This window comes from Coregonus lavaretus (genome assembly GCF_964263955.1).
Source record: "Coregonus lavaretus genome assembly, chromosome: 5".
In the NCBI taxonomy this organism is placed as follows: Eukaryota; Metazoa; Chordata; class Actinopteri; order Salmoniformes; family Salmonidae; genus Coregonus; species Coregonus lavaretus.
The window spans coordinates 10,269,014-10,413,192 of NC_139992.1; the positions used below are offsets into that span (position 1 = coordinate 10,269,014).

Genomic DNA, 144,179 nt, shown 5'->3' on the forward strand with positions numbered 1-144,179 from the left:
TAATCAACTAGATTCAGCTGCGGTCCGATGTTATTCTTGAGCGGATGGTCAGGGGGCCGGAACATATTTAAAAATAATGTCAAACCTTGCTTACATTTGTATGCGTGGGAATACTTTGGAACAGATTTCCAAAATTAAAATAACTAGGAGCTGATTTGCTGGAGTTTTTACAGTCTTATGTAAAAAATAAAAATAATGTAATGTGTTTTGCTCAGAACGTGGGCGGCCAAATCAAATCAGGGGAACCCTGGCCTACATTCTGGTGATGCTCCCTTCTTGGCGCTCTCACGCACACACTGTTGGTGTCAGTCAAGAGAACGCACGCTCGAGACCAACTGTTCACTGGAGGCTCTACTCTGGCTCAGTGAATCTCGCTTGCGCATGAGTTGCCAAGTATGTCCTCGTAGTGTACGCAAGGTTTTTGTAGTGGAACTTACAATTTTTGACTTGTCAAGCCTCGATGTTGGTTGCATTCATTTCAATGATCGAGAATCTATTTCGTAAAGAAAGTTGACGGGATATGCTACTCGGAAAGGGAACTCCCGATGACCGGTTCCAAGTGTACCTCTCCCGAGTTTTTGCGCAAGGTGATAGTGACCTTGACGACAGTTGAGCTGCCTTTATAGTTGGCTGAGAGGAAGGAGTCGAATGCTTATGGCTTACAACCGTGTGTTTCTGTGACAGAGTCGTCTCGATCGTAGTGGAAAATTGTGAAGCTTTATCGTCTGTTTCGTCTTAACGCTTCTCCAACTTCTGGCATTGGACAGTCGTTTTTAAAGAAGACCATGGCATCGGATACCACATCTGTGTTGTCGAAACAGGTGCTCCTGTGGCTTGTTGTAGGTAAGTTTTGGAGAGACCCGCAGCGCACCGCTATCCTTGATCCCGCTCAACGCTTTCTTTCATTCCGTTTCTACAAATGATGCCTGGGCATGATGGTTTATCATTCATTAATGAATGATGACCAAAACACAATTCGATAGAAACTGCAAAGATGATCAAGTAAATAAAAACGAACCCTTTCATCATGTCAAATAATTGATTATTAGTAAAATATGAATATTATTAAATCATATTCATATTTTTAGAGATTCATATATTCAATAATTTTAGAAAACATGAAAAATAATAGATTCATTTTAACAAATAAACGTGCTTGTCTGAGCCATAGGGTTGACTTGTATATATGAAAGTCGTCATCGTGAATCCGAATGATTAAATACCTTAAGGGCATTTTCGTAACATTTCGTGAAAGGAGGATGCTCCAGACACGGACGGTGTACTTAGTCTAAGTGGCTTGTAAAAATATAAGGTCAATAGGACATTTAGACTTCACAGCAAGTTGGAGGTGCTCAAAACGGACCCATCCACACGGGTCAATTATCTGTTTTAATTAATCATGCATAGCTCCCTGCTGCTGAGGAAAATTAATTTCACACTTATCTTAACCAGCCTGCTGTGCTGAGGTCTGATGATGCGTGTTGCTGTCTGCACGATCTGCTTCCTTTTACTCTCCTACTTTCCGTTCCCTTTGAGCACGATCCACGTGGAGCCTCTCTGTAATTCCTGTACACCGACAGGACCAAGACATGGCACCTCATAACTATTTAACTATTTCTAAGAATAGGCTAGTATTCTCTTTGCCTATTAAAAAGCTAGGTTTTTGGCGCTGTCTAGGCTACTGTTAAAACAGATGGAATACTTTGACCTACCTACCTGAGGTGATGATAATTTTCAAATGATAGTTCACATCATTAAATATTATATGATTAATAACGTTTGTTTCATCCATGATAAACTAGGCAATTGTGGATGCCTCGCATAGTACACGGTAATGGTCTGTAACGTTTAACTGTGTGTGTGAGAGTCTGAGTCATAACTGCAGAAGGCCAGTGTGTGTTAGGACCCATACAGCAGCTCTGACTTTTAAATGAGGGAACTCTTATTATTTAAAAAAAATTGTTTTTACTCTCAAAACTGAGAGCATAGAACATCCCTTCCTCCCTCTTGTTTTGTTCATAACAGAACCTCAATCAATACATAACCTTTTGTGCTAAATGCTGTCCATACTACTGTACACAGAGCCCTGGCTAGAAATCACAAGAAAATCATATTTAAAACAAGCTCAAAGAGCATTTGCAGAGCTTGTCTCAGTCTCCCTCTATTTCCCTGGTGTCTAAATAAAACTTTAAAAATAGCTTAAATGAGGGTGGAATTTCACTCTCATACAAAATAAAATACATTTAGCGGTATGTTTTAGTTGTGTTATCCCTGCTGGTTGATCCAGTGAGGCATGCTTAGCTTAGCTGCAGTGTTGTTTTAATTTAAGATGTACAATTAACAGAGGGCTCCTGAATAATGAGTGACTGTAGGGGTGCCAGATTAGAGGGAGCATTCTTGGGTGACGCACCAGCATGCTTTTCCTATATGAGGTTATTCTCTGGCAGGGACTAAGTTTTTATATTGTGATGTTGCAAAGCTGTCTCCTGTTGTTTCTCAGTTCGGTTTCTTTGGAACTCGGATCTCCTGTGAACCCTGTTTTTCATCATTAGTTGACGTCACTCAGAGGGAGTTTATCGAGCATTCAATCAGAGGTGCTGACAACACGGCTGAGGGATTGACTTAGGGTGGAGGTGGTGGGAAAAGGAGAGGGGGTGATGTGAGGCCCCGAGGAGTTAGCTAAGTAGTTTAGGAGACAGAGTGGGAGGTGTACTGCTGGTAAGGAATAAAACGGAGGGAGGGAGGAGGGGACAAGGGAGACCTATAGGAGTTGGCTAAGTAGCTTAGGAGACAGAGCGATGGTCTACCGCTGGTAGGAAATTAAACAAGGACCCCATGGGATGACGGCAGCAGGGAGAGAAAGGTCAAGTGTGCCTCCCCCCCCCCCCCCCCTTTCAGAGCTGGCTTTGTGTGGCGATTAACACTGATCCTCTCACAGATTCATTACCCTCACAGGAGACTCCCCACTACTCTCTCTGGCCCTATCCCTAACACACATACTGTAGACATACAGTTAAAGTCAGTCAGTCATCTGTCTTCACTAGTGTGTGATTCTTTACTTTTGTTTTGGACACATACTCTGCCCCTCTCCAACAACACATTATACATCATCACCATTCCTGGGGGAAGGAATCAGTTGACGTGCAGTTATCTAAATTAATCTCAGTTTGGCAAAGAGAATTCCTCTTAACTGGAGAGATTAATAAGAAATTGAGGAGGTGGGGCCAAGGTAGGCAGGAAGAAAAATTGAGATTGGTGTTTTGATTGTTCTATGACTACAGTTGTCAGCTCTGCTGTGTTCTCAGGTCCAGTTGGACTGGTGGGAAAGACCCACCCACCTGTGATTGGACTGATTGGGTTAATCTGCCGTGAACAACATTATGTCTGGAGAGATCGGGATGGAAACCATGCCTTTTTATGTAGTTGTGCTCAAGTGTAACATGATAAATATCTGGATTTCTCTTTAAAAACTACAATATCTACAACTCTTTGTATGGTCAGTCTCCCATATTCAGTGAGCGGACTTCTGCCAAATGTAGCATGGCAATAGACCCATATGTTTTGCTTTAACTCTGTTCATGGAGACCAACAACTTAGAAACAGCAGCATTATTTAATTCACACACTGGGCAGCAGAGCTGATTTTACAGCCCATTGGCTTTCATGCCTGTCTTATAAAGCACATTTTAACCTTATATAACAAAGGCACAGCATCACTACTGGCTGCAGACAGAGACATCCAATGGCTTCTCATTAGTGACCCAAAATCCAGGGAGAGAAGTTATGAAAAGAGACTCCTCTCTTCCATCGGCATAGTATATGTATATATACAGTTGAAGTCGGAAGTTTACATACACCTTAGCCAAATACATTTAAACTCAGTTTTTCACTATTCCTGACATTTAATCCTAGTAAAAAATTCCCTGTCTTAGGTCAGTTACGATCACCACTTTATTTTAAGAATGTGAAATGTCAGAATAATAGTAGAGAGAATGATTTCTTTCAGCTTTTATTTCTTTCAGCACATTCCTAGTGGGTCAGAAGTTTACATACACTCAATTAGTATTTGGTAGCATTGCCTTTAAATTCTTTAACTTGGGTCAAATGTTTCGGGTAGCCTTCCACAAGCTTCCCACAATAAGTTGGGTGAATTATAGCCCATTCCTCCTGACAGAGCTGGGATGGTGTTCTTCAGCTTGCAAGCTACCCCCTTTTTCCCCAAATATAACGATGGTCATTATGGCCAAACAGTTCTATTTTTGTTTCATCAGACCAGAGGACATATCTCCAAAAAGTACGATCTTTGTCCCCATGTGCAGTTGCAAACCGTAGTCTGGCTTTTTTTATGGCGGTTTTGGAGCAGTGGCTTCTTCCTTGCAGAGCAGCCTTTCAGGTTATGTCGATATAGGACTCGTTTTACTGTGGATATAGATACTTTTGTACCTGTTTCCTCCAGCATCTTCACAGGGTCCTTTGCTGTTGTTCTGGGATTGATTTGCACTTTTCGCACCAAAGTACGTTCATCTCTAGGAGACAGAACGCGTCTCCTTCCTGAGCGGTATGACGGTTGTGTGGTCCCATAGTGTTTATACCTGCATACTATTGTTTGTACAGATGAACGTGGTACCTTCAGGCATTTGGAAATTGCTCCCAAGGATGAACCAGACTTGTGGAGGTCTACAAATTTTTTTCTGAGGTCTTGGCTGATTTCTTTTGATTTTCCCATGATGTCAAGCAAAGAGGCACTGAGTTTGAAGGTAGGCCTTGAAATACATCCACAGGTACTCCTCCAATTGACTCAAATGATGTCAATTAGCCTATCAGAAGCTTCTAAAGCCATGACATCCTTTTCTGGAATTTTCCAAGCTGTTTAAAGGCACAGTCAATTTAGTGTATGTAAACTTCTGACCCACTGGAATTGTGATACAGTGAATTATAAGTGAAATAATCTGTCTGTAAACAATTGTTGGAAAAATTACTTGTATCATGCACAAAGTAGATGTCCTAACCGACTTGCCAAAACTATAGAGTGCACTAATGTATGCACTCACTAACTGTAAGTCGCTCTGGATAAGAGCATCTGCTAAATGACTAAAATGTAAAAAATGTAAATGCTTCAAGCCCTAAGCTGGACAACTCATTGTGTACCACTAGCTCTTTGATTCAAATGAGCTGCATGCTGCATGTTAAGGAAGTACAAACAGCTAAAAAAAAGTATGATTAGAGGGACGCACGTACATACATACATACATACATACATACATACATACATACATACATACATACATACATACAGTGGGGGGAAAAAGTATTTAGTCAGCCACCAATTGTGCAAGTTCTCCCACTTAAAAAGATGAGAGAGGCCTGTAATTTTTATCATAGGTACACGTCAACTATGACAGACAAATTGAGAAAAAAAATCCAGAAAATCACATTGTAGGATTTTTAATGAATTAATTAGAAAATTATGGTGGAAAATAAGTATTTGGTCACCTACAAACAAGCAAGATTTCTGGCTCTCACAGACCTGTAACTTCTTCTTTTAGAGGCTCCTCTGTCCTCCACTCGTTACCTGTATTAATGGCACCTGTTTGAACTTGTTATCAGTATAAAAGACACCTGTCCACAACCTCAAACAGTCACACTCCAAACTCCACTATGGCCAAGACCAAAGAGCTGTCAAAGGACACCAGAAACAAAATTTTAGACCTGCACCAAGCTGGGAAGACTGAATCTGCAATAGGTAAGCAGCTTGGTTTGAAGAAATCAACTGTGGGAGCAGTTATTAGGAAATGGAAGACATACAAGACCACTGATAATCTCCCTCGATCTGGGGCTCCACGCAAGATCTCACCCAGTGGGGTCAAAATGATCACAAGAACGGTGAGCAAAAATCCCAGAACCACACGAGGGGACCTAGTGAATGACCTGCAGAGAGCTGGGACCAAAGTAACAAAGCCTACCATCAGTAACACACTACGCCACCAGGGACTCAAATCCTGCAGTGCAAGACGTGTCCCCCTGCTTAAGGCAGTACATGTCCAGGCCCGTCTGAAGTTTGCTAGAGTGCATTTGGATGATCCAGAAGAGGATTGGGAGAATGTCATATGGTCAGATGAAACCAAAATAGAACTTTTTGGTAAAAACTCAACTCGTCGTGTTTGGAGGACAAAGAATGCTGAGTTGCATCCAAAGAACACCATACCTACTGTGAAGCATGGGGGTGGAAACATCATGCTTTGGGGCTGTTTTTCTGCAAAGGGATCAGGACGACTGATCCGTGTAAAGGAAAGAATGAATGTGGCCATGTATCGTGAGATTTTGAGTGAAAACCTTCTTCCATCAGCAAGGGCATTGAAGATGAAACGTGGCTGGGTCTTTCAACATGACAATGATCCCAAACACACCGCCCGGGCAACGAAGGAGTGGCTTCGTAAGAAGCATTTCAAGGTCCTGGAGTGGCCTAGCCAGTCTCCAGATCTCAACCCCATAGAAAATCTTTGGAGGGAGTTGAAAGTCCGTGTTGCCCAGCGACAGTCCCAAAACATCACTGCTCTAGAGGAGATCTGCATGGAGGAATGGGCCAAAATACCAGCAACAGTGTGTGAAAACCTTGTGAAGACTTACAGAAAACGTTTGACCTGTGTCATTGACAACAAAGGGTATATAACAAAGTATTGAGAAACTTTTGTTATTGACCAAATACTTATTTTCCACCATAATTTGCAAATAAATTCATAAAAAATCCTACAATGTGATTTTCTGGAGAAAAAAAATCTCATTTTGTCTGTCATAGTTGACGTGTACCTATGATGAAAATTACAGGCCTCTCTCATCTTTTTAAGTGGGAGAACATGCACAATTGGTGGCTGACTAAATACTTTTTTTCCCCACTGTACATACATACATACAGTGGGGAGAACAAGTATTTGATACACTGCCGATTTTGCAGGATTTCCTACTTACAAAGCATGTAGAGGTCTGTAATTTTTATCATAGGTACACTTCAACTGTGAGAGACGGAATCTAATACAAAAATCCAGAAAATCACATTGTATGATTTTTAAGTACTTAATTTGCATTTTATTGCATGACATAAGTATTTGATACATCAGAAAAGCAGAACTTCATATTTGGTACAGAAACCTTTGTTTGCAATTACAGAGATCATACGTTTCCTGTAGGTCTTGACCAGGTTTGCACACACTGCAGCAGGGATTTTGGCCCACTTCTCCATACAGACCTTCTCCATATCCTTCAGGTTTCGGGGCTGTCGCTGGGCAATACGGACTTTCAGCTCCCTCCAAAGATTTTCTATTGGGTTCAGGTCTGGAGACTGGCTAGGCCACTCCAGGACCTTGAGATGCTTCTTACGGAGACACTCCTTAGTTGCCCTGGCTGTGTGTTTCGGGTCGTTGTCATGCTGGAAGACCCAGCCACGACCCATCTTCAATGCTCTTACTGAGGGAAGGAGGTTGTTGGCCAAGTTCTCGCGATACATGGCCCCTTCCATCCTCCCCTCAATATGGTGCAGTCGTCCTGTCCCCTTTGCAGAAAAGCATCCCCAAAGAATGATTTTTCCACCTCCATGCTTCACGGTTGGGATGGTGTTCTTGGGGTTGTACTCATCCTTCTTCTTCCTCCAAACATGGCGAGTGGAGTTTAGACCAAAAAGCTCTATTTTAGTCTCATCAGACCACATTACCTTCTCCCATTCCTCCTCTGGATCATCCAGATGGTCATTGGCAAACTTCAGACGGGCCTGGACATGCGCTGGCTTGAGCAGGGGGACCTTGCGTGCGCTGCAGGATTTTAATCCATGACGGCGTAGTGTGTTACTAATGGTTTTCTTTGAGACTGTGGTCCCAGCTCTCTTCAGGTCATTGACCAGGTCCTGCCGTGTAGTTCTGGGCTGATCCCTCACCTTCCTCATGATCATTGATGCCCCACGAGGTGAGATCTTGCATGGAGCCCCAGACCGAGGGTGATTGACCGTCATCTTGAACTTCTTCCATTTTCCAATAATTGCGCCAACAGTTGTTGCCTTCTCACCAAGCTGCTTGCCTATCGTCCTGTAGCCCATCCCAGCCTTGTGCAGGTCTACAATTTTATCCCTGATGTCCTTACACAGCTCTCTGGTCTTGGCCATTGTGGAGAGGTTGGAGTCTGTTTGATTGAGTGTGTGGACAGGTGTCTTTTATACAGGTAACGAGTTCATACAGGTGCAGTTAATACAGGTAATGAGTGGAGAACAGGAGGGCTTCTTAAAGAAAAACTAACAGGTCTGTGAGAGCTGGAATTCTTACTGGTTGGTAGGTGATCAAATACTTATGTCATGCAATAAAATGCAAATTAATTACTTAAAAATCATACAATGTGATTTTCTGGATTTTTGTATTAGATTCCGGCTCTCACAGTTGAAGTGTACCTATGATAAAAATTACAGACCTCTACATGCTTTGTAAGTAGGAAAACCTGCAAAATCGGCAGTGTATCAAATACTTGTTCTCCCCACTGTACATACTGGTTGACTTACCATTAGGCAGAAGAGGCAATTGCCTCAGGCCTCACATCATCAAGGGGCCTCATGAACTGGCCATAAAAAAATATATACAAATAAAACAATACAAAAGTCTTTGCTTGAGGCCTCCTCATGCTCTGCTCGAGGCATAATAAAAAAATCCCTATCAAAATCTGTCCGTTTAAGCTATCCGCCAATGTTCGGCCTTCTGCGGTGGAAGGTGGCTGAGCTACAGCGATGTTTGTCAGACCAGGAGACATCCCAAAAATCGGTCTTCTCTCAAAAACATCTGTAGCATCCGGACGTTTTGGGCTACACACTACACCCTTCTATAGAAAGATGTAACTCTCACAAACACAATGGTGTTCTCTGTTTTGCTCTACAACCCCACAAGTGCCACGAGACTCGTCTGAAGGACCATTCTTGATACACACGGGAAACTGTTCAGCGTGAAAAACACTGCAGCGTTGCAGTTCTTAACACAAACCGGTGCGCCTGGCACCTACTACCATACCCCGTTCAAAGGCACTTACATCTTTTGTCTTGCACATTCACCCTCTGAATGGCACACATACACAATCCATGTCTCAAGGCTTAAAAATCCTTCTTTAACCTGTCTCCTCACCTTCATCTACACTGATTTTGAAGTGGATTTAACAAGTGACATCAATAAGGGATCATAGCTTTCATCTGGATTCCCCTGGTCAGTGTGTCATGGAAAGACCAGGTGTTCTTAATGTTTTGTACACTCAGTGTGTCTGATATTGGACAGACACTTTTTGATTTATTTAATTTATTTCAGTTTTTCCATGTATGCATCTGTTATTAAATTGATTTATATGGGCTAATAGCAGTAAGGCCAAATGTTTCATCAAATCATTTTTGTATATCTTTTTTTATACCTACAGATGTCCTAAAATTTGAAATCAGATAGCTAAATGATCCTTGGTATGACCGTCTTAAAACAATTCCATGTGTTAGCTTAGTAGAAACCCAACCTCGGGCCATTAGACTCTAGGGGGGTATTTAATACATAATCCACAGCATAATTATTAACTTGACCATGCGTAAAGAGATATTCAATGTCTGATTTGTTATTGTTACCCATCTACCAATCACTGCCCTTCTTTATGAGGCTTTTGAAAAGCTCCCTGGTCTTTGTTGTTGAATCTGTGCTTGAAATTCAATACTTGACTGAGGGACCTTACAGATGTATGTAAGGGGGACAGAGGGAAGGGGTAGTAATTCAAAAATCATGTTAACGCCAATTATTTCACACAGAGTGAGTCCATGTAACTTATTGTGTGATTTGTTAAGCAAAATTTTACCCCTGAACTAATTTAGACTTGCATGAACAAAGGCGCTAAATACTTATGCAATAACTATATTTTAGTTATCTAATTTGTATTAATCTTTAAAACATGTTAGAATTGTTCTTACACTTTGACATTACAGATATTTTGAGTAGATTGTTGACAAAAAGTGACAAATAACCTTTGAATTTGAATCCCACTGAATACTTTTGCTAGGCACGTCATTCTCTTTTTTTGCCAGACAGCATCAGATACGTGGGCTGCATAAAGTAAGACAGACGGGCGCTGTTCAAATCAAATCACATCTTATTGGTCGCGTACACATATTTTGCAGATGTTATCACGGGTGTAGCGAAATGCTTATTCGTTCGCTCGGATGCTTTCTCCGTTTAGATCGTTTCAGCCATTTGCGAATTGAAGGAAAGTTGGCGGGTGCACAGTGTACTGTTCGGATGTTGGAATTATTTTGGATGAATGTGCGAAGGTAACCTATTTTTTAAAGCGATTTGTTTGACAATCGGATGAAAACATAATGACTGTTTGTGTTCTTGGCACATTAAAATGTCAAAAAAATTACTGTTAAATTACATGTCTTTACTATATCCCATAATATTTTGGGTCATACACACACACACATTTCAGTAACACTTTACTTGACACCTAGCGTCATAACACGTTATGACACGGTCATAACCATGTCATAATGTCATAACAGCTGACAATATACATATATTTAGACCTGTTGTGACATATATTGCGTTATTTTATGGCTGATTAAGACACCTACATAAGTGTCAAAACCCACAAAACCTACCGCGGTAGTTATTTTATTGACATTTTTTACATTTACATCATTTAGCAGACGCTCTTATCCAGAGCGACTTACGAATTGGTGCATTCAACTTATGATAGCCAGTGGGATAACCACTTTTTCTTCTTCTTTTGTTATGGGGAGGGGGAGGGGGGGGGGGGGTAGAATGATTACTTTATACTATTCTAGGTATTCCTTAAAGAGGTAGGGTTTCAAGTGTCTCCGGAAGGTGGTCAGTGACTCCGCTGTCCTGGCGTCGTGGGGGAGCTTGTTCCACCATTGGGGTGCCAGAGCAGCGAATAGCTTTGACTGGGCTGAGCGGGAACTGTGCTTCCGTAGAGGTAGGGGAGCTAGCAGGCCAGAGGTGGATGAACGTAGTGCCCTCGGGTGTAGGGTCTGATCAGAGCCTGAAGGTAAGGAGGTGCCGTTCCCCTCACAGCTCCGTAGGCAGGCACCATGGTCTTGTAGTAGATGCGAGCCTCAACTGGAAGCCAGTGGAGTGTGCGGAGGAGCGGGGTGACATGAGAGAACTTGGGAAGGTTGAACACCAGACGGGCTGCAGTGTTCTGGATAAGTTGTAGGGGTTTAATGGCACTGGCAGGGAGCCCAGCCAACAGCGAGTTGCAGTAATCCAGACGGGAGATGACAAGTGCCTGGATTAGGACCTGTGCCGCTTTCTGTGTAAGGTAGGGTCGTACTCTGCAAATGTTGTAGAGCATGAACCTGCAGGATCGGGTCACCGCTTTGATGTTAGCGGAGAATGACAGGGTGTTGTCCATGGTCACGCCAAGGTTCTTTGCACTCTGGGAGGAGGACACAATGGAGTTGTCAACCGTGATGGCGAGATCATGGAGCGGGCAGTCCTTCCCCGGGAGGAAGAGCAGCTCCGTCTTGCCAAGGTTCAGCTTGAGGTGGTGATCCGACATCCACACTGATATCTCTGCCAGACATGCAGAGATGCGATTCGCCACCTGGTTATCAGAAGGGGGAAAGGAGAAAATGAATTGTGTGTCATCTGCGTAGCAATGATAGGAGAGACCATGTGAGGATATGACAGAGCCAAGTGACTTGGTGTATAGAGAGAATAGGAGAGGGCCTAGAACTGAGCCCTGGGGGACACCAGGGGTGAGAGCACGTGGTGCGGAGACAGATTCTCGCCACGCCACCTGGTAGGAGCGACCTGTCAGGTAGGACGCAATCCAAGAGTGAGCAGCGCCGGAGATGCCCAGCTCAGAGAGGGTGGAGAGGAGGATCTGATGGTTCACAGTATCAAAGGCAGCGGATAGGTCTAGAAGGATAAAAGCAGAGGAGAGAGAGTTAGCTTTAGCAATGCGGAGAGCCTCCGTGACACAGAGAAGAGCAGTCTCAGTTGAATGACCAGTCTTGAAACCTGACTGGTTTGGATCAAGAAGGTCATTCTGAGAGAGATAGCAGGAGAGTTGGCTAGAGACGGCATGCTCAAGAGTTTTGGAGAGAAAAGAAAGAAGGGATACTGGTTTGTAGTTGTTGACATCGGAGGGATCGAGTGTAGGATTTTTGAGGAGGGGTGCAACTCTCGCTGGACCATATTAAATTATCATTGTAATTGCGCACACATTGATGTCAGACATGCACCTACCCTAATGCTCTGTTGCTGATGACTGGGATGAATGCAGGAGCAGATTTCAAGAGCAAGACAAGACACCCTCTTTTTGATCGATGACTGACGTAAGGGCATGTACGTGACAGGCCTATCTGGCTTACATGATTCTGATGGTTATAATGCTTTTTGACAGTGTCATAAAGTGTATTTTCTTAGTTCAAGTAAAGTGACACATCATAGTCCTAATGCTTCATGACAGTGTCATAAAGTGTATTTTCTTAGTCCAAGTAAAGTGGTCATAATCAATGTTCCCTCAAAAAAAAATTAGGCGCTGAGCAAATGTCAGGTCCGCTGTGCACAAACGTGGACGTTGTGAAGATTCTGTGCAACTTCCAGCGTGCGTTTACTGTGAACACTGAGGCTGTACCCGCTTTAAGTTAGTTTCAGACAGTGGTCAAGTAGGCTACTGTGTGGGTGATTATACTGTAGAGCTACCAGAGTGGCCTACCATCAAAAACAATGGAGGAAATGCATCCCTTAACATGGAAATAGCTGCTCTATCATTCAGTCTACAGTAGCAGCCAATGTGTGTGGTGTTCAATGTAGGCCTACATCCCATGAGACTTTTGGAAAAAACATGCAGGGCTTGACATTAACCTGTTCATCCACTTGTCCTTCAGAAAAGGAGGTGACTGAAAATGTTGTGTTGTTTGATTCAAGAAACCACTTTACAAAATAAAATGCATTATTATTCCCATACCATTATTACAGAGAATCAGACAAATTATGCTACCGTATTGGCTACTTAGCTTATTCAAGCTTGTCTCAAAATACAACACTGCCCCTTTAATTAAAAAGAAAGCTCTTTACCCAACGCACTTTTCAAAGATGGCTAGAAATGTGCATGTTTTGTGCTCTTGTAAGAAGCAATCCCTCCCATATTGCTGACTACAAATGATCTATAACTGGGCTAATAACTCACTAACTAGCAAAGGATATCAACAAAATGTACACACATGGCTACATGCAGCTCTTGCTTTGATCTCGAAACAAGCACTCACGACCACTCATGCTGTAAACACAGTCCAGTTCAAAGTATATGGCACAGATCCATTATGGCAATGGTCTATTTTAATATAGGCCTACTGCAGCTCTGATTGGTTATGGCGCACCGGTCTGTGTGTGTATAGTACGGGCCTGAGTCATGCCTGTCAATGCAATAGAATCCTACTCTGATGCGTTCTGCCTACAATAAATCTCTTGCATAGTTAGTTTTGCATACTAAGTCTTGCATAGTTTATGTTTCGGTATGTTCCATTGAAAGTGGCTAATATTGCGTTGATTCGATCACAATTCCCACAGTAAATGGAAACATTGATAGTGTTAACTAAGGGGGAAAACTCTTGAAAGTTGAGTGAAGTTCAATCTCATGCTTCTCTGCGCGGGCTGATATTTATTCTGCACACATGCATGTGCACAGCTTAGAGGGAACATTGGTCATAATGCTTCTTGATGGTATCATAAAGTGTATTTTCTACATGTTCTTTAAAATATGATGAAAAAGACATGACTGTAAATAATTCATTACAACAACAGCAAAGGATTTAAGAAACAAACTTTAAAACAAAAGGTAACTTTCGAATAAATGTGGGTTTTGACACTCTTATGTAGGTGTCATAACCAGCCATAAAATAACACCATATATGTCACAACAGGTGTAAATATATGGGTCATGACAGTGTTATGACCATATTATGACAAGTTATTTATTTTATTTTATTTTAACTTTATTTAACTAGGCAAGTCAGTTAAGAACAAATTCTTATTTACAATGACGCCTACACCGGCCAAACCCGGACGACGCTGGGCCAATTGTGCGCCACCCTGGTCTCCCAATCACGGCCGGTTGTGATACAGCCTGGAATCGAACCGAACCAGGGGGTCTGTAGTGACGCCTCAAGCACTGAGATGCAGTGCCTTAGACCACTGAGATGCAGTGCCTTAGACCACTGAGATGCAGTGCCTTAGACCGCTGAGATGCAGGGCCTTAGACCGCTGAGATGCAGTGCCTTAGACCACTGAGATGCAGTGCCTTAGAGCGCTGAGATGCAGTGCCTTAGACCACTGAGATGCAGTGTCTTAGACCACTGAGATGCAGTGCCTTAGACCACTGAGATGCAGTGCCTTAGACCACTGAGATGCAGTGCCTTAGACCGCTGAGATGCAGTGCCTTAGACCACTGAGATGCAGTGTCTTAGAGCGCTGAGATGCAGTGCCTTAGACCACTGAGATGCAGTGCCTTAGACCACTGAGATGCAGTGTCTTAAAGCGCTGCGCCACTGCGCTGCTGTTATGACATGTTATGACTCTGGGTGTCAAGTAAAGTGTTACCCATATTTCTGTCAATTTGTGGCTTTGTTTTGCTTTTACCAGAATGATCGGGTCTGTTTTTGACCTATATTATCATTAAAAATATATATATATATTTCACCTTTATTTAACCAGGTAAGCCAGTTGAGAACAAGTTCTCATTTACAACTGCGACCTGGCCAAGATAAAGCAAAGCAGTGCGATAAAAACAACAACACAGAGTTACATATGGGGTAAAACAAAACATAAAGTCAAAAATACCACAGAAAATATATATACAGTGTGTGCAAATGTAGCAAGTTATGGAGGTAAGACAATAAAAAGGCCATAGTGCAAAATAATTACAACACTGGAATGATAGATGTGCAAGAGATGATGTGCAAATAGAGATACTGGGGTGCAAATGAGCAAAATAAATAACAATATGGGGATGAGGTAGTTGAGTGGGCTAATTTCAGAAGGGCTGTGTACAGGTGCAGTGATCGGTAAGGTGCTCTGACAACTGATGCTTAAAGTTAGTGAGGGAGATAAGAGTCTCCAGCTTCAGAGATTTTTGCAGTTCGTTCCAGTCATTGGCAGCAGAGAACTGGAAGGAATGGCGGCCAAAGGAGGTGTTGGCTTTGGGGGATGACCAGTGAGATATACCTGCTGGAGCGCATACTACGGGTGGGTGTTGCTATGGTGACCAATGAGCTAAGATAAGGTGGAGATTTGCCTAGCAATGATTTATAGATGGCCTGGAGCCAGTGGGTTTGGCGACGAATATGTAGTGAGGACCAGCCAACAAGAATGTACAGGTCACAGTGGTGGGTAGTATATGGGGCTTTGGTGACAAAACGGATGGCACTGTGATAGACTACATCCAATTTGCTGAGTAGAGTGTTGGAGGCTATTTTGTAAATGACATCGCCGAAGTCAAGGATCGGTAGGATAGTCAGTTTTACGAGGGCATGTTTGGCAGCATGAGTGAAGGAGGCTTTGTTGCGAAATAGGAAGCCGATTCTAGATTTAACTTTGGATTGGAGATGGTTAATGTGAGTCTGGAAGGAGAGTTTACAGTCTAACCAGACACCTAGGTATTTGTAGTTGTCCACATACTCTAGGTCAGACCCGTCGAGAGTAGTGATTCTAGTCGGGTGGGCGGGTGCCAGCAGCGTTCGATTGAAGAGCATGCATTTAGTTTTACTAGTGTTTAAGAGCAGTTGGAGGCTACGGAAGGAGTGTTGTATGGCATTGAAGCTCGTTTGGAGGTTTGTTAACACAGTGTCCAATGAAGGGCCAGATGTATACAAAATGGTGTCGTCTGCGTAGAGGTGGATCTGAGAGTCACCAGCAGCAAGAGCGACATCATTGATATACACGGAGAAAAGAGTCGGCCCAAGAATTGAACCCTGTGGCACCCCCATAGAGACTGCCATAGGTCCAGACAACAGGCCCTCCGATTTGACACATTGAACTCTATCTGAGAAGTAGTTGGTGAACCAGGCGAGGCAGTCATTTGAGAAACCAAGGCTATTTAGTCTGCCATTAAGAATGCAGTGGTTGACAGAGTCGAAAGCCTTGGCCAGGTCGATGAAGACGGCTGCACAGTACTGTCTATTATCGATCGCGGTTATAATATCGTTTAGGACCTTGAGTGTGGCTGAGGTGCACCCATGACCAGCTCGGAAACCGGATTGCATAGCGGAGAAGGTACGGTGGGATTCGAAATGGTCGTGATCTGTTTGTTAACTTGGCTTTCAAAAACTTTCGAAAGGCAGGGCAGGATGGATATAGGTCTGTAACAGTTTGGATCTAGAGTGTCACCCCCTTTGAAGAGGGGGATGACTGCGGCAGCTTTCCAATCTCTGGGGATCTCAGACGTTACGAAAGAGAGGTTGAACAGGCTAGTAATAGGGGTTGCGACAATTTCGGCGGCTATTTTTAGAAAGAAAGGGTCCAGATTGTCTAGCCCAGATGATTTGTAGGGGTCCAGATTTTGTAGCTCTTTCAGAACATCAGCTGTCTGAATTTGTGTGAAGGAGAAGCGGGGGGGGGGCATGGGCAAGTTCCAGCGGAGGGTGCAGAGCTGGTGGCCGGGGTAGTGGTAGCCAGGTGGAAAGCATGGCCAGCCGTAGAAAAATGCTTGTTGAAATTCTCGATTATTGTAGATTTATCCGTGATGATAGTGTTTCGTAGCCTCAGTGCAGTGGGCAGCTGGGAGGAGGTGCTCTTATTCTCCATGGACTTTACAGTGTCCCAAAACTTTTTGGAGTTAGTGCTACAGGATGCAAATTTCTGTTTGAAAAAGCTAGCCTTTGCTTTCCTAACTGCTTGTGTATATTGGTTCCTAACTTCCCTGAAAAGTTGCATATCGCGGGGGCTATTCGATGCTAATGCAGTACGCCACAAGATGTTTTTGTGCTGGTCAAGGGCAGTCAAGTCAGGAGAACCAGGGGCTATATCTGTTCTTAGTTCTGCATTTTTTGAATGGGAGGAAAGCACTTTTAAAGAACAACCAGGCATCCTCTACTGACGGAATGAGATCGATATCCATCCAGGATACCTGGGCCAGGTCAATTAGGAAGGCCTGCTCGCTAAAGTGTTTTAGGGAGCGTTTGACAGTGATGAGGGGTGGTCGTTTGACCGCGGACCCGTTACGGACGCAGGCAATAAGGCAGTGATCGTAGAGATCCTGGTTGAAGGCAGCGGAGTAATGTTGAGTCCCTTGGCACATGAAGGTCATGATCATGACTGTCTTTGTAATATTCTCACGGAGTTAACATTTAAGTGAACAACAGTTTATGCCGGTAAAATATACCACAATGAATGAGAAAGCCATATGCAAATAGAGTATCTTTGTTACTGCTGGTTATTTATTATATGTTTATAGCTGTGACCTGCATTTATAGGCTCATTGGAACTCCTGAAAGATTCAGGATGGGGCTGTGACTATCCTTTAGCTGCATTAATAAGGGACAGGTGTAAGCTTAGCCGGTAGTGAATATTTGATGCTTCACTACACAGTGTCAATAGGTGGTGGTAGTGAGGGAGACGTAGGCTGAGTCCTAAATGGAACATGTTTCTCTACATAGTGCACTACTTTTGACCCTAAGGGCCCTTGTCAAAAGTTGTGTACTATAGGAAATAGGGTGCCATTTAGGATACAACCGAGCGTAGTTCAGTGGGCTGGATCCTGGCTGGCAGTTCCCTGCATTAGCTAATTATTCATTATGCAGATCTGGTCTCACCCAGCCAGTCTCCAGCCCAGCGCTTCTGCAGCACAGTGTTAATTTATTGAGGACAGAAAATAAGGAGAAGCAGGATTCATCTACTCCTCTCTCTCTCTCTCTCTCTCTCTCTCTCTCTCTCTCTCTCTCTCTCTCTCTCTCTCTCTCTCTCTCTCTCTCTCTCTCTCTCTCTCTCTCTCTCTCTCTCTCTCTCTCTCTCTCTCTCTCTCTCTCTCTCTCTCTCTCTCTCTCTCTCTCTCTCTCTCTCTCTCTCTCTCTCTCTCTCTCTCTCTCTCTCTCTCTCTCTCTCTCTCTCTCTCTCTCTCTCTCTCTCTCTCTCTCTCTCTCTCTCTCTCTCTCTCTCTCTCTCTCTCTCTGTCTGTCTGTCTGTCTGTCTGTCTGTTTATCACAGAGTTTCACTCTCTCTCTCTGGATCAGCGAGCTGTGTGTGTGCGTGCGTGCCTGAAGCTGAATGTGCCCAACCATGGGACCCAATCCATTACACAAAGCTACTTCTCCCTGGTGGGTTCAAGGTATAGCCTGGGCTGCATCCCAAATGGCACGCTATTCTCTATATAGTGCATACGTTTGACCAGAGCCCCACAATGTAGGGAATAGTGTGCCATTTAGTAGGCTGACTACTGCTGCTCCCTTTATCACACTCTCTCTCTAGTGCAGGGGTGTCATGCACCCCAAAAATCTGAGGGGGCACAAAGTATGTGTTGTTGTAGAGGGGTGGACTGGAGTGGGGCTTATCCCTCACATTTTTGCATTTTTCAAACACCTGAAACAGCTTTTTCCTGCAATCTAAAGCCATAATCATTAGACCTAATTGTATGTCAAAAATTTATATTTTTCTACTTAGGTTATCTAAGCATACAGTGCCTTCAGAAAATATTCACACCTATTGATTTTTTCCACATTTTGTTGTGTTACAACCTGAATTTAAAATTGAATTATGTTTTTGGAAATGTTTAGAATTGTCTTGAAATGTCTTGAGTCAATAATTATTCAACCCCTTCGTTATGGCAGGCCTCAATAAATTCAGGAGTAAATATTTGCTTAATTTACAAGTCACGTATTAAGGAGCATGGACTCACTCTGTGTGCAATAATAGTGTTCAACATGATTTCAGAATGACTACCTCATCTCTGTACCCCATACATACAATTATCTGTAAGGTCCCTCAGTCGAGCAGTGAATTTCAAACACAGATTCAACCACAAAGACCAGGAAGGTTTTCCAATGCCTCGCAAAGAAGGGCACTTATTGGTAGATGGGGAAAAAACAAACAAACAGGTTAACGTTATTAATTACACTTTGGATGGTGTATCAATACACCCAGTCACTACAAAGATACAGACGTCCTTCCTAACTATGTTGCCGGGAGGAAGGAAACCGCTCAGGGATTTCACCATGAAGCCAATGGTGACTTTAAAACAGTTACAGAGTTACCCAGTCACTGTGATAAGAAAAAACTGAGGATGGATCAACAACATTGCAGTTTCTCTACAATACTAACCTAAATGACAGAGAGAAAAGAAGAAAGCCTGTACAAAAAAAAAAACATGCATCCTGTTTGCAAAAAGGAACTAAAGTAAAACTGAAAAAAAAAATGTAAAAGTAAAGCATTTTATGTCCTGAACAACAAAGCATTATGTTGGGGCAAGTCCAACACAACGCATCCCTGAGTACCACTCTTCATATTTTCAAGCATGATTGTGGCTGCATCATGTTATGGGTATGCTTGTCATTGGCAAGGACTAAGGAGATTTTTTTAGGATAAAAGAAACGGAATAGAGCTAAACACAGGCAAAATCCAAGAGGAAAACCTGATTCAGTATGCTTTCCAACTGACACTGGGAGACAAATTAATATTTCAGCAGGACACTAACCTAAAAGACAAGGCCAAATATACACTGGAGTTGCTTACCAAGATGACATTGAATGTTCCTGAGTGGCCTAGTTACAGTTTTGACTTAAATCGGCTTGAAAATCTATGGCAAGACATGAAAATGGCTGTCAAGCAACGATCAACAACCAACTTGACAGAGCTTGAATAATGTGCAGATATTGTACAATCCAGGTGTACAAAAGTGTCAAAAGCTCTTAGAGACTTACCCAGAAAGACTCACAGCTGTAATCACTGCCAATGGTGTTTCTAACATGACTCAGGGGTGTGAATACTTACGTAAATACTTATGTAAATGAGATATTTCTGTATTTCATTTTCAATAAATTTGCAAAAAAAAGCTAAAAACATGTTTTCACTTTTTAATTATGGGGTATTGTGTGTAGATGGGTGAGAAAAAAACATATATTTAATAAATGTTGTATTCAGGCTGTAACACAACAAAATGTGGAATAAGTCAATGAGTCAATACTTTCTGAAGGCACATGGTTCTCTGCATCTTTGCTAAAATCTGCTTTTTTTTATATGAGTCTTATTCAGTACATTTTAGTAATTGCTTGCTTTTCTTTTTTATATACAGTGCATTCGGAAATTATTCAGACCCCTTTCCTTTTTCCACATTTTGTTACGTTACAGCCTTATTCGAAAATGGATTAAATAAATAAAAATCCTCATCAATCTACACACATTACCCCATAATGACAAAGCGAAAACAGGTTTTTAGAAATTTGTGCAAATGTATTAAATATCAAAAAACAGAAATACCTTATTTACATACGTTTTCAGACTCTTTGCTATGAGACTCGAAATTGAGCTCAGGTGCATCCTTTTTCCATTGATCATCCTTGATGTTTCTACAACTTTATTGGAGTCCCCCTGTGGTAAATTCAATTGAATTGACATGATTTGGAAAGGCACACACCTGCCTATATAAGGTCCCACAGTTGACAGTGCATGCCAGAGCAAAAAGCAAGCCATGAGGTCGAAGGAATTGTCCACAGAGTACCGAGACAGGATTGTGTCGAGGCACAGATCTGGAGTTTCTGCAGCATTGAAGGTCCCCAAGAACACAGTGGCCTCCATCATTCTTAAATGGAAGAAGTTTGGAACCACCAAGATTCTTCCTAGAGCTGGCCCCCCGGCCAAACTGAGTAATTGGGGGAGAAGGGCCTTGGTCAGGGAGGTGATCATTAACCCGATGGTCACTCAGACAGAGCTCCAGAGTTCCTCTGCGGATATGGGAGAACCTTCCAGAAGGACAACCATCTCTCCACCAATCAGGTCTTTACGGTAGAGTGGCCAGATGGAAGCCACTCCTCAGTAAAAGGCACATGACAGCTCGCTTGGAGTTTGCCAAAAGGCATTTACAGGACTCTCAGACCATGATGAAACCAAGATTGAACTCTTTGGCCTGAATGCCAAGCGTCATGACTGGAGGAAACCTGGCACCATCCATAAGGTGAAGCATGGTGGTGGCAGCATCATGCTGTGGTGATGTTTTTCAGTGGCAGGGACTGGGAGACTAGTCAGGATCGAGGGAAAGATGAACGGTGCAAAGTACAGAGAGATCCTTGATGAAAACCTGCTCCAGAGCGCTCAGGACCTCAGACTGTGGCTAAGGTTCACCTTCCAACAGGACAACGCAGGAGTGGCTTCGGGACAAGTCTCTGAATGTCCTTGAGTGGCCCAGCCAGAGCCTGGACTTTAACCCGATCTAATATCTCTGGAGAGACCTGAAAATAGCTGTGCAGCGACGCTCCCCATCCAAACTGACAGAGCTTGAGAGGATCTGCAGAGAAGAATAGGATAAACTCCCCAAATACAGGTGTGCCAAGGTTGTAGCGTCATACCCAAGAAGACTCGAGGCTGTAATCGCTGCCAAAGGTGCTTCAACAAAGTACTGAGTAAAGGATCTGAATACTTTTGTAAATGTCATATTTACGTTTTTTAGTATATATTCTTACTCTGCTAAGTTAGTTGACTCAGGCCGTTTACCATTGAAAAAAATTGTCAGTTCCGTGGGTCTCCCATAGACAGCAATGCGATAGCAGCTGGGTCTGGTCTACTTAGTTCAGACTTCCATTGAAACAGAAACAATTAGGGAGCTGGAGACTTCCTCTCGCTTCCTCTTCCGTCTCTGCTATACAGCCCCTCCTCCACTCTGTCCGTTCACCTTGGCAGGAACCACTTACTGATCTTTTTATAAATAATAATGATAAAACTTGGGCTTAAATATGAAGTTTAGTAATTCATTTAACATCTGAAAAATAAAAATAAACAGTACAAACCTGTGCACCCTATGGGCATGACGCTTCTGCTCCAGTGTCTCCAGCAACTGTACTTCGCCCTGGTTGGATTGAGGTGTAGCCTGACTTACTTTGTGTAGCCTAGAATTATCCCTTATCTCTTCTCTGCACCTCTGGCTGTTCTCCTCTCCAGTAAATGTACATATCCTTATCCCTTATCTCTTATCTGCACCTCTGGCTGTTCTCCTCTCCAGTAACTATAATTTACCCTGGTGGGATTGAGGTGTAGCCTAAAGCTGGGACGATAAACTGAAAAGTTGTGACATCGACCATACTGATCACTTATCGCAGGCATTTTGCTGATATCGTTCATGATGATAAATAGCCTATACTAGAGAAATATTCATTTTGAAATGAAATAAGTTTGCTGCCATCATACTGTAGGCCTATGGCTGCATTGGCGATGCATGCCATATGATAAGCTGCTAAATGGATTCACATGGCTGATATCCTGAGAGAGAGTGACAATCAAATAAAACAGATTGGAGATCTCACACACAAAAAGGAAATGTTCATTTGAGAATACAACACATAAACACAGAGACATTAGAGACAGAACCCTTCCCCTCTTTATTAAAGGATTGTGATATGCGATTAAACAACATTGACACTAGTTCATTTTTAATAGTTTAACAATTAAAGCAAGTTTAAACACTTCACTTCAAAGAATCAACACGTCATCACTTCAAAATGTACAAATACAAATAAGCTAACTCGTATGTAAAGATTAGACATCTTAGTCTAAACAACAATAGTTAATTGAGTAGTAACCAGTAGGTTATTATTACTAAAGCATCATTTCAGGTGAACAAAAAAAACTCCATACCAGCGGTGGCCAACCTTGCTCCACTGATCCCTGATCTACTGGGTGAGCAGGTGGGATATTGCTGGGCTGAAACAGAAGCATGCACAACCAGCAAACCTCCAGCAGGGTTGGTCTGCTCCAGTTCTAATAGGTTTATACATTGTGTGTGTGATGGGGTAGGCCTACACATATAACCCATGGGGTATATGATATACTGTTTGTGACTTGGGACATTCGTTGGGACCTCTCTCTTAATCTGCAAACAGGCTTTCACAGCTTTCCATATCTGAGGACAGAAAACATTTAAAAAAAAAACAGGATTCATTATACTCAAATTAGACAGCAAATCAAATCAAATCACATTTTATTGGTCACATACACGTGTTTAGCAGATGTTATTGCGGGTGTAGCAAAATGCTTGTGCTTCTAGCTCTGACAGTGCAGTAGTATCTAACAAGTAATATTTAACAATTTCACAACATATACCCAATACACACAAATCTAAGTAAGGAATGAATTAAGAATATATACATATATGGACGAGCGATGTCAGAGCGGCATGGACTAAGATACAGTAGAATAGTATAGAATACAGTATATACATATTTTTACATTTACATTTGAATCATTTAGCAGACACTCTTATCCAGAGCGACTTACAGTTAGTGAGTGCATACATTTTTCATGCATTTCAGATGAGTAATGCAAGATACAGTGCCTTGCAAAAGTATTCATCCCCCTTGGCATTTTTCCTATTTTGTTGCATTACAACCTGTAATTTAAATTGATTTTTATTTGGATTTCATGTAATGGACATACACAAAATAGTCCAAATTGGTGAAGTGAAATGAAAAAATTAACTTGTTTCAAAAAATTCAAAAAAATGAATAACGGAAAGGTGGTGCGTGCATATGTATTCACCCCCTTTGCTATGAAGCCCCTAAATAAGATCTGGTGCAACCAATTACCTTAAGTCCACCTGTGTGCAATCTAAGTGTCACATGATCTGTCACATGAACTCAGTGTATATATACACCTGTTCTGAAAGGCCGCAGTCTGCAACACCACTAAGCAAGGGGCATAACCAAGCAAGCGGCACCATGAAGACCAAGGAGCTCTCCAAACAGGTCAGGGACAAAGTGGTGGAGAAGTACAGATCAGGAATGGGTTATAAAAAGATATACGAAACTTCCCACGGAGCACCATTAAATCCATTATTTAAAAATGGAAAGAATATGGCACCACAACAAACCTGCCAAGAGAGGGCCGCCCACCAAAACTCACGGACCAGGCAAGGAGGGCATTCATCAGAGAGGCAACAAAGAGACCAAAGATAACCCTGAAGGAGCTGCAAAGCTCCACAGCGGAGATTGGAGTATCTGTCCATAGGACCACTTTAAGCCGTACATGCCACAGAGCTGGGCTTTACGGAAGAGTGACCAGAAAAAAGCCATTGCTTAAAGAAAAAAATAAGCAAACACGTTTGGTGTTCACCAAAAGGCATGTGGGAGACTCCCCAAACATATGGAAGAAGGTACTCTGGTCAGATGAGACTAAAATTGAGCTTTTTGGCCATCAAGGAAAACGCTATGTCAGGCGCAAACCCAACACCTCTCATCACCCCGAGAACACCATCCCCACAGTGAAGCATGGTGGTGGCAGCATCATGATGTGGGGATGTCTTTCATCGGCAGGGACTGGGAAACTGGTCAGAATTGAAGGAATGATGGATGGCGCTAAATACAGGGAAATTCTTGAGGGAAACCTGTTTCAGTCTTCCAGAGATTTGAGACTGGGACAGAGGTTCACCTTCCAGCAGGACAATGACCCTAAGCATACTGCTAAAGCAAAACTTGAGTGGTTTAAGGGGAAACATTTAAATGTCTTGGAATGGACTAGTCAAATCCCAGACCTCAATCCAATTGAGAATCTGTGGTATGACTTAAAGATTGCTGTCCATCAGCAGAACCCATCCAACTTGAAGGAGCTGGAGCAGATTTGCCTTGAAGAATGGGCAAAAATCCCAGTGGCTAGATGTGCCAAGCGTATAGAGACATATCCTAAGATACTTTTGCAGCTGTAATTACTGCAAAAGATGGCTCTACAAAGTATTGAATAGTTATGCACGCTCAAGTTTTCTGTTTTTTTTTCTTATTTCTTGTTTGTTTCACCATTAAAAAATGGTAGGCATGCTGTGTAAATCAAATGATACAAACCCCCCAAAAATCTATTGAATTCCAGGTTGTAAGGCAACAAAATAGGAAAAATGGGGGTGAATAGGAGGGTGAATACTTTCGCAAGCCACTGTATGTAAACATGATTAAAGTAACTAAGATACCGTTGAATAGTATAGAATACAGCATATACATACAGTATGAGATGAGTAATGCAAGATATGTAAACATTATTAAAGTGGCTAGTGTTCCATTTATTAAAGTGGCCAGTGATTTCTAGTCTATGTCTATAGGCAGCAGCCTCTAATGTGCTAGTGATGGCTGTTTAACAGTCTGATGGCCTTGAGATAGAAGCTGTTTTTCAGTCTCTTGGTCCCAGCTTTGATGCACCTGTATTGACCTCGCCTTCTGGATGATTGCGGGGTGAACAGGCAGTGGCTCGGGTGGTTGATGTCCTTGATGATCTTTTTGGACTTCCTATGACATTGGGTGCTGTAGGTGTCCTGGAGGGCGGGTAGTTTGCCACCAGTAATGAGTTGGGCAGACCGCACCACCCTCTGGAGAGCCTTGCAGTTGCGGCCGGTGCAGTTGCCATACCAGACGGTGATACAGCCCGGCAGGATGCACTCAATTGTGCATCTGTAAAAGTTTGTGAGGGTTTTAGGTGCCAAGCCAAATTTCTTTAGCCTCCTGTGGTTGAAAAGGCTCTGTTGTGCCTTCTTCACCACACTGTCTGTGTAGGTGGTCCATTTCAGTTTGTCAGTGATGTGTACGCCAAGGAACCTGAAGCTTTCCACCTTCTCCACTGCGGTCCCGTCGATGGGGATGGGGGTGCACCCTCTGCTGTTTCCTGAAGTCCACGATCATCTCCTTTGTTTTGTTGATGTTGAGTGAGAGGTTACTTTCCTGGCACCACACTCGCAGAGCCCTCACCTCCTCCCTGTAGGCTGTCTCGTCATTGTTGGTAATCAAGCCTACTACTGATGTGTCGTCTGCAAACTATATGATTGAGTGGGCTGAACACCCAGTGTTGAGGATCAGCGAAGTGGAGGTGTTGTTTCCTACCTTCACCACCTGGGGGAGGCCCATCAGGAAGTCCAGGACCCAGTTGCACAGGGCGGGGTTCAGACCCAGGGCCTCGAGCTTAATGATGAGCTTGGAGGGTACTATAGTGTTGAATGCTGAGCTATGGTCAATGAACAGCATTCTTACATGGGTATTCCTCTTGTCCAGATGGGATAGGGCAGTGTGCAGAGTGATGGCGATTGCATCGTCTGTGGATCTATTGGGGCGGTAAGCAAATTGAAGTGGGTCTAGGGTGTTAGGTAAAGTAGAGGTGATATGATCCTTGACTAGTCTCTCAAAGCACTTCATGATGACAGAGGTGAGTGCTACGGGGCGATAGTCGTTTAGTTCAGTTGCCTTTGCTTTCTTGCTTACAGGAACAATGGTGGCCATCTTGAAGCATGTGGGGACAGCAGACTGGGATAGGGAATGTCTGTAGACCCTGCCACATACATCTCGTGTCTGAGCCGTTGAATTGCGACTACATTTTGTCTCTAAACTGACTTTTCGCTTGTTTGATTGCCTTGCGGAGTGAATAACTACACTGTTTGTATTCTGCCATATTCCTAGTCAACTTGCCATGGTTAAATGCGGTGGTTTGCGCTTTCAGTTTCGCGCGAATGCTGCCATCTATCCACGGTTTCTGGTTAGGGTAGGTTATAATAGTCACAGTGGGTACGACATCTCCTATACACTTCCAGATAAACTCAGTTACCATATCAGTGTATTCGTCTAAATTATTTTCGCAATCTACCCAGAACATATCCAAGTCCGCATGATCAAAACAATCCTGAAGCGTGGATTCCGATTGGTCAGACCAGCGTTGGATAGTCCTTAGCATGGGTACTTCCTGTTTGAGTTTCTGCCTATAGGAAGGGAGAAGCAAAACGGAGTTGTGGTCAGATTTGCCGAAAGGAGGGCGGGGGAGGGCCTTGTAAGCATCCCAGAAGTTTGAATAACAGTGGTCGAGTGTTTTAGCAGCCTAGTCCTCAAATTTGCTTTGTTAAAATCCCCTGCTACGATAAATGCAGCCTCAGGATATGTGGTTTCCAGTTTGCATAAAGTCCAGTGAAGTTCTTTGAGGGCCATCGTGGTATCGGCTTGAGGTGGGATATAAACGGCCGTGGCTATAACGGAGGAAAATTCTCTTGGGAGATAATACGGTCGTCATTTGATTGTGAGGTATTCTAGGTCGGGTGAACAAAAGGACTTGAGTTCCTACAATTACACCACGAGTCATTAATCATGAAACACACACCTCCGCCCTTCTGCTTCCCGGAGAGATATTTATTCCTGTCTGCGCGATGAACTGAGAATCCCTCTGGCTGGACCGATTTCGACAGGGTATCCGGAGAGAGCCATGTTTCCGTGAAACAAAGTATGTTACAGGCCCTGATGTATCTCTGGAAAGAAATACTTGCCCTGAGCTCGTCAACTTTGTTATCCAAAGACTGAACATTAGCGAGTAATATATTCGGAAGCGGTGGGTTCTGTGCGCTCCTCGAACCAGCAGGCCGCCTTGTGCCTCTCCTCCGCCGGCGATGTTTTGGGTCGGCCTCTGGAATCCGTTCAATTGCTCTGGGGAGAGTGAACAAAGGATCTGCTTCGGGGAAGTCGTATTCCTGGTTGTAATGCTGGTAGTTCTGGTGAGTTACCGCCGCTCTGATATCCAATAGTTCTTCCCGGCTGTATGTAATGACACAAAACATTTCCAGCACTGAATATTATCTTGCTATTATCTCTGTCCTCAACGTTTTCCCCTCTAGGGACTGGAACTGGAGAATCTTTTCATAATGTCCTCCCACAAAATTACCTGCCCTATTCAGTAGCCTACACTCTCCAGCCTACAGCTGGAGTTGCAATTTCAACCTCTTCCATGGCTGTTATCGACAAATGCATTTGGAGACTGTTTTTAATTTACAATGATTACATCAAGATAGCTAGCTAATAGAAAGTTAGTTAGCTGATGACATTTAATGAACTTTGCTAAACCGTGTGTAAAGTTAGCTCAGTTGAGTTAGCCTACAATAGGGCTGGGCGATCTGGCCTAAAAATTATACCTCTATTTTTTTCAAACTTATGGGCGATTCACGATATACACTACCGGTCAAACATTTTAGAACACCTACTCATTCTAGGGTTTGTCTTTATTTTTACTATTTTCTACATTGTAGAATAATAGTGAAGACATCACAACTATGAAATAACACATATGGAATCATGTAGTAACCAAAAAAGTGTTAAACAAATCAAAATATATTTTATATTTGAGATTCTTCAAATAGCCACCCTTTGCCTTGATGACAGCTTTGCACACTCTTGGCATTCTCTCAATCAGCTTAATGAGGTAGTCACCTGGAATGCATTTCAATTAACAGGTGTGCCTTCTTAAAAGTTAATTTGTGGAATGTCTTTCCTTCTTAATGCGTTTGAGCCAATCAGTTGTGTTGTGACAAGGTAAGGGGATATACAGAAGATAGCCCTATTTGGTAAAAGACCAAGTCCATATTATGGCAAGAACAACTCAAATAAGCAAAGAGAAACGACAGTCCATCATTACTTTAAGACATGAAGGTCAGTCAATATGGAACATATCAAGAACTTTGAAAGTTTCTTCAAGTGCAGTCGCAAAAACCATCAGGCGCTATGATGAAATTGGCTCTCATGAGGACCGCCACAGGAATGGAAGACCCAGAGTTACCTCTGCTGCAGAGGATAAGTTCATTAGAGTTACCAGCCTCAGAAATTGCAGCCCAAAAAAATGCTTCACAGAGTTCAAGTAACAGACACATCTCAACATCAACTGTTCAGAGGAGACTGTGTGAATCAGGCCTTCGTGGTCGAATTGCTGCAAAGAAACCACTACTAAAGCACACCAATAAGAAGAAGAGACTTGCTTGGGCCAAGAAACACAAGCAATGGACATTAGACTGGTGGAAATTTGTCCTTTGGTCTGGAGTCCAAATTTGAGATTTTTGGTTCCAACGTTCGTGTCTTTGAGAGACGTGGTGTGGGTGAACAGATGATCTCTGCATGTGTATTTCACACCGTAAAGCATGGAGGAGGAGGTGTTATGGTGTGGGGGTGCTTTGCTGGTGACACCATCTGTGATTTATTTAGAATTCAAGGCACACTTAACCAGCATGTGTCATGGGCCTCTCACTCCACCGGGTTACCACCTTAATTTTCTTCCACTCTGCTCACCACTCTCTCTACTCAGCCTAACTAGCTCCACCTGTCCCTGCTCTGCTCTGCTCTAATTACTCTGCCAGCTGCGCTGCATTACCCACTACCTCTCCCAGTATTTAAGGCCCTGTCTTTCAGCTCTCCGGTGTCAGATCGTCTGCAAAGCTCACACCCGGAACCTGTTTGCTCGCGCTTCTGGCTCACCCTGGTTTTGTGACCCCGGACCTGCCTGTTTTTTGGATACTCTTCTGCCTCAGGAGATCCAGACCTGCTTCTGCCATTACGACTCCTGACTACTCTTCAATCCCGGTAACTCTGACCAGCCTTCTGCCTTGCTACTACGTATTTTGGATTTCCCTTGAACTGTACTGCTGCCTGGTTTCATTCCGCCCTGTTGTGTCTGTGTCTCCCCCCCCCAGGACTTCTGGACCACCCACCACCGGCTTCATAGGACGCATCGCTGCCACTGGGGGGGGCACAGACCCAGCGCATTGGACGGGATCCCTGTTACCCCTGGAGCCTTCATTCACTCCCTACTTCCCTTTTCCCTTAAGTTTAATAAACTTTCTGGTGTGACGCAATTGTGGTCCTCTGGTCGTCTGTCTGAACCGTGACAGTACGATCTGACCATTATGGACTCAGCGCACACTTTCCCCGACATGGAAACCGATGAGCATGAGCAGCAGTTCCAGCGGCAGCAACAACAACTCGCCATGATCATTCAACTCCTCACCAACCTTACCCCAGCCAGTCTGCCCACCAGCCCAGCCCCCGAGTTACCTGCCCCGGTCATTGCAGCCGCTGCTCCGGAACCCAAGATTGGAAACCCCGAGCGGTTCAACGGCGATTCAACCCAGGTCCGGCCATTCCTGACTAGCTGCCGACTTCAGTTCTCCTTGCAGCCAAGGACCTTCGCCACGGAGGGGGCTAAAGTTGGGTATGCCATCACTCACCTGACGGGCCGAGCTCGACTCTGGGGAACAGCAGAGTTCGAACGTCAAACCCCCGCATGTGCAACCTTCGACCTGTTTGCTGAGGAGATGCTGAAGGTGTTTGACCTGGATTCACCCACCGCAGAGGCGTCTCGTGAACTGTTCAGTATTCGACAAGGCAGACGTACAGTCGCAGACCATTCCATCGACTTCCGAACCCTGGCTAGACGAAGTTCTTGGAACACACCATCGTTGGTGGACGCGTTCTTCCATAGTTTGGCTGACTATATCAAGGACGAGTTGGTCTCCCATGAACTGCCTTCCACTCTTGATGAAGCCATCGCACTGACTGTCAGGATCGACAGAAGGATACAGACCCGTCGTCGTGAGAGGGGGCGCCAAGGTCCACCTACTACCGGCATTCGGAGAGATCCGACTGGGCTCCTGTCATCTACTGCCACTCACCCAGGTCAGCTTGATCAGTCTGAGCCTATGGAGATTGGGCGAGCCTCCCTCACTCCTGCAGAGCGCCAGCGCCGCTTCACCTCAAACCTCTGCCTCTATTGTGGAGGTGATGGACATCGTGTGGTAACCTGCCCTTTAAAGGGCCGAAGCTCACCGGGCATAGGGGGAGTCCGGTTGAGTTCAATGACCATCCAGTCCTCCGACCGCAAACCCCTGCTGCAAGTTCACCTCCGCCTCTCTGACTCAACTCACACCCTGGCTGCTCTGGTGGATTCTGGCGCCGAAGCCAACATAATGGACATCAAGCTGGCACGCCAACTGGGACTGGAGAACCTCCGTTTGACACCTCCTATTCCTGCCCGGGCACTGGACGGACACTTACTCGGATCGGTCACTCATGTCACGGCCCCGGTCTCGATGGGTCTGTCCGGAAACCATCAAGAAACTATCCAGTTTCACCTGCTCCCCTCTCCAGGCCAACCCCTCATCCTGGGTTACCCATGGCTCCGCCGGCACAACCCTCAGCTCGACTGGGTGACCGGGGTGATCAGGGAGTGGGGAGAGGACTGCCACCGAACCTGCCTGCTTGCTGCCGCACTACCCCCTCGGCCAGTACCTACTAACTCCGCTCCTGACCTCTCCAATGTCCCAGAATGCTACCATGGTCTCAGAGAGGTGTTTAACAAAGCAAGAGCCACATCTCTGCCCCCTCACCGACCGTACGACTGTGCCATCGACCTCCTCCCTGGAACAGCTCCTCCAAGGGGTCGTCTTTATTCGTTGTCTGCTCCTGAAAGAAAGTCCATGGAGGACTACATCAATGGCTCTCTGTCCGCAGGATTAATCCGTTCATCTTCATCTCCTGCTGGTGCTGGCTTCTTCTTTGTGGGGAAGAAGGACGGATCTCTTCGCCCCTGCATCGACTACAGGGGACTCAACGACATCACAGTGAAAAACCGTTACCCTCTGCCTCTGCTCACCTCTGCTTTTGAGTTGCTCCAGGGAGCCACTGTTTTTACCAAGTTGGATCTCAGAAACGCTTACCACCTAGTGCGGATCCGGGAGGGAGATGAATGGAAAACCGCATTCAATACACCAACAGGCCACTACGAGTATCTGGTTATGCCTTTTGGCCTCACCAATGCTCCTGCTGTGTTCCAGGCTCTAGTGAATGATGTACTGCGGGACATGTTAAACAAGTTTGTCTTCGTTTACCTGGATGACATCTTAATCTACTCCAGAAACCTGTCTGAACACACCCGCCATGTCCAGCAAGTCCTTCATCGTCTTCTGGAGAATTCCCTCTACGCCAAGGCAGAGAAATGTGAGTTTCACGTCAAGACAGTGGCCTTCCTGGGGTACATAGTGGCAGAGGGAAGTATCCAAATGGATCCTGCCAAAGTATCAGCAGTCACTTCATGGCCAGTTCCGGAGAACAGAAAGAAGCTGCAACAGTTTCTGGGGTTTGCTAACTTCTATAGGAAGTTTATCCGGAACTACAGTACCGTTGCTGCCCCTCTCACTGCTCTAACCAGCACCAAGCAACCCTTCACCTGGACCCCAGCAGCCGACAAAGCCTTCAGTACCCTCAAGGTGAGGTTCACCTCCGCTCCCATCCTCCAGATGCCTGATGTGGACCGGCAATTCATTGTGGAGGTGGACGCCTCGGATGTGGGAGTTGGTGCTGTGATTTCTCAGTGGGCTGCGGAGGATAGGAAGCTCCATCCCTGTGCCTTTTTCTCACGTCGGTTGTCCCCCTCTGAGTGCAATTACGACATAGGGAACCGTGAGCTGCTGGCTGTGAAGCTTGCCTTGGAGGAGTGGCGTCACTGGCTGGAGGGGTCCACCATTCCATTTCTCGTTTGGACCGATCATAAGAACTTGGAGTACATCCGCACGGCCAAACGGTTGAACTCCAGGCAGTCCCGCTGGGCCCTGTTCTTCACCAGGTTTAATTTCACTCTGTCATACCGGCCTGGATCACGCAACACCAAGCCAGACGCCCTCTCCCGTCAATTCCAGAAGGATGACACCCCCTCCAAGGACCCTGTGTCGATTCTGCCAAGTCCCTGCATCGTTGCAGCTCTGACCTGGGCTGTTGAGGAACAGGTGCTGGAGGCTCTCCGTAACCAGCCAGGTCCCAGCACTTGCCCAGCTGACCGCCTTTTTGTCCCCGAAGACCTGAGGTCCCAGGTCGTTCAGTGGGGACATGACTCCCGCCTAGCTTGTCACCCTGGCTCCACCCGCACTTACAACCTGCTCGCCCAGAGGTTCTGGTGGCCCTCTCTGAGGAAGGATGTACGGGAATTCGTCCAAGCCTGCCCCATCTGCAACCAACACAAGTCGTCCTGCCAGCCCCCAGCCGGATTGCTGCAGCCCCTGCCTGTGCCCAGACGTCCCTGGTCTCACATCGCCCTTGACTTTGTCACGGGGCTGCCCCCTTCAAGTGGCATGACCGTCATTCTCACCATCGTTGACCGTTTCAGCAAGATGGCACACTTCATTCCCCTCCCCAAGCTCCCAACCGCCAAGGAGACCGCCCAGGTGGTCCTGGAACACGTCTTCCGGATCCACGGACTGCCAAAGGATGTGGTTTCTGACCGTGGTCCACAATTCTCCTCCGCTTTTTGGAAGGAGTTCTGTCACCTGCTGGGAGCCACAGTCAGTCTGACTTCCGGATTCCATCCCCAATCCAATGGGCAGTCAGAGCGGGCTAATCAGGAGCTCGAGAAGGCACTGCGATGCATGACTTCACGCAACCCCCACTCCTGGTCGCAGCAATTGACATGGGTGGAGTACGCACACAATTCTCTGACCTGCTCTGCCATCGGTATGTCCCCTTTCCAATGTGTTTATGGATACCAGCCTCCTCTATTTGCCAGCCAGGAGGAGGAGGTTACTTGCCCATCTGCACTTGCTTTTGCCCGTCGATGTCGCCGCACCTGGTCACAAGCCCGAGCCACACTCCTCAGATCCGTTGCCAGCTACACTACCGGGGCCAACCGTCGGAGAATTCCTGCTCCCACCTACCATGTTGGTCAAAGGGTGTGGTTGTCATCGAAGAACCTGCCACTCAGGGTGGAGTCGCAGAAGCTGGCACCTCGGTTCATTGGCCCATTCCCTATCATAAGAGTGATTAGCCCAACTGCTGTCCGGCTCCAACTGCCTAATTCCCTGAGGGTGCACCCCACTTTCCATGTGTCTAAGATTAAGCCCATCCATGAGAGTCCGCTGGTCCCTGCTGCGCCTGGTCCTCCTCCTCCACGGCTCGTCGATGGTGGTCTGGTTTACACCGTCCGCCGCCTGCTTCGGTCCAGACGGAGGGGTAGGGGTCTCCAGTACCTCATTGACTGGGAGGGCTATGGAAGGACCTGGGTGCCAGCTAGTCGGATTGTGGATAGGACTCTCATCACCGCTTTCCACCAACGGCATCCTGATCAACCTGCAATCCGTAGGGGCCGCCCCAGAGGGGTCCCTAACCGTCCGGCCCGCTCGGCTTCCTGTCCTGTGCCTGATCCTGTCTCGGGACCTGTCCCATCTCCCGACCACGGCCCTCCGGCTTCCTCCGAGGATGAGGACGTTCACTCGGACCGTTCGGAGGAGTTCTAGCCCTCCTCCGGCTCCCCTCCTCCCGCCCGGCGTGGTGTTGCTCTTGGGACTTCTGGGGCCGTCCCTTGGGGGGGGGGTTCTGTCATGGGCCTCTCACTCCACCGGGTTACCACCTTAATTTTCTTCCACTCTGCTCACCACTCTCTCTACTCAGCCTAACTAGCTCCACCTGTCCCTGCTCTGCTCTGCTCTAATTACTCTGCCAGCTGCGCTGCATTACCCACTACCTCTCCCAGTATTTAAGGCCCTGTCTTTCAGCTCTCCGGTGTCAGATCGTCTGCAAAGCTCACACCCGGAACCTGTTTGCTCGCGCTTCTGGCTCACCCTGGTTTTGTGACCCCGGACCTGCCTGTTTTTTGGATACTCTTCTGCCTCAGGAGATCCAGACCTGCTTCTGCCATTACGACTCCTGACTACTCTTCAATCCCGGTAACTCTGACCAGCCTTCTGCCTTGCTACTACGTATTTTGGATTTCCCTTGAACTGTACTGCTGCCTGGTTTCATTCCGCCCTGTTGTGTCTGTGTCTCCCCCCCCCAGGACTTCTGGACCACCCACCACCGGCTTCATAGGACGCATCGCTGCCACTGGGGGGGGCACAGACCCAGCGCATTGGACGGGATCCCTGTTACCCCTGGAGCCTTCATTCACTCCCTACTTCCCTTTTCCCTTAAGTTTAATAAACTTTCTGGTGTGACGCAATTGTGGTCCTCTGGTCGTCTGTCTGAACCGTGACAGCATGGCTACCACAGCGTTCTGCAGCAATACGCCATCCCATCTGGTTTGGGCTAAGTGGGACTATCATTTGTTTTTCAACAGGACAATGACCCAACACACCTCCAGGCTGTTTAAGGGCTATTTTACCAAGAAGGAGAGTGATGACCTGGCCTCCACAGTCCCCCGACCTCAAACAAATTGAGATGGTTTGGGATGAGTCGGACCACAGAATGAAGGAAAAGCAACCAACAAGTGCTCAGCATATGTGGGAACTCCTTCAAGAATGTTGGAAAAGCATTCCAGGTAAGGCTGGTTGAGAGAATGCCAAGAGTGTGCAAAGCTGTCATCAAGGCAAAGGGTGGCTATTTGAAGAATCTCAAATATAAAATATAGTGTGATTTGATTAACACTTTTTTGGTTACTACATGATTCCATCTGTGTTATTAAAAATAAAGAAAAACCCTTGAATGAGTAGGTGTTCTAAAACTTTTGACCGGTAGTGTATATCTAGATTTTTTAAAAAAGTTTTCTGTAAATAAGCTTTGTTGTAGAATTAAAATTAAAATACACTGCATTTCAAACAATCAGCAATAATCTTATGAATTCAGGGCTTGTGAAATTATACCTAGGCTAAATATAAGCCTTCCACAACCATAAAACCCACTAATAATTACGTGTTTTTTTTTTATTATTATTTTTTTTTTTTTACCAGAACCATGCATAATGCACATTCACTAATAATGACTAACTTCTTGTACTTATAGAAAATTAACACAGATCACATAAACAATCTCTCAAGCAGAAGCCCACGTGCTAGTGAGTAGCCAGCTCATCTTTTTAGTTCAAGTTTCACCAACATGGATCTATTTGCTAGCTAACAAGGTAGAACAGTTGAATTGTTATGAACACACTTTGTTCAGATGTTGAAAACAAGTGGCCTACCTTATTTCTCAGAATGAGAACGAGTTGCCAATTCCTTATATAATTTTGTTTTATGTTTATTGCACAATTATAGAATACAGACTAGACAGCTAGTATAACAGACTGTGGTTAAAATGCAGCTAGAGGTACATGGTACCACAATGCCGCGCGCCACAAACTAAGCATACATTTTCCAGAACCAATGTTCATTGACACTCCCGTTTTAGTAGTGTCTGACCTGCCCGCAATTTCAGGAGTTGAGACATAAAAAGGGTATCGTTAGAAAGGTTAAGTTCTTCTCTATAACAGTAAAAAAAAAAGATTGGTGTCCATATGACAAGTTCTTCTCTATAACAGTAAAAAAAAAAGATTGGTGTCCATATGACCGATTCTGTTGGACCAAACCTCAAATGCAAACAGCGAGTTGAAACCGCTTGTCAGAGAGGAAGAAGTGATCTGGGGGAGGGGCTTGGTGTGTGTGTAAATGGGAAGGTTCACACAGCCTACAGTCACACACCCTACAGTCACACAGCCTACAGTCATTGCACACAGCACAGACGGAGCAAAGGAACCAAAAAGGCAACATGAGAGCAAGCGGACACAAAATAACAAATAAAAAAAGACTTGATTCTAGCTATACAGGCATCTGGAGTATCGCGCAAAAACATACATTCCAATTATTCCAATTAATTTAATATATCGCCCAGCCCTAGCCTACAAAGTGGCCTACTATAGCCAGCTAGCGAGCTAGCTTACAATACATCGTTTTTTAACATTTAAAACATGTATTTACCTACTTGAATAGTTTCTCCTACTGTCTGTTTTTTTAGGTCCTTACAAAAACAAAATAATGGGCAATCTTGTGTGTTTGTCACCAGAACGGTTTAGAACGTGTTGTGATGTTTGACTTTACCAGCGTAATCCACTTTCAATTTCAATAAATGTAAATCTCAGACTGTCGGCCACACTTGATAACTTGAAAACTAGCACTTGAAACTAGCATAGGCAACAACAACTACCTGCACGGAAAACAGTGACGCACATAACACCCAGCAGCCCTTCTACAGGCGTGTGGGGAAGGGTCCTTGAAATGTAACATCCAATCAAAATCTTGCTGCTGGGAGCCAGTGGACCATTCAAACCGTTTTTGCAATACAAAATTATCCAGACCACCCTGGGAGGCGTGACAACGACATGATTTTTGAGGCATGGCAACACAAGACTTAGGGAATAGAAATGAGCTGAAAATGAAAACCTAATTTCTCTCAGGACTCCAAAGCTTATGAATATATGTGTCTGTGTGAACGTTGTTGGAGTTTCTGTTGACAGCTCGTATCATATCAAGAGGTCTCCACAGAGGAACACAGACAGACAGGGCTCCTGGCAGCTAGGGGCCGAGGGCAGGGACAGGCTCACTCCGCTCTGTGCTACTCATGACATCACCACCCCCTCTCCTCTCCTCTCCCAAAAAAACTCTGATACATTGTGGAATTGTATTTGTCCACCTTCATCCCCCTCTGTTTCTCCTCTGTCTCTCTCTGTTGTGTCTGTGCCGTGAGTTGTCTCTCATCCAGTGGTGGGGACTACCTCATCTGTCTGTAGCATTTGTATTTGTATTTATTAGGGATCCCCATTAGCTGCTGCCAAGGCAGCTTCCTGGGGTCCAAGCATATTAAAGCATTTACATTACATATAAAACAAAATATAAAAGAATACATCATTTGACATTATTACACCGCTACCTATCTACAATACAAAATGTGTAATACCACCATACAACAATATCACAATGTGTGCGTATGCGTGTGTCTATACCCTTGTCTCTTCACAGTCCCTGTTGTTCCATAAGGTGTATTTTTACCTGTTTTTTAAATCTGATTCTACTGCTTGCATCAGTTACCTGATGTGGAATAGAGTTCCATGTAGTCATGGCTCTATGTAGTACTGTGCGCATTATATGGTGGGGACTTACTCATGTCTCTGTCTGTCTGTCTGTCTGTCTGCCTGTCTGCCTGTCTGCCTGTCTGCCTGTCTGCCTGTCTGTCTGTCTGTCTGTCTGTCTGTCTGTCTGTCTGTCTGTCTGTCTGTCTGTCTGTCTGTCTGTCTGTCTGTCTGTCTGTCTGTCTGTCTGTCTGTCTGTCTGTCTGTCTGTCTGTCTACCCTTCTGTCTGTCTACCCTTCTGTCTGTCTGTCTGTGTCTGTCTGTCTGTCTGTCTGTCTGTCTGTCTGTCTGTCTGTCTGTGTCTCTGTCTGTCTGTCTACCCGTCTGTCTACCGTCTGTCTGTCTGTCTGTCTGTCTGTCTGTCTGTCTGTCTGTCTGTCTGTCTGCAGGCCGTAAGAACTCAGACTCTGACAGCTCTTTTCTTTTTACTCTGAATCTTAATCTGCGTGTAGCAGAAAGTGAGTCGCTTTGGGCTGTTATTGTTCAGTCAAACATCTGCTGAGCTGGAACAATGAAATTGGCCTACTGCTGTATGAGTAATGAGTTTAATCACCTCTACACAGATGAAGCGTCTTAGTAAAATGTTGCAGTAGTCACACCAGTATTACATAGGCTACCTGCTCACCTCTCTGAGATGGACATAGAGGCTTTGTAGAGGCGGTGTCTGGGTTGTATGTGTAGGTAGTCGTGTGTCCATCCCCCAACAAATTGTTAGCAACAAATGGAGAGAGAGAGAGAGATGAGAGAGAGAGAGAGAGAGAGAGAGAGAGAGAGAGAGAGAGAGAGAGAGAGAGAGAGAGAGAGAGAGAGAGAGAGAGAGAGAGAGAGAGAGAGAGAGAGAGAGAGAGAGAGAGAGAGAGAAGAGAGAGAGAGAGAGAGAGAGAGAGAGAGAGAGAGAGAGGAGAGAGAGAGAGAGAGAGAGAGAGAGAGAGAGAGAGAGAGAGAGAGAGAGAGAGAGAGAGAGAGAGAGAGAGAGAGAGAGAGAGAGAGAGAGAGAGAGAGAGAGAGAGAGAGAGAGAGAGAGAGAGATTGTTACAACACTGTATATATACATAATATGACATTTGAAATGTCTTTATTCTTTTGAAACTTCTGAGTGTAATGTTTACTGTTAATATTTATTGTTAATTTCACTTTTGTTTACTATCTACTTCACTTGCTTTGGAAATGTTAACACACGTTTCCCATGCCAATAAAGCCCTTAAATGAAATTGAATTGAATTAAATTGTTAGCTGCATTCCCTCTTTTTTTTTATCCTGAAAAACTCCCAGTCCTTAACGATTACAAGCATAGCTATAACATGATGCAGCCACCACTATGCTTGAAAATATTGCGAATGGGTACTCAGTAATGTGTTGTATTGAATTTGTCCTAAACATAACACTTTGTATTCAGGACAAAAAACATAATTGCTTTGCCCCATTTTTTGCATTATTACTTTAGTTCCTTGTTGCAAACAGAATGCATGTTTTGGAATATTTGTATTCTGTACAGGCTTCCCTCCTTTCACTTTGCCAATTAGGTTAGTGTTGTGGAGTAACTACAATGTTGTTGATCCATCCACAGTTTAATTGCTGTGATAGGAGAAAACATTGTAACTGTTTTAGTCACCATTGGCCTCATGGTGAAATCCCTGAGCGGTTTCCTTCCTCTCCAGCAACTGAGTTAGGAAGGACGCATGTATCTTTGTAGTGACTGGGTGTATTGATACACCATCCAAAGTGTAATTAATAACTTCACCATGCTCAAAGGGATATTCAATGTCTGTTTATTAATTGTTTTACCCATCTACCAATAGGTGCCCTTCTTTGCGAGGCATTGGAAAACCTCCCTGATCTTTGTGGTTGAATCTGTGTTTGAAGTTCACTGCTCGACTGAGGGACCTTACAGATAATTGTATGTGTAGGGTACAGAGATGAGGTAGTCATTAAAACATCATGTTAAGACTATTATTGCACACAGAGTGAGTCCATGCACCTTATTATGTGACTTGTAAATTAAGCACATTTTTACGCCCAAACTTATTTAGGGCACTTATTGAAGGCACTGTACATCACAGAGACCATAACACATAGTGTATACATCACAGAGATCTGATGTACTGTATGCTGTGTTTGTATGCGTGTTTGTTTGTATGTGTTTTGTGTGTTTTTGGTTTTACTATCCTTGTGGGGACCAGAAGCCCTCACAAGAATCATAAAACAAGGAAAATTCGGACAAGTGGGGACATTTCGCTGGTGCCCAGAAGGAAAAAGGCAATTTTAGGCTTAAGGGTTCGGTTTAGGGTTACAAATAGGAGTAGGGTTAGGGTTAGGGGTTGGGGTTAAGGTTAAGGTCGGGGTTAGCTTAAGGGTTAGGTTTTAGGGAAAATAGGATTTTGAATGGGAATCAATTGTTTGTTCCCCACAAGGATAGTAAACAAACACGTCTTCTTGAGAGAGAGAGAGAAATATAGGCATTTATGGGGTCATTAACTTTGTCATTGTGCAGTTTTTATTACCTATTTTCAAAACAGCTGGCCTACAAAATATAACACCAATTAAAACTCATTAGAATTAATGTTCTCGCTTATAAACGACAGCTCTCAAACAGTAATGTGTTTGGCAAGTTTAGTCCAGCCACACAGCCATAGCATGCTGTCGGTCAGAATACTGTTTTCCCCCCTGAGAATTCCTAATTAAATTAAATGTCATCCTATATATTTTTTTGTTGCATCTATGCAGTTCTTCACCCTATGGCCATAGAGCTGTGCTGAATTGATATTACTCTATCTGTCTCCACAGACTATTTGCTCTAGCACACACAGGACAGGGTGGGGAGGTGGGGGCGACGGGAAGACAGTTCTTTCACCAATTATTCAGTCGTTATTTTCCCCCAGAGTACGATTGCTTGTCTAGGTGACAAAATCCCATTTGGTGGTATCTTGATGAATTGAGGCACATTTTACTATGCAAAGATCATGAAGGGGAACGGATAGTTCCGTTCTAAGAACAAAAGGTATTGAGGAAATAATGATCAGATATAATGGTGGTTCTGATCAGGCGAGGCTTCTATCTGGGTTATGTTGATGGGAGTGGTATTGGTATTTTTGGTATTTTATTAGGATCCCCATTAGCTGTTCCAAAAGCAGCAGCTACTCTTCCTGGGGTCCACACAGAACATGAAACATGACATAATACAGAACATTAATAGACAAGAACAGCTCAAGGACAGAACTATATACATTTTTTTTAAAGGCACACGTAGCCTACATTACAATACATACACACAAACTATCTAGGTCAAATAGGGGAGAGGCGTTGTGCCGTGAGGTATTGCTTTATCTGTTTTTTGAAACCAGGTTTGCTGTTTATTTGAGATGGAACAGAGTTCCATGCAATTACATTTTAGTCATTTAGCAGACGCTCTTATCCAGAGCGACTTACAGTTAGTGAGTGCATACATAATTTTTTTATTTTTCATACTGGCCCCCCATGGGAATGGAACCCACAACCCTGGCGTTGCAAACGCCATGCTCTACCAACTGAGCTATATCCCTGCCGGCCATTCCCTCCCCTACCCTGGACGACGCTGGGCCAATTGTGCACCGCCCTATGGGTCTCCCGGTCGCGGCCGGCTACGACAGAGCCTGGATAATGGCTCTTTTAATACTGTACGCTTTCTTGAATTTGTTCTGGATTTGGGGACTGTGAAAAGACCCCTGGTGGCATGTCTGGTGGGGTAAGTATGTGTGTCAGAGCTGTGTGTAAGTTGACTCTGCAAACTATTTGGGATTTTCAACACATTAATGTTTCTTATAAAAAGAAGAAGTGATGCAGTCAGTCTCTCCTCAACTCTTAGCCAAGAGAGACTGGCATGCATAGTATTTATATCAGCCCTCTGATTACAATGAAGAGCAAGACGTGCCGCTCTGTTTTGGGCCAGCTGCAGCTTAACTAGGTCTTTCCTCGCAGCACTGGACCACACAACTGGACAATAATTAAGATTAGACAAAACTAGAGCCTGCAGAACTTGCTTTTTGGAGTGTGGTGTCTTAATCAAATACAATACCAAATACAATGCTCTTAGTTTTAGAGATATTCAGGACCAGTTTATGAGTGGCCACCCATTCCAAAACAGACTGCAACTATTTTTTAAGGGTTTCAGTGACTTCATTAGCTGTGTTTACTGATGCGTATATGGTTGAATCATCAGCATACATGGACACACATGCTTTGTTTAATGCCAGTGGCAGGTCATTGGTAAAAATAGAAAAGAGTATAGGGCCTAGAGAGCTGCCCTGTGGTACACCACACTTTACATGTTTGACATTAGAGAAGCTTCCATTAAAGAAAACCCTTTGAGTTCTATTAGATAGACTTTGTGTGTGTGAGTGCCATTGACGGTATTAACTGTAAAATACCATATTTGGAGGAGGATTATTTTTTGGGGGGTAAGTATTACATTTGACAGATGTTGGAATCTGTCTCTTGGGTCTTATTACTGACACCTCCTGCTTAAAACCCAAAAAGTCAGAAGGATCGTGAGGCCACGCTTTCAAGGTCTGTATTCATACTGAAAATCAAGATCAAGTTTTTTCAACAACAGGTTATGGTCAATAATATCAAAGGCTGCACTAGCAGGATGCTTGTGACTGTGTGAAGTGTCCATATGTAAATATTTTGACACTTTTTCTATATTAATGTTCTGTATGGGTCCGATTCCGACACGAGTTATGTGAGCGTAAATGGACCTTAATTCCCTTTTTATGCACTTTTCTCTCTATGCGTATTCTGACCTTGAACTTAAGCATGAGAATAGCATGCTACACACCCGCTATTCGTTTGGGGTGGAGATCGAATAAATTAGGGTGTGGCAGAGGTGTGTCTACAGATACACCATATTCTGACCTTGACTTAATTCCACCACTTTTACGCGCAAGGAAACCATGAATAAGGTCTAGCGAACCTACCAGTTCCAAGCAGAAAAAGCATTTCCTTAATCTTTCCGATAGAAATAACATAATTCTCCATGCACTGTAATTTACAACTTGATAAGAGCTACAGTGCTATGAAAAAGTATTTGCCCCCTTTCTAATTTTCTCTACTTTTGCATATTTGTGATACTGAATGTTATCAGATCTTCAACCAAAACCTAATATTAGATGAAGGGAACATAAGTGAACAAATAACACAACAATTACATATTTATTTCATTTATTTCATAAACAAAGTTATGCAACACCCAATTCCCCTGTGTGAAAAAGTAATTGCCCCCTTACACTCAATAACTGGTTGTGCCACCTTTAGCTGCAATGACTCCAACCAAATGCTTCCTGTAGTTGTTGATCAGTCTCTCACGTCGCTGTGGAGGAATTTTGGTCCACTCTTCCATGCAGAACTGCTTTAACTCAGTGACGTGTGGGTTTTCAAGCATGAACTGCTCGTTTCAAGTCCTGCCACAACATCTTAATTGGGATTAGGTCTAGACTTTGACTAGGCCATTCCAAAACTTCAAATGTTTTGCTTTTTAGCAATTTTCATGTAGACTTGATTGTGTGTTTTGGATCATTGTCTTGCTGCATGACCCAGCTGCACTTCAGCTTCAGCTCACAGACGGATGGTCTGACATTCTCCTGTAGAATTCTCTGATACAGAGCAGAATTCATGGTTCCTTCTATTAAGGCATGTCGTCCAGGTCCTGAGGCAACAAAGCATCCCCAAACCATCACACCACCACCACCATGCTTGACCTTTGGTATGATGTTCTTACTGTGGAATGCAGTGTTTGGTTTTCGCCAGGCATAATGGGACACATCTCATCCAAAAAGTTGACTCAAGTTTGCCAAAAAGCACCTGGATGATCATCAAGACTCTTGGAAGAATGTTCTATGGACAGATGATTCAAAAGTATAACTTTTTGGACGACATGGTTCCAGTAATGCTTAATGGCATATAATGGGGAAGACTTCCAATATCTCTAGCTCTGTAAATGAATTCTGAGAGAATTAATATAGTCGTACTCAGCAGCCAGAGAAAGGTAGTAGCCTGGAGTGATGGACGAATAGCTAGCTGTCCAAAAAGCTAACATACTCGATACTGTGGGCCGGGTGAATCTGGATAGGGAGTAGGCCAAGTGTCTCAATGAGTGAAGAGCGTTTTATCTATTGCTTCACAGTAGAATGCACTACTGAAAAAGTTATACTGGCAAAGTTTGCCAGCTTTATCAGTGCACTAAACGGAGTCATCCGTCTGCACCGGCTGGCCAGCCCAGCTGTCTGCCCTCATTTCACTACAGTCTTAGGGAACTTCTGTTAGCGCTGGCTGAAGAGAGAGACACACACAGACTTAACATGCGTCTCTCCTAGCTCCTCTCCACCATAAGTGCACAATCTGTCTGAGAAACTCACTGCGGGCTAAAATGCCTCCCTGGAGCACAGCGCATTCAAAGACCCAGGAACATGATGTCCCAGTCAGATTGAGGACAGTGTTAGAGCAGGAATGTGTCCCAAATAGCACTCTATCCCCTATGGGACCTGGTCAAAAGTAGTGCACCATATAGGGAACAGGGTGCCATTTGAGATGAAGCGGGGCTCTACCTCTCTTCAGGCTCAGGTTACACACCCAAATAATGTTACGGCATGTTAAGTCTGCGTACAACTTTAATGACCAGGTCCCATTCTCCCTGGGCAACCTGAGGGTGATGAGGAAGAGACTCAGGACCCAGTGACATTCAGTAAACTGCTGCATAAAGTAGCTGTGGGTAATATTAGCTTAGCCTTACTTTAACACCCTTTACAGACAGACTTTACAGACAGACTTTACAGACATACTTTACGGTATGCACTGTTTTTTAGAACCCAATTCATACAGTCCCATTTTTACCACATTCTTGCCAGGATAAGCCTTTTATATCTCCCATGCACATCCTGGCAAGTTTAGGAGTGGGAGTAGACGTGGGCCTATGTGGGTGGACGTCTATTTTAATAAATCCATTGAATATACACCATCACAAAGAAACAAAATATTATAAGACTAATAAAATGTATTTTCAAAACAATAGAATAGCATATTTTGAGTTGAGTGATGTTACTGGTCTGTGCAGTCTACAGGCTACTTGGCTGCGCCATGCACATGAAATCAATAGCTATTTTGTTCATTAAAGAGAAAAGACTCACTTAGGCTACCCTGATCACAGTCAACACAGATATGTTTTATAGTAGGCTTCGAATACTATGAAATATAACAGAATAAAATATATTATTTTTCCCACACAACTTCCGTCATGGCAGGTGGCAACATGTGGAACCATGTCATATGTTCAACCAGTCAACCATGTCAACCATGTCAACCAGTCATATAAAAATAAGTGATATTTTGGAACAGAGCCCAAGCCCATGCTTTTCTTTCCTACCCTCACACCACTTTGTTAGGGAGCAGGCGTTGGGTCTTACGTTGAGAGTATCTTGATACTGACAGAAAATAATAACAATCCTATTTTCAAAAGCATGTGAGTCTCGTGTTCATATTTCACTACCTCCAGGGGCTTTTGGAGTTGCCTATACTTGATCTAGGATACATTATTGCATGCTAAATGTTTCTGATCAGTGATAGATGCGCTATACCATCTCCACTATAGCCCAGCCAGAGAATTAACCAAATATACAGACAGATTTAGTGAAACAAAATCCCATTGATTGATTAAGACAAGTCACAGACGTTTGGTTGGGCGTAGGCCTAGGATACTAGGAGACTGTGAGTGAAGAGCAAAATAATCCACTTGTTAAACTACATAACATGCTGGCAACATGTTCTGATCAGGGCTAATAAACTACATAACATGCTGGCAACATGTTCTGATCAGGGCTAATAAACTACATAACATGCTGGCAACATGTTCTGATCAGGGCTAATAAACTACATAACATGCTGGCAACATGTTCTGATCAGGGCTAATAAACTACATAACATGCTGGCAACATGTTCTGATCAGGGCTAATAAACTACATAACATGCTGGCAACATGTTCTGATCAGGGCTAATAAACTACATAACATGCTGGCAACATGTTCTGATCAGGGCTAATAAACTACATAACATGCTGGCAACATGTTCTGATCAGGGCTAATAAACTACATAACATGCTGGCAACATGTTCTGATCAGGGCTAATAAACTACATAACATGCTGGCACAATGTTCTGATCAGGGCTAATAAACTACATAACATGCTGGCAACATGTTCTGATCAGGGCTAATAAACTACATAACATGCTGGCAACATGTTCTGATCAGGGCTAATAAACTACATAACATGCTGGCAACATGTTCTGATCAGGGCTAATAAGCTACATAACATGCTGGCAACATGTTCTGATCAGGGCTAATAAGCTACATAACATGCTGGCAACATGTTCTGATCAGGGCTAATAAGCTACATAACATGCTGGCAACATGTTCTGATCAGGGCTAATAAACTACATAACATGCTGGCAACATGTTCTGATCAGGGCTAATAAACTACATAACATGCTGGCAACATGTTCTGATCAGGGCTAATAAACTACATAACATGCTGGCAACATGTTCTGATCAGGGCTAATAAACTACATAACATGCTGGCAACATGTTCTGATCAGGGCTAATAAACTACATAACATGCTGGCAACATGTTCTGATCAGGGCTAATAAACTACATAACATGCTGGCAACATGTTCTGATCAGGGCTAATAAACTACATAACATGCTGGCAACATGTTCTGATCAGGGCTAATAAACTACATAACATGCTGGCAAAATGTTCTGATCAGGGCTAATAAACTACATAACATGCTGGCAACATGTTCTGATCAGGGCTAATAAACTACATAACATGCTGGCAAAATGTTCTGATCAGGGCTAATAAATGAGTCAACTAGACAACATGATCATAAGCAGCACTCACCTCAATTTAGCTAACATTTCCACAGTCTAATTGTAGCCTAACCAATTTCCAAACAGAGACTCAGTGAAAAGAAAAATCGGACATTGATTTATTTATTAAGTCCCCACACTTAGCAGCGCGAAACGGTTCAGAAATAGTTGACCACAAGCGAATAGGCTGTTGCTTCAAATGTATTAGAACAATTGGATGACTTTGATGCCTTTCAAAAATATGATGCCTTTGATTGCATTAGCCTACTTTAGTGACATTAAGATCCCTTTATTGGTCAATTGCACACAAAGTCCAACCGAAATGTGCCTTCCGCTTTTAACCAAATCAATGGTTCGCCGCCTCAACATAACGGTTACATTTCATACATGTCGTAGGCGTAACTTTACCACAATCATGACTAGGTTGGTTGGCAGAAATAAAAGTAGAGTCTTTGTCTCCGGCAATACCTTTCATATATAAAGAGAAGTCTGCTAAAAGTTAGCGGGATGCTAAAGTTGGTGGAAAAACGTCTCAGTTTGAAAGGTGTATCAGAGTGATAGACATCCTGGTAGCTTTAAAGCCATCCAGACTTGTGATAAATGGTATTTGAATTTCTGAATTCCCCTCAAAAACACTTCACAAACACACAGAAGGAGACATGAAGGGTTTTTAGAGCCTGTGGTGGTGACCATGGTTGGGGTAGAGGACCTGTGGTGGTGACCATAGTTGGGGTAGAGGACCTGTGTTGGTGACCATAGTTGGGGTAGAGGACCTGTGGTGGTGACCATAGTTGGGGTAGAGGACCTGTGGTGCTGACCATGGTTGGGGTAGAGGACCTGTGGTGGTGACCTTGGTTGGGGTAGAGGACCTGTGGTGGTGACCATGGTTGGGGTAGAGGACCTGTGGTGGTGACCATGGTTGGGGTAGAGGACCTGTGGTGGTGACCATGGTTGGGGTAGAGGACCTGTGGTGGTGACCATAGTTGGGGTAGAGGACCTGTGGTGCTGACCATGGTTGGGGTAGAGGACCTGTGGTGGTGACCTTGGTTGGGGTAGAGGACCTGTGGTGATGACCATGGTTGGGGTAGAGGACCTGTGGTGGTGACCATGGTTGGGGTAGAGGACCTGTGGTGATGACCATGGTTGGGGTAGAGGACCTATGGTGCTGACCATGGTTGGGGTAGAGACCCTGTGGTGGTGACCTTGGTTGGGGTAGAGGACCTGTGTTGGTGACCATAGTTGGGGTAGAGGACCTGTGGTGGTGACCATGGTTGGGGTAGAGGACCTGTGGTGATGACCATGGTTGGGGTAGAGGACCTGTGGTGGTGACCATGGTTGGGGTAGAGGACCTGTGGTGGTGACCATGGTTGGGGTAGAGGACCTGTGGTGGTGACCATGGTTGGGGTAGAGGACCTGTGGTGATGACCATGGTTGGGGTAGAGGACCTGTGGTGGTGACCATGGTTGGGGTAGAGGACCTATGGTGGTGACCATGGTTGGGGTAGAGGACCTGTGGTGGTGACCATGGTTGGGGTAGAGGACCTGTGGTGGTGACCATGGTTGGGGTAGAGGACCGGTACAGAGAGAAGCTCTGCATCACTCAGAGGATAGTAGGCAGTACAGAGGAACAATGGTTAATTAGTTAAACTAAAGCCTGACATCAACTCTGCTTTGCCTCCTCCTGAGTGCTCTGACTTTTTTCTTAATGCAGCAGTTTCTTTCCAGTGATTTACTGTAAGTTCCTTGTTTTCAAGCTGCTGAGAGGCAGGCAGAATTCACTGGACTATCTAAGTTTGTGCCTTGCTAACATCCGCTGTCCAAATGTTTGTATTTCAACACTGCATGTCATTTTCCACTTGTGGAACATTCATAAAGGCAACCATATTGGACAGAGGGGTTGATAATGAACAGAGCGGTTTGATTGTAACGGAATGTTTATGTATGAAAGCTTATCTGCCACCAAATTGAAAACAGCACAGGACATTTATCTTGAAGAGACTGAATAGGAATCAACAATGTGGGCTATGATTAAAGTTTGATTCAAATAACTGTTTTATTCTCCTCTAATCTACAGTGTTTTGGTGAATCAGGTGTTATCTGCTTTGTTGCTCCTCCGTTTTATTCTTTCTCCAATCTGTACTCAAGCCTCTCTCAGAAATCTCTGCTTGGATGTTTTATCTGGAAAAATATTTTCCTGTTTACATTTTTATTTCGTAAGCATGCTTCCTCTCTTCCTTGGCTGAACACCAACACAGATTAAGGGCAAGAACCTTAGCACCCTGTGATGTATTAGTTTTGATAAATTCTGGGGTCGCTCTATGCGGTGCGCATAATGTAGCCTTTGAATATGCAATACGCTTTGAAAAAATCGAAATACCTTGGCCAGAGGAAGGGGGTGGAGGAGATTTGATAAATAAAACACTCTCAGTATTCACCGCCTTCTGAGTCTTACACTACACTTCAGTGTAAGTTAGCTGCAGGCAGGGTGTGTTCTCATGTAAAATAGCATCTTTCTGTTCTTAATAGTTGAGAGGTGAAGAAGGAAGATCTTTGTCCCTCTAATGACCACGCCTCCTGTAGACACAGGTTCTAGGTGTTCTTAGAACACTATTCTTCTTAGAACACTATTCTTCTTAGAACACTATTCTTCTTAGAACACTATTCTTCTTAGAACATTCATTCAGTGAGTTCACACTCAACACACTTCAGCGTAATCTTAGAACATTTTCTTTAGCGAAAGAGAGATCTGATCGATATCGCTGAAGGTGGACGATTGCAAATGGGTAATTGTCTCTCTGACAGAAGTTCTTGTTATTTCAAGGGTAATTACCAAGTAGGCTTTGATAAATGAAGACAAACATTTGTGAAATCAATACCAATAATGCAATAAAGTTCAATGTTTAGCAGTTTGCTGTCCTGTTGTGTTACCCACAGGTTTAAATACTCATCCCAAGAGATTGTGTATTAAATAAAAACTGTAGGCCCTGTATAATCCATAGCGAAGCACAGTGTTTTGTTGTCACTGCATGTTTGAAAATGGGAGCACAGTTCCGCCCCTGAGCTAATGACAGGACCAACAGTGAGGATCACAGTCATAATCTGATTTCATCATCGCTGTGTTGTATAATCATCCTATTGGTTATCAGCAACATTGCATGTAGTTGTCAGGGTACTTTTTAGGGGTCGTAAACAAGTCTATGCCTCATGCTTACTACATTTACATTTTAGCAGACGTTCTTATCAAGAGCGACTTACAGTTAGTGAGTGCATACATTTTTCATACTGGCCCCCCGTGGGAATCGAACCCACAACCCTGGCGTTGCAAGCGCAATGCTCTACCAACTGAGCTACAGGAGGATTACTATTCATACTGTATGTTCTAATCCCCTCCTCACTCCGTTTACTTCCAGTATTACGGGTCATTCACACTCGAAGATACAGGGCTACATCAGCTACACGCACCAACACACCAAGTCACACACACACTCGTTCAAGTTCAAGTTCAAGTTTGTCATATGCATGATACACACGGTGTACCCAGACCAATGAAACGCTCACTTGCAGGTTCAGTCTGGATAATGCCACAACAATAAGAAATAATAGTGGAAGTAAAGGTGAAGGGTCAACGGAATAGAATGAAAATGTAGCATTAGGATAAATACAGGGAGGCAGTCAACAAGTTACAGAACAATATTTACATGTGTGTCGGGGAAGGGGGATTTGGAGAGCAAACTGTTTAAAGTGTTCAGTATTTACAGTAACACACACAAGTTTAGTAGAATTGGTCGTGATGTATGTGTGTGTGTGTGTGTGTGTGTGGAAGACATTGACAAACCATTTTCTCACAAACCTCTCTTTCTCATCATCTGTTGTTGATTGTTTCCTTCTTTGGGGTCAGTCCTGAGGGCCAGTCCTGAGCCCATGTCTGGTCTTCAGGCCTACTCTCCTGTCAGTCTATATGTGGTATAGGCTTGATGTTGACTAGCAATGAGCTGCAAATGCCGATCACGGCATCTGAGGGCCAGAAAGTTCAGACGAGAGGCTGATTACCCATGTTGATCCGTCAATCTTTCCTCATGACACTTAGAGTCGCTGCCAGAAAACAGTTGATGGAGAGATGTAGCTAGAGACAGGTAGAAATGGAGAGGGAGAGAGAGAGGAAGGGAGAGATGGATGGAGAGAGGGAGGAGAGAGGGAGAACAATAATATGTGATAAGAGCATTGGGTGGCGAGTCACACTGTCAACAGCCATTTGAAAAGGTGTTGCTTACTAAACCCATTCTGTCAGCGTTAATTAGAGAAGTCTTCGTTATTCTCTCTCTCCACTCTCTCTCTCTCTCTACTCTCTCTCTCCACTCTCTCTCTCAACTATTTCTCTCTTCACTCTCTCTCTCTCTCTCGCTCTCTCTCTCTCTCTCTCCACTCTCTCTCTCTCTATCTCCAATCTCTCTCTACTCTTTCTCTGTCCACTCTCTCTCTCTCTCTCTCTCTCTCTCTCTCTCTCTCTCTCTCTCTCTCTCTCTCTCTCTCTCTCTCTCTCTCTCTCTCTCTCTCTCTCTCTCTCTCTCTCTCCACTCTCTCCAATCTCTCTCTACTCTTTCTCTCTCCACTATCTCTCTCTCCACTATCTCTCTCTCCACTATCTCTCTCTCTCTCTCTCTCTCTCTCTCTCTCTCTCTCTCTCTCTCTCTCTCTCTCTCTCTCTCTCTCTCTCTCTCTCTCTCTCTCTCTCTCTCTATCTCTCCACTCTCTCCAATCTCTCTCTACTCTTTCTCTCTCCACTATCTCTCTCTCCACTATCTCTCTCTCTCTCTCTCTCTACTCTTTCTCTGTCCACTCTCTCTCTCTCCACTCTCTCTCTCTACTCTTTCTCTGTCCACTCTCTCTCTCTCCACTCTCTCTCTTTCCACATCTCTCTGTCCACTCTTTCTCTCTCCACGCTCTCTCTCTCCACTCTCTCTCTCCACTCTCTCTCTCCACTATTTCTCTCTCCACTCTCTCTCCACTCTTTCTCTCTCGACTCGTTCTCTCTCCACTCTCTCTCTCTAGACTAGTTCTCTCTCCACTCTCTCTCTCCACTGTCTCTCTCCACTCTTCCTCTCTCCACTCTTTCTCCCACCAATCTCTCTCCACTCTTTCTCTCTCCCCACTCTTCCTCTCTCCACTCTTTCTCTCTCCACTCTCTCTCTCCACTCTTCCTCTCTCTACTCTTTCTCTCTCGACTCGTTCTCTCTCCAATCTCTCTCTAGACTCGTTCTCTCTCCACTCTCTCTCTCCACTCTCTCCACTATCAATCTCTCCACTCTTCCTCTCTCCACTCTTTCTCCCTCCACTCTATCTCCACTCGCTATCTCTCTCCACTCTTTCTCTATCCACTGTCTCTCTCCACTTCCTCTCTCCACTCTTTCTCCCTCCACTCTCTCTCCACTCTTTCTCTCTTCCCACTCTTCCTCTCTCCACTCTTTCTCTCTCCACTCTCTCTCTCCACTCTTCCTCTCTCTACTCTTTCTCTCTAGACTCGTTCTCTCTCCACTCTCTCTCTCCACTCTCTCCACTCTCTCTCTCCACCCTTCCTCTCTCCACTCTTTCTCCACTCGCTCTCTCTCTCTACTCTTTCTCTCTCTACTCTTTCTCTCTCCACTCTTTCTCTCTCCACTCTTTCTCTCTCCACTATCTCACTCTCCACTCTTTCTCACTCCACTCTCTCTCCACTCTCTCTCTCCACTCTTTCTCTCTCCACTATCTCTCTCAACTCTTTCTCTCTCCACTCTTTCTCTCTCCACTCTCTCTCTCCACTCTTCCTCTCTCCACTCTTCCTCTCTCTTTCTCTCTCGACTCATTCTCCCTCCACTCGCTCTCTCCACTCTCTCCACTATCTCTCTCAACTCATTCTCTCTCCACTCTTTCTCTCTCCACTCTCTCTCTCCACTATTTCTCTCTCCACTCTTTCTCACTCCACTCTTTCTCTCTCCACTCTTCCTCTCTCCACTCTTTATTTCTCTATCCTTTATTTCTTTATTTCTCCCTATCCAGCCAGCCTTGTCAACCAGTGAGAAATTACCACCACATGCTGTAGGGTGTAGACAATACTTAGAAAACCTTTCAAAGCCAGCACTCTAGAGCTTTCCACAGGAACTCCAGCATTAGTAACCTGTCAGCACCTTGTCAGGAAAGATCTTTCCAGAGCTCTGTTGGATTTCAGAGATGTTAAGCAGTGTCCTCTGTTTAATATAGAACAGATACAGATGTAGGATCCTAATTTGATCACCCTGTTGCAGGATAACTTTTCTGCAATGCAGGAAATGTAAAACTTGTGTATTTGAGGTTTAAAAAGGCTTCTGAAGTTTGTACTTTCCACTTCAAAATTTCAGACTTGATTTTCCCTTACAAAAAATGGATCAATCCCTACAAAACTTTCCATTAATTATAATCCACATAATAATTCAAATTTCCTGTTGGGGCAGGATTATTTACTGTTCCAACCCTGTCCTCGCTCTCTCTCTCTGTTCCCTCAGCATGTTCTGCTCTGCTGGTCTACGGTACACTGTTATTCTAACCCTGTAATCTCTCTCTCCCCTCCCCAGTGTGCCAGTCGGTGTCTGTGATGGCATGCGGCGGGACCTATGAGTACGCCATCGAGGAGTTCTGTCTGGGGAAATTCAGACTGGACATGGAGGAACTGGACCAGCATCACTGGTGCAGCTGGGAGGACACAGTGGAGTGAGCATTTTATGTAGCATCTATGTAGTATCATTGTAGTATTCTACGTAGCAGCTTTGTAGCAGCTACAGTTGAAGTCAGAAGTTTACATACACTTAGGTTGGAGTCATTAAAACTTGTTTTTCAACCACTCCACACATTTCTTGTTAACAAACTATAGTTTTGGCAAGTCGGTTAGGACATCTACTTTGTGCATGACACAAGTAATTTTTCAAACAATATTTTACAGATAGATTATTTCACTTATAATTCACTGTATCACAATTCCAGTGGGTCAGAAGTTTACATACACTAAGTTGACTGTGCCTTTAAACAGCTTGGAAAATTCCAGAAAATTATGTAATGGCTTTAGAAGCTTCTGATAGGCTAATTGACATCATTTGAGTCAATTGGAGGTGTACCTGTGGATGTATTTCAAGGCCTACCTTCAAACTCAGTGCCTCTTTGCTTGACATCATGGGAAAATCAAAAGAAATCAGCTAAGAACTCAGAATTTTTTTGTTGTTGACCTCCACAAGTCTGGTTCATCATTGGGAGCAATATCCAAATGCCTGAAGGTACCATGTTCATCTGTACAAACAATAGTACGCAAGTATAAACACCATGGGACCACGCAGCCGTCATACCGCTCAGGAAGGAGACGCGTTCTGTCTCCTAGAGATGAACGTACTTTGGTGCGAAAACTGCAAATCAATCCCAGAACAACAGCGAAGGACCTTGTGAATTAGCAGGAGGAAACACGTACAAAAATATCCTATATCGACATAACCTGAAAGGCCGCTCAGCAAGGAAGAAGCCACTGCTCCAAAACAGCCATAAAAAAGCCAGACTATGGTTTGCAACTGCACATGGGGACAAAGATCGTACTTTTTGGAGAAATGTCCTCTGGTCTGATGAAACAAAAATAGAACTGTTTGGCCATAATGACCATCGTTATGTTTGGAGGAAAAAGGGGTCTGCTTGCAAGCCGAAGAACACCATTCCAACGTGAAGCACGGGGGTGGCAGCATCATGTTGTGGGGGTGCTTTGCTGCAGGAGGGACTGGTGCACTTATCAAAATAGATGGCATCATGAGGAAGGAAAATTATGTGGATATATTGAAGCAACATCTCAAGACATCATTCAGGAAGTTAAAGCTTGGTCGCAAATGGGTCTTCCAAATGGACAATGACCCCAAGCATACTTCCAAAGTGGCAAAATTGCTTAAGGACAACAAAGTCAAGGTATTGGAGTGGCCATCACAAAGCCCTGACCTCAATCCTATAGAAAATGTGTGGGCAGAACTGAAAAAACGTGTGCGATCAAGGAGGCCTACAAACCGGACTCAGTTACACCAGCTCTGTCATGAGGATTGGGCCAAAATTCACCCAACTTATTGTGGGAAGCTTGTGGAAGGCTACCCGAAACATTTGACCCAAGTTAAACAATTTAAAGGCAATGCCACCAAATACTAATTGAGTGTATGTAAACTTCTGACCCACTGGGAATGTGATGAAAGAAATAAAAGCTGAAATAAATCATTCTCTCTACTATTATTCTGACATTTCACATTCTCAAAATAAAGTGGTGATCCTAACTGACCTAAAACAGGGAATTTTTTACTTGGATTAAATGTCATGAATTGTGAAAAACTGAGTTTAAATGTATTTGGCTAAGGTGTATGTAAACTTCCGACTTCAACTGTAAAGTATTATCATATTCTATGTAGCATTCTATGTAGCATTTATGTAGTGTTCTATGTAGCATCTGGGAGGACACAATGAAGCGAGTATTCTGTAGTACCTATGTAGTGTTCTATATAGCACCTATGTAGTGTCTATGTAGTGTCTATGTAGCACCTAATGTAGCATATATGTAGTGTATATGTAGCACCTACAGTTGAAGTCGGAAGTTTACATACACCTTAGCCAAATACATTTAAACTCAGTTTTTCACAATTCATGACATTTAATCCAAGTAAAAATGTCCTGTTTTAGGTCAGTTAGGATCACCACTTTATTTTAAGAATGTGAAATGTCAGAATAATAGTAGAGAGAATGATTTATTTCAGCTTTTATTTCTTTCATCACATTCCCAGTGGGTCAGAAGTTTATATACACTCAATTAGTATTTGGTGGCATTGCCTTTAAATTGTTTAACTTGGGTCAAACGTTTCGGGTAGCCTTCCACAAGCTTCCCACAATAAGTTGGGTGAATTTTGGCCCAATCCTCATGACAGAGCTGGTGTAACTGAGTCCGGTTTGTAGGCCTCCTTGATCGCACACGTTTTTTCAGTTCTGCCCACACATTTTCTATAGGATTGAGGTCAGGGCTGTGATGGCCACTCCAATACCTTGACTTTGTTGTCCTTAAGCAATTTTGCCACTTTGGAAGTATGCTTGGGGTCATTGTCCATTTGGAAGACCCATTTGCGACCAAGCTTTAACTTCCTGACTGATGTCTTGAGATGTTTCTTCAATATATCCACATAATTTTCCTTCCTCATGATGCCATCTATTTTGTGAAGTGCACCAGTCCCTCCTGCAGCAAAGCACCCCTACAGCATGATGCTGCCACCCCCGTGCTTCATGGTTGGGATGGTGTTCTTCGGCTTGCAAGCGCCCCCTTTTTCCTCCAAACATAACGATGGTCATTATGGCCAAACAGTTCTATTTTTGTTTCATCAGACCAGAGGACATTTTAAAAAAAAGTATGATCTTTGTTCCCATATGCAGTTACAAACCGTAGTCTGGCTTTTTTTATGGCGGTTTTGGAGCAGTGGCTTCTTCCTTGCTGAGCGGCCTTTCAGGTTATGTCGATATAGGACTCGTTTTACTGTGGATATAGATACTTTTATACGTGTTTGCTCCAGCATCTTCACAAGGTCCTTTGCTGTTGTTCTGGGATTGATTTGCATTTTTCGCACCAAAGTATGTTCATCTCTAGGAGACAGAACGCGTCTCCTTCCTGAGCGGTATGATGGCTGCGCAGTCCTATGGTGTTTATACTTGCGTACTATTGTTTGTATAGATGAACGTGGTACCTTCAGGAGTTTGGAAATTGCTCCCAAAGATGAACCAGACTTGTGGAGGTCTACAAATTTCTTTCTGAGGTCTTTGCTGATTTGTTTTGATTTTCCCATGATGTCAAGCAAAGAGGCACTGAGTTTGAAGGTAGGCCTTGAAATACATCCACAGGTACACCTCCAATTGACTCAAATGATGTCAATTAGCCTATTAGAAGCTTCTAAAGCCATGACATCATTTTCTGGAATTTTCCAAGCTGTTTAAAGGCACAGTCAACTTAGTGTATGTAAACTTTTGACCCACTGGAATTGTGATACAGTGAATTATAAATGAAATAATCTGTCTGTGAACAATTGTTGGAAAATTTATTTATGTCATGCACAAAGTAGATGTCCTAACCGACTTGCCAAAACTATAGTTTGTTAACAAGAAATTTGTGGAGTGGTTGAAAAACGAGTTTTAATGACTCCAACCTAAGTGTATGTAAACTTCCGACTTCAACTGTATGTAGCATCTATGTAGTATTCGGATATTGTATGTAGCACCCCATCCATGTTATTAACATGACAGTCACTCCTCTAGTGGTAGGACGGTCATATGGATTTGTAAAGTTTATTTAATCAGTGTGTGCACAAACCTTTGGCCTGGTAATACTTGCAATTTCAATATGCCAGCGATAGGTTTTCACCTTTTCAACTCTTGCCCTCTCTTTGCTTCCTATTTGCACGTCATAATCAAACTCTTGGATGGTGACCAACATTAATCTGAGTTTAACAGCCCCAGCTGTTACCTGTCCCACATCAAACCCACAGTATTGAGCCAATATCACGGGTGTTCACTCAGCAGCAGCACAGCCATCTCTGCAGACAGTTTAAACTACGACAACATCCATATTTTAGTCATACATGTCAAGTTCATGGAAGTTCGGCTCCTTCTCTCAGTTCTGATGGTTGAACGTTTTGGGTGGATCTGATTGGCTTAAGGCAGGCTATTAACTACAGCAGCAGTATCTTGACTGGAGACTGGGGCTGTGCCCCAAATGGCATCCTATTCCCTATGTAGTGCACTACTTTCAACCAAAGCCCTATGGGCCCTGGGCAAAAGTATTGCACTATATAGGGAATAGGGTGCCATATGGGACAGCCTTGGAGAGTGTAGCAGAGGGCAGAGCCTCGTACAGTTGTTCTCCCTGAAGGATGATCTATTCCTGAGATGACCCAGCACACACAGTGCAGAATGATTTGAATTAATTCCCTCCTGTTTTAATAAGATTAAGCGGGGAGGATCTGGGGTTGGTGGTATGTGGGGTGGGGGTTGGGGGGGTTGGATGTTGCCTGCCTGCTGCCTGTCTGCCACCATGGCTGGGGTTTTGTTTTTCCTCTGTGTTGGTAATGTTAGTCTGGATGTGTCAAGCGGAGGCTTGTGGAGGGTTACACTGACATCCCAGCTGTCAGAGCAGGGACCTTCCCCTGTCATGGACATAACAGTCCCCTGTCCCCCTCCACCCTGCCACAGGGAGGGACAGTATGTCTAACTACATCAACATGACTTTTACTCTCCTTCTCTCACTCTACCCGTCTCTCCTTCTCTCCCTCTACCTGTCTCTCCTTCTCTCCCTCTACCCGTCTCTCCTTCTCTCCCTCTACCTGTCTCTCCTTCTCTCCCTCTACCCGTCTCTCCTTCTCTCCCTCTACCCGTCTCTCCTTCTCTCCCTCTACCTGTCTCTCCTACTCTCCCTCTACCTGTCTCTCCTTCTCTCCCTCTACCTGTCTCTCCTTCTCTCCCTCTACCCATCTCTCCTTCTCTCCCTCTACCCGTCTCTCCTAGTCTCCCTCTACCTGTCTATCCTACTCTCCCTCTACCTGTCTCTCCTTCTCTCCCTCTACCTGTCTCTCCTTCTCTCCCTCTACCTGTCTCTCCTTCTCTCCCTCTACCCGTCTCTCCTTCTCTCCCTCTACCCGTCTCTCCTACTCTCCCTCTACCCGTCTCTCCTACTCTCCCTCTACCTGTCTCTCCTACTCTCCCTCTACCTGTCTCTCCTTCTCTCCCTCTACCTGTCTCTCCTTCTCTCCCTCTACCTGTCTCTCCTTCTCTCCCTCTACCCGTCTCTCCTTCTCTCCCTCTACCCGTCTCTCCTACTCTCCCTCTACCTGTCTCTCCTACTCTCCCTCTACCTGTCTCTCCTTCTCTCCCTCTACCTGTCTCTCCTTCTCTCCCTCTACCCATCTCTCCTTCTCTCCCTCTACCCGTCTCTCCTACTCTCCCTCTACCTGTCTCTCCTTCTCTCCCTCTACCTGTCTCTCCTTCTCTCCCTCTACCTGTCTCTCCTTCTCTCCCTCTACCCATCTCTCCTACTCTCCCTCTACCTGTCTCTCCTTCTCTCCCTCTACCTGTCTCTCCTTCTCTCCCTCTACCTGTCTCTCCTTCTCTCCCTCTACCCGTCTCTCCTTCTCTCCCTCTACCCGTCTCTCCTACTCTCCCTCTACCCGTCTCTCCTACTCTCCCTCTACCTGTCTCTCCTTCTCTCCCTCTACCTGTCTCTCCTTCTCTCCCTCTACCCGTCTCTCCTTCTCTCCCTCTACCCGTCTCTCCTTCTCTCCCTCTACCCGTCTCTCCTACTCTCCCTCTACCTGTCTCTCCTACTCTCCCTCTACCTGTCTCTCCTTCTCTCCCTCTACCTGTCTCTCCTTCTCTCCCTCTACCCATCTCTCCTTCTCTCCCTCTACCCGTCTCTCCTACTCTCCCTCTACCTGTCTCTCCTTCTCTCCCTCTACCTGTCTCTCCTTCTCTCCCTCTACCTGTCTCTCCTTCTCTCCCTCTACCCATCTCTCCTTCTCTCCCTCTACCCGTCTCTCCTTCTCTCCCTCTTCCCGTCTCTCTGTCATTTAGGCTGGAAATGTTAGGGATTTCAATGTGGGGATTTCTCATCGGAGGAATTATCTGTAAAGGAAGCGTTTGTTTTTCCAAATTCATTGTGAATGGCTGCACTGATACAGTGCTCAGGGGACGTGCAGCTGAGAGAGGATCTCATATGTAGCTGCTCAGCAACAATCCCCAGTTCAGTCACTTGGACATACTGTACACACCAGAACAGTACCGTTGTCTGTAGTAAGGCAGACCACCCAGCCCTTCCCATAGGAACCATGAGGAGCACTGATCCAGATGAAGTAAACGCTACAGACATGTAGCGGTGTAGCTAAATACTGGAACTACACACTACTTTTGCAAAAAGAGAAGAAAATATGGGGGAAATGGGCAATCATTTCCTTTCTTTTTCTGCACCAGACCTGCCTAATTCTCACTTGAAACATAGTTGTTGTGTTTAATAGGCTAAATTACACATTCTGTTAACATCTGACCCCAGAGTGATCTGTTCTTGTAATTTGTAGTCTATGACATTTCAGATTTAGATATGAAACATTTCCCGAAGTAGCTTGGCTGTAGTGAAATACTTTTTCAAAGTAGCTTTAGTTAAGTAAACTATATTTTTCTTAAGGGGAGCTTAACTTCTTCTAGTGTGAAGTAATAGTTTTTTTGGTAATGTGACGAGGTGTGAAGGAAGGAGTCAGGTGCAGGAGGTAAAATACAGAAGTCCAGAGTTTAATCCGTTTACATAAATCAAACGCTCCAAGCGTCAAAACGAAACTAACAAGGGAAAACATCCACCTTGGCATAAACACTAAGAATAGTAACTCAACCGAGCTACACGCTCTCACAACAAACAAAGACAAGGGGAACAGAGGGAACACTTATACACATACTAATTAGGGGAATGAGCACCAGGTGTGTGTGATTGACAAGACATGACAAGTGGAGTGATGAGAATGGGATCGGCAGTAGCTAGTACTCCGGTGACGACGAACGCCGAAGCCTGCCCGAACCAGGAGGGGGGGGGGGGGGGCAGCCTCGACGGAAGTCGTGACAGGTAAGCTATTGTTTCAGAGTAGCTTCCCCAACACTGGTATTTGTCAGGCTGGTGTTTTCAAGCAGCCTGCCAGTGAGAGTGTTTATTCTATGTCATTCAGGCAGAGAGGCAGGCAGGCAGGCAGAGAGTCAGCCAGACAGAGAGGCAGGGTCAGTCAGTAAGGGTCTGAGTCATGGCTGTTGGTTGCTGTTGTAAACACAGGTTGTTTCCTCAGGGCAGCGAGGACCGCCTGGGGTGTGTTCCGATGTACCCAGGGAGACATTAGCCCTGTCAATGCCTATCAGTTTCAATCCTCTACAGTCTACATTGAGTCAGTTTGTTTATAGTATGGTGAGCTCACAGACACTGTCCTTCCTGTCTTTCTATGCAGTAATGCAGACATAATTAAACATTGTTCTGTTTATCTGTGTGTCCAACCTCCTACACCAGTGATTCATTGTTTCCACTGCTACAGTAACTGTGAGGAATATTTGCTTTGATAGACAGAGTTGACCTTGACGGCAATGGCATGTTATTGTTGTTTTCTGTTAGCGTTACCACAACTAGAACAAACAACAGAGCAGGGTAAAAGTCACAGCCTCCTTGGTGATGATATATAATTTGTTGTAAGAAATGTATTTTATTTACAATTGTGTTATAACACTTTGACATGCATATACTGACCTCATTTAATAATTTGTAAAAAAGGAATGTCCATACAGTAACGTAATATTTTGCAGAATTTATTGTAACAACATTGTCATGGATCTTTTAACATAGGTCAGGCACTCATCTCAGTGCTTTGCTCAGGGGGGTCATAAAATCTACAATAGGGACATAAGCCACAAAGCCTGAACAGCTTTGAACAGATTTCAGATAGGGGACTGGATACTGATAGTTGTTCCTCCCTCCAGTTATTCAGACCAACCAGGGATAGTTTAGGATGAATGTTTTAGTGGTTAGCACCGTGCCTGGGCACTCTGTGTGCGCTGCTTTGAGGTGAGGTGGTTATGCTTGGGTTGGGCTCCAGTCCCACTTGATATCTCAGCCGTGAAAGGACTCATTAAAGTATGCATGGCCCCCCGGCTGGCGCCTCGGCTTTAGCAGTCCTGCATGAGGTCACCCACCCACCCACTGCTCAGCTCCTCCATAAAGGCGTCAGCATGCTTCAGTTCAGCTGGCACCTAGCCGAACTTCGCTAGCCGAACCGAACGAGTGTGCTCGCATACTCCCTTAACAGACCTTCGCTTGAAAAATTAGAAAAAAGCGGCAATAGTACCGTTTGTCCATTTTGAGACGCCGTAGCCAGTATAAACTTCCTCAAAATAGTCAGAATTAATCCAAGATAACTCAAGTAATCTGTCATTAATGTTGACGTTTTTGCCGAAGAGATCTTAGTCGCGCAATTTTACATCTAACTAATGTTTGGTGCAGTATTTTTCAATGAAAACATTTGCAAGAAAACGAGTTGTCTCTCGTTGAATGACAACAAATACTTTATTGAAGAATCCCTACTGTTGACCAATCACGACGAAGGGGCGTAGACTTCTACTCCGAACTTCAGCTTGCCTCCAGAAAAGATGTTGTGTGCCCGAACATCCGAAAATACCCTCACCAAAGACCAAAACGAACAAAAACGTCACAAAATGTCATCATAATATATGCACAAACTCTACTGAACTGTTTCATCTGGTAGGCTTGCGGCACTTTAATACACACTGCACAGTTAGCACTGTTTTCAGGACAGTCAACATGTCACTGCAGACAGAGGACTGACTGCCAAGCAGGTTTTGTTAGCACTGGTGGTGACTCAGGGAAGTCTGTCTAACCCGCACTAGGAAACCTGCACCAATGTGACTTGATGATAGAGCACCAGACTCTTAGAACCTCACTGCTGTTGTCAGAGTACAGAGAGCAGGCACTGTTGTTGTCAGAGTACAGAGAGCAGGCACTGTTGTTGTCAGAGTACAGAGAGCAGGCACTGTTGTCAGTACAGAGAGCAGGCACTGTTGTTGTCAGTAAAGAGAGCAGGCACTGTTGTTGTCAGTACAGAGAGCAGGCACTGTTGTTGTCAGTACAGAGAGCAGGCACTGTTGTTGTCAGTACAGAGAGCAGGCATTGTTGTTGTCAGTAAAGAGAGCAGGCACTGTTGTTGTCAGTAAAGAGAGCAGGCACTGTTGTTGTCAGTACAGAGAGCAGGCACTGTTGTTGTCAGAGAGATGGGCTCCTTTTCTATGTTATTTCTATGTTCTATGACTGTTTCTGTTTCTCAGTCCCAACAATACAGACTGTGAAACACCACTCTACTAGCATCAGTATACAGAGAACCCGCTGGTAGACTACATCACGCACCCTGCAGAGTCTACTAGCTAGTCTAGTGCTGCACTGCTCTAAAGGTCCCATCGTGTGTGAACTACATGGAGCCACGTCAGCTGCCCCAGGCCTGAGCTCTGTAGACTGCTACCAGACCTCTCATCTTCTCTCAGCAGAGTGCATCTCTCTCTCTCTCTCTGAGATTTCAGTGTGCTTGATTTTCCCAGCCTGTGGCATGTTCCTGGGTTCCCAACATTAGTTCTGCAACCGGGGCAAACCTCCGTCTCTCTCCTCTCCCTCTCCCTCTATTCTCCCTCTTTTCTCTCCCCCTCTTTTTCCTCTCATCTCCCCCTCCCTCCCTCTCTCATCTCCCTCTCCCTCCCTCTCTCCATCTCTCTCTCTCGCTCTGTTTCTCTCAGCACGCTATAATGACCATAGGGCTCAGCTGTTAAATCACACACACATCTGCTCTCTGTACTCTGACATTTGTTGTGTGTTACCTCACAGGACCCGCAAATAGCAAAAGTTGTGTATTTATCTTCTTTTCACCCAGCCTCCTTTGATATGAAGGTTTGGTCTTCGGTTCTGAGTAGATGTGTTCTATAGTCATCTGAGATGTGTGAGGTGACCTGCTGAGCGATTAACAAAAATGTATTTTTTCTCCCCCGGTTATTAAACAACTAATTGACCGACGTTGGTTCAATTACTTGAATTCCATTTATAAAAATGTTTTGGTGAGCACAACGTGTCGTTTCTCTAGAGAGAAATCAAAACAAGCACAAGATAAATCAGATCAAGAACGAACTGTGGAACACTATAGGAAGTTGTAGTTTTCAACAGGAAAATATTCAACCAAGTTCAGCACAGAAAACGTGGTAATTAACTACAATGCCCATACTCCATTGCGCCTGTACTGCCTGCCCTGATGGCCTCGGACAGACAAATGAGAGAGGAATGTACACAACACAACGACGAGAGGGCTAGAGACAGTTAATGAGGTAGCTCTACCCGATTGGTAGTTGTAGTACTTGGTAATTAGCAGTAATTTTAAGGTAATAATTGAATGTTCTTTTTTTATATTTGTTTATCTAAATTGAAAACTGTGATTATTATTTATTACAAACCGAACCGTAACCGAACCAACATCAGAAAGCACTAATCACTCAGCACTATTAACTAACTAACTAACTAACTAACTAACTAACTAACTAACTAACTAACTAACTAACTAACTAACTAACTAACTAACTAACTAACTAACTTGCTTTGCTATTTTCCTTGATCCACTCTTTCCTTTCTCTTTCACTCTCTATTCAGCTCCAGGTTCATGGTCTATATACACTGCTCAAAAAAAATAAAGGGAACACTAAAATAACACATCCTAGATCTGAATGAATGAAATAATCTTATGAAATACTTTTTTCTTTATATAGTTGAATGTGCTGACAACAAAATCACACAAAAAGTATCAATGGAAATAAAATGTATCAACCCATGGAGGTCTGGATTTGGAGTCACCCTCAAAATTAAAGTGGAAAACCACACTACAGGCGGATCCAACTTTGATGTAATGTCCTTAAAACAAGTCAAAATGAGGCTCAGTAGTGTGTGTGGCCTCCACGTGCCTGTATGACCTCCCTACAATGCCTGGGCATGCTCCTGATGAGGTGGCGGATGATCTCCTGAGGGATCTCGTCCCAGACCTGGACTAAAGCATCCGCCAACTCCTGGACAGTCTGTGGTGCAACGTGTCGTTGGTGGATGGAGCGAGACATGATGTCCCAGATGTGCTCAATTGGATTCAGGTCTGGGGAACGGGCGGGCCAGTCCATAGCATCAATGCCTTCCTCTTGCAGGAACTGCTGACATACTCCAGCCACATGAGGTCTAGCATTGTCTTGCATTAGGAGGAACCCAGGGCCAACCGCACCAGCATATGAGGATCTCATCTCGGTACCTAATGGCAGTCAGGCTACCTCTGGCGAGCACATGGAGGGCTGTGCGGCCCCCCAAAGAAATGCCACCCCACACCATGACTGACCCACCGCCAAACTGGTCATGCTGGAGGATGTTGCAGGCAGCAAAACGTTCTCCACGGCGTCTCCAGACTCTGTCACGTCTGTCACATGTGCTCAGTGTGAACCTGCTTTCATCTGTGAAGAGCACAGGGCACCAGTGGTGAATTTGCCAATCTTGATGTTCTCTGGCAAATGCCAAACGTCCTGCACGGTGTTGGGCTGTAAGCACAACCCCCACCTGTGGACATCGGGCCCTCATACCACCCTCATGGAGTCTGTTTCTGACCGTTTGAGCAGACACATGCACATTTGTGGCCTGCTGGAGGTCATTTTGCAGGGCTCTGGCAGTGCTCCTCCTGCTCCTCCTTGCACAAAGGCGGAGGTAGCAGTCCTGCTGCTGGGTTGTTGCCCTCCTACGGCCTCCTCCACGTCTCCTGATGTACTGGCCTGTCTCCTGGTAGCGCCTCCATGCTCTGGACACTACGCTGACAGACACAGCAAACCTTCTTGCCACAGCTCGCATTGATGTGCTATCCTGGATGAGCTGCACTACCTGAGCCACTTGTGTGGGTTGTAGACAATCATCATGTTTGCTCCAAATCTTATGAGCTCAGTTGTGTGGAAACAGTGGAGGTTGTTGAACCACTGTGATCGCATCGCTAATTACACTGTAACCAGAGGAATTGCATTGTGTTTTTCCACAGCTCTCCAGATGGCTGTTGGCCAGGGAGTTGTATTCCCCCTGTCAGCATCCCAAATGCCACCCTATTCCCTACCGGGCCCTGGTCAAAAGTAGCGCACTATAAAGGGAATAGGGTGCCATTTGGGACATATTCTTATTCTCTGTCCCTTAATCCAATCAGCTATACCTCTGTGTTCTCCCGATCAATAGCCAGAATGTTCACCTTGGGCCCTAATGTTCCCACTGGATTTCCATTCAGGGAGAAGGTAAAGCTGGATGCAATTGCCAGGGATATCAGGCGCTTGTCTTGTCTGTCTCCACATCCCCTGCCTGCCTTTAGATAAAATCAGTATTCTGCTGAGAATCAAACTTGATGTGTGTCCCAAATAGCACCATATTCCATTTATAGTGCAATACGTTGGGCCCTGGTCAAAAGTAGTGCACTATAAAGGGAATATGGTGCCATTTGGGACACAACCCTGCTCAAGATCTGGTCCTGAAGGCTCAGCTTCGATCCCCCCTCTGCTGTACGTTGATGACCGTTTTTTTTTTTTTTTTGCGTTCTGTGTGTAAGTCGACCATCTGCTTCTCCACAGCTAGGAGAGCTTCGGCGGGCTGAGCGGTGTGTGTGGTGTGTCTCTGAGCAGTGTGTGTGTGGTGTGGGTTTGGTGTCTCTCTCTCATCTGGCTAATGGAACAGTATGTTGAGGGACCAGCCGACCACTCTGCTTTGAGAGCTGCAAGAGGGAGTATGTTGCGTTTTAGAAAAATGCCTTCATTGGCAGGCATAGTAACACAGAAACAAACAAGTATAGGAAGTGAGAGAGGCGGGGGGAGGGAAGGAAAAAGAGAGAGAGGGAGCGAGAGAGAGAGAGAGACACTGAAAATTGTAAAAAAGTGGATTTGATAAATTAGCCTTCCTTCAGCAATGGGCCAAGACTACTTAGTACTATGGTCAGGAGGCACAGTTTCTTATGTTGGTTGACTCGTGACTCATTTTGTGACATTTGAGATAATAATTTATAAACCTTTTAAAGATGATTTTTCTACTTATTACATCATATCCTTTGACTTTTCAGTTTGACCTTGTGTCAGATCAATGTCTCCAACTATTGCCTCCAGAGATGATTTAATGTGGGACTACACATATTATTACAGATTCATAAATGTCAAATGTTGTTGTCATAACGACAGAAATGCCCAAGCAATCCTTTAGCCTTAGGCTTTTGCTTCAACCCATATCGTAGATTCCATTTGACGTCCGATGTAGACACTTTACTGTAAGCACTGAACTGCACAGTTCAGAATGTGTGAACCACAGCTGTGCTGCAGATAGAGGTCTTGCTACTACAGCTGTACAGGCAACATATAATGTCTGAAAAGAACTCAAGCATTGAACCTGCAACATCCTACTGAGATAGCAAACCTCTGTAAACATTGTACATCATTCTAAAGAGCAAAGGTTTTAGCTTATACTGTACATGCATGTTCAAGATACACAAGTTCTGTGCACTACAGGTCTGCACAGATCAACTGATATTCACAATGTCTACGCAGACCTGATCTCTAAAGCAATCAAGAATTTGTGCAACAGAGGGAACGGACCACCTGTCAATCAACTGCTATGCCTTCTACCACAGAACACAGAACTCAGTTGATCCTGTTCCCTGATTGGTTCTCCTTCCTCCCTGTGGCATATTCCTCTGGTCCTCTGATCTCTCTGTGTATCACAGCACCTGACCCTCTGCATGGTGCCGCTCGTCGCTCACAAAGAGGCCCCAAGTGCTGCTGGGATTGTTTCCTTGTGTTACGCTCCTGGTGGAATGCTTCTGATGTGGAGAGCTCTTTAAAAACATAACAACCACCACACACACACACACTCACACACACACACACACACACACACAAACAAACACACACACAGAGACAGACAGACAGAAGGGTAGACAGACAGAAGGGTCATTGTGAGACGCGGTGTGGGTGAACGGATTATCTCTGCATGTGTAGTTCCCACCGTAAATGGAGGAGGAGGTGTTATGGTGTGGGGGTGCTTTGCTGGTGACACTGTCTGTGATTTATTTAGAATTCAAGGCACACTTAACCAGCATGGCTACCACAGCATTCTGCAGCAATACGCCATCCCATCTGGTTTGGGCTTAGTGGGACTATCATTTGTTCTTCAACAGGACAATGACCCAACACACCTCCAGGCTGTGTAAGGGCCACACCCCCGAGAAGGAGAGTGATGGAGTGCTGCATCAGATGACCTGGCCTTCACAATCCCCCTACCTCAACCCAATTGAGATGGTTTGGGATGAGTCGGATGGCAGAGTGAAGGAAAAGTAGCCAACAAGTCCTCAGCATATGTGGGAACTCCTTCAAGACTGTTGGAAAAGCATTCCAGGTGAAGCTGGTTGAGAGAATGCCAAGAGTGTGCAAAGCTGTCATCAAGGCAAAGGGTGGCTATTTGAAGAATCTCATATATAACATATATTTTGATTTGTTTAACACCTTTTTGGTTACTACATGATTCCATCTGTGTTATTAAAAATAAAGAAAAACCCTTGAATGAGTAGGTGTTCTAAAACTTTTGACCGGTAGTGTATATCTAGATTTGTTATTTCATAGTTTTGATGTCTTCACTATTATTCTACAATGTAGAAAATAGTAAAAATAAAGAAAAACCCTTGAATGAGTAGGTGTGTCCAAACTTTTGACTGGTATTGTATATATATGTGTATGTATGTATATTTTGTGTATAATGTGTATATTTGTGTTGTATTGTGCAGAGCACATTTGAAAAAGAGACGTAGGTCTCAATATGTCTTCCCTGGTAAAATAAAAATACATGTATGTGACTTGCCCAAACCCTCTCTCCAGTTAAGATTCAATGGCAGGTTTCCTGATGCTAAGCTACAGTCACGTTACCCTGTGTGTTGACGTTAGTCCTTGTGCCTCCGCCCAGTTATATTTAGGGGGAGTTAAACCCTTCTGAAATTCAATCTGGTGAATTATGGTGGCAAAATGTGACAGAGGGTTTTCCCACCGCATGTCCATGTGAATGGAGAGAGGAACATTTCCTGGACCTCCCGGTTTTAGACACAGACAGAAGAATCTAGAACAGTCTCTACACTGTTATTCTGCATCCGTTTTCAACAACCACACCATATCTAAGACTCACAGAGTTATTAGCCTTGGCAGGTTTAGAGGTGAAAAAACACTTTTGCAAAGGATAGTAGTGTAAATCACCAAGCACACTTAATCTCGTAAACCTAGAACCAAAATATTGCGTAATGCTGGGAGAGACTAGGGGTTAGATTCAATCCGTAGCGCGGAAGATCCGCGTTATAGCACAATTTAAATTTAAAGGTAACTTCCGATTGAGCCGACATACTGTATGCATCATTTACTGTGAATGCAGTCTCCGCGAACGTGGGAACATTGCCTTTAAATTTAAATAATGCTATAGCATCAGGGCCTGTTGTCTGGACCTATGGCAGTCTCTATGGGGGTGCCACAGGGTTCAATTCTTGGGCCGACTCTTTTCTCTGTGTATATCAATGATGTCGCTCTTGCTGCTGGTGACTCTCAGATCCACCTCTACGCAGATGACACCATTTTGTATACATCTGGCCCTTCATTGGACACTGTGTTAACAAACCTCCAAACGAGCTTCAATGCCATACAACACTCCTTCAGTAGCCTCCAACTGCTCTTAAACACTAGTAAAACTAAATGCATGCTCTTCAATCGAACGCTGCTGGCACCCGCCCACCCGACTAGAATCACCACTCTCGACGGGTCTGACCTAGAGTATGTGGACAACTACAAATACCTAGGTGTCTGGTTAGACTGTAAACTCTCCTTCCAGACTCACATTAAGAATCTCCAATCCAAAGTTAAATCTAGAATCGGCTTCCTATTTCGCAACAAAGCCTCCTTCACTCATGCTGCCAAACATGCCCTCGTAAAACTGACTATCCTACCGATCCTTGACTTCGGCGATGTCATTTACAAAATAGCCTCCAACACTCTACTCAGCAAATTGGATGTAGTCTATCACAGTGCCATCCGTTTTGTCTCCAAAGCCCCATACACTACCCACCACTGTGACCTGTACGCTCTTGTTGGCTGGTCCTCACTACATGTTCGTCGTCAAACCCACTGGCTCCAGGCCATCTATAAATCACTGCTAGGCAAATCCCCGCCTTATCTTAGCTCATTGGTCACCATAGTAGCACCCACCCGTAGTCTGCGCTCCAGCAGGTATATCTCACTGGTCATTCCCAAAGCCAACACCTCCTTTGGCCGCCATTCCTTCCAGTTCTCTGCTGCCAATGACTGGAACGAATTGCAAAAATCTCTGAAGCTGGAGACTCTTATCTCCCTCACTAACTTTAAGCATCAGTTGTCAGAGCACCTTACCGATCACTGCACCTGTACACAGCCCATCTGAAATTAGCCCACCCAACTACCTCATCCCTATATTGTTATTTATTTTGCTCTTTTGCACCCCAGTATCTCTATTTGCACATAATCTCTTGCACATCTAGCATTCCAGTGTTAATACTATTGTAATTATTTTGCACTATAGCCTATTTATTGCCTTACCTCCATAACTTGCTACATTTGCACACACTGTATATATATTTTCTGTTGTATTTTTTTACTTTATGTATTTTTACCCCATATGTAACTCTGTGTTGTTGTTTTTATCGCAGTTGTAAATGAGAACTTGTTCTCAACTGGCTTACCTGGTTAAATAAAGGTAAAATAAAATAAAAATAGCGCAGATGAATCTAGGCCTAAACTATATGTTTGTTGTGATATTTCTAGCTTGCTCTGAGTGAAACACCCCCAAAATTAAAACAGATTCAACAGAAAACGTCAATTAGACAAATAGTAAAATGTCTGTCTTATTGTGACCTTTGAACGGAGGCCCGAGCCGTGACCCATGTATTTTCTGCAGTTAAACTCTCACTGGGGATAATATCTTTCCACTGATGAGAGAGAATAAATGACATTACATGGATCTGAGCTCTGCTACACGGCATCATTCTTGTGTTTATTGCATGATCTGCCTGGCAGCACAATAGCCTGGTCATCCACAACACAAATATGAATATCCCAAACGTATTTAGAAACACACTGGCCCATGATGACACAAACACAACAAAGTGGATGCTATGTAGCCCATCGAAGGCTGGTTACAAAGCTACTACTCTCTAACATCCTAGTTTACTTTCTTATGTCAGGAAATAAGAAAATCTCATTTCTTTTTTTCATCCAAGCAGAAAAACAGAGAAAGGCATCAGGAGAATGTCTGTTATTGTTTATTGTTTTGTACTACAATAGAATGCATCAGTTTGGCTTCTCACTGCAGCAACAACAAATAAAAGGGGTCCAATTTGCTTCACGCTTTGTTTGCCTCAGAGTCCCACATGAGTTGTGTTTGTTTCCAGTCAATGGAGCAAAGAAACCCTAAGCAAACTAAGCTCTTTCTCTAACTTGTCAATTACCATCTCTCTGTTTCATCCTCTGCTACAGAAACAAAGCTTTCAAAGTCATTCATTTGGATCATTTATGTGATTTCATGGGATGACATAATGGGTGCAGGAAACAAGTGATCTCTGGATTACAATCTTACTGATGCCTGTTTAATAAAGATCTTGAATGATGAATTGGTAGAGTCTGACTCTGACATTGTATCTCAGAGTCTCAACCTATAAGCTGCTGATTCAATATGTAACCATATGGCTTTGTGTCACGCCCTGACCTGGAGAGACTGTTATTCTCTAGGTAGTTTGGTCAGGGTGTGAAAATCTATTTATTGTAATTCTATGTTTGGCTGGGTGTGGTTCCCAATCAGAGGCAGCTGTCACTCGTTGTCTCTGATTGGGGATCATACTTAGGCAGCCAGTTTTCCTGCCTGGGTTGTGGGATCTTGTTTGTGTTCCTGTTTGGCTTGTTTCGTGTATAGCCCATAAGACTTCACGGTTTCGTTGATTTTGTTATTTTGTCAAGTGTTTATCTTCACTATAAACATGTACGCATACCACGCTGCACCTTGGTCTGACCCGTCTCTCAACGATCGGGACAGAAACACGCACCAAGATGGAGTCAGCAGGTACAGCCAGTCAGTCCGGATCGATGAAGGAACGCGTTCAACGACAGAAGATCCCACCAAACACGGACCAAGCAGCGTGCCCAGGAGCAGCAGACACCCTGGACACAGGTAGTGGAGCAGAGATCATGGACTTGGGGGGAGATAAGAGAGGATCTGGCCAAGCATATGGAGGCCCTGAAAGGGATGAGGGTGGAGAAGGAGAGAGTAGCTGATAGAGGACCCTGGGCGAAGGAGACAGCCCAGGCAGGAGAGGAGAAACGGCGACCCAAGAGGACGCGGTCATGAAGAAAGCCTGAGAAGCAGCCCCAAGAAACATTTTGGGGAGGCACACAGGGTGGTTGGCGGAGCCAGGGTTCAGAGCAGAGCCAACTCCCCGTACTCACGCTAGGAAGCGTGTGACCGCGCAGGCTCCGAGTTATGCGGTGCTGCGCACTGTATCGCCAGTGCACCGGCACAGTCCAGTGCGTCCTGTGCTAGCGCCACGCACGTCCCGTCCGAAAATGGGCATCCAGCCAGGACGGGTTGTGCCGGCTCAACGCTCCTGGTCTCCAGTAAGCCTCCTCGGTCCAGCATATCCTGCGCCGGTTCTACGTACTGTGTCGCCAGTGCATGTGCACAGCCCAGTGCGTCCTGTGCTAACGCTACACACGTACTGTGCGGAAGTGGGCATCCAGCCAGGACGTGTTGTGCCAGCTCTACGCTCCAGACCTCCAGTGCGCCTCCACAGTCCGGTACGCCCCGTACCTGCTCCCCGCACCAAACCAGTGGTGCGTGTATCCAGTCCGGTTCGGCCCGTGCCAGCTCCTCGCACCAAACCAGTGGTGCGTGTCTCCAGTCCGGCACGACCCGTGCCTGCTCCTCGCACCAGACCAGTGGTGCGTGTGCCCAGTCCAGCTCCGGTCAGCGGCTCCACTCTGGAGCCAGAGCAGTCCGCTCCACCGGTGCTAAGTCCAGCTCCGGTCAGCGGCGCCACTCCGGAGCCAGAGCAGTCCGCTCCACCGGTGCCCAGTCCAGCTCCGGTCAGCGGATCCACTCCGGAGCCAGAGCAGTCCGCTCCACCGGTGCCCAGTCCAGCTCCGGTCAGCGGATCCACTCCGGAGCCAGAGCAGTCCGCTCCACCGGTGCCCAGTCCAGACCCAGAAGTCAGCCCCTCTCCAGGGTCGGGGCCTCCCACACCAGGGTCCAGACAGGGCTTGGTGCATCGGGGGAGGTAGGAGAGGGGTAACATCACGCCGAGGTCCAGACCAGACCAGGGGCGCAACGGAGAGGCAGAGAGGGAGAGGTCGTCACGCCCTGAGCACGCCCGCACCCGGACCCTCCCCTAATAAGTCAGGTTGGTGCGGCCGGAGTATGCACCTTTGGGGGGTGGGGGTACTGTCACGCCCTGACCTGGAGAGACTGTTATTCTCTAGGTAGTTTGGTCAGGGTGTGAAAATCTATGTATTGTAATTCTATGTTTGGCCGGGTGTGGTTCCCAATCAGAGGCAGCTGTCGCTCGTTGTCTCTGATTGGGGATCATACTTAGGCAGCCAGTTTTCCTGCCTGGGTTGTGGGATCTTGTTTGTGTTCCTGTTTGGCTTGTTTTGTGTATAGCCCATAGGACTTCATGGTTTCGTTGATTTTGTTATTTTGTTGAGTGTTTATCTTCACTATAAACATGTACGCATACCACGCTGCACCTTGGTCTGACCCGTCTCTCAACGATCGGGACACTTTGTCATGAGGGTTGATGGGGTGATGAGGAGAATCAGCTCTCAAGACATTATCCGGAGCAGGGTCTTCAGTAAATGTCACAGAGCCACTCGCCCATTGATATGATTTACACTGGGTTGCCCTCCTGCCCTTTTTAAATGTGGCGTCATGTCATTTCAAGTGGGCAGCTAGCATGTGACAGGTTCAGAAGAAAGGGCTGTAGCAGTTCTGTAAGCCAGCCTGGTCTCATAAACCAGACGTAACAAAGTAAATGTAAATCCGGAACACACTAATTAGTATGATATGTTACGTTTGGTATGGTTACATAAGACATAAGGTTACTTAAGGCAAAAACGAAAGTAGGGAGATTGGTCGGGGTGGATGGATATGCGTATAATGCAAAACGTCTAGCAACCTAAAGGTTGCATGTTCGAATCTCATCATGGACAACTTCAGCAACTTTGAAACTACTTTCTAGCTACTACTTAGCATGTTAGCTAACCCTTCCCCTAACCTTAACCCTTTAACCTAACCCTAGCCTCATAGCCACGGGAAGTAGGGGTGCTGAGGGTGCTGCAGCACCCCCTGAGGAATCAGAATAAATACAAAATATTAATAAAAATAGTGCATTGGGCCTTTAATAGTAGCTGACCGATATAGACCTCTGTAGCGCAGGCAACAATATTTTTTCAGCATCTCTGCTTCAGCAAAAAATGTAGTTGTATAATTAAGAACAGTATCTTGCAGGATTCAATAGTTGGAATTGTAAGAGTTGTTGCCCTGTCCCTTTCTCTGCTATTGTCATTCTAATGGTCCCCTGTAGCTCAGTTGGTAGAGCATGGCGCTTGCAACGCCAGGGTTGTGGGTTCGTTTCCCACGGGGGGCCAGTATGAAAATGTATGCACTCACTAACTGTAAGTCGCTCTGGATAAGAGCATCTGCAAAATGTAAATGTAATGAAATCCAGAAAGAACACAACCCTGTCCTCAAACATTTATATCAAAAGTTCCAAAGTTATGGGAAAAGACATCAAATTAAATATTTTTCTTGATCGAATAAAAAGGAAAACAAACATATTTTGTGCAGTATTGATTTACCATTAATTTACCATCCTTACAAACCACAATGTAAATGTGCATTACTGTACATAGGCTGGTCATCTAGACTTTCCATCACCATGAAGAAAAACAATGCACAATACAGTAATTGAGTACATTGAGACATCAAGTGGTTTGTGATGATGTGGCTCAGTTGGTAGAGCATGGCGCTTGCAATGCTAGGGTTGTGGGTACGATTCCCACGGGGACCAGTACGAAAATGTATTCACTCACTACTGTAAGTTGCTCTGGATAAGAGTGTCTACTAAAATGGAAAAGGAATTAATAAACCATTTCAGTTTTCACATAGAAATAAGTTACATTTGCAAAGTAGTTCAAGAAACTGGAAAACATCTATCAAGAAAGTATTTTATATTCCACAAGCATTATCAGATTAACTGTTTTGTACAGATAATTATCAGACTCAAGTTACAAATGCTGGTAAACACTCAAATACATTTAGTGATTTTTTTTTTTCCAAAAGAAGTGCACTGGGCCTTTACTAGCCCTATATTAGTGGAACAATATAGACGTCCTCGGATTTACTTTTACTATGTTATGTCAACCCCTGAGTCCAGGTTGCAGCGGCTTCTGTAAGTCGAGGAAGGTCAGGGGACTTTTGACCACCTGTTGGTTTAAAACACACTTCTAAGTGCAAGGTGCCATTATTTTTGTCCTGGAATGGGAACTGGGTGATCGGAGCGGAGGTAGTGAAATGTTAGCTAACTGTTTATAGCAAGCAATGTGAACACTAGGTTGCTTTGGAGCGTAAATCTTGTTTCGTGCATACAGTGCCTTGCAAAAGTATTCATCCCCCTTGGCGTTTTTCCTATAATTGTTGCATCACAACCTGTAATTTAAATGGATTTTTATTTGGATTTCATGTAATGGACATACACAAAATAGTCCAAATTGGTGAAGTGAAATGAAAAAATCTAAGTGTCACATGATCGCAGTATATATACACCTGTTCTGAAAGGCCCCAGAGTCTGCAACACCACTAAGCAAGGGGCACCACCAAGCAAGCGGCACCATGAAGACCAAGGAGCTCTCCAAACAGGTCAGGGACAAAGTTGTGGAGAATTACAGATCAGGGTTGGGTTATAAAAAAATATCTGAAACTTTGAACATCCCACGGAGCACCATTAAATCCATTATAAAAAAATTGAAAGAATATGGCACCTCAACAAACGTGCCAAGAGAGGGCCGCCCACCAAAACTCACGGACCAGGCAAGGAGGGAATTAATTAGAGAGGCAACAAAGAGACCAAAGATAACCCTGAAGGAGCTGCAAAGCACCACAGCAGAGATTGGAGTATCTGTCCATAGGACCACTTTAAGCCGTATACTCCACAGAGCTGGCCTTTACGGAAGAGTGGCCAGAAAAAAGCTGTTGCTTAAAGAACAAAATAAGCAGACACGTTTGGTGTTCGCCAAAAGGCATGTGGGAGACTCCCCAAACATATGGAAGAAGGTATTCTGGTCAGATGGAAAAGAAGGAAAACGCTATGTCTGGCGCAAACCCAACACCTCTCATCACCCCGAGAACACCATCCCTGGGGATGTTTTTCATTGGCAGGGACTGGGAAACTGGTCAGAATTGAAGGAATGATGGATGGCGCTAAATACAGGGAAATTCTTGAGGGAAACCTGTTTCAGTCTTCCAGAGATTTGAGACAGGGACGGAGGTTCACCTTCCAGCAGGACAATGACCCTAGGCATACTGCTAAAGCAACACTTGAGTGGTTTAAGGGGAAACATTTAAATGTCGTGGAATGGACTAGTCAAATCCCAGACCTCAATCCAATTGAGAACCTGTGGTATGACTTAAAGATTGCTGTACACCAGCGGAACCCATACAACTTGAAGGAGCTGGAGCAGTTTTGCCTTGAAGAATGGGCAAAAATCCCAGTGGCTAGATGTGCCAAGCTTATAGAGACATACCCCAAGAGACTTTCAGCTGTAATTGCTGCAAAAGGTGGCTCTGCAAAGTATTGACTTTGGGGGGGGTGAATAGTTATGCACGCTCAAGTTTTCTGTTTTTTTGTCTTATTTCTTGTTTGTTTCACAATAAAAAATATTTTGCATCTTCAAAGTGGTAGGCATGTTGTGTAAATCAAATGATAAAACCCACCCAAAAATCAATTTTAATTCCAGGTTGTAAGGCAACAAAATAGGAAAAATGCCAAGGGGGGTGAATACTTTCGCAAGCCACTGTACATGGTGTATGTGTGTCTGTGTGTGTGTCTGTGTGTGTGTGTCAAACCGTCTGTCTGTCTGTGTGTGTCTTGCCATCAGTCAGTCTGTCAACAGCTTCCAAGGCCTCTCATGTTGCAGTATGGAAAGTAAAGAGTACAGTGAAGAGGACAGTGAAGAGGACAGTAAAGAGGACAGTATGTGAGAGAGAAAGGAGGGGGTGGATTTACACTGACATGTTCCCTGGAAGAGCAGGAAGGAGGGGGATCTGTAGAAATAAAAAGGGGAATAACACTAGCCACTGTTCTCTTCTGTTGCAATATAAAACTATACTATACTATATAACTACCACAGCTTCTGCATATGCAAACCTCCACTACACATTGTTCAGCAGGTTATTGTTACACAGGTCACATAGCTAAACTGTATTAGAAGAGCCAGAGTATATATTTACTCCATATTAGGTCATGTAAATAAGATAAGATCATACAGAAGATACGATTACAGGTTTATGTGTGTGAGTTCAGACAAGATAAGTTAATACTGACAAGAGAAGTTACAACCTCCTGTGTGTGTTGAGACAAGACAAGTTAGTGGAGCTCTTGAAATTGTGCCATATCTTGGTTATTATAAATCTCTTAGTTCTCAGTACTGAATAGGTTCCAGTCAGCAGGGGTGCCCTTGCCTTAGCCAATGAAGCATCGCCATAGGCCCTTAGGGGGAAATGTTTTGGAGAAATATACAGGGAGAGAAAAGTGACTGTCTAGGAACTATTCATTTCCTCCGATGATTAAATGTTGCAGATGATGTGACTTTGGCAAGAGTGTCATTTCAATAAAGCAGCTGTAATATAAAGGTATTAAATGTCATGTAAATAAATTTGTCATGGCCGTACGTCTGTCGTGGATAAATGTGAGAGAAAAGAATAGGAGCTTGCTCATATTTCTATTCTTGCTGGGAGGTCTAATTTTACACTGTGTGTTCTCCTACACAGAATATCAACTATCACTCTCTCTCTCGCTCTCCTCTCTTTCTCTCTTTCCCCTCTCTCTCTCCCCCTCTCCTTCCTCTCTCTTTCCTCTCTTTCTCTCTCTTTTTTTCTCTCTCTCTCTGTCTTTCTCTCTCCCCTCTCTCTCTCTCTCTCCCCCTCTCCTTCCTCTCTCTTTCTCTCTCTTTTTTATCTCTCTCTCTCTCATTCTTTCTCTCTCCCCTCTCTCTCTCTCTCTCTCTCTCCCCCTCTCCTTCCTCTCTCTTTCCTCTCTCTCTTCTCTCCTCTCTTCTGTTCATAATGATCACCATGCATGATTATAATGTCTGTCTGCCTTGGAAGATGAGCCAGATGGTCTGCCTTTTACCCCGTGTATCACTCTCCCACTGGGGGATCGGGTTAGCTGAGAAAGACATTACACAACCCCTTGGTTGTGTAAGGGAAACCTGTGGATTATAAAAAGGTCCTAGCTATGCCAGGCATGCCACACCAGGGAGGATGTGGGTAGAAATAGTAGGCCAAATGGAGGGCATGCTCTGAGGGGGGAGAGCTCTTGCTCAGCCCTTCAATCAGAGACCTGTCAGGAGGAGTGGAGGGTGGATGTGTGTCTGTTTTTCACGCTCTATCTGTCCTCTGTCATTACTCTCAATCACGGCAGGCCTATACACACAAACACACACACACACACGCGCACACACACACGCACACACACGCACACACACACACACACACACACACACACACGCACACACACACGCACACACACACGCACACACACGCAGAGTTGTAAGAGGGAAAATATAGATTTTCACACGACAGTTGATTACACCATTAGTGTGTGTACTTGGTGTGTGTATTTCATTTTCAAAGTCTCTCCCCTAACTTCAAGTTACCTTCGCCTACAGTACATTCCATCAAGGCAATCCGGGAGGATGTTAGAGGGCCTTTTACTGAAGAATGTGTTTGTTTCATATGATTTGTGTTTAGCTTTTTTGTGCTTGTTCTGCTCTATTCTGCTCTGCTCTATTCTGTTCTGCTCTGCTCTATTCTGTTCTGCTCTATTCTATTCTGCTCTGCTCTGCTCTATTCTGTTCTGCTCTGCTCTATTCTGCTCTGCTCTATTCTGTTCTAATCTATTCTGCTCTGCTCTATTCTATTCTATTCTGCTCTGCTCTATTCTGTTCTGCTCTTCTCTGTTCTGCTCTATTCTGTTCTGCTCTATTCTGTTCTGCTCTATTCTGTTCTGCTCTATTCTGCTCTGCTCTATTCTGTTCTGCTCTATTCTGTTCTGCTCTATTCTGTTATACTCTATTCTGTTCTGCTCAGTTCTGTTCTGTTCTGCTCTATTCTGTTCTGTTCTGTTCTGCTCTGCTGTATTCTGTTCTGCTCTGTTCTGCTCTATTCTGCTCTGCTCTATTCTGCTCTGCTCTATTCTGTTCTGCTCTATTCTGTTCTGCTCTATTCTGTTCTGCTCTATTCTGTTCTGCTCTATTCTGTTCTGTTCTGCTGTATTCTGTTCTGCTCTGCTCTGCTCTGCTCTATTCTGCTCTGCTCTATTCTGCTCTGCTCTATTCTGTTCTGCTCTATTCTGTTCTGCTCTATTCTGTTCTGTTCTACTCTGTTCTGTTCTGCTCTGTTCTGCTCTGCTGTATTCTGTTCTGCTCTGCTCTATTCTGTTCTGCTCTATTCTGTTCTGCTCTATTCTGTTCTGCTCTATTCTGTTCTGTTCTACTCTGTTCTGTTCTGCTCTGTTCTGCTCTGCTCTATTCTGTTCTGTATTCTGTTCTGTTCTGCTCTGTTCTGTTCTGTTCTTCTGCTCTTGGTCTCAACATGACTCCCTGCTTAAATAAAGGTTCAATAAAATGACACTGTAGATCATGAGCCTTGTGTGCAATTTAAAAACCACACTTTGGAGCCCCATTAAGAGCCCCAAACTGTCCTAAATGTTATTATTTACCCTCATTGTGATATACGCTATATAAACCTTGTCCTCATTCCATTAATGTGACCTCCCTCTCTTTCTTTCCGTCTCTCCCGACAGACCTTACGGTGAGCTCACCAACTGCACCTACCTGATCGCTCTGAAGATGGACTGTTTCTGGCCCAACCGGCTGGTGGACGAGTTCTTCATCCGCATCCACAAGCACTACTTCCACGATTGCTCCCTGTCGGGACGGCTGCTGCGTGATCCACCCAACCGTATCCTTGGGCCATTCATCGTGGTGCCCATCCTTGTCACGTTGCTCATGACTGCCCTAGTGGTGTGGAGGAGCAAGCGCAGTGAAGGCATGGTGTAGCTGGGGCCAGGCCCAACCTCCAGGCCACCAGCCAGGGAGAAGAGGTCTAGAGGAGGGCCCCCTTCACTTCCACCCATGACAGACACAGATACACATAACACTGCTGCTACCTACTACAGAACAGACATCATGGACCAGGTGAGGGACTGGGAGGACTATCAAAGCCTGTCTTAAGGACAACATTATAGAGCATCTCTGGTCCTATCACTCTGTTGGATAGGAGACTGACCTACAGCCACAGGATATAGGAAAGGACACAGACTACAAGATGAGAATTCATATATCTACAGTAATTATACCCTGCAGGCGGACTGGTTTAAAAATGGAAGAGTGCTTCCATTGCCCTTTATCTACTAAATCCAATCTGGGTGTAGAATCACAAGCTGTTTGCCATGAAGGACAGATGCTGTCTGATTGGTTTGAAGGAATTCCTGGACACATTAGGTAATTTCCTGTGCAGTGAGTTGAGACACTTTGGCACAGCTCCTGGAGTGGACTTCTTACAGTCAGTCACTGATTGGTTGATAGAAAGCATTATCCTATCATCTCTCTGCTTTATGGATGCTGTCTGTGCACTCTGTACTCTCCTCATAAACACTGTCTGGACCCAACACCCTGTCCCTGTCCTTGCCCCTGCCCCTGTCAGAACCAACACATTTCTACACTCACCCTTCAAGTCGTCACTTTGTGTACTGTGCCAAAGTGCTGTCAGTAATCAAAATAATTTTAAAAATATTAAAATCGAATTTGGCCTTGAATAGAAAGTGAATATGAAAAAGACACATTTTTATTTTTTTGGGGGGACGTGTGCGAAACTGAGGTACAACATAGTGTGCAAATGAGGTATTTCATAATGACTGTGTTCAATAAACTTGGATTAAAAACAAAGACGTGACATTGTGTATCGGGTGCTTTGTAACGGTGGTTTGGTAGTATTACTTTTATCTGCGTAGTCACACAAGGCTTAAGGCTAGTCGATTGTTTTGTAAGTTACTGACAAACTGTCGTGTCTGTGTAACATCTGTGTTTATTGGCTATTTAGCAAGGCTAATGCTGTCATCACCAGATAGGGACATTGCCTTTAAGAGCAGAGCATCCTGCTTATGGCATTTTCTGACGTATTCTTCATCTTATTAGTACTGAGAGGCAAAGCGTCTGTGTGTCTGGCTGCCTTACTAATTGCTTTATATTACTATGGCTGAGACCCGGTTTTGCCGTCTACAAGATCTCGGCTCCCAAAGCCCCCATTTAGCGACCTGCTTACTCTTGACAGGGCAATGGAAAACTCTCTCTCTCTCCCTTTCAAAGCACCTTGATTGCTTTAAGAGATATAATAAACCTTTGTGGTGCTCTGCTCAGCCCCCGTATTCAAAATCCTCCCCTTCATTATGAGTCTGGCTCCTGTGTAGAACTCAGTGTACTCTGGGAAACGCAGTTAAAGACCTCCCGGATGATAACTGTCTGTTAGTCGTTGGGGATCCAATGAGACCTCAGGGGAATTCTTTAAATATAGAGGGAATGTTTATCTAATTATAATTTAATTGTGTTTTAATCTAGTCTGGGTACCAGTCTGTTTAGCTTTCATTCCACTCCTTGCCACTCTGTGTCATATGCCAAAGAGACTGACAAATGCCACGGAGTACCAGGAGTGGAATGATAGCTAAAGAATGGTCATCAGGCTAGGTTTTAATGGTTCCCAGAAATAAACCCTCTTACTGAACTGAGCACGAATGGTTTCCTCCATATTCATTTTTTTGTTTGAGGCTGAAGACAGCAGCACCTCTTAAAAAAAGATTCAAGTCTGAGACAGGCTATTAAAATCCTAGTGTTATCTGCAGATGAACGTTTTCCTACTCTACAACAGCTGTAGTCAGCACAGCAGAGTAAATAATTGGCCCAGCGTCGTCCGGGTTTGGCCGGTGTAGGCCGTCATTGTAAATAAGAATTTGTTCTTAACTGACTTGCCTAGTTAAATAAAGGTAAAATAAATAAAATAAATAAAATAAAATAAATAAATAAATAAATAAAAATAGAGAAGAAGCCAATATGACCTAAGTCTCTCCATACAAATAAAAGACCCTATCTGCTCTCAGTCCGATGCACAAGCATTGGATCTCCATTCTGTAATACTCTGCGCTTCGACATGCGTTGCAGATAAGGACAGGGCGGGCCAGGGTTAGTTAGAGTCATGCCATAGCTGTATTAAACGTGACCGGTTCTTATGCATATTTTATGTAATTTACAACTGATGTGATAACCGTAAAACATGACAATTACCAGCAAATCAATAAAACAAAGAAAGCTTGAAAAAAGGACTATAGTAAAGTAGTAAAGCCTGTGGGTTGGGATTTGAGGTTGGTAGTGAACATTTAATTACATCCCAGAGTATAGGCAGAGTTTTAAAAAGTATCATGTGAAAGAGCTGGTGCAGAGCTGACAGGGATTTCAATGTGCTTGATTTTCCCAGCCTGTGGCATGTTCCTGGGTCCCCCACATTAGTTCTGCAACCGGGGCAAACCTACATCTCTCTCCTCTCCCTCTCTTCTCCCTTCTCCAGAACAGAGCATAGCAGAACAGAACAGAACAGAATAGAGCAGAGCAGAGCAAAACAGAGCAGAACAGCGCCAAATAGAGCAGAGCAGAACAGAATAGAACAGAGCAGAGACCATGAGAGAATCCTAATGAAAGTGCTGGTCACTGTGACTGTAAAAGCTGAGATGGCACTTCCACAATCATACACACTTTCACGCATGCTCATACAGTTGAAGTCGGAAGTTTACATACACATAGTTTTGAGTCATTAAAGTAATTTTTCCAATAATTGTTTACAGACAGATTATTTCACTTATAATTCACTGTATCACAATTCCAGTGGGTCAGAAGTTTACATACACTAAGTTGACTGTGCCTTTAAACAGCTTGGAAATCCCAGAAAATTATGTCATGGCTTTAGAAGCTTCTGACAGGCTAATTGACACCATTTGAGTCAATTGGAGGTGTACCTATGGACGTATTTCAAGGCCTACCTTCAAACTCAGTGCCTCTTTGCTTGACATCATGGGAAAATCAAAAGAAATCAGCCAAGACCTCAAAAAAAAGAATTGTAGACCTCCACAAGTCTGGTTCATCCTTGGGAGCAATTTCCAAACGCCTGAAGGTACCACATTCATCTGTACAAACAATAGTACGCAAGTATAAACGCCATGGGACCACGCAGCCGTCATACTGCTCAGGAAGGAGATGCGTTCTGTCTCCTAGAGATGAACGTACTTTGGTGCTAAAAGTGCAAATCAATCCCAGAACAACAGCAAAGAACCTTGTGAAGATGCTGGAGGAAACAAAAGTATCTATATCCACAGTAAAACAAGTCCTATATCGACATAACCTGAAAGGCCGCTCAGCAAGGAAGAAGTCACTGCTCCAAAACCACCATAAAAAAGCCAGGCTACGGTTTGCAACTGCACATGGGGACAAAGATCGTACTTTTTGGAGAAATGTCCTCTGGTCTGATTAAACCAAAATATAACTGTTTGGCCACAATGATCATCATTATGTTTGGAGGAAAAAGGGGGTTCCTTGCAAGCCGAAGAACACCATCCCAACCGTGAAGCACAGGGGTGGCAGCATCATGCTGTAGGGGTGCTTTGCTGCAGGAGGGACTGGTGCACTTCACAAAATAGATGGCATCATGAGGAAGGAAAATTATGTGGATATATTGAAGCAACATCTCAAGACATCAGTCAGGAAGTTAAAGCTTGGTCGCAAATAGGCCATCCAAATGGACAATGACCCCAAGCATACTTCCAAAGTTGTGGCAAAATGGCTTAAGGACAACAAAGTCAAGGTATTGGAGTGGCCATCACAAAGCCCTGACCTCAATCCTATAGAAAATATGTGGGCAGAACTGAAAAAGCGTGTGCGAGCAAGGAGGCCTATAAACCTGACTCAGTTACACCAGCTCTGTCAGGAGGAATGGGCCAAAATGAACCCAACTTATTGTGGGAAGCTTGTGGAAGGCTACCCATGTTAAACATTTTAAAGGCAATGCTACCAAATACTAATTGAGTGTATGTAAACTTTTGACCCACTGGGAATGTGATGAAAGAAATAAAAGCTGAAATAAATCATTCTCTCTACTATTATTCTGACATTTCACGTTCTTAAAATAAAGTGGTGATCCTAACTGACCTAAGACAGAGAATTTTTACTAGGATTAAATGTCAGGAATTGTGAAAAACAGAGTTTAAATGTATTTGGCTAAGGTGTATGTAAACTTCCGACTTCAACTGTATGTAAAAAAAAAAATATGTATATTGTAGGCACAGGCACCAATTCATGCACGCACACACAATACCATGTCCGAGAGACTAAGAAAAAGTAGTCTGCCGTGTTTTGGTCTACTTTCTGGGATATGTTTTGTTCCCTCACAGGAGCACCTCAGGGAAAGTTTGTTCATGACAGAAATATGCCAGAGCCCCACGGGAGACTAAGACAAATTGGATTCTGCCACACAGACTGAACACTAACTGAGAATAAACTGATATATTGTGATGAAAGACAGACATCTGTAAATTATATTACAGACATTTTATCCACTTTGCCACGGCCCAGAGGTCCTAGTGCCCTCCTCTCTACAGAAACATATCCACTTGTCAGGTCTTCCTTGATGTGTTAGTCAGAGGGGCAAAATCATAAGCTCATAATGCCCCTCAACAGCTACTGTATTTAGATCGCTCACACTGAACCGATTATGAAATCTTTATAAAAGAATAGAGGAACAATATAACATATGGTGGTAACCTATGTCCACACTACCACATTATAAAACCTTATCATGAATGGACAATATTATCCATTCTAATCACAACTGCATGATTCTGTGTCAATACACACTTTTCACCTCGGGAGGGACAGTGTTTGACCATTCACGCTTCAACAATGCTCTGTCTATCAGACGTCCAGCTGGTTATCTACAGTAACTCCTGCTGGATTTATCCAGACTGATACAGTATGGCAGATCCAGGCAGACCTCTTTTATGGCAGGAGGCCCAAGCATGTTGGATCTATAATGGACACATCATCTACTGTATACACGCACTATCCAGCAGCGATACACTGATCTTGTTGTTCTAGCAACAGTGATACACATATCTATCTTGTTGTTGAGTAACCTCAGCAAACGCTGCCGTTTTTGTCTTTATCTCAGCATCATGTCTTGTTATGGCTGTTGTTTATCTCCTCTGGAAATAACAATCTCGTACAGTGTTGTTACTGTAACTGGCCCATGGTGACAAGCATCATGTGTTTAAAAGTCAAAACACACTACAGTCCGTGATATCACAAAGATGACAGACACATTCAGAATAATTAAAATGACGGAAGTTGGAATCACTCATCTCCTTGCTAATGATCCAAGGAGTCGTTAGTCTGATAAGTGACACAGGGTGTATTTGCAATCACACGGTGTTGTGTTATTTCTGGAGAAGGAGTGGAGAGGCCCCAAAGCTCTGAGAGGAGACAGAAACTAACTAATTACCAAAGAGACAGTTCCACAGGGAGACAGGCAGGGACGGGGACAGAGAGAAAGAGAGAGATAGAGAAAGTATGAGAGAAAGTGTGAGATAGAGAGGGGGAGATGAGAAGTGGAGGGGTGCAGAACTCATAATGAGAATGTAATTAATCACTTTGATGCATTAGAAATCAGTAGAAACTGAATCCAGACCTGACCTTAGCTGATGACTTAAGTACTTTGTTTAATTTCAGAAGGGTAATTGGAGACTGGAAATGCAGCTTCACACTGTTTAATAATAAAACTCGGAACAAGTAAAAGGAACCAAAGGAAAAGGTCAGTTAGTGTGAATCTTTGACATAACACAGAACTCCTCGTCCAAAACATACCTCATCATCATCATGAGATACAGTGCAGCCGTCTTCATCGACCTGGCCAAGGCTTTCGACTCTGTCAACCACCGCATTCTTATTGGCAGACTAAATAGCCTTGGTTTCTCAAATGACTGCCTCGCCTGGTTCACCAACTACTTCTCAGATAGAGTTCAGTGTGTCAAATCGGAGGGCCTGTTGTCTGGACCTATGGCAGTCTCTATGGGGGTGCCACAGGGTTCAATTCTTGGGCCGACACTTTTCTCCGTGTATATCAATGATGTCGCTCTTGCTGCTGGTGACTCTCAGATCCACCTCTACGCAGACGACACCATTTTGTATACATCTGGCCCTTCATTGGACACTGTGTTAACAAACCTCCAAACGAGCTTCAATGCCATACAACAATCCTTCAGTAGCCTTCAACTGCTCTTAAACACTAGTAAAACTAAATGCATGCTTTTCAATCGAACGCTGCTAGCACCCGCCCACCCGACTAGAATCACCACTCTCGACGGGTCTGACCTAGAGTATGTGGACAACTACAAATATCTAGGTGTCTGGTTAGACTGTAAACTCAACTTCCAGACTCACATAAAGAATCTCCAATCCAAAGTTAAATCTAGAATCGGCTTCCTATTTCGCAACAAAGCCTCCTTCACTCATGCTGCCAAACATGCCCTCGTAAAACTGACTATCCTACCGATCCTTGACTTCGGCGATGTCATTTACAAAATAGCCTCCAACACTCTACTCAGCAAATTGGATGTAGTCTATCACAGTGCCATCCGTTTTGTCTCCAAAGCCCCATACACTACCCACCACTGTGACCTGTACGCTCTTGTTGGCTGGTCCTCACTACATGTTCGTCGTCAAACCCACTGGCTCCAGGCCATCTATAAATCACTGCTAGGCAAATCCCCGCCTTATCTTAGCTCATTGGTCACCATAGCAGCACCCACCCGCAGTCTGCGCTCCAGCAGGTATATCTCACTGGTCATTCCCAAAGCCAACACCTCCTTTGGCCGCCATTCCTTCCAGTTCTCTGCTGCCAATGACTGGAACGAATTGCAAAAATCTCTGAAGCTGGAGACTCTTATCTCCCCCAATAACTTTAAGCATCAGTTGTCAGAGCACCTTACCGATCACTGCACCTGTACACAGCCCATCTGAAATTAGCCCACCCAACTACCTCATCCCTATATTGTTATTTAATTTGCTCTTTTGCACCCCAGTATCTCTATTTGCACATAATCTCTTGCACATCTAGCATTCCAGTGTTAATACTATTGTAATTATTCTGCACTATAGCCTATTTATTGCCTTACCTCCATAACTTGCTACATTTGCACACACTGTATATATATTTTCTGTTGTATTTCTGACTTTATGTTTTTTTTACCCCATATGTAACTCTGTGTTGTTTTTATTGCACTACTTTGCTTTATCTTGGCCAGGTCGCAGTTGTAAATGAGAACCTGTTCTCAACTGGCTTACCTGGTTAAATAAAGGTGAAAAAAAAAAAAAAAAAAAATAATAATAATAATAATATAGGCCTACTGCAGCTCTGATTGGTTATGCCAGACTGGTCTGTGTAGAGTATGGGCTGAGTCTTGCACAATAGAATCCTACTCTGATGCATTCTGCCTACAACAACATCTCTTGCATAGTTCGTTTTGTTTCGGTATGCTGCATTGAATGTGGCTAATATTGCGTTGATTCAATAACAATTGCCACAGTAAAGGGAAATGTTAATAGTGTTAACAAACAGGGAAAACTATAGAAAATTGAGTGAAGTTCAATCTCGTGCTTCTGTCTGTGGGCTGATAGTTCTTCTGTGCTTTTCACCTAGTTGGCTTGGGGATTCAAACCATCAACCTTTTGGTTACTGGCCCAACACTCTTAACCGCTAGGCTACCTACCGCCAGTGTTGAATGGGGGGAGAGAGGGGGAGAGACAGTGTTGAGTTGAGGGGAGAATGTTGAGTTGGGGGAGGGACAGTGTTGAGTGAGGGGGAGAGACAGTGTTGAGTGGGGGGGAGAGTGTTGAGTGGGGGAGGGACAGTGTTGAGTTGGGGGAGAGACTGTGTTGAGTGAGGGGAGAGATAGTGTTGAGTTGGGGGAGAGACAGTGTTGAGTGGGGGGAGAGACAGTGTTGAGTGGGGGGGAGAGTGTTGAGTTGGGGGGAGAGACAGTGTTGAGTGAGGGGAGAGACAGTGTTGAGTTGGGGGAAAAGAGTGTTGAGAGGGGAAAGAGAGTGTTGAGTTGGGGGTAGAGACAGTGTTGAGTGGGGGGGAGAGACAGTGTTGAGTTGGGGGGAGAGACAGTGTTGAGTTGGGGGGAGAGACAGTGTTGAGTGGGAGGGAGAGAGTGTTGAGTGGGGGGGAGACAGCATTGAGTGAGGGGAGAGACAGTGTTGAGTTGGGGGGAGAGACAGTGTTGAGTTGGGGGAGAGACAGTGTTGAGTGGGGGGGAGACAGTGTTGAGTGAGGGGAGAGACAGTGTTGAGTGGGGGGAGAGACAGTGTTGAGTGGGGGGGGAGAGTGTTGAGTGGGGGGGAAGAGTGTTGAGTTGGGGGAGAGACAGTGTTGAGTGGGGGGAGAGACAGTGTTGAGTTGGGGGGAGAGACAGTGTTGAGTGGGGGGGACAGTGTTGAGTTGGGGGGAGAGACAGTGTTGAGTTGGGGGGAGAGAGTGTTGAGTGGGGGGAGAGAGAGGGGAGAGAGTGTTGAGTGAGGGGAGAGACAGTGTTGAGTGGGGGGAGACAGTGTTGAGTGAGGGGAGAGACAGTGTTGAGTGGGGGGAGAGAGGGGGAGAGACAGTGTTGAGTGGGGGGGAGAAAGTGTTGAGTGGGGGGGGAGTGTTGAGTGGGGGGGAGAGACAGTGTTGAGTGGGGGGGAGACAGTATTGAGTGGGGGAGAGAGTGTTGAGTGGGGGGAAGAGACAGTGTTGAGTGAGGGGAGAGACAGTGTTGAGTGGGGGGGAGAGAGTGTTGAGTGGGTGGGAGAGACAGTGTTGAGTGGGGGGGGAGACAGTGTTGAGTGGGGGTGAGAGTGTTGAGTGGGGGAGAGAGTGTTGAGTTGGGGGAGAGACAGTGTTGAGTTGGGGAGAGACAGTGTTGAATGGGGGTGGAGAGAGTGTTGAGTTGAGGGGAGAGACAGTGTTGAGTGGGGGGAGAGACAGTGTTGAGTGAGGGGAGAGACAGTGTTGAGTTGGGGGGAGAGACAGTGTTGAGTGGGGGGGAGAGAGAGGGGAGACAGTATTGAGTGAGGGGAGAGACAGTGTTTAGTGGGGGGAGAGACAGTGTTGAGTGGGGGGGAGAGACAGTGTTGAGTGGGGGGGAGAGACAGTGTTGAGTGGGGGGGAGAGACAGTGTTGAGTGGGGGAGAGAGTGTTGAGTGGGGGGAGAGAGTGTTGAGTTGGGGGGAGAGACAGTGTTCAGTGAGGGAGAGACAGTGTTGAGTTGGGGGGAGAGACAGTGTTGAGTTGGGGGGAGAGACAGTGTTGAGTGGGGGGTGACAGTGTTGAGTGGGGGGGAGAGACAGTGTTGAGTGGGGGGAGAGACAGTGTTTAGTGGGAGGAGAGAGGGGGAGAGACAGTGTTGAGTGGGGGGGAGACAGTGTTGAGTGAGGGAGAGAGTGTTGAGTGGGGGAGAGAGTGTTGAGTGGGGGGGGAGAGAGTGTTGAGTTGGGGGGAGAGACAGTGTTCAGTGAGGGGAGAGACAGTGTTGAGTTGGGGGGAGAGACAGTGTTGAGTTGGGGGGAGAGACAGTGTTGAGTTGGGGGGAGAGACAGTGTTGAGTGGGGGGGTGACAGTGTTGAGTGGGGGGAGAGGGGGAGAGACAGTGTTGAGTGGGGGGAGACAGTGTTGAGTGGGAAGGAGACAGTGTTGAGTGGGGGGAGAGTGTTGAGTTAGGGAAGAGACAGTGTTGAGTGGGGGGGAGACAGTGTTGAGTTGGGGGAGAGACAGTGTTGAGTTGGGGGAGAGACAGTTTTGAGTTGGGGGAGAGAGAGTGTTGAGAAGGGAGCGACAGTGTTGAGTTGGGGGGAAGACAGTGTTTAGTTGGGGGGAGAGACAGTGTTGAGTGGGGGGGGGAGACATTGTTGAGTGAGGGGAGAGACAGTGTTGAGTTGGGGGAGAGACAGTGTTGAGTTGGGGGGAGAGACAGTGTTGAGTTGGGGGAGAGAGAGTGTTGAGTTGGGAAGAGACAGTGTTGAGTTGGGGGGAGAGAGTGTTGAGTTGGGGGGAGAGACAGTGTTGAGTGGGGGGAGAGAAAGGGGAGAGAGTGTTGAGTGAGGAGAGAGACACTGTTGTGTGAGGGGAGAGACAGTGTTGAGTGGGAGGGAGAGACAGTGTTGAGTGGGGGGGGAGAGACAGTATTGAGTGGGGGGGAGACAGTGTTGAGTGAGGGGAGAGAAAGTGTTTAGTGGGAGGAGAGAGGGGGAGAGACAGTGTTGAGTGGGGGGGAGACAGTGTTGAGTGGGGGGGAGAGAGTGTTGAGTGGGGGGGAGAGAGTGTTGAGTTGGGGGGAGAGACAATGTTCAGTGAGGGGAGAGACAGTGTTGAGTTGGGGGAGAGACAGTGTTGAGTTGGGGGGGGAGACAGTGTTGAGTGGGGGGGTGACAGTGTTGAGTGGGGGGAGAGGGGGAGAGACAGTGTTGAGTGAGGCGGAGACAGTGTTGAGTGGGAAGGAGACAGTGTTGAGTGGGGGGAGAGTGTTGAGTTAGGGAAGAGACAGTGTTGAGTGGGGGGGAGAGAGTGTTGAGTGAGTGAAGAGACAGTGTTGAGTTGGGGGGAGGGACAGTGTTGAGTTGGGAAGAGACAGTGTTGAGTTGGGGGAAGAGAGTTTTGAGTTGGGGGCAGAGACAGTGTTGAGTGGGGGGGAGAGGGAAGAGAGTGTTGAGTGAGGGGAGAGATGGTGTTGAGTTGGGGGAGAGACAGTGTTGAGTTGGGAAGAGACAGTGTTGAGTTGGGGGGAGAGACAGTGTTGAGTGGGGGGGGGAGGGAAGAGACAGTGTTGAGTGAGGGGAGAGATGGTGTTGAGTTGGGGGAGAGACAGTGTTGAGTTGGGGGGAGAGACAGTGTTGAGTGAGGGGAGAGACAGTGTTGAGTTGGGAAGAGACAGTGTTGAGTTGGGAGGGAGAGAGTGTTGAGTTGGGGGAGAGACAGTGTTGAGTGGGGGGGAGAGGGAAGAGAGTGTTGAGTGAGGAGAGAGACAGTGTTGAGTTGGGGGGAGAGAGTGTTGAGTTGGGGGAGAGATATTGTTGAGTGGGGGGGAGAGAGAGGGAAGAGAGTGTTGAGTTGGGGGAGAGACAGTGTTGAGTTGGGGGGAGAGAGTGTTGAGTTGGGGGAGAGACAGTGTTGAGTGGGGGGAGAGAGAGGGAAGAGAGTGTTGAGTGAGGAGAGAGACAGTGTTGAATGGGGGAGAGAGGGGGGAGACAGTGTTGAGTGGTGGGGAGAGTGTTGAGTGGGGGGGAGAGAGTGTTGAGTTGGGGGGAGAGACAGTGTTGAGTGAGGGGGAGACAGTGTTGAGTTGGGGGGAGAGACAGTGTTGAGTGGGCGGGAGAGAGAGGGATGAGAATGTTGAGTGAGGAGAGAGAGAGTGTTGAGTGAGGGGAGACAGTGTTGAGTGGGGGGAAGAGACAGTGTTGAGTGGGGGGAGAGACAGTGTTGAGTGGGGGAGAGACAGTGTTGAGTGAGGGGGAGAGACAGTTTGAGTGGGGGGGAGACAGTGTTGAGTGGGCGGGAGAGAGTGTTGAGTTGGGGGGAGAGACAGTGTTGAGTGAGGGGAGAGATAGTGTTGAGTTGGGGGGAGAGACAATGTTGAGTTGGGGGGAGAAACAGTGTTGAGTGGAGGGGGGGTAAGATTTGAGTGGGGGGGTGACAGTGTTGAGTGGGGGGAGAGGGGGGAGAGGGGGAGAGACAGTATTGAGTGGGGGGGAGACAGTGTTGAGTGGGGGGGAGACAGTGTTGAGTGGGGGGGAGACAGTGTTGAGTGAGGGGAGAGATAGTGTTGAGTTGGGGGGAGAGACAATGTTGAGTTGGGGGGAGAAACAGTGTTGAGTGGAGGGGGGGTAAGATTTGAGTGGGGGGGTGACAGTGTTGAGTGGGGGGAGAGGGGGGAGAGGGGGAGAGACAGTATTGAGTGGGGGGGAGACAGTGTTGAGTGGGGGGGTGACAGTGTTGAGTGGGGGGAGAGACAGTGTTGAGTGAGGGGGAGAGACAGTGTTGAGTTAGGGGGAGAGACAGTGTTGAGTGGGGGGGAGACAGTGTTGAGTGAGGGAAGAGACTGTGTTGAGTGGGGGGGAGACAATGTTGAGTGGGGGAGAGAGGGGGAGAGACAGTGTTGAGTGGGGGGGTGACAGTGTTGAGTGGGGGGAGAGACAGTGTTGAGTGAGGGGGAGAGACAGTGTTGAGTTAGGGGGAGAGACAGTGTTGAGTGGGGGGGGTGACAGTGTTGAGTGGGAGGGAGACAGTATTGAGTGGGGGGAGAGTGTTGAGTTAGGGAAGAGACAGTGTTGAGTGGGGGGAGACAGTGTTGAGTGAGGGAAGAGACTGTGTTGAGTGGGGGGAGGGAGACAGTGTTGAGTGGGGGGGAGACAGTGTTGAGTGGGGGAGAGAGGGGGAGAGACAGTGTTGAGTGGAGGGGGAGAGACAGTTTTGAGTGGGGGGGTGACAGTGTTGAGTGGGGGGAGAGACAGTGTTGAGTGAGGGGGAGAGACAGTGTTGAGTTAGGGGGAGAGACAGTGTTGAGTGGGGGGGGGGTAACAGTGTTGAGTGGGAGGGAGACAGTGTTGAGTGGGGGGAGAGTGTTGAGTTAGGGAAGAGACAGTGTTGAGTGGGGGGGAGACAGTGTTGAGTGAGGGAAGAGACTGTGTTGAGTGGGGGGAGGGAGACAGTATTGAGTGGGGGGGAGACAGTGTTGAGTGGGGGAGAGAGGGGGAGAGACAGTGTTGAGTGGAGGGGGAGAGACAGTTTTGAGTGGGGGGGTGACAGTGTTGAGTGGGGGGAGAGACAGTGTTGAGTGAGGGGGAGAGACAGTGTTGAGTTAGGGGGAGAGACAGTGTTGAGTGGGGGGGGGGTGACAGTGTTGAGTGGGGGGAGAGGGGGGATGGGGGAGAGACAGTGTTGAGTGGGGGGAGACAGTGTTGAGTGAGGGGGAGACAGTGTTGAGTGGGAGGGAGACAGTGTTGAGTTGGGGAGAGTGTTGAGTTAGGGAAGAGACAGTGTTGAGTGGGGGGTGGAGACAGTGTTGAGTGAGGGAAGAGACAGTGTTCAGTGGAGGGGAGACAGTGTTGAGTTGGGTTAGAGACAGTGTTGAGTTGGGGGGAGAGACAGTGTTGAGTAAGGGGAGAGACAGTGTTGAGTTGGGGGGGAGAGAGTGTTGAGTTGGGGGGGAGAGAGTGTTGAGTTGGGGGGAGAGACAGTGTTGAGTGGGGGGGAGACAGTGTTGAGTGAGGGGAGAGACAGTGTTGAGTTGGGGGAAAGACAGTGTTGAGTGGGGGGGAGAGACAGTGTTGAGTTGGGGGGAGAGACAGTGTTGAGTGGGGGGAGAGAGGGGAGAGACAGTGATGAGTGGAGGGGGGGACAGTTTTTAGTGAGGGAAGAGACTGTGTTGAGTGGGGGGGAGACAGTGTTGAGTGGGGGAGAGAGGGGGAGAGACAGTGTTGAGTGGAGGGGGAGAGACAGTTTTGAGTGGGGGGGTGACAGTGTTGAGTGGGGGGAGAGACAGTGTTGAGTGAGGGGGAGAGACAGTGTTGAGTTAGGGGGAGAGACAGTGTTGAGTGGGGGGGGGTGACAGTGTTGAGTGGGAGGGAGACAGTGTTGAGTGGGGGGAGGGAGACAGTGTTGAGTGGGGGGAGAGACAGTGTTGAGTGAGGGGGAGAGACAGTGTTGAGTTAGGGGGAGAGACAGTGTTGAGTGGGGGGGTGACAGTGTTGAGTGGGAGGGAGACAGTGTTGAGTGGGGGGAGGGAGACAGTGTTGAGTGGGGGGAGGGAGACAGTGTTGAGTGGGGGGGAGACAGTGTTGAGTGGGGGAGAAAGGGGGAGAGACAGTGTTGAGTGGAGGGGGAGAGACAGTTTTGAGTGGGGGGGTGACAGTGTTGAGTGGGGGGAGAGACAGTGTTGAGTGAGGGGGAGAGACAGTGTTGAGTTAGGGGGAGAGACAGTGTTGAGTGGGGGGGTGACAGTGTTGAGTGGGAGGGAGACAGTGTTGAGTGGGGGGAGGGAGACAGTGTTGAGTGGGGGGGAGACAGTGTTGAGTGGGGGAGAAAGGGGGAGAGACAGTGTTGAGTGGAGGGGGAGAGACAGTTTTGAGTGGGGGGGTGACAGTGTTGAGTGGGGGGAGAGACAGTGTTGAGTGAGGGGGAGAGACAGTGTTGAGTTAGGGGGAGAGACAGTGTTGAGTGGGGGGGGGTGACAGTGTTGAGTTGGAGGGAGACAGTGTTGAGTGGGGGGAGAGTGTTGAGTTAGGGAAGAGACAGTGTTGAGTGGGGGGGAGACAGTGTTGAGTGAGGGAAGAGACTGTGTTCAGTGGAGGGGAGACAGTGTTGAGTTGGGTTAGAGACAGTGTTGAGTTGGGGGGAGAGACAGTGTTGAGTAAGGGGAGAGACAGTGTTGAGTTGGGGGGGAGAGAGTGTTGAGTTGGGGGGGAGAGAGTGTTGAGTTGGGGGGAGAGACAGTGTTGAGTTGGGGGAGAGAAAGTGTTGAGTGAGGGGAGAGACAGTGTTGAGTTGGGGGAGAGACAGTGTTGAGTGGGGGGGAGAGACAGTGTTGAGTTGGGGGGAGAGACAGTGTTGAGTGGGGGGAGAGAGGGGAGAGACAGTGATGAGTGGAGGGGGGGACAGTGTTGAGTGAGGGGAGAGACAGTGTTGAGTGGGGGGGTGACAGTGTTGAGTGGGGGGAGAGAGGGGGAGAGACAGTGTTGAGTGGGGGGGCAGTGTTGAGTGGGGGGAGACAGTGTTGAGTGGGGGGAGAGAGGGGGAGAGACAGTGTTGAGTGGGGGGAGACAGTGTTGAGTGGGGGGAGACAGTGTTGAGTGGGGGAGAGACAGTGTTGAGTGAGGGGAGAGACAGTGTTGAGTGGGGGGGTGACAGTGTTGAGTGGGGGGGAGACAGTGTTGAGTGGGGGGAGAGAGGGGGAGAGATAGTGATGAGTGGGGGAGAGAGTGTTTAGTGGGGGGAGAGAGAGGGGAGAGAGTACTGAATGGGGGAGAGAGGGGAAGAGACAGTGTTGAGTGGGGGGGGGGGGAGACAGTGTTGAGTGGGGGGAGAGAGAATGGAGGGACAGTGTTCTCTTTAATAGTGTCTTTAATAGGCTAAAGTATACATTCTGTTAACATATGACCCCAAAGGGATCTGTTATTGCAATTTGTAGTCTGTCATTTTCCGATTGACACATGATAAGTAAACTATACTGAACAAAAATATAAACGCAACATGTAAAGTGTTGGTTCCATGTTTCATGAGCTGAAATAAAAGATCCCAGAAATGTTCCACATGTACAAAAAGCTTATTTCTCTCAAATGTTCTCTCAAATCCCTGTTAGTGAGCATTTCTTTGCCAAGATAATCCATCCACCTGACAGGTGTGGCATATCAAGAAGCTGATTAAACTGCATGATCATTACACAGGTGCACCTTGTGCTGGGGACAATAAAAGGCCACTCTAAAATGTGCAGTTTTGTCACACAACGCCATGCCACAGATTCCTCAAGTTTTGAGGGAGCATGCAATTGGCATGTTGACTGCAGGAATGTCCACTAGAGCTGTTGCCAGAGAATTTAATGTTAGTTTCTCTACCATAAGCCACCTCCGACTTCATTTTAGAGAATTTGGCAGTACGTCCAACTGGCCTCACAACCGCAGACCACGTGTAACCACGCCAGCCCAGGACCTCCACATCCGGCTTCTTCACCTGCGGGATCATCTGAGACCAACCACCCAGACAGCTAATGAAACTGAGGAGTATTTCAGTCTTTAATAAAGCCCTTTTATGATTGGCTGGGCCTGGCTCCCAAGTGGGTGGGCCTATGCCCTCTCAGGCCCACCCATGGCGGTGCCCCTGCCCATCATGTGAAATCCATAGATTAGGGCCTAATTAATTTATTCCAATTGACTGATTTACTTACATGAACTGTAACTCCATAAAATCGTCGAAATTGTTGCATGTTGCGTTTATATTATTGTTCAGTATATATTTTTCTTAAGTGTAGCTTTAGTGTAGCTTAACGTTTCCAGTGTGAAGTAAATGCTAGCTTGGTAAACTATAGTAGAATAGCTCGAAAAGAAAGTAGAGTCTATCGTGTCAGACATCTACATACAAGATGTGCGCATGAAAAAACAAGACAAAATTAGCCTTCTGGAAAAAAGTTGAAAACTTTTGATGAATTGGACCAGCAAGAAAACAGAATGAGATGAAACAACATGAGAATATTGTCCTCACCAGAAGAGGAGGAACAAGGAGACCGTTCCAGCTACATGGTCAAACTGATATCAGAGGAACTTGACGTGGATATATCACCAGAGGATCTGGAACGATGCCATCGGATAGGCGTAAAACAGAAGAACGCTAAATACCCTCGCATGGTAATCTTCAAGCTGTGGAACTATCAGATCATTCTGAAGGCACAGTACATTCGATTCGTCCAGGACCTGTCTCCTAGGTTGAGAAGAAAACTCAAGGAATACATTCCGATCAGACAGTCACTGGAGGAAAAAGGAATAAAATCTCAATGCTTCCCGGCAGTGCTGTGGGTATGGAAGGGAATGCAAAATATGGAATTCACAAGGGCCAATGAAGCCCTAAACAAGCTGCAAGAAACTTCCCATTTGAAGGAGGAGAGCCCCCTGCCCTGAGGAGAGGACAAAGTGGGAAAAAGTTATAAGCACACTAGGCTACATACAGTGATGCCCAAGATCAGTTAATCGTAAATTGAGACAGTATTATTTACCCTTCCCCCAATACAATACTCTACGTTCCCCAAGTAACTGTTCTTCTCTAGGAAGTAACAATAGAAGCAAACTGGGAGGGGGAGATGCAGAGGGACAAGCTTGACTTGGAAAGAGGGAAGGAAGGAGTTATCTATACTACAATGTATTTTTTTTAGTTTTTTTTTGTGACTTGCAAACCTGCTGTAAAATGAATAAGAGTTCTGGCCAAATTAGGAGAGGAGGTCAAATCCTTATTATTCCTTGTTTGCCATCAATTAATATCCAATGGTGGTTATTGGCGAGAGTGGAGATGGGTTCTATCCGAGGGATCGGGACGGGGGAGCTGGGAGGACATCAGACACTTCCCTGAAGTATGTGTGGTGCCTCCACTCATCTCACTTCGGCGTCTCTGTGGACCCACTTTCCCCAAGTAGAGCCCCACCAGCCACTATACTTGAATTACAAACCGACCACAATACTTAAGTGGCAGTCTTTCGCCAATGTATTTACAATGACATAATCCACAGATATTTGGTACATTAGGGAAGGAGTAGGAGCTTAAAAGTCCAAAAAAAAAGGCATAGCGCCTCAAAGTACAAAGAAGTACTTGCTTTATGTTTTTTGTGTGTTCTCTGTTAAATGTTTGCTCAGCCTACATGTTCTAACGTTTTATATATGTAATGTATACAATAACTATGTATTCATACTATGACTCTTCAATATCCATGGGATGTCCACCGCCCTCATATGTTTTATCTGGTTCTTCAGTGTCATTCGGAACAGACAAGGTTAACTTTGATTCTATTCTAGTAAAGGCCAACTAAATCCAACTCGTTTCATGATGACAGAAAAGAAAGCAGCAAGGTTCTTGAACATTTTAAGACATTGTCAGCAGATGTGGTTTTTCTGCAAGAGTTTTACACTTTAATTTTTTTTGAAATGTTATATTTAAAGAGGAGCTGGGTTAGAGAGGCCTATGCTGCCACCTACTGTAGTAACAGCAGAGGTGTAGGCATCCTGGTAAATAAGAATAAACCCTTTTCCCTTATATCGGACCCATGTACCTTACATGTTTTAGTTTATTTCAAGCTATATTAGATCAAACCCAGTCATTAACTATTATTTTGGCAGGTGACCTAAATCAAGCATTCAGCAAGTTAGACAGACATAGCAATAAAAAAGGAAAATTCAATGAACATCAAAAGAGGATGAAATATGTAATCTCTACAAATACACTGCTCAAAAAAATTAAGGGAACACTAAAATAACACATCCTAGATCTGAATGAATGAAATAATCTTATTAAATACTATTTTCTTTACATAGTTGAATATGCTGACAACAAAATCACACAAAAAGTATCAATGGAAATCAAATGTATCAACCCATGGAGGTCTGGATTTGGAGTCACCCTCAAAATTAAAGTGGAAAACCACACTACCGGCTGATCCAACTTTGATGTAATGTCCTTAAAACAAGTCAAAATGAGGCTCAGTAGTGTGTGTGGCCTCCACGTGCCTGTATGACCTCCCTACAACACCTGGGCATGCTCCTGATGAGGTGGCGGATGGTCTCCTGAGGGATCTCCTCCCAGACCTGGACTAAAGCATCCGCCAACTCCTGGACAGTCTGTGGTGCAACGTGGCATTGGTGGATGGAGCGAGACATGATGTCCCAGATGTGCTCAATTGGATTCAGGTCTGGGGAACGGGCGGGCCAGTCCATAGCATCAATGCCTTCCTCTTGCAGGAACTGCTGACACACTCCAGCCACATGAGGTCTAGCATTGTCTTGCATTAGGAGGAACCCAGGGCCAACCGCACCAGCATATGGTCTCACAAGGGATCTGAGGATCTCATCTCGGTACCTAATGGCAGTCAGGCTACCTCTGGCGAGCACATGGAGGGCTGTGCGGCCCCCCAAAGAAATGCCACCCCACACCATGACTGACCTACCACCAAACCGGTCATTCTGGAGGATGTTGCAGGCAGCAGAACGTTCTCCACGGCATCTCCAGACTCTGTCACGTCTGTCACGTGCTCAGTGTGAACCTGCTTTCATCTGTGAAGAGCACAGGGCGCCAGTGGCGAATTTGTCAATCTTGGTGTTCTCTGGCAAATGCCAAACGTCCTGCACGGTGTTGGGCTGTAAGCACAACCCCCACCTGTGGACGTCGGGCCTTCATACCACCCTCATGGAGTCTGTTTCTGACCGTTTGAGCAGACACATGCACATTTGTGGCCTGCTGGAGGTCATTTTGCAGGACTCTGGCAGTGCTCCTCCTGCTCCTCCTTGCACAAAGGTGGAGGTAGCAGTCCTGCTGCTGGGTTGTTGCCCTCCTACGGCCTCCTCCACGTCTCCTGATGTACTGGCCTGTCTCCTGGTAGCGCCTCCATGCTCTGGACACTACGCTGACAGACACAGCAAACCTTCTTGCCACAGCTCGCATTGATGTGCCATCCTGGATGAGCTGCACTACCTGAGCCACTTGTGTGGGTTGTAGACTCCGTCTCATGCTACCACTAGAGTGAAAGCACCGCCAGCATTCAAAAGTGACCAAAACATCAGCCAGGAATCATAGGAACTGAGAAGTGGTCTGTGGTCACCACCTGCAAAACCAGTCCTTTATTGGGGGTGTCTTGCTAATTGCCTATAATTTCCACCTGTTGTCTATTCCATTTGCACAACAGCATGTGGAATGTATTGTCAATCAGTGTTGCTTCCAAAGTGGACAGTTTGATTTCACAGAAGTGTGATTGACTTGGAGTTACATTGTGTTGTTTAAGTTTCCCATTATTTTTTTTGAGCAGTGTATTTTACAGGAGACCTGGAGATTATTATTCCCAACTACAAAAGATTACTCATTTTTTTCTTAAAGTAAGAAAATCTATTCTAGAATTGAGTACATCTTTATTTCCAAAAATGCACTCAACAATATACTGGGTTCTAAAATCCATGATATAGTGATATCAGTTCATTCTCCTGTATCATATTTAATTACACCAAAAGAAAATACACTTAGTGACAGAATATGGAGAATGAACAGAGCGCATCTTCAAGACCCGAAATGTATAAAATACATAAGCGAAAAAATAAACACCTTTGCCATTAGAAATGTAGATACAAAGGACAGAGAAAAGCCAACCCCTGGCATTACATTCACATTTTAGTCATTTAGCAGACGCTCTTATCCAGAGCGACTTATATGAGCAATTAGGGTTAAGTGCCTTGCTCAAGGGCACAGACAGATTTTTCACCTAGTCGGCTTGGGGATGAGAACCAGCGACCTTTTGGTTACTGGCACAAAGCTCTTAACCACTAAGCTACCTGCCAAGCATAATTTGGGATGCTTTTAAGGCGTACTTTAGGGGAATGATTATATAATACTCTGCAAAGTAAAATCTGATTTTGAAATAAAAATTAAAGAAATTAAATCACTGAACTTAAGCAGGAATATGATCTTTTACTTTTGACGAGAGCCAACAACTACAGGTTAAACCCAAATAAAGCATACTATTTAATGGCAAATAAACCTGGTAAACACCTCGCAGCATCATTGTTCACAAAATGAATAAATGCCAAACCAGTTATCATTTTAAAAGATAAGGATAGAAATGCTTTAATTAGAAACAACAATGATATTAATAACTATTTTAAAAGCTTCTATGAAAATCTATATACATCAGAATTAAATAACCGTTGGACTGATCCTACAGCCTTCTTAGATTCAATATCCCTGAAGCAACTATCAGCAGATAAAAAAGAATCACAAAAAATGTAAATCACCCAAGAAGAAAGCACCAGGGATGGATGGCTTTCCCACAGAATTGTATTTGATTCTTTGGGACAAAGTAGCACACCCATTTACTCAAATGACAACACACGTCACACAATTCAGTGCTTCCGTGTTCCATGTATCAAACAGTTATTTCAGTTATATTAAAACCAGGAAAATCTGGAGAGTCTACTGCAGATTACAGACCCATATGTTTAATAAATTGCGATAATAAAATAATAACAAAACTCATAAGCAACAGAAAGGCAAAAGTATTATTTACATTTCAGACTTGATACATATTAATCAAACAGGGTTTATAAAAAATAGACACAAACAAATACACGAACATGTTTTAGTATAATACAATACACTTGTGCTGCTTGTTGCTACTTGGCTACCTGCCAAACGTTTCGTTTTTTACTTTTAATAACCGTTTAATCAAAATCTACATTTACCAACGTCTTAGTTTTTTCCTCGCTCAACTTTTTTTTCATTCAACTTTTTCACCCGGAAGCTTTACCTGGACATAGTTCTACAGGACCTCCACCAGCCGAAAATAACTAATTAGTAACATTAACACTATGCCATGTAATTGCAGTCGCTGTACTCATAATATACAGGATAACTATCTCCTTATGGTGAGGATAGCCGTGTTGCAAGCCCAGCTTCAGATGCAATCGTTAGGCAAGGGCAATTTAAGTGTAGGAAAGGATGAAACAGTGTCTGTGCCACCAGTAAATACAGATAGTAACATAATCCCCCTGCACAGTCACTGCAGCCGGACAATTTTCTCAAGGCTTCTGCAAAGAAATGCTGTTCGCATGCTCAACCGCTTTCGCTCATTCAGCCGACAGAAACTTTCAACCGGTTATCCCCATTAAGCAACGAGTCGGAGTTAGAGCCCGAGCCTTCTCAAGGAGCTCCTCCATCCGTTACGGGGTCTGAGCCGCCGAAGCCTCCCACCATTAGCTCTGAAAAATTGAAAACCCTAGTCATTGGCGACTCCATTAACCGCAATATTAGACTTAAAAATAATAATTCAGCGATCATACACTGTTTACGAGGTGGCAGGGCTACCGACGTAAAGGCTAATCTGAAGAGGGTTCTGGCTACAACTGGCGAGTTTAGAGAGTATAGGGATATTGTTATCCACATCGGCACCAACGATGTTAGGATGAAACAGTCAGAGGTCACCAAACACAAAATAGCTTCAGCGTGTAAATTAGCTAGAAAGATGTGTCGGCATCAAGTAATTGTCACTGGCCCCCTACCAGTTAGGGGGAGTGATGAGCTCTACAGCAGAGTCTCACAACTCAATCGCTGGTTGAAAACTGTTTTCTGCCCCTCCCAAAGATAGAATTTGTAGATAATTGGCCCTCTTTCTGGGACTCACCCACAAACAGGTCCAGGCCTGCTGAGGAGTGATGGTCTCCATCCTAGCTGGAGGGGTGCTCTCATCTTATCTAACAACATAGACAGGGCTCTAACTCCTCTAGCTCCACAATTAAATAGGGTGCAGGCCAGGCTGTTAGCCAGCCTGCCAGTTTAGTGTAGTCTGCCACTAGCACAATCAGTGTAGTCAGCTCAGCTTTCCCCATTGAGACCGTGTCTGTACCTCGATCTAGGGTTGGGCAAAATTTAACGGTGTTCGCTTTAGCAATCTCTCTGGAATAAAGACCTCCACCATTCCTGTCATTATTGAAAGAGACTGTGGTATCTCACATCTCAAAATAGGGCCAGTTAATGTTAGATCCCTCACTTCCAAGGCAGTCATAGTCAGTTAATTAATCACTGATCATAATCTTGATGTGATTGGCCTTACTGAAACATGGCTCAAGCCTGATGAATTTACTGTGTTAATTTTTTTACATTTACATTTTAGTCATTTAGCAGACACTCTTATCCAGAGTGACTTACAGTTAGTGAGTGCATACATTTTCCATACTGGCCCCCGTGGGAATCGAACCCACAACCCTGGCATTGCAAGCACCATGCTCTACAAACTGAGCTACAGGAGGCCCTGTATATTAAATTAGGCCTCTCCTCCTGGTTACACTAGTGACCATATCCCTCGCCCATCAAGCAAAGGTGGAGGTGTTGCGAACATTTCCGACAGCAAATTTCAATTTACAGAAAAATAAATGACTGCATTTTCATCTTTTGAGCTTCTAGTCATGAAATCAATGCAGCCTACTCAATCACTTTTCATAGCTACTGTTTACAGGCCTCCTGGGCTGTATACAGCGTACCTCACTGAGTTCCCTGAATTCCTACAGTGAGGGAAAAATGTATTTGATCCCCTGCTGATTTTGTACGTTTGCCCACTGACAAAGAAATGATCAGTCTATAATTTTAATGGTAGGTTTATTTGAACAGTGAGAGACAGAATAACAACAACAAAAATCCAGAAAAACACGTCAAAAATGTTATAAATTGATTTGCATTTTAATGAGGGAAATAAGTATTTGACCCCCTCTCAATCAGAAAGATTTCTGGCTCCCAGGTCTTTTATACAGGTAACGAGCTGAGATTAGGAGCACACTCTTAAAGGGAGTGCTCCTAATCTCAGCTTGTTACCTGTATAAAATACACCTGTCCACAGAAGCAATCAATCAGATTCCAAACTCTCCACCATGGCCAAGACCAAAGAGCTCTCCAAGGATGTCAGGGACAAGATTGTAGACCTACACAATGCTGGAATGGGCTACAAGACCATCGCCAAGCAGCTTGGTGAGAAGGTGACAACAGTTGGTGCGATTATTCGCAAATGGAAGAAACACAAAAGAACAGTCAATCTCCCTCGGCCTGGGGCTCCATGCAAGATCTCACCTCGTGGAGTTGCAACGATAATGAGAACAGTGAGGAATCAGCTCAGAACTACACGAGAGGATCTTGTCAATGATCTCAAGGCAGCTGGGACCATAGTCACCAAGAAAACAATTGTTAACACACTACGCCGTGAAGGACTGAAATCCTGCAGCGCCCGCAAGGTCCCCCTGCTCAAGAAAGCACATATACATGCCCGTCTGAAGTTTGCCAATGAATATCTGAATGATTCAGAGGAGAACTAGGTGAAAGTGTTGTGGTCAGATGAGACCAAAATGGAGCTCTTTGGCATCAACTCAACTCACCGTGTTTGGAGGAGGAGGAATTCTGCCTATGACCCCAAGAACACCATCCCCACTGTCAAACATGGAGGTGGAAACATTATGCTTTGGGGGTGTTTTTCTGCTAAGGGGACAGGACAACTTCACCACATCAAAGGGACGATGGACGGGGCCATGTACCGTCAAATCTTGGGTGAGAACCTCCTTCCCTCAGCCAGGGCATTGAAAATGGGTCGTGGGTGGGTATTCCAGCATGACAATGACCTAAAACACACGGCCAAGGCAACAAAGGAGTGGCTCAAGAAGAAGCACATTAAGGTCCTGGAGTGGCCTAGCCAGTCTATAGACCTTAATCCCATAGAAAATCTGTGGAGGGAGCTGAAGGTTCGAGTTGCCAAACGTCAGCCTCGAAACCTTAATGACTTGGAGAAGATCTGCAAATAGGAGTGGGACAAAATCCCTCCTGAGATGTGTGCAAACCTGGTGGCCAACTACAAGAAACGTCTGTCTGACCTCTGTGATTGCCAACAAGGGTTTTGCCACCAAGTACTAAGTCATGTTTTGCAGAGGGGTCAAATACTTATTTCCCTCATTAAAATGCAAATCAATTTATAACATTTCTGACATTTGTTTTTCTGGATTTTGTTGTTGTTATTCTGTCTCTCACTGTTCAAATAAACCTACCATTAGAATTATAGACTGATCATTTCTTTGTCAGTGGGCAAACGTAAAAAATCAGCAGGGGATCAAATACTTTTTTCCCTCACTGTATCGGACCTTGTAGTCATGGCAGATATTGCACATTTTGGTGACTTCAATATTCAAATCGAAAGTCCACAGACCCACTCCAAAAGGCTTTCGGAGCCATCATCGACTTAGTGGGTTTTGTGCAACATGTCTCCGGCACAATTCATTGCCACTGTCATTGCCTGGATCTAGTTTTGTCGAGTGGAATAAATATTGTGGATCTAAATGTTTTTCCTCATAATCCTGGACTATCAGACCACCATCTTATTACGTTTGCAATTGCAAAAAATAATCTGCTCAGACCCCAACCAAGGATCATCAAAAGCCATGCTACAAATTCTCGGACAATCCAAAGATTCCTAGATGCCCTTCCAGACTCCCTCCACCTACCCAAGGATGTTGGAGTACAAAAATCGGTTAACAACCTTTCTGAGGATGTAAATGTAACCTTGTGTAATACCCTAGATGCAGTCACACCCCTAAAAACAAAAAACATTTGTCACAAGAAATTAGCTCCCTGGTATACAGAAAATACCCGAGCCCTGAAGCAAGCTTCCAGAAAATTGGAACAGAAATGGCGTTCCACCAAACTGGAAGTCTTCCAACTAGCTTGGAGAGACAGTACCGTGCAATATCGAAGAGCCCTCACTGCTGCTCGATCATCCTATTTTTCCAACCTAATTGAGGAGAATAAGAACCCCCCAAAACATTTATACTGTCGCAAAGCTAACTAAAAAGCAGCATTCCCCAAGAGAGGATGGCTTTCACTTCAGCAGTGATGAGTTCATGAACTTCTTCGACGAAAAGATCATGATCATTAGAAAGCACTAGCCTCTGGCTTCCTGTTAAGGCTAGGGCTGATTTCAAGGTTTTACTGCTAACCTACAAAGCACTACATGGGCTTGCTCCTACCTATCTCTCCGATTTGGTCCTGCCGTACATACCTACACGTACGCTCCGGTCACAAGACGCAGGCCACCTTATTGTCCCTAGAATTTCTAAGCAAACAGCTGTAGGCAAGACTTTCTCTTATAGAGCTCCATTTTTATGGAATGGTCTGCCTATCCATATGAGAGACACAGACTCGGTCTCAACCTTTAAGTCTTTACTGAAGACTCATCTCTACAGTAGGTCCTATGATTGAGTGTAGTCTGGCCCAGGAGTGCGAAGGTGTTGGGGTTATATCCTGCCTGGTTGGCCCTGTCCGGGAGCATTGTCGGACGAGGCCACAGTGTCCCCCTACCCCCACCGTCTCAGCCTCCCGGGGGGCTAGGATCAGGCTGTTATATCTGGTGTAATTCTCCTGACTTGTTTATTTAATTTTATTATATAGTCCAAGTTCATTTATTTTATGCTGTGACATAAATCAATATTTTTAAACAAGACCTTGAGAGATAATCCTTAAATTTTATTGCTAGAAATACCATAGATTTTTAGGCTAACAAATGATAGTGGCCTCCCGAGTGGCGTAGCGGTCTGAGGCACTGCATCTCAGCGATAGAGGCGTCACTACAGACCCTGGTTCGATTCCAGGCTGTATCACAACCCAGCGCATAATTGGCCCAGCGTCGCCGGGGTAGGCCGTAAATAAAGTGAAAACAGCCACAACCTTCCCAAATTTGCCCGATAGCAAGGGGTGAGAAAAGGACTAAGTTGCATCTTTCAGTCAAAGGTAGGCTAAAACTACTGTAATTTTCAATAGACTGTAATAACCTCATAATATTTTAAGTCGGCCAACAGTGCTTCATAGGCCTTTATTAAAACTAGGCTACATCAACTAAATAGTGTGGTGACTTTGAGAGAATTTTCAGTTGATTAAATTGCAACAAGTACAACAAGAAACCGTTAGATTCATGTGTATATTTATCCATTTACGGTGGTCTACTCATGTTAGATTTTTATTCGCTGGTGAGTGAATGAATGAAATGTTATTTTCGTGTCAAATCGGCAACCCATCCGTTATGGGATTAATTGACATATACACAAACATTACAATAATTCACTCGGATAATTTTTCTTCTGGTTTTATATGCTTTTAAATAGCGCTTCCGGTTTGAACTGGAATACCGGGAAGCCCGGTAATTTCTTGCAATTTTCTCGGGAAGGAACATTTGTAGATTCTCCGGAAAATGTTAAACCCTATTGTGTCTGTGTGTGTGCTTTCAATATGAATAAGTAGGAGCACGGAGGCAGAAGGAAGAGTAATATAGTAGTAATATAATGTTAGACATGGAAGGGAAGTCAGAGGTGCTCTCTACAGACTACAGCAGTATCAACCTTTATAACTAATCTTGATCCTGTAGGTTAGAGGCGTCCATCAGCCTCTGTTCTCTGTCAGTGCACATCCTACTGTACATGGTATCTCTTACACATAAATGAACACGCACGCACATACACGGTCAGTGGGCTGCTTCTGGAGTACCTCACAGACACCCAGGTATTCTCTTCAATCTATCTAGTTCTAGTAACACATTCTAAATACTCTTGTAGACTGTGGTATCCACTCCAACACGTCCTCAGACCAACAGAGCTCCTCTCTCAAACTCAGTCCCTTTTCTTATCTCACGGATATCCTAGCGGCTAGCGTCATTGGTAGCTAACCTTGAGACCAAGCCAGTGGTGGAAAAAGTACCCAGTTGTCATACTTGAGTAAAAGTAAAGACACCTTAATTAATAGAAAGTGAAAGTTACACAGTAAAATACTATTTGAGTAAAAGTCTAAAAGTATTTGGTTTTAAATATACTTAAGTATCAAAAGTAAATGTAATTGCTAAAATGTACTTTAAATCATTTCAAATTCGTCATATTAAGCAAACCATATGGCACAATTGTATTGTTTTTTTAATTTACTGATAGCCAGGGGCACACTCAAACACTCAGACATAATTTACCAACAAATAATTTGTGTTTAGTGAGTCCGCCAGACCAGAGGCAGTAGGGATGACCAGGGATGTTCTCTTGATAAGTTTGTGACTTAGACCATTTTACTGTCCTGCTAAGCATTCCAAATGTAAAAAGTGCTGTTGGGTGTCAGGGAAAATATATGGATTAAAAAGTACATAATTTTCTTTAGGAATGTAGTGACGTTAAAGTAATAGTTGTCAAAAATATAAATAATAAAGTACAGATACCCCCAAAAACTACTTAAGTAGTATTTTAAAGTATTTTTACTTAAGTACTTTACACCACTGGGCCTAGCCATTGTAAACCACACCTAATTAAGCCCAGGGCTCTACTTTACTTCCTTGCTACAGGGAGAAAGATGCCATTCAAGTGTCTCGGTGCCCATTTAGCCACCACATTGTTTCATCTACCCAATTCCTCACTATACTTCCTCTGTTTAAATTGGCATCACCAAGAGCTGTTTGTTTGTGGGAAGTCTAATCTCTCCACAATGCCTCCCACATGTGGAATAAATGTGTGGGTTTATTTTCCCTCACTCTCTCTTTACATGTGGGTGGCTTTGATGAGATGAAGAGAAAGAACCTGAGTGACTGCCTGACTGGGGATTGGGTGAAGCGAAGCGTCCAGTCGGTCGCTGCACGATGAGACAAATCACAAAGACAACTTTCTCCATGAGGAACATAACCCCTGTATCATAACCCCTGTATCATAACCCCTGTATCATAACCCCTGTATCATAACCCCTGTATCATAACCCCTGCCATCCAGGACCTACAGTTGAAGTCGGAAGTTTACATACACTTAGGTTGGAGTCATTCAAACTCGTTTGTCAACCACTCCACCAATTTCTTGTTAACAAACTATAGTTTTGGCAAGTCGGTTAGGACATCTACTTTGTGCATGACACAAGTAATCTTTCCAACAATTGTTTACAGACAGATTATTTCACTTATAATTCACTGTATCACAATTCCAGTGGGTCAGAAGTTTACATACACTAAGATGACTGTGCCTTTAAACTTCCAGAAAATGATGTCATGGCTTTAGAAGCTTCTGATAGGCTAATTGACATCATTTGAGTCAATTGGAGGTGTACCTGTGGATGTATTTCAAGGCCTACCTTCAAACTCAGTGCCTCTTTGCTTGACATCATGGGAAAATAAAATAAAATAAAATCAGTCAAGACCTCAGAAAGAAAATTGTAGACCTCCACAAGTCTGGTTCATCCTTGGGAGCAATTTCCAAACGCCTGAAGATACTATGTTCATCTGTACAAACAATAGTACGCAAGTATAAACACCATGGGACCACGCAGCCGTCATACCGCTCAGGAAGGAGACGCGTTCTGTCTCCTAGAGATGAACGTACTTTGGTGCGAAAAGTGCAAATCAATCACAGAACAACAGCAAAGGACCTTGTGAAGATGCTGGAGGAAACAGGTACAAAAGTATCTATATCCACAGTAAAACTAGTCCTATATCGACATAACCTGAAAGGCCGCTCAGCAAGGAAGAAGCCACTGCTCCAAAACCGCCTTAAAAAAGCAAGACTACGGTTTGCAACTGGACATGGGGCCAAAGATCGTACCTTTTGGAGAAATGTCCTCTGGTCTGATGAAACAAAAATAGAACCGTTTGGCCATAATGACCATAGTTATGTTTGGAGGAAAAAGGGGGTGCCTTGCAAGCCGAAGAACACCTTCCCAACCATGAAGCACGGGGGTGGCAGCATCATGCTGTGGGGGTGCTTTGCTGCAGGAGGGACTGCTGCACTTCACAAAATAGATGGCATCATGAGGAAGGACATTTTATGTGGATATATTGAAGCAACATCTCAAGACATCAGTCAGGAAGTTAAAGCTTGGTCGCAAATGGGTCTTCCAAATGGACAATGACCCCAAGCATACTTCCAAAGTTGTGGCAAAATGGCTTAAAGACAACAAAGTCCAGGTATTGGCCAATACAAAGCCCTGACCTCAATCCTATAGAACATTTGTGGGCACAACTGAAAAAGCGTGTGCGAGCAAGGAGGCCTACAAACCTGACTCAGTTACACCAGTTCTGTCAGGAGGAATGGGCCAACATTCACCCAACTTATTGTGGGAAGCTTGTGGAAGGCTACCCGAAACATTTGACCCAAGTTAACAATTTAAAGGCAATGCTACCAAATACTAATTGAGTGTATGTAAACTTCTGACCCACTGGGAATGTGATGAAAGAAATAAAAGCTGAAATAAATAATTCTCTCTACTATTATTCTGACATTTCACATTCTTAAAATAAAGTGGTGATCCTAACTGACCTAAGACAGGGAATTTTTACTAGGATTAAATGTTAGGAATTGTGAAAAACTGAGTTTAAAAGTATTTGGCTAAGGTGTATGTAAACTTCCGAACTTCAACTGTATATACCAGGCGGTGTCAGAGGAAGGCCCAAAAAATTGTCAAAGACTCCAGTCACTCAAGTCATAGACTGTTCTTCTCTGCTACCGCACGACAAGCAGTACCGGAGCGCCAAGTCTAGAACCAAAAGGCTCCTTAACAGCTTCTACCCCCAAGCCATAAGACTGCTGAACAATCAATCAAATGGCCAACCGGACCATTTACATTTACACCTCCCCCCTCCCTTTGTTTTTACACTGCTGCTACTCGCTGTTTATTATCTATGCATAGTCACTTTACCCCTACCTACATGTACAAATTACCTCGAATAACCTGTACCCCCGCACATTGACTCTGTACCGGTACCCCTTATATATAGCCTCGCTATTGTTATTTACTTTTTATTTTAATTTTTTACTTTAGTTTATTTAGTAAATATTTTCTTAACTCTTTCTTGAACTGCATTGTTGGTTAAGGGCTTGGTAAGGTCTACACCTGTTGTATTTGGCGCATGTGGTCCTCTGTAGCTCAATTGGTAGAGCATAGCGCTTGTAACGCCAGGGTTGTGGGTTCGATCCCCGGGACCACCCATACGTAAAAATGTATGCACACATGACTGTAAGTCGCTTTGGAAAAAAGCGTCTGCTAAATGGCATATTATTATTATATGTGACAAATCAAATGTGATTTGATTGGTCATGTACTACATGTATTAGCCATATTGCCAAGTCATTACTTATACTTTCATGCACAGATTACCCATGAAATAAAAAAGAACATTCACTGCACATTGCTTCAGTGACCCATTTCCAAAGACCGCTAAGCATTGGTGTCAAAGGGTAAAGTAGCAGGAACTCATATAGAGTTGGACCCTGGCCCAACAGCTCAGTATAAACTAGTAAAGTGGTTAATTTATCCTCCGCCCGGCTCACATTACACCTGCTCAGCACTTCCCATTGGTGGCGACCCCTAACCCTATCACATTACACCTGCTCAGCACTTCCCAGTGGCGGCAAACCCGGCGGTGGTGTGAGGAACACAGTGTCCCCTTTCCCTGTGCTTGGCTTGAAAGCAGAAAAGGCAGGCTTTATGATTGGTTTAAAGACATGCCATATATTGGTATTTACTGGGATGGATACTTATCATGCGAGTGCTGTGGCAAAGGAGTACTTGAGTCAAAGTGTCCATTTAAATGGGCAAATGACCACTCAACCAACCACTGGACAGAAGACAAGAGAGGACATCTCAATACTTTATTTTCCTTGAAAACAAAGCCCTACACTCAGGTATGGTCACTGTGTATGCCGCTGGAGCTCCGGACCAACCTATGACACTGAGAAGGAGAACCCTTACCTCCATTTGGTCAGGAACTCATTTTGGTCCAACTCCTGGCCTGCGCCCTATTGCTACTGCATGTCCGTCAATGGCTATAAGAGGCTATGATGAACTTTAGGTTACATAAGGGTAAATGGATTACGGAAGCCTCGTTTGCCCTTTACATGGTAGTGTCTCCGGCGGACAGCGTATAGCAAGTGTTATAATGCAATATACACTATCGTTCAAAAGTTTGGGGACACTTAGAAATATCCTTGTTTTCGAAAGAAAAGCAATTTTTTGGTCCATTACAATAACATCAAATTGATCAGAAATACAGTGTAGACATGAATAATGTTGTAAATGGCTATTGTAGCTGGAAACGGCTGATTTTTAATGGAATATCTACATAGGCATACTGAGGCCCATTATCAGCAACCATCAGTCCTGTGTTCCAATGGCACGTTGTGTTTGCTAATCCAAGTTTATAATTTAAAAAGGCTAATTGATCATTAGAAAACCCTTTTGCAATTATGTTAGCACAGCTGAAAACTGTTGTGCTGATTAAAGAAGCAATAAAACTGGCCTTCTTGAGACTAGTTGAGTATCTGGAGCATCAGCAATTGTGGGTTCTATTACAGGCTCAAAATGGCCAGAAACAAATAACTTTCTTCTGAAACTCGTCAGTCTATTCTTGTTCTCAACGTCAACAGTGAAGAGGCGACTCTGGGATGCTGACCTTCTAGACAGAATTGCAAAGAAAAAGCCTTTTAATCTTTTATTTTTATTGGCCAGTCTGAGATATGGCTTTTTCTTTGCAACTTTGCCTAGAAGGTCAGCATCCCGGAGTCGCCTCTTCACTGTTGATGTTGAGACTGGTGTTTTGCGGGTACTGTTTAATAAAGCTGGCAGTTGAGGACCTGTGAGGCATCTGTTTATCAAACTAGACACTCTAATGTATTTCTCCTCTTGCTCAGTTGTGCACCGGGGCCTCCCACTCCTCTTTCTATTCTGGTTAGAGCCAGTTTGCGCTGTTCCGTGAAGGGAGTAGTACACAGCGTTGTACGAGATCTTCAGTTTCTTGGCAATTTCTCGCATGGAATAGCTTTCATTTCTCAGAACAAGAATAGACTGACGAGTTTCAGAAGAAAGCTACTTGTTTCTGGCCATTTTGAGCCTGTAATCGAACCCACATTTGCTGATGCTCCAGATACTCAACTAGTCTCAAGGAGGCCAGTTTTATTGCTTCTTTAATCAGCACAACAGTTTTCAGCTGTGCTAACATAATTGCAAAACGGTTTTCTAATGATCAATTAGCCTTTTAAAATGATAAACTTGGATTAGCAAACATAACGTGCCATTGGAACACAGGACTGATGGTTGCTGATAATGTGCCTCTGTAAGCCTATGTAGATATTCCATTAAAAATCAGCAGTTTCCAGCTACAATAGCCATTTACAACAATTAACAACTTATTTTTGTATTTATTTACACTGTATTTCTGATCAAATTGATGTTATTTTAAATGGACAAAAAAAATGATTTTCTTTCGAAAACAAGGACATTTCTAAGTGACCCCAAACATTTGAACGGTAGTGTTAAGTGTACTGTATCATTAGACATTATAAATGCACCTAAGGCATTTTGTGTGTGTCTTATTTTCCCTTGACACGGTATGAAACACTGTCTCCACTCCTGACCAGAGTGCTCTCAGTAAGAACAGTTTACACAGCTCGCTCCTGAAAGTCTGTGTTCTCTGTAAAATCAGCTACTGCGTGACTGGGAATAATTCAGTGGGTTTTTACAGAGGCATACTGACCATGTCTTTAAGTGCATCAAGTTTTACTGGGCTCTTTGAAAGGTTAACCTGTGAATCAAAGACCACAGAGACAATGCTGCAGAATGTTAGTACAATAAAAGACACTGCCAACTTTAAGACTTGAACATTACCAGTGTCAATACCTTAAATGGGTAAATAGCTTGGTTCTAAAGCAAAGCAATGCAGTTTAAACTCGACATGTAAAGTGTTGGGCCCATGTTTTGTTAGCTTAAATAAAATATCCCAGAAATGTTCCATACACATAAAAAGCTTATTTAGCTCAAATTTGTTTACATCCCTATTAGTGAGCATTTCTCCTCTGCCAAGATAATCCATCCACCTGATAGGTTTGGCATATCAAGAAGATGATTAAACAGCATGATCATTACACAGATGCAACTTGTGCTGGGGACAATAAAAGGCCACTCTAAAATATGCAGTTTTGTCACACAACACAATGCCACAGATGTCTCAAGTTTTGAGGGAGCGAACAATTGGCATGCTGACTGCAGGAATATCCACCAGAGCTGTTGCCAGACAATTGAATGTGCATGTCTCTACCATATGGCGCATCCAACGTCGTTTTAGAGAATTTGGCAGTACATCCAACCGACCTCACAACCGTAGACTACATGTAACCACGCCAGCCCAGGACCTCAACATCCAGCTTCTTCACCTGTGGGATCGTCTGAGACCAGCCACCCTTACAGCTGATGAAACTGTGGGTTTGCATAAACAAATAATTTCTGCACTAACTGTCAGAAACCGTCACAGGGAAGCTCATCTACGTGCTTGTCGTCCTCACCAGGGTCTTGACCCGACTGCAGTTCGGCGTCGTAACCGACTTCAGTGGGCAAATGCTCACCTTCGATGGTCACTGGCACGCTGGAGAAGTGTGCTTTTCACGGATTTCCAGCAACTTTGCACAGGCATTGAAAAGGAGTGGGACAGCATTCTACAGGCCACAATCAACAGCTTGATCAACTCTATGTGAAGGAGATGTTGCGCTGCATGAGGCAAATGGTGGTCACAACAGATACTGACTAGTTTTCTGATCCAGGACCCTACTTTCTTTTTTAAGGTACAGTATCTGTGACCAACAGATTCATATCTGTATTCCCAGTCAAGTGAAGTCGATAGATTTGAGTCTAATGAATTTATTTCAATTGACTGATTTCCTTATATAAACTGTAACTTAGTAAAATGTTTGAAATTGTTGCATGTTGTATTTATATTTTTGTTCAGTGTACTCCTGCAGTGAAAAAATGACTACATCTGACGTTCCTTTTTCTGGGTTACTGTGTGTGGGTAGATTATCACTGTTTTTCATGACTTCCACTTTGTGAAATGGGTGAAAATGTCATTTTGAAAGCAGATAATGATGTAACATAACACACTGTGTACTGCAGACAGACTGTGGTTGGTCATTAATGCTGGATTTGGATGTGGTTGATGATGATGATGATGGCTACCCACAGATTTGACTGATGACTCATCATACCACAATCGTCATTGTACTGTTTTTAGAAACGAGAGAGTGGGTGAGTTAGTGAGGGAGGGAGATGGGTTTGTACGGGTATGGGCACAATGAAAAACACTTTCCGACAGGCTGACTGATGCATTTACATTTACATCATTTAGCAGACGCTCTTATCCAGAGCGACTTACAAATTGGTGCATTCAATTTATGATAGCCAGTGGGACAACCACCTCTTTTTTTTAATGGGGGGTGGGGGAAGAAGGATTACTTTATACTATACCAGGTATTCCTTAAAGAGGTAGGTTTTCAAGTGTCTCCGGAAGGTGGTCAGTGACTCCGCTGTCCTGGCGTCGTGGGGGAGCTTGTTCCACCATTGGGGTGCCAGAGCAGCGAATAGCTTTGACTGGGCTGAGCGGGAACTGTGCTTCCGTAGAGGTAGGGGAGCTAGCAGGCCAGAGGTGGATGAACGTAGTGCCCTCGTTTGGGTGTAGGGTCTGATCAGAGCCTGAAGGTAAGGAGGTGCCATTCCCCTCACAGCTCCGTAGGCAAGCACCATGGTATTGTAGTAGATGTGAGCCTCAACTGGAAGCCAGTGGAGTGTGCGGAGGAGCGGGGTGACATGAGAGAACTTGGGAAGGTTGAACACCAGACAGGCTGCAGCGTTCTGGATAAGTTGTAGGGGTTTAATGGCACAGGCAGGGAGCCCAGCCAACAGCGAGTTGCAGTAATCCAGACGGGAGATGACAAGTGCCTGGATTAGGACCTGTTCCGCTTTCTGTGTAAGGTAGGGTCGTACTCTGCAAATGTTGTAGAGCATGAACCTGCAGGATCGGGTCACCGCTTTGATGTTAGCGGAGAACGACAGGGTGTTGTCCAGAGTCACGCTAAGGTTCTTTGCACTCTGGGAGGAGGACACAATGGAGTTGTCAACCGTGATGGCGAGATCATGGAGCGGGCAGTCCTTCCCCGGGAGGAAGAGCAGCTCTGTCTTGCCGAGGTTCAGCTTGAGGTGGTGATCCGACATCCACACTGATATGTCTGCCAGACATGCAGAGATGCGATTCGCCACCTGGTTATCAGAAGGGGGAAAGGCGAAAATTAATTGTGTGTCGTCTGCGTAGCAATGATAGGAGAGACCATGTGAGGATATGACAGAGACGGCACGCTCAAGAGTTTTGGAGAGAAAAGAAAGAAGGGATACTGGTCTGTAGTTGTTGACATCGGAGGAATCGAGTGTAGGTTTTATGAGGAGGGGTGCAACTCTCGCTCTCTTGAAGACGGAAGGGACATGGCCAGCGGTCAAGGATGAGTTGATGAGCGAGGTGAGGTAAGGAAGAAGGTCTCCGGAAATGGTCTGGAGAAGAGAGGAGGGGATAGGGTCAAGCGGGCAGGTTGTTGGGCGGCCGGCCGTCACAAGTCGCAAGATTTCATCTGGAGTGAGATGGGAGAAAGAAGTCAAAGCATAGGGTAGGGCAGTGTGAGCAAGACCAGCGGTGTCATTTGACTTAATAAATGAGGATCGGATGTCGTCAACCTTCTTTTCAGAATGGTTGACGAAGTCATCCACAGGGGGAGGAGGGGGAGGAGGAGGAGGATTCAGCAGGGAGGAGGTGGCAAAGAGCTTCCTAGGGTTAGAGGCAGAGGCTTGAAATTTAGAGTGGTAGAAAGTGGCTTTAGCAGCAGAAATGTAGAGAGGAGGGAATGAAAAGATGACAGGTCTAGTTTTCCTCCATTTACGCTTGGCTGCCTGGAGCCCTCTTCTGTGAGCTCGCAATGAGTCGTCAAGCCACGGAGCAGGAGGGGAGGACCGAGCCGGCCGGGAGGATAGGGGACATAGAGAGTCAAAAGATGCAGAAAGGGAGGAGAGGAGGGTTGAGGAGGCAGAATCAGGAGATCGGAGGGAGAAGGATTTAGCAGAGGGAAGAGATGATAGGATGGAAGAGGAGAGAGAGTGAAGGATGCGATGGCACATTACCATCTGAGTAGGGGCAGAGTGAGTAGTGTTGGAAGAGAGCGAGAGAGAAAAGGATACAAAGTAGTGGTCGGAGACTTGGAGGGGAGTTGCAGTGAGATTATTAGAAGAACAGCATCTAGTAAAGATGAGGTCAAGCGTATTGCCTGCCTTGTGAGTAGGGGGGGACGGTGAGAGGGTGAGGTCAAAAGAGGAAAGGAGTGGAAAGAAGGAGGCAGAGAGAAATGAGTCAAAGGCAGACGTAGGGAGGTTAAAGTCACCCAGAACTGTGAGGGGTGAGCCATCCTCAGGAAAGGAATTTATCAATGCGTCAAGCTCATTGATGAACTCTCCAAGGGAACCTGGAGGCCGATAAATGATAAGGATGTTAAGCTTGAATGGGCTAGTGACTGTGACAGCATGGAATTCAAATGAGGAGATAGACAGATGGGTCAGGGGGAAAAGAGAGAATGTCCACTTGGGAGAGATGAGGATTCCTGTGCCACCGCCGCGCTGACCAGATGCTCTCGGGGTATGCGAGAACACATGGTCAGACGAGGAAAGAGCAGTAGGAGTAGCCATCTGAGAAGTCCATTCCATTGCGGCAGATGTTATTAATTTAATTGGGGACCGTCCACAACAAAGTGCTATCACAGTGCCCCCTTGCTGTTGAAGGCTCTGTTGTGAAACAGATACCGCATACTTTCAATTTATCCAAACTTTGCGTCATCTTTAGTGCAGCCAGATTCCGTCAACAGAACAGCAAGTTACCAAACCACAGAATAAGATGAGTGTTTCTCGGCATTATGGGATAGCTAGCGAGTAATATTTTAATAGTAACGTTAACACACATTGGCTGTTAAGCCAATTATGACTGTTGCTTTCCGTTTTCGTTTATCATGATGGTAATGACGTTTGTAATGATAATGGCTCTCCTCCATCTTGTTTTGCATTGTGAAACCTGTGCTCTCCATCCAGTAGCGGAACCAGATTTTATGAAGATGACGTACAGCTTAACAAAATACTTTGCGATGTAAACGGGGCATGACTGATCAGAGCCCATGCTCTCCCATTTTAACACAATGTGGAGAGTTGTCCTGCTTTTGTTTGCGTAAGACCTTCACTTCTCATTATCAAAACACCCACCGGAGTGAAGTGACAATCAATAAACAACAACATAATGGCATTCATTGAGTATATGAACACCTCTTTAATACTCAGTGCTAAGAGCCTGGATTTGAGTCACAAGCGAAAATGGAAACTACACTGAGTGTACAAAACATTAAGGACACCTGCTCTTTCCATGACACACTGACCAGGTGAATCCAGGTGAAAGCTATGATCACTTATTGATGTCACTTGTTAAATCCACTTCAAATCAGTGTACATGAAGGGGAGGAGACAGGTTAAAGAAGGATTTTTAAGCCTTGAGACATGGATTGTGTATGTGTGCCATTCAGAGGGTGAATGGGCAAGACAAAATATTTAAGTGCCTTTGAACGGGGTATGGTAGTAGGTGCCATGCGCACCAGTTTGTGTCAAGAACTGCAATGCTGCTGGGTTTTTCACGCACAACAGTTTCCTGTGTGTATGAAGAATGGTCCACCACCCAAAGGACATCCAGCCAACTTGACACAACTGTGGGAAGCATTGGAGTCAACATGGGCCAGCATCCCTGTGGAATGCTTGACACCTTATAGAGTCCATGCCCCGACGAATTGAGGCTGTTCTGAGGGCAAAAGTGGGAGGTGCAACTCAATATTAGGAAGGTGTTCTTAATGTTTTGTACACTCAGTGTATTTATCAGGGGAATCAGAATAAACATATAATAAATATAATCTCTCCACTCTGCTTTGTCATGCTCCATTACTGGTAATTCATATTTGCATATAAAATCATACTATGGAAATAGACTAATACTACATTAAATTTATATCAGCGCTTTTCAAGGATCCAAAGACCAATATTTGGAATAAGGAGGATTACAGTAAGTGGGTTGATACATCTTTGAGAGACATCCTCCCGACTCTGGTCTCTTTAAGGACACTCTCTGTGTGCGAGTACCTAATCTACCGACCATGACTGTTCCAGTGGGTCCCCTGAGATTAACCACTGTCAGCGGTCCAGAGGAACCTTCATTCAGCCACTCTACACATGGCAGGTAGGGAGACGCGCTGCCAGTGTCAGTCAGTCATTGTGTGGATAGATAGCCAGCCAGTCAGTCAATCAGTCAGTCAGAAAGCGTGGAAAGAGATTAGTACTTAACACTTAATAGATAAATAGATACCATCTTCTTCAGATGGCCGTGGACAAAGGGGCCACAAAAGGTTGGGGGAATCAGCTCTTTTCGTCAATGAAAACCTTGTCCTCAAGGTTCTAGTGTGCTAAATAAGTTAAGGGCTACGTGCAGAGGAAGCGAAGGTGTGTGGGTGTATTGTTCTGGGTGTATACCAGTAGTTGAGGCAGTAGCAATGAGAGGAATCTTTCATGGGGGAAGGAAGAAGCTTCGACCCAATATATACGATGGTAAAGTGGGTGTCGCAGCCTCAAGCAAGATGGCCGCAGTCCTGACTGCTCTATCTGCCTGCCTCAGCACAGCAGTCTCCCCCTCTTTAGAAGAGAGAGCGTGGGGCGGTACTGCAGTCTACAGCCTCTCTGCCAGCCAGGTCAGCTCTCACGGCAAGGCAGAGGTGTGTCTTTGTCAGTGTGTGTACGCTCCGGCCCAAGCCCAGCGTCCCAGGAGGTGTGTGTGAGTGACTGAAGAAGTCGGCTGAAGAAGTGTGTGTGTGTGTGTGTGAGAGAGAGAGGTGAGGGGAGTGTGTCCAGGCTGCTGACATTCTGACTGCCCTGTCTCTCAGGAGACTGACTATCTAACTGACAGCCTGGATTAACATTCTGCTATGGTCATCACTTTCTTTAGCACAGAGCTAGTAAACACTAAACAGAGCTAGTAACCACTAAACCTGGCGCCGACGAAGATGGCGGCCTCGCGACAAGCTCTTAGGAAACTTTGCAGTATTTTGTTTTTTTATGTATTATTTTTTACATTATTAGCTCAGAAAGTGTTTATGTATATATTCTTAAATCCCATTCCTTACTAGTTTTGTGTGTATTAGGTATATGTTGTGGAATTGTTAGATACTACTTGTTAGATATTACTGCACTGTCGGAGCTAGAAGCACAAGCATTTCGCTAAACCGCTATAACATCTGCTAAACGTGTATGTGACAAATACAATTTGATTTGATTTAAACAACTAAACAGAGCTAGTAAACACTAAACAGAGCTAGTAAACACTAAACAGAGCTAGTAAACACTAAACAGAGCTAGTAAACACTAAACAGAGCTAGTAAACACTAAACAGTACTGTGTGAGACCTGAGGACTTGTGTGCCATCATGAGTAATTAGCTTAAAATGTCACATTGTTGTATATACACAGTAATAACATTGTAGTTGAATCAACATTGATGCCAACAATCTCAACCCATGAATATGACAGGGACAGACTATAGAATAAAAGACACGTTCATTTTCCTTATTATATCCTCTTTAATATATCTTAAAAAACTGATATACAATCTGAGAAAAAAAAGGAGGATTTGAACTGAGGGACAGACCCTCACAGGGAACTAGGCTAGCTGGAACAGTAAAACAAGGAGTGTGGGGCTAGCAACTAGAGCATGCTAACAACAAGTCAAATCTGAACACCTGTTCATTTGAAAGCACGCACGCACACAGTAAAATACACCACCTCCTGATCACATACACTTTGCCTCATGCAAACGTAAATACAATGTTTAATACAGTGATGACACTGTATCTTATGTTCCAATGTGCACACATACAGGCATAAAGCCAGCACAGGCAAAGCAACAAACACACACACTCAAAGATACGCACACACACACACCTCTCAAACACACACTGAGAGGGACAGACACATGAGGACATAGAGGAGAGCGAGTGAGAGCGCCCTGGTATTCCCCCTACCTCCATGGGGGCAGAGGAGAACGCGTGAGTGGGGTGGGGCAAGGGAAAGACAGCAGGATAGAGGGGTGGAGCAAGAGAGTGAGAGAAAGAAAGACAGAGACTTTCAAAGGCAGAGTGTCCTCTGTTTGGCTTCCCCAGGGGTCAGGGCAGGGGAGTTCAGCTAAGGTCAAGGGTCAGGTGTGGTTGTACAACTTAATATTGTGGTACAGCTTGAGTCTTTTCCTAGGAGCTTCATCTAGACAGTGTTACAGTGCGTCTGGGGCACCGGTAGATTGTGTTTCCCCTCTGGATGAGTGAACAGAACAGACAGGATGTGGGCGTGTCTAAAATAGTCTAAAATGATTCCCCATGGCCCTTATATTGAACTCTGGACCTTGAAGCCAGGTCCTCTGCTTTAAAAAAAAAATTCTAACCCTCCAATCAAGGACTGATTTAGACCTGGGACACCAGGTGGGTGAAATTAATTATCAGGTAGAACAGAAAACCAGCAGGCTTCGGCCCACGTAGGGTAAGAGTAGAATAACCCTGCCCTATGTAATGCACTCACTACTTTTGACCAGGTCATATAGGGCTCTTGTCAAAGGTAGTGTACTATTGAGCTTATTAGGGTGCCATTTCAGACAGAAAAATCACTGATATTGTTTGTGTCTTGCAGACATTTCCAGAGTGAAATGGACAATATGGGGACTGACTGACTGGAATGGGGACTGACTGACTAGAATGAGGACTGACTAGAATGGGGACTGACTGGGTCGGTGGCACTTGTCATTCACATGCGGTCTGATGAGGTGGGGGTGGGTGGGGCAGGAATGAGTGACATAACAGATATGTTGTTTTTCCAGCTGTGGGTTTCTGTGTGGGTTTGCGTGCACAACCAAGTGCTGTGTGTTGTTGTTAGTAGCTAGTTAAGTACGTTTGCTTTTCAATGTGCGTGAAGGGATTCCGTGTGTGTGTGTGTGTGTGTGTGTGTGTGCTCGCGTGCATTTTCTTTGCAACACAAACATGGCAGGCACTAGAACTGAGAAACACTGTTACAGATCATCTTTCTCTTTGATTCGTCGATTCTTAAATAACAGCTAACTGGATTGGTTAAATCCCGGGTCCTCACTGCCACCGGCGCCCACTCTGATTGGCTCAGACACAACGAGAGGCCCCGTCATTGGACGATCCCTGCTGTGACGCATGATTACTCTGGTCCACTCAGGACAATAAACAAGTCCCTCCTCAAACTTTGTAAAAACGGGTTTCATCTTCTTTTCCTCCAGCGACGTCTTATTGCAGTCGGGACGTGGCAGCGGTGGGCAGCGGTTAGTTGGTTGAAGAGACATTAGGGTGGCGGGGTTCAGCTGCGCAGTCACAAACGGGGGGGGGGGGGGGGGGTGCAGGCAGCCGGCGCAGCTGATGCAGTCATCACCTGGTGTAGCGCTTGATGTAATCTTGAACCTTATTCCGGAAATCCTCCTAGAGCAAGACACAAACAATATCAGTGATTTTTCTGTCTCAATATCCTTGTTTAAATTTTACAAACTTCTAACCCCTAATGGAACTGCTCTGAAAATCTTTAGGCCAATATACAGTGTGTTCATCAGTTGAAATGACTTTTAGGGAGATATGAAATAAAAATGCCGTAAGCTGCATCAGGGGTTGATGTCAGTGACACAGTGGGATGAAAACATTACCCACAAACCATGCACACTTCATGACAGCAAAACATGACAACCACAGCTCTGGCACAGCTCTGGCATCAGCCAGAGCTATGAAAGAAATAGGCCGCAGAGCGTCCGTCCGGCTGGCTGAGGAATACAGTCACCATAGCCAGACTGTGGAGATGGAGGTAGATATGGAAGGCACTACAGCAGCTCTGGCTTCCTCCGAGTAAACAGCCTCCACCAACAAGATGTCAGAGTGGAACCCAGGAGGGCCCAGGATTCTTCACATAGCTCTGCTGGCCCGTTGCGCCGTACCAAGTACCAGGCTGTAAATAACCCCAGTCTACATGGAGTCTGGAGGCACACAGTGAATGGCCTATCTTTGCTCTGATCTGTCTGTGACCAACTCTGGCGCATAACAGTGTCTGTGTCTGCCCTGAGTGTGTGTGTTTGTGCATGATATAGAGAGAGTGTGTGTACTCTGTGTGTGTGCTTGCATGTGTGTGTAGGGTTTAAATAAAATGAAGTCAAATCAATTCCCATGACCCCTCTGCGGACAGTGTTCCATGGTGCAGCTTGATGATGGATGGAGAGGAGAGGTGGAGCCAAGTTGGCATGGCAGCTTGATGATGGATGAGAGAGAGAGAGAGGAGAGGTGGAGCCAGGTTGGCATGGCAGCTTGATGATGGATGAGAGAGAGAGAGAGGAGAGGTGGAGCCAGGTTGGCATGGCAGCTTGATGATGGATGAGAGAGAGAGAGAGGAGAGGTGGAGCCAGGTTGGCATGGCAGTGTATGTAGTGGATGGTGGTGGGCAGTAACTCAAAGCGGTAGACATACTCTGTTTGTCCCTCCTTGGTCAGCTTGCCCCTGCCCTTTCCTTTTCCATGGCCAGCTATATTAAGCCACACCAGCACAGCTCAGCTCACCACAGCTCAGCTCACCATAGCTCACCACAGCACAGCTCACCACAGCACAGCTCACCCCAGCTCAGCTCACCATAGCTCACCCCAGCTCAGCTCACCACAGCACAGCTCACCACAGCTCAGCTCACCATAGCTCACCACAGCACAGCTCTGAGAGCAACAACAAACACATAAAACAAAATACTACTTCCTTCTTTTCTCACTGGTGGTCCAGGCTTTGGGTTCGATTTGATGGGGGTAGGAAGGGGGTGGCCCCCGCTAAAAGACTACACAGCCCTGGTATCAGGAGCCAAGGCAAGTGAAGGGAGCAGCAACATTAAACCCTCCTCCATTCTGCTCAGAAACCTCCCATTGACATCAATGCATTATTTACCCATTAAGCTCCAGTTTCACAGACGCATGTTTCCCAAGATGGGATTTAGTTCTTAAGAGAATATGATCGGAATGAGGCTTGGCCAGGGCTGGAAAAGAACAACAAGGACAACGATTCCAACCATGACGACAACAACTTAAGGAGATAAACGCAAGACATACTGCTTTGAAATGGAGACTGACTTAGTTCCTAGCATACCATCTAAAGAACCTGGGCCTGCTACTCTTTAGCTTACTTTACCTACAGGGAAAGTCGATCAGCACTGCAGATCTCTTTCTCTCGCCGTCCAATGTTGTTCGACATTGCACGAAAACTATTGCACAAAAGCTTATACAGTGCCTTCAGAAAGTATTCACACCCCTTGACTTTTTCCACATTTTGTTGTGTTAAACCCTGAATTTTAAATTGATAAAATTGAGATTTATTTTGTCACTGGCCTACACACAATACCCCATGATGTCAAAGTAGAATTATGTTTTTCGATTTAAGTATTCAACCCCTTTCTTATGGCAAGTCTAAATAGTTCAGGAGTAAAAATGTGCTTAACAAGTCAAGCCTAAATAAGTTCAGGAGTAAAACGATAGTGTTTAACATCATTTCTGAATGACTACCTCATCTCTGTACCCCACACATACAGATAATTGTAAGGTCCCTCAGTCGAGCAGTGAATTTCAAACTCAGCCTGCTTTCCACCACACACTGGGAGATTAACTCACCTTTCAGCAGGAGAATAACCTAAAACACAAGGCCAAATCTACACTAGTTGTTTACCAAGAAGACAGTGAATGTTCCTGAGTGGCCGAGTAACACTTTTGACTTAAATCTACTTGAAAATCTATGGCAGGACCTGAAAATGGTTGTCTAGCAATGATCAACAACCAATTTAACAGAGCTTGAAGAATAATGGGCAAATGTTACACAATCCAGGTGTTGAGAGCTCTGAGAGTCTTACCCAGAAAGACTCACAGCTGTAATTGCTGCCAAAGGTGCTTCTACAAAGTATTGACTCAGGGGTGTGAACACTTAAGTAAATGAGATATTTCTGTATTTCATTTTCAATAAATGTGCAAGAATTTCTAAAAACATGTTTTCACTTTGTCATTATTGGGTATTGTGTTTATATGGGTGAGAAAAAAAATATATTTAATCAATTTTGATTTCAGACTAACAACAAAATGTGGAATAAGTCAAGGGGTATGACTACTTTCTGAAGGCTCTACTTTCTGTAAATCCACTCTAAGCTGTGGATGAAAATCACAGTCAGATGGCTGGTTGGAAACCTGCTATTTGAGTCATAATCTACTGGATCTCTTCAGTCCTTAGTGAAAGCCATAGAAATTTTCTTTTAAACAGTAATACCTCAAACAATGACTGGGGACCTGACCTCATGGGGAAACGGAAGGGACAGTTTTACTGAGAGATTATGACGTCTGACTGTTATGTGAAACTCCAAAGACGTGGGGAGGACAGAGACAGGGACTGATATGAAAGAGGAAAGCAGTGCGCTAGGTAGGAAACCAACCAAAGACATGTAGTTGAAACAGACACTGACTGACCGACTAACGTTAGCGGTCATTCCTTAGTGAACTGAACCATGTCACCTATCCTACCCAATTAGCTCATCCTCCCAGCAGGCAGGTACACCAGTGTTCAAAACATCTCTTCAAGAGGTAAATGAATTAATGCAAATGGAGGTACTTCCCCTTGGGTGGAATACGCTACAGCTTTATAGTCCGGCTAGAGCAGCAGAACAAAGAAAACAGCACTAAATTAAAGAGCCCTCAGCACAGCTAGCCAGACAGAACAGAGACTTAGAACTAACAGTTAGAACTGGAACCCCGGAACACTCAGAGCTCTCCAAGCTGAGACCTCCGGGGATTCCACTGCTGCACACCCCGCTCCCCCTCTTGCATAACCCTGCAGCCCCGCTAAATATTTTGGCAGCGACTCAGTGAGCTCAGTGCAGCACAGAGTATTAAATAGCCCCCTGTAATTATGCTTATAAATATGGCCCATTATAACAACGTGAGGGGTGACTGGTGGATTGTGGCGCTTTGGCTAAGCTGATTGGACCATGCCTTTCTTCCCTGGCTAATTGCCTTTTGATACACCTCCGTATGCAGTGTTACAAAGTATAAATACAGTTTTAGGCTTTACTACGACTACTCATCACAATAATGGAGATGAATGATGATATTCAGAACAGTTCAGACATACACACAGCGGCCAGTTTATTAGGTACACCACCCCATTCACGAAAATGGTTCGCTCCTACAGACAGTGAAAGACTCTGCATGGTCAATCCGACGTCTGCAGTGGCCGTACAGCATTTACTGTGAAACGGCCTCTATAGAAGTCAGGGCATTCATACTTCTTGCACGTCGCAGAGCTGTTTGTGAAGGAAGTTGTCAAGAAAGTAAGTTTGTGTTTATACAGGACCTCCCGCCCCCACCTACCGTCAACCACATCTCAGCTATACGGAGCCCTCCGCATTGGTACAAAAATTGGGAGGTGCATGGCAGTAAAGAGCTCGATTTGGCCTATCAAAATGTCCCTGTTCTGACTCCCAGGCGATGATTGAGTGAGCTGTCATTGAGACGGCAGATTTGTTTATTAGAGTCAGATGGGAGAGATTACATTATTTGGTTAGGCCATTTACATGTAGAAGTTTTCAGACACAAAAATGACCAATCAATGGCATTCAGTGACCCTGTGACATTTCTTACACCAAACAAGGTAACGTCAGGACACAGGCCTCCTCTTCTCTCCTCCCTATCAAGGCAGGGATAACAGGTGACTTTACCTTTTTACTCAGTGAGGAGCATGTCATCCAGAGATGTTCTCTACTGTTCTCTATTTTGGGACAGTTGGGACCATTTGCAGAGTGAGAGACCCTCAAACACTCACTCCCACTCCAGCCTAAATAGTCTGATAGCCCAAACTGGATGTGCACTGTCCAGATGGGACCAGACAGCCCAACACAGTATTAATGTGATTCTGCTAGGTATTGCTCTTCCCTCCTGATGCCACTGTGTACGCCACAGGCAGGAAACAACATCTATCATATCAGTGCTGCAACAGGGCATCCTGGGTAGGGCAGACTGGTACACCCTATCAGCTCGGAGGCCCAGGCAGGCTGTACACCACTACTGCTGCAGGCAGGAGCACCAGTCTGGTTATGTAAAAAGTAATCACATCACCTCAACACCATCTCAGCAGAGGCTGTCAGGATAGGCAGTGGGAGGGAGGGAGGGATGGAGAGGTGTATGGGGGGATGGAGAGGTGTATGGGAGGATGGAAAGGAGGGGGGTGTCCGATAGAGAGAGAGAGATCTGTGGTGAGAAAGGAGACGTCCTGACGGCGCTCATCTCTCACTCTTATCATTTTTAATCCCCTCTTCCACCACAGCAGGGCTAGTGAGAAAACATTCCGGACGCCACTGGCTCACCTGGTAGATGGGATCGATTCAGGTCAGATCAGATCAGGGTTGAAGGTGGCCTACAGCCAGCAAGGTGTTACAAACACTAGACAGACAGTCTGACATCACATAGAGGTCAGATAGTGATTTCACAGAATGACTGACAGAATGACAGACAGAATGAAAATAACTACTTCTTACAACATTTCTGTACCGTCCAGATTTTCACTTCATGAAACGGACATACATGGTGTTAATGACCACTGTGTAGAACCATGTAGAACCATGCTAGGTGTGTATACCACATTGACATGTGAACGTATAGGTCCAATACGTGAGAATGCTATTCATTGACTACAGCTCAGCATTCAACACCATAGTGCCCTCTAAGCTCATCACTAAGCTAAGGATCCTGGGACTAAACACCTCCCTCTGCAACTGGATCCTGGACTTCCTGATGGGCCGCCCCCAGGTGGTAAGGGTAGGTAACAACACATCTGCCACACTGATCCTCAACACGGGGGCCCCTCAGGGGTGTGTGCTCAGTCCCCTCCTGTACTCTCTGTTCACCCATGACTGCATGGCCAGGCACGACTCCAACACCATCATTAAGTTTGCCGACGACACAACAGTGGTAGGCCTGATCACCGACAACGATGAGACAGCCTATAGGGAGGAGGTCAGAGACCTGGCCGTGTGGTGCCAGGACAACAACCTCTCCCTCAACGTGACCAAGACAAAGGAGATGATTGTGGACTACAGGAAAAAAAAGAGGACTGAGCACGCCCCCATTCTCATCGACGGGGCTGTAGTGGAACAGGTTGAGAGCTTCAAGTTCCTTGGTGTCCACATCACCAACGAACTATCATGGTCCAAACACACCAAGACAGTCGTGAAGAGGGCACGACAAAGCCTATTCCCCCTCAGGAGACTGAAAAGATTTGGCATGGGTCCTCAGATCCTCAAAAAATTCTACAGCTGCACCATCGAGAGCATCCTGACTGGTTGCATCACCGCCTGGTATGGCAACTGCTTGGCCTCCGACCACAAGGCACTACAGAGGGTAGTGTGTACGGCCCAGTACATCACTGGGGCAAAGCTTCCTGCCATCCAGGACCTCTATACCAGGCGGTGTCAGAGGAAGGCCCTCAAAATTGTCAAAGACTCCAGCCACCCTAGTCATAGACTGTTCTCTCTGCTACCGCACGGCAAGCGGTACCGGAGTGCCAAGTCTAGGTCCAAAAGACTTCTCAACAGCTTCTACCCCCAAGCCATAAGACTCCTGAACAGCTAATCATGGCTACCCGGACTATTTGCACTGCAAACTATTTGCACCCATCCTTTTTACGCTGCTGCTACTCTGTTAATTATTTATGCATAGTCACTTTAACTCTACCCACATGTACATATTACCTCAACTACCTCAACTAGCCGGTGCCCCCGCACATTGACTCTGCAACGGTACCCCCCTGTATATATAGCCTCCCTACTGTCACTTTATTTTACTTCTGCTCTTTTTTTTCTCAACACTTTTTTTGTTGTTGTTTTATTTTTACTTTTTTTGGTTTAAAATAAATGCACTGTTGGTTAAGGCTGTAAGTAAGCATTTCACTGTAATGTCTGCACCTGTTGTATTCGGCGCATGTGACCAATAACATTTGATTTGATTTGATTTGAATATGCTTTTGTGTTTGTTAAAAAAACACATAAGAAGGTGAAGAATGACATCTCGCCTGGCTAATCATCAATTTCTGTAGGAGCTTTAGTTTTAAGGTCAACGGTCAAATAGCAGCCTGTTCTGTTCTGGTATGTTCCATCTCTCACACAGCACTACTGTAGAGGTGTCTTGTCCACTCTGAAAGAGGGAGGTAGAGGGGGAGAGAGTTACTGTTCGGGGAACCTGTTACAGTAGTGCATCAACGGTACTGTCCAGGGGAACCTGTTACAGTGGTGCATCAATGGTACTGTCCAGGGGAACCTGTTACAGTGGTGCATCAACGGTACTGTCCAGGGGAACCTGTTACAGTGGTGCATCAATGGTACTGTCCAGGGGAACCTGTTACAGTGGTGCATCAATGGTACTGTCCAGGGGAACCTGTTACAGTGGTGCATCAATGGTACTGTCCAGGGGAACCTGTTACAGTGGTGCATCAATGGTACTGTCCAGGGGAACCTGTTACAGTGGTGCATCAACGGTACTGTCCAGGGGAACCTGTTACAGTGGTGCATCAACGGTACTGTCCAGGGGAACCTGTTACAGTGGTGCATCAATGGTACTGTCCAGGGGAACCTGTTACAGTAGTGCATCAATGGTACTGTCCAGGGGAACCTGTTACAGTGGTGCATCAACGGTACTGTCCAGGGGAACCTGTTACAGTGGTGATCAAAGCAAGCACTGCATGTAGCCACGTTTGGACATTTGGTTCATACCCTTTGCTAGTTAGTGAGTTATTAGCCCAGTTATATATCATTTGTAGTCAGCAATAGGGGAGTGTTTGCTTAAAGGGGCAGTGTTGTATTTTGAGACAGGATTGAATAAGCTAAGTAGCCAATAGGCAGAGGGTAGCATAATTTGTCTGATTCTCTGTAATAATGGTATGGGAATAATAATGCATTTTATTTTGTAAAGTGGTTTCTTTCATCAAACAAAACCATTTTCAGTCACCTCCTTGTCTGAAAGACAAGTGGATAAACAGGTTAATGTCAAGCCCTGCATTTTTTTTCAAAAGTATCATGGAATGTAGGCCTACAGTGACTTGCGAAAGTATTCACCCCCCCTTGGCATTATTCCTATTTTGTTGCCTTACAACCTGGAATAAAAAATGTTGGGGGTTTGTATCATTTGATTTACACAACATGCCTACCACTTTGAAGATGCAAAATATTTTTTTATTGTGAAACAAACAAGAAATAAGACAAAAAAACAGAAAACTTGAGCGTGCATAACTATTCACCCCCCCCAAAGTCAATACTTTGTAGAGCCACCTTTTGCAGCAATTACAGCTGCAGGTCTCTTGGGGTATGTCTCTATAAGCTTGGCACATCTAGCCACTCAGACTTTTGCCCATTCTTCAAGGCAAAACTGCTCCAGCTCCTTCAAGTTGGATGTGTTCCGCTGGTATACAGCAATCTTTAAGTCATACCACAGATTCTCAATTGGATTGAGGTCTGGGCTTTGACTAGGTTATTCCAAGACATTTAAATGTTTCCCCTTAAACCACTCGAATGTTGCTTTAGCAGTATGCTTAGGGTCATTGTCCTGCTGGAAGGTGAACCTCTGTCCCAGTCTCAAATCTCTGGAAGACTGAAACAGGTTTCCCTCAAGAATTCCCCTGTATTTAGCGCCATCCATCATTCCTTTAATTCTGACCAGTTTCCCAGTCCCTGCCAATGAAAAACGTCCCCACAGCATGATGCTGCCACCACCATGCTTCACTGTGGGGATGGTGTTCTCGGGGTGATGAGAGGTGTTGGGTTTGTGCCAGACATAGCGTTTTCCTTGATGGCCAAAAAGCTACATTTTTGTCTCAACTGACCAGAGTACCTTCTTCCATATGTTTGGGGAGTCTCCCACACGGCTTTTGGCGAACACCAAACGTGTTTGCTTCTTTTTTTCTTTAAGCAATGACTTTTTTCTGGCCACTCTTCCGTAAAGCCCAGCTCGGTGGATTGTACGGCTTAAAGTGGTCCTATGGACAGATACTCCAATCGCCGCTGTGGAGCCTTGCAGCTCCTTCAGGGTTATCTTTGGTCTCTTTGTTGCCTCTCTGATTAATGCCCTCCTTGCCTGGTCCGTGAGTTTTGGTGGGCGGCCCTCTCTTGGCAGGTTTGTTGTGGTGACATATTCTTTCCATTTTTTAAATAATGGATTTAATGGTGCTCCGTGGGATATTCAAAGTTTCAGATATTTTTTTATAACCAAACCCTGATCTGTACTTCTCCACAACTTTGTCCCTGACCTGTTTGGAGAGCTCCTTGGTCTTCATGGTGCTGCTTGCTTGGTGGTGCCCCTTGCTTAGTGGTGTTGCAGACTCTGGGGCCTTTCAGAACAGGTATATATATACTGAGATCATGTGACAGATCATGTGACACTTAAATTGCACACAGGTGGACTTTATTTAACTAATTATGTGACTTCTGAAGGTAATTGGTTGTACCAGATCTTATTTAAGGGCTTCATAGCAAATGGGGTGAATACATATGCACGCACCACTTTTCCGTTATTTATTTTTTATAACTTCTTGAAACAAGTAATTTTTTCATTTCACTTCACCAATTTGGACTATTTTGTGTATGTCCATTACATGAAATCCAAATTAAAATCAATTTAAATTACAGGTTGTAATGCAACAAAATAGGAAAAACGCCAAGGGAGATGAATACCTTTGCAAGGCACTGAACACCACACATTGGCTACTGTAGGCTGAATGATATAACATCTATTTCCATGTTAAAATGTTATGGGATGCATTTTCTCCATTGTCTGCGCTCAGCAGACCTGAAATTTGCTCAGTGCTGAGAAAAATTTGAGGGAACATTGCATGGGCCCCGTTCCTTTGCTTTGATTGTGGACCTGACTCACACCAACACCCGACCTGGCTTCACCCGGCTGCTGCTAGTGCAACTCAGCCATTTCCAACGCCACAGGGGAGCTGGCTTCAGAATAATTCTGACACAGCAGAAAACGTTTAGTTCGGTCTGTTTCGATAAACATTCCTGCTTATTTTCATTTTCACATTTCCTGCAGAGTGGTGGGAATCAAATTGACCTTCAAATTCACTGAATAGGGATTATGAGACTTCAGGCAAGTGAGTTGTTCATGATATGAAAGACAAATAGGTGCAACGATACTGTCCAGGGGAACCTGTTACAGTAGTGCATCAATGGTACTGTCCAGGGGAACCTGTTACAGTGGTGCATCAACGGTACTGTCCAGGGGAACCTGTTACAGTGGTGCATCAATGGTACTGTCCAGGGGAACCTGTTACAGTGGTGCATCAATGGTACTGTCCAGGGGAACCTGTTACAGTGGTGCATCAATGGTACTGTCCAGGGGAACCTGTTACAGTGGTGCATCAACGGTACTGTCCAGGGGAACCTGTTACAGTAGTGCATCAACGGTACTGTCCAGGGGAACCTGTTACAGTGGTGCATCAATGGTACTGTCCAGGGGAACCTGTTACAGTGGTGCATCAACGGTACTGTCCAGGGGAACCTGTTCTAACTCAAGGGGAATTCTCTCTCCCTTCCTTTTACTTTAACTCACCTTTGCAACAACTGGCACAGTGTAGTTCAAAGGCAGTGCCTTGTTTCCTGAGTGTTTTGAGGACACTACTCTCTTTGTAACTCTCTCTGTAATTGGTCTGAATGGCTGCTCTGAACAACAACCTTACAGTTACAGTGGTGTGTGTGTGTGTGTGTGTGTGTGTGTGTGTGTGTGTGTGTGTGTGTGTGTGTGTGATGAGTCGTCTCCCCAACAGAGCCTTCTGCCTGCCTGCCTGGCCAGTTGAGGGGCATCATTCAGACAGGATGAGGATGGACGGCCAATTACCCAGAAGGACCCATACTCCTGATGTGGCCAAATGGCTGCCACAGCAACCCACAGTTGGGACCCAGCCCCAGCTGCAGATGCCTTAAGTACACAATGCTGACAAATATGTGAAAGATATGGTCTGCAGAATACGGTGGTTTTAGGTGAATATATCTAATCGTATGACTAACTCAAAATGTGAATACATGTGTGAACGCACAGCTCCAGGCATTGTACTATAGAGACCCCGCTAGTGGCTACCACGGGAAAACACATAAGGAAATGTATGGCCTGGATTTGTAATATGCAAATGATGTTGCATTCAGTGAATAAATAAATAGAGCTTTAGGAGTTATTTGAATTAAACATTTTCATGCTTAGTTGGCAACTCATCTAAGGATGAGTTAATAGCGCTGGATGTTCATATTAAATAATATATACTTTAAAGTGGACTAATAGTTTTCATACAAACATCCGGCACATTGCACATACTGCACTGACAGTGGTTAATAACTACATGTTAACCACTACTCCTCCTGTAAAGGTGGAGGTTAATGTGTGTAATGTTGCTCTACACAGATTCACTGCACATGCCTTGCGATGGTGAGACAGACAGAACTTTAGAGACGAAAGACAACACCGGATCCCTCAGGACTGAAGAGACCAGACGAAACCATCCATTGAAATCAATACTTCCTGTAGGTCCTGCCTGCTCTCCTGTCGTCTCCTGTCCTCTCCTCTCAGACATCAGTTAAGCCTGTTCCTTCCTTCCTTCCTTCAATTGCTTCCTTTCTCCTGTCTCTTTTCCTCTAGTTTATGTTCATCTAGCCCAGTCTGAGGTTTTAATGGACAGGGCTTGGGGTGTTGGTGTGTGAAACCAACCGGAGTGAACCTGTCACAAAGCCAGGCAGTCAAAGCCTCCACTCTACACAGGAGGAGACGGTGCCGATATTGACCTGCTGCGAGTGGCCAACAGACTCAAGGCATGACCTTTCCTTTAAACCACAGGAGGCCACCTATTATAAAGCATGAGTTCATGGAGATAGTACAGTAGTCTTGCCCTGTTGTTGAGATACTAAGCTGCTCTTTCCGTCTCTCTGGAGTGCAGCACATGCCTGGCTGGGGACTGGGGAGTACTGCGAGCCCCAGCCGAGCAACACTTGGGAGGGAGTGTGAGTAGTCCCACCAGAGTTTAATTATGGAGCGGTTGGAACAGCTGCTAGCTCTGTCTCTCTGCAATTGTGCTACTAGGCCAGGCTTGCATTATGGTAGGAGACACATCACAGTGAATCCAATCACTCATGTGAACGACTGTCTGATCCCAGACCAACTCTTTGGGGGCTGGCTGAGGGGCTGGCTGTTCCGGTAGTCAATGTGTCAGGATGTACAGTGAGGGAAAAAAGTATTTGATCCCCTGCTGATTTTGTACGTTTGCCCACTGACAAAGACATGATCAGTCTATACTTTTAATGGTAGGTTTATTTGAACAGTGAGAGACAGAATAACAACAAAAAAATCCAGAAAAATGCATGTCAAAAATGTTATTAATTGATTTGCATTTTAATGAGGGAAATAAGTATTTGACCCCTCTGCAAAACATGACTTAGTACTTGGTGGCAAAACCCTTGTTGGCAATCACAGAGGTCAGACGTTTCTTGTAGTTGGCCACCAGGTTTGCACACATCTCAGGAGGGATTTTGTTCCACTTCTCTTTGCAGATCTTCTCCAAGTCATTAAGGTTTCGAGGCTGACGTTTGGCAACTCGAACCTTCAGCTCCCTCCACAGATTTTCTATGGGGTTAAGGTCTGGAGACTGGCTAGGCCACTCCAGGACCTTAATGTGCTTCTTCTTGAGCCACTCCTTTGTTGCCTTGGCCGTGTGTTTTGGGTCATTGTCATGCTGCAATACCCATCCACGACCCATGTTCAATGCCCTGGCTGAGGGAAGGAGGTTCTCACCCAAGATTTGACGGTACATGTCCCTGTCCATCATCCCTTTGATGCGGTGAAGTTGCCCTGTCCCCTTAGCAGAAAAACACCCCCAAAGCATGTTTCCACCTCCATGTTTGACGGTGGGGATGGTGTTCTTGGGGTCATAGGCAGCATTCCTCCTCCTCCAAACACAGCGAGTTGAGTTGATGCTAAAGAGCTCGATTTTGGTCTCATCTCACCACAACACTTTCACCCAGTTCTCCTCTGAATCATTCAGATGTTCATTGCAGGATCTGCAGGATTTCAGTCCTTCACGGCGTAGTGTGTTACCAATTGTTGTCTTGGTGACTATGGTCCCAGCTGCCTTGAGATCATTGACAAGATCCTCCCGTGTAGTTCTGGGCTGGTTCCTCACCGTTCTCATGATCATTGCAACTCCACGAGGTGAGATCTTGTATGGAGCCCCAGGCAGAGGGAGATTGACAGGTCTTTTGTGTTTCTTCCATTTGCGAATAATCGCACCAACTGTTGTCACCTTCTCACCAAGCTGCTTGGCGATGGTCTTGTAGCCCATTCCAGCCTTGTGTAGGTCTACAATCTTGTCCCTGACATCCTTGGAGAGCTCTTTGGTCATGGCCATGGTGGAGAGTTTGGAATCTGATTGATTGATTGCTTCTGTGGACAGGTGTCTTTTATACAGGTAACAAAATGAGATTAGGAGCACTCCGTTTAAGAGTGTGCTCCTAATCTCAGTTTGTTACCTGTATAAAAGACACCTGGGAGCCAGAAATCTTTCTGATTGAGAGGGGGTCAAATACTTATTTCCCTCATTAAAATGCAAATCAATTTATAACATTTTTGACATGCGTTTTTCTGGATTTTGTTGTTGTTATTCTGTCTCTCACTGTTCAAATAAACCTACCATTAAAATTATAGACTGATCATTTCTTTGTTCCTCTGGGAACCTCTGATCCCAGACCAGCTCTTGGGGGGCTCGCTGAGGGGCTGGTTGTTCCGGTAGTGAGTGTGTCAGGATGTAAGTTCATCTGGGAACCTCTGATCCCAGACCAGCTCTTGTGGGCCTGGTTGGCTGGATGTTTCAGCAGCAGTGTGTTCAACAGGATGTATATTAATCCACGTCGACACTCTGGTCCGTCTCCTGCAGGGAGAAGGAGACATAGGGTGCATCCCAAATAGCACCCTATTTACTATATAGTGCCCTACTTAGACATACTGAGTGAGACATACACTACAGCCCAGTCCCCAGTGGTTCTGAATGGTCCATTTGACCCACTCACAGTCCAGTGGTGGTGAGAGAGTGAATTCTACAGAACTGCCCCACATTCCACTTGTAGAGCTTTCAGACAACAATTCCAACTTCCTGCTGGTCATGTAAGGCCATGTACAGGATAGAGGGAAGATGACCTCCCTCCGGGTGGGCTGGTTGGTGTTGTTACCTTATCACGCAGATGATGCTCGGCCGCGTCAATGTTCAATGGGTCATCAAAGTTCAGTAGATCCTGAGGGAAAACGAGAGAGCGACAAAGAGAGAGAGAGAGAGAGACAGCGGAAGTTTACACAAAAACTGTTTCAGATAAACAAGATTAAAACAAACCACTTGCCAGACTATTAGGTTAGTTGTTGTCTGATACTAACTGACAATCAAAGTAGTGTAATAATCCTGTTGCCGTAGAGACGGTGTGCATGGCGAGCGAGGCGCATTGTGTTATTAGGGAGATAAAATGGCGGCTTGGCCTGTGTGGCGAGCGCCTCACATCCTGATTAAAAGCTAAGCCTCAGGGTATGACTGAGCATCAGGCAGCAGCATCACTAGAGTCCATCCGATATATCGGTTCACTGATATTAGTGGCTGAAATTGGCCTTTTAAAATATATATCGGTATCAGACATAAATGTCACATAACCGATATTCAATAAATAGGATGAAAAAAGGAAATCTCATGCTTATCTGATCATTTGCGACCATTCTCAAGATGTGTCATTATTTTACAATGTAAGAAATCTAAATTTTAAGCATATTTCTTCAACAATTTCTCTTTTAGATGGCAATATCCCTGCTGTAAAACAGTATATCGGCAGAAAAATCGGACAACAAAATCCATATCGGTCGGGCTCTTATTATTACTGTGGGGCGCAACCAGGAGAGAATGAGAGGTTAGTAAACCTAGCAACAACAGCCATTCCAGAAACACTTAACACGTTCATTCTCATTACCCACCTGTTTTCTCCTCAATGTTTACACAAAATGCTCGGGTAATGATTTTATTTTTTATTTTTTAAGAGATATTTTAACATCCTCAGTCTACCTGTTCCTCCTAGATGGGCATACAGTGCCTTCAGAAAATATTCACACCCCTTGAGTTTTTCCACATTTTGTTGTGTTACAGCCTGAATTTAAAATGGATTACATTCAGATTTTGTGTCACTGTCCTACACACAAAGTGAAATTATGTTTTTGGTAATTTCTACAAAAATTAATAGCTGAAATGTCTTGAGTCAATAAGTATTCAACCCCTTTGTTATGGCAAGCCTAAATAAGTTCATGATTAAAAATGTGCTTAACAAGTCACATAATAAGTTGCATGGACTCTGTGCGCAATAATAGTGTTTCACATGATTTCTGAACGACTACCTCATCTCTGTAACCCACACATACAATTATCTGTAAGGTCTCTCAGTCCAGCAGTGAATTTCAAACACAGATTAAATCACAAAGACCAGGGAGGTTTTCCAATGCCTCGCAAAGAAGGGCACCTATTGGTAGATGGCCAACAACAACAAAAAAGCAGACATTGAATATTCCTTTGAGCATAGTGAAGTTATTAATTACACTTTGGATGGTGTATCAATACACCCAGTCACTACAAAGATACAGTTGAAGTCGGAAGTTTACATACACCTTAGCCAAATACATTTAAACTCAGTTTTTCACAATTCCTGACATTTAATCCTAGTAAAAATTAGGTCTTAGGTCAGTTAGGATCACCACTTTATTTCATGAATGTGAAATGTCAGAATAATAGTAGAGAGAATAATTTATTTCAGCTTTTATTTCTTTCATCACATTCCCAGTGGGTCAGAAGTTTACATACACTCAATTAGTATTTGGTAGCATTGCCTTTAAATTGTTTAACTTGGGTCAAACGTTTCAGGTAGCCTTCCACAAGCTTCCCACAATAAGTTGGGTGAATTTTGGCCCATTCCTCCTGACAGAGCTGGTGTAACTGAGTCAGGTTTGTAGGCCTTCTTGCTCGCACACGCTTTTTCAGTTCTGCCCACAAATGTTCTATAGGATTGAGGTCAGGGCTGTGATGGCCACTCCAATACCTTGACTTTGTTGTCCTTAAGCCATTTTGCCACAACTTTGTAAGTATGCTTGGGGTCATTGTCCATTTGGAAGACCCATTTGCAACCAAGCTTTAACTTCCTGACTGATGTCTTGAGATGTTGCTTCAATATATCCACATAATGTTCCTTCCTCATGATGCCATCTATTTTGTGAAGTGCACCAGTCCCTCCTGCAGCAAAGCACCCCCACAGCATGATGCTGCCACCCCCGTGCCTCACGGTTGGGATGGTGTTCTTCGGCTTGCAAGCCACCCCCTTTTTCCTCCAAACAAAACGATGGTCATTATGGCCAAACAGTTCTATTTTTGTTTCATCAGACCAGAGGACATATCTCCAAAAAGTACGATCTTTGTCCCCATGTGCAGTTGCAAACTGTAGTCTGGCTTTTTTATGGCGGTTTTGGAGCAGTGGCTTCTTCCTTGCTGAGCGGCCTTTCAGGTTATGTCGATATAGGACTCGTTTTACTGTGGATATAGATACTTTTGTACCTGTTTCCTCCAGCATCTTCACAAGGTTCTTTGCTGTTGTTCTGGGATTGATTTGCACTTTTCACACCAAAGTACGTTCACCTCTAGGAGACAGAACGCATCTCCTTCCTGAGCAGTATGACGGCTGCGTGGTCCCATGCTGTTTATACTTGCGTACTATTGTTTGTACAGATGAACGTGGTACTTTCAGGCGTTTGGAAATTGCTCCCAAGGATGAACCAGACTTGTGGAGGTCTACAATTTTCTTTCTGAGGTCTTGGCTGATTTCTTTTGATTTTCCCATGATGTCAAGCAAAGAGGCACTGAGTTTGAAGGTAGGACATGAAATACATCCACAGGTACACCTCCAATTGACAAATGATGTCAATTAGCCTATCAGAAGCTTCTAAAGCCATGACATCATTTTCTGGAATTTTCCAAGCTGTTTAAAGGCACAGTCAACTTAGTGTATGTAAACTTCTGACCCACTGTAATTGTGATACAGTGAATTATAAGTGAAATAATCTGTCTGTAAACAATTGTTGGAAAAATTACTTGTGTCATGCACAAAGTAGATGTCCTAACCGTCTTGCCAAAACTATAGTTTGTTAACAAGAAATTAGTGGAGTGGTTGAAAAACGAGTTTTAATGACTCCAACCTAAGTGTATGTAAACTTCCGACTTCAACTGTAGAGGCGTCCTTCCGAACTCAGTTGCCGGAGAGGAAGGAAACATCTCAGGGATTTCATCATGAGGCCAACAGTGACTTTAAAACAGTTTTGACTTAAAATTGGCTTGAAAATCTATGGCAAGACTTGAAAATATCTGTCTAGCAATGATCAACAACGAACTTGACAGAGCTTGAAGAATTAAAAAAAAGAATAATTTGCAATTATTGTACAAGCTCTTAGAGACTTACCCAGAAATACTCACAGCTGTAAATCACTCCCAAAGGTGATTCTAACATGCATTGACTCAGGGGTGTGAATACTGTTATTTTTATTGTTATTTTTCTGCTTTTATTTTCTACTTATCTATTGTTTACTTAACACTTATTTTTCTTAAAACTGCATTGTTGGTTAAGGGCTTGTAAGTAAGCATTTCCCTGTAAGGTCTACACCCGTTGTATTCTGCGCATGTGACAAATACAATTTGATTGTATTTACTGTACGCAAATTAGATATTTCTGTATTTCATTTCCAATAAATTTGCAAAAATGTCTAAAATCATGTTTTTACTTTGTGAAATAAGTCAAGGGTTATGAGTACTTTCTGAAGGCACTGTATACCCTATGTGTTATGGTAATTGTTGTGGCACTGTACATCAAGAAAGAACACATTTTAAGAGAATTGTCAAATGAGTTTATTGATTAAAAAGGTACTTACGGTAAACAAGGAGTTCAATCCCCAGACTACATCCTGAAAGACACAGAAACACACAAAAACATAAATGAAAATCCATCACATAGTTTTATGTCCCATTAAAAGTGAAACTAAACTAGTCATTAATAACCAGGTCATCATTGAGCATTTTCATTCCAACAAATTAACACAAACAAAATGGTTGAATTCCCCAATTAGATTATAAAGCAGGGCTTTCTATTGTCTCTGCAGGCACCATTGTATCTGATGAAGACGGGAACCTTTTGTGTCTACGCAAGTGGATTGTCTCTCAGCGAGTATTAGGCAAATTTCCTTGATGTTCAAACACTGTGAAGAAGTGATTATGATAGGTATTAATTAGCATATATATTTTGAGGACATTAAACGAGGATACTGACATTTTGAATTGAGCGTCTCAGCAGAGGGGTGTGTGAATTCATGAATCATAAAGAGTAAAACATAAATGAAACATGAGATGCCGACGGGGAACGTGTAAACAATGATCCTTACATAATACAGGTAACTGACAAAATAAAGGAAACACCAAAATAAAGTGTCTTAATAAGGCGTTGGGACACCACAAGCCATATCAGCTTCAGTGCACCTTGGCATAGATTCTACCACTTTCTGGAACTCTATTGGAGGGATGTGACACCATTCTTCCACGAGAAATTCCATAATTTGGTGTTTTGTTGATGGTGGTGGAAAACACTGTCTCAGGCGCCTCTCTAGAATCTCCCATAAGTGTTGAATTGGGTTGAGATCTGGTGACAGACGGCCATGGCATATGGTTACATCGTTTTCATGCTCATCAAATCATTCAGTGACCACTCATGCCCTGTGGATGGGGGCATTGTCATCCTATGAGGGCATAGCCATGGTAGCCAAATTAATGGCCTGCCCAGCATTTTTATACATGACCCTAAGCATGATGGGATGTTAATTGCTTAATTAACTCCTGCTTTCAATATACTTTGTATCCATCATTTACTCAACTGTTTCCATTCTTTTGACAGTTACCTGTAGATCTTAATGTATTCATGTATGCTAGCTTCTTTACAGGACGCCAGCACAGACAAAACAAGAAGCCAGATGTTTCACCGGCTGTATAAATCTCAAGCATCCGGTTGGAATTTCCACTCCCCAGCAAATACAGTGGGGAAAAAAAGTATTTAGACAGCCACCAATTGTGCAAGTTCTCCCACTTAAAAAGATGAGAGAGGCCTGTAATTTTCATCATAGGTACACATCAACTATGACAGACAAATTGAGGGAAAAAAATCCAGAAAATCACATTGTAGGATTTTTAATGAATTTATTTACAAATTATGGTGGAAAATAAGTATTTGGTCACCTACAAACAAGCAAGGTTTCTGGCTCTCACAGACCTGTAACTTCTTCTTTAAGAGGCTCCTCTGTCCTCCACTCGTTACCTGTATTAATGGCACCTGTTTGAACTTGTTATCAGTATAAAAGACACCTGTCCACAACCTCAAACAGTCACACTCCAAACTCCACTATGGCCAAGACCAAAGAGCTGTCAAAGGACACCAGAAACAAAATTGTAGACCTGCACCAGGCTGGGAAGACTGAATCTGCAATAGGTAAGCAGCTTGGTTTGAAGAAATCAACTGTGGGAGCAATTATTAGGAAATGGAAGACATACAAGACAACTGATAATCTCTCTCGATCTGGGCAAGATCTCACCCCGTGAGGTCAAAATGATCACAAGAACGGTGAGCAAAAATCCCAGAACCACACGGGGGGACCTAGTGAATGACCTGCAGAGAGCTGGGACCAAAGTAACAAAGCCTACCATCAGTAACACACTACGCCGCCAGGGACTCAAATCCTGCAGTGCCAGACGTGTCCCCCTGCTTAAGCCAGTACATGTCCAGGCCCGTCTGAAGTTTGCTAGAGTGCATTTGGATGATCCAGAAGAGGATTGGGAGAATGTCATATGGTCAGATGAAACCAAAATATAACTTTTTGGTAAAAACTCAACTCGTCGTGTTTGGAGGACAAAGAATGCTGAGTTGCATCCAAAGAACACCATACCTACTGTGAAGCATGGGGGTGGAAACATCATGCTTTGGGGCTGTTTTTCTGCAAAGGGACCAGGACGACTGATCCGTGTAAAGGAAAGAATGAATGGGGCCATGTATCGTGAGATTTTGAGTGAAAACCTCCTTCCATCAGCAAGGGCATTGAAGATGAAATGTGGCTGGGTCTTTCAGCATGACAATGATCCCAAACACACCGCCCGGGCAACGAAGGAGTGGCTTCGTAAGAAGCATTTCAAGGTCCTGGAGTGGCCTAGCCAGTCTCCAGATCTCAACCCCATAGAAAATCTTTGGAGGGAGTTGAAAGTCCGTGTTGCCCAGCGACAGCCCCAAAACATCACTGCTCTAGAGGAGATCTGCATGGAGGAATGGGCCAAAATACCAGCAACAGTGTGTGAAAACCTTGTGAAGACTTACAGAAAACGTTTGACCTGTGTCATTGCCAACAAAGGGTATATAACAAAGTATTGAGAAACTTTTGTTATTGACCAAATACTTATTTTCCACCATATTTGCAAATAAATTCATAAAAAATCCTACAATGTGATTTTCTGGATTTTGTTTTCTAATTTTGTCTGTCATAGTTGACGTGTACCTATGATGAAAATTACAGGCCTCTCTCATCTTTTTAAGTGGGAGAACTTGCACAATTGGTGGCTGACTAAATACTTTTTTTCTCCACTGTATGGTGAGGAGAGGAAGCCCAGTGGCCTGCAGAGGGAGAGTATGGAGCGAGATGGAACTGGGCTGACATTCTGCTGATTTTCTCATAGACGAAAAGCTTGATCTCAATACAGTTTTTTGTTCTCAAAACTAGAATCTGTTACGAACAGAGTGCACTAAGTTTTGTAGACGTGACCCTTTTCCAAAGATTAAAAAAATGTCATTGTTTACAGAGTGCAAGGGCGAATTGAGTTATTGCACACACGCAGTTCACAGAGAATAATATATTCCCCAACGGAAATATGCAAATACATGCTAGAATGCGCCACTAGGATCTCACTAGCTTGTGCTTGGCTCTGCCCACCTCTTTGCTTGTTCTGCCCACTATGCTTCATTTGTTCCCATTGAAAACGACACAGATGAACCACCATGGGTTAGTTATAAATATCTTTGATGTCAGTGTGGACATTCAACTCTGTTCCCCTGCCAACTGACAATGTCACAGACTTGTCACCCATGTACAGTTAAATACATATTGACATGTTATGGAAATAAACATACAAGATTAGATGAGCGAGATAATGGGCCAAAACCCTGTCCAGTTCCGTTCTTATTGGGGTTGTTTAGTGACAGGGTTCAAATAAATATACTCCTTAGGGAGTGATGGGGTTAAATCGAGCACACTCTGCAGGGAGTGATTAATAGGGTTAAGGACACTCCTCAGGGAGTGAACAAATGCACATTTCCATCTCCTGATGGGATTAAATCAAAGACAGTCAAGTGCACTGCAGGGCAGGATGAGTCTCAATAGAACAAGGACACATGACTGTTAATGGATACTATCTCTCATGAGATTTATAATGGTAGTAGATACACATTAAAACAGATATACGCCTCGCAGAAAACAAAGGCAATGGGCCCAATTTACTCTTATCACTTTGCTATTTCATTATAAAACAAAGGGTGGTCCCATGAAAGAGCAGGAGACAGGGAAGATGGAGCTATAAAACACACATGGAATAAAAACAACACATAATGTTTTCCAGGGTTGGGATGCAAACTGCTGTCAGAGGCAATGATTGAAAGTTGGTGGAAATGCATTTAAATTAAATAGAGTCAATACCTTTCTCTACAGGACCTGCCCTGTATTTTAATGATCTTATCTCTCCATAATGTTGATCCCCATTTGGGATATTTCTCTAACGAGATCCAGCTCTTGACCTTGAAAATACCATAAGTGCACAATAAGCCTGATGTTTACTTTCCTTACCAAGATCTGTGTTTTGATTCTAATGCAGACCCACAGCTTGATGAAGGCTAGCTAGAGCATGGTCAATAACTTAACTCAGGCGTAGTGGCCTATCACTTGTTAACAATGCACTGTCCATTAGAAACCCTATCTGTATTGAATGATGAAAAAGAGAACTAACAACATATATTAATAGATAGGAAAACAGACAGTCACCTGTCCTTGACATTACTAAGGTGATATCCTACATGAAAACTAACCCAGAAAAGGCTCCATAACGCCACACAGCTGAGTGCTATGGGACTTCTCCACCAACTAAACTAGATGTTCCAAGCCTACCCTTGCTTGTGATTGCACTTATCCTTCCTATACCATTCAGTTTGGGAAACAGGACTCTCCACTGGTTCAAGGAGGACTGGATCTATGGAGACTGTATGTAACTATTGATCAGATCTGACTGCATCTACCAAAAAGCACCCCCCCCCGCAAAGCAATAGTAGGGATAACCTAACCACTTGCATCAGCTTAAGGAGTCTATTTTTAAGTGAGTAGTAAGCTATGTGAGACTGAGGGGAAGTGTGGGGGAGGAAGAATGAAGGCTATGAAATAGAAATGAGGACATGTTATGTTGGTAGAAGTTAGTTTTGGGCATGTCACTGTAGGTGAGCAGGATGACAAATGATTAAAAACTCCTTATTTTGTCAGGCTGCCGATTCAAATTGAGTCAAGCAGTGTGTGTGTGTATGTGAGAGAGAGAGAGTGTGTAAATGGCTAAATATGTAAATGTTTATCTATTTGCACAGATATTTTGTGCCTGAGTGAATGTTTGGGTTGCCTGGTGGAAGAGGAGAGAGATGAGGTGACAGTAGCTGTGTGGGTTGGAGCTGTGCTGCACAGGAGAGGAGACAGGAGAGGTGACAGTGAAGAGACAGGACAGCGTCACCCTCTCCAACACACACACTGCAGAGAGACCGTATCATCAACGCTCTGTTTCACTCACGCAACTCTGAAATACATGCAAACCTGAATACACACACACACACACACACACACCTCATTGCTCCCTCTCCCACACAAACAAATAAACAAGCGAGTGGCTGGTCGAACGTTCCA

The 144,179-nt window shown here is 44.7% G+C and overlaps 2 protein-coding genes across 2 annotated transcripts in view; one reads left to right on the forward strand and one right to left on the reverse strand.

The window, feature by feature from the left end:
• Positions 1–618: 618 nt before the first annotated feature.
• Positions 619–80,662, forward strand: LOC311128856 (receptor activity-modifying protein 1-like). The gene is made up of 3 exons (XM_084161076.1): positions 619–843; positions 53,314–53,449; positions 79,513–80,662. Exons 1-3 carry the CDS (start codon positions 786–788, stop codon positions 79,766–79,768), a joined length of 450 nt encoding a protein of 149 aa, XP_084017202.1. The 5' UTR covers positions 619–785; the 3' UTR covers positions 79,769–80,662.
• A 38,929-nt stretch (positions 80,663–119,591) lies between these two features.
• LOC311129072 (NEDD8-conjugating enzyme UBE2F-like) overlaps positions 119,592–144,179 on the reverse strand; it is a 121,260-nt gene continuing 96,672 nt past the window's right edge. The window contains exons 8-10 of the mRNA XM_084161341.1: positions 139,095–139,127; positions 135,332–135,394; positions 119,592–121,509 (exon numbers count right to left, since the gene is read on the reverse strand). Of these exons, the coding sequence (XP_084017467.1) occupies positions 121,459–121,509; positions 135,332–135,394; positions 139,095–139,127 (147 nt within the window). The 3' untranslated portion in view covers positions 119,592–121,458. The remainder of the gene's footprint in view (positions 121,510–135,331; positions 135,395–139,094; positions 139,128–144,179) is intronic.

What these genes read in the sequence shown, in the direction of transcription:
- LOC311128856 (XM_084161076.1), top strand. Translation starts at nt 786, where the DNA reads ATGGCATCGGATACCACATCTGTGTTGTCGAAACAGGTGCTCCTGTGG. An exon ending in GCTCCTGTGGCTTGTTGTAG is followed by an intron (nt 844 to 53,313) that starts GTAAGTTTTGGA and finishes TCCCCTCCCCAG; the next exon opens with TGTGCCAGTCGGTGTCTGTG. An exon ending in AGCTGGGAGGACACAGTGGA is followed by an intron (nt 53,450 to 79,512) that starts GTGAGCATTTTA and finishes CTCTCCCGACAG; the next exon opens with ACCTTACGGTGAGCTCACCA.